This window comes from Aedes aegypti, chromosome 2 (genome assembly GCF_002204515.2).
Source record: "Aedes aegypti strain LVP_AGWG chromosome 2, AaegL5.0 Primary Assembly, whole genome shotgun sequence".
Taxonomy (NCBI): domain Eukaryota; kingdom Metazoa; phylum Arthropoda; class Insecta; order Diptera; family Culicidae; genus Aedes; species Aedes aegypti.
Genome location: NC_035108.1, coordinates 22,529,872 through 22,674,050, shown reverse-complemented (window position 1 = coordinate 22,674,050; position 144,179 = coordinate 22,529,872). Strand labels below are relative to the sequence as shown.

The window sequence follows — 144,179 nt, the reverse complement described above, 5'->3', positions numbered from 1 at the left end:
TAAAGTTGGAGCGACACCGGTTTCGGCACGGTGCGTTACATAGTCCACGGCAGGCACGATGCGGCAATTCAAATAGGCGTCACGCAAAGCGTAACAGTACCTTTCCAATGATTGTTTGAATTGCTTATATCCATCCGCGGCGCTAGCGGCCTATTCCGCGTGCACCATTGTGATGTAATCGCACGTTCTTGCTTGTATCGCTGGAATGACAATAGGCACATACAAAGTATAATATTGATTTAATAGTTTTTTTTTTCTTTGATGGCAACTGTTTTGAGGGAGCTGCAAACGTTGAATAAAAATTAAGATTTCCCATTGAGTTTTTAAGCATTTGATTGAAATCTCACACAAACTGATTGCAATGTATCTATTAGGAACAGCATTCAAAGTAATAAATGAAACAAATATAAAACTTAAGTAAAAAAAATCCATGAAAGGGCAATATACAGTAAGGACTGTTCATTTTATGAAGTGGACACTTTGTGCATGCTGTATCTTTTTGATTTGTTAATTAAATTTCAATCGGTTTTCTGTAAATTATTCGACTAGTATTGTACAATGTTGTAATAATAAAATATTCTCGAAAATTATTTGATTGCACACATATTTGGAAAAACGTTTAGAACGGTCGATATTTTGAGGTTATCAAACTCAAAGATTGTTAGAAAATGGTTGGAAAATTCGAAAATCTATATTTTTTATTTTCAAAAAAGGCTTGTTCTTCGAAAGCAGCATCAATCAGAGCCTGATAGAGAAAATCAAGTTATTTTTGGAGCAACAGTTTTACAGATATAATAACAACATTTTCCCCGATATTTTTGGAGAAAAATATTTTATATTTGAAGGGAACTGATATGAGTAGATTTTTTTTTGTTTAAAGTATGTCCTGACGGGGCCCAGATAGCCGTAGCGGTAAACGCGCAGTTATTCAGCAAGACCAAGCTGAGGGTCGTGGGTTCGAATCCCACCGGTCGAGGATCTTTTCGGGTTGGAAATGTTCTCGACTTCCCTGGGCATAAAGTATCATCGTACCTGCCACACGATATACACATGCAAAAATGGTCATTGGCATAGTAAGCTCTCAGTTAATAACTATGGAAGTGCTCATAAGAACACTAAGCTGAGAAGCAGGCTCTGTCCCAGTGGGGACGTAACGCCAGAAAGAAGAAGAATAATGTCCTGACGGAAGTACTAATATAGTATTAATATTGAAAATAATTTACGCCTCCACAGAGTTGCCTAATTAGTCCCCACGTCACATTTAAAGCACAATAGAAAAACAATTGCTTTATTTTTAGAAGACCTTTCAAAGCACAATGACAAAAATCAAAATTGTTTTCTTAATATGTTATTCTGAGATAACCAATTGAAATATTCGGAGAAAAGCGTTTACAATTTGCTGTAGATTGATAAATATGCGTACATGATTTTAAAAGTATGAGACTTTTTAGTAAAACGACCATAAAGAGTAAAATTTATACTTAAGACTACGGTTTAGACTCACGATTCAGCCCTTGTTTATACAAATATAGTTTCTTCAGTAATCTAAACTAGTTTTGAACACACTTTTTACTTTTCTCTTTTACTGAGAGTGAAAGGATAGTGTATCAACAAATGTGAGCATTAATGTATAAATCACTAATGTTGCCTAATGACAGTGAATGACAGAATTTAATTCATTTTTTGCACAAAGCACACTAAAAACGCGTCAATATCGTCGATTCAGTGCATCGGATCTTTCATTACCCGTAAAGCAGCATATTTTTTAATTAATATGAGCCTCATTGATAATCAATTTTCTAAAACTGACACTCTTCTACTTCTGATAATCAAAAACAGCAACAACATACGGGCATCATTGTTTGTTTTCTTCATCTACTTTTGTGCCTTCTTCATTGGTACAATCATATTGGTGGTGGTGCGGTTACTTTGATGGTGGCATAAATGTCAGTGAATTGAGTATAGTGAGCATGAATTTTTTCGTCCCTGATTCCATATGCTCACTGCCCTATTACAGCAGCTAACTTATTGCTTAGCTGCCTTAACCTTCCGTCAGTCGCTCAAAAAAAAGTTACACCAGCGGTCGCATCGTGTACTGAGTACACGCGGAGCAATTTTGATTGTCAATCTAAAGCTAGGCAAGATAGAGTATTTATGTCTTCGGCAAATTTCTTCAGTGCAACGGTACCAATCGGTCAGTGGACAAATGAAACTTTGAAAACATCCTCACCCTTCAGTGGCCATCGGAATGTGTCCCGGGGGAACCGATGAAGTGGACATTTCGCAATGCAACATCTCGATCACAAATATCTCAGGATCTAGATTTTTTAGCAAGATGGTGTCTTCGACAAAGTTGTTCAGTAAATCAAGGACTAAAATGTGATAGGCTGCTTGTTTCGGAATTCTGTCACCAGTTGGCGCTAGTGAGCATGTAATTTTTCAAACACGGGTATCTCAGGATCCTGATTACTTAGAAAGATGCGGTCTTCGACAAAGTTGTTTGGTAGGTCAAGAACTATCATATAATAGGCCATCTAACTTGAAATTCTGCCATCAGATGGCGCTAGTGAGGAGCATGCAATATTTCAATCACGAATATCTCATGATCCCGATTTCTTAGAAATATGGTGTTTTTGGCAAAGTTGTTCGATAGTTCAAGGAGTAATATGTGATGATCTATTTAATTCGGAATTCTTTCACCAGATGACGCTAGTGAGTATGACATTTTTTGAACACAGATATCTCAGGATCCCGATTACCTAGAAAGTTGACGTCTTCGGCAAAAGTATTGAGTACGTCAAGGTCTAGCATGTGCGCTAGTGAGCATGCTGTATATTGATCGCGTCTATCTCAGGATAACAGTACCATACCGAAATACCGTAAGGTGGGTCCGGGGAGATAAGGGTCTGAGACCAAGGGGAATGTTGATGCACTGTACATCACTTGAGCAATTCAACAAGTGCATCGGCTGATTTTAGCGGGTCGTCGTTGGTGCGGCAACCCCAGACTGCCTGAGTTACCTTCTCAGGCGTCTGTTTGCAGATTTCCCTATTTTAAACAAAATTCTCAGGATAGCGATATTATAGCAAGATGGTGTCTTCAGCAAAGCTGTTTAGTAGATCAAGGACGCAGATATCTTTGGATCCTGATTCCCAAAAAAATGATCCTGGGATATTCTCATTACTAAGAAATATTACATATTCGGCAAAGTTGTTCATTAGATAGAAGCCTAAATGGGAAGGACCTCAAGTTTTAAAAATCATCCAACAGGTGGCGCTAGTGAGTATGCATATTTATGATTAATTATATCTGAAGATCTCGATTACATCAAAAGATAAAGTTTTCGGATAAACGGTTCACTAAATCAAGTACAAATTTGTGATGGGCCTCACTTGGTTCGGAATTCTTCCGCTAGATGGTGATACTGAGTAGGCTGTATTTCCAACCCAAATATCTAGGATCGTGATTGGATAATCATGAAAATGATGTCTTCATCAAAGTTGTTTATTCTGTCCAAGGCTAAAGTATGTTTAACATGTTATAATCCGTTTGATTCGAAACTATGCTACCAAACGGCGCTATTCACTATGAAAATTCCATAAGTAAATACTTCAGAATCAATCAGAATCAAATTTCCAGTAGATATTTAAGGGATCATCGACTAATGGAAATATTGAGTCATGGAACAGATATCTAGAAAGATTCGCGAATCAGGCAAAACTGACAAAAAGTACACAATTTAAGAAAATATAGCGTTGAAATTGTAGCTTGATTGTCTATTCACTGCACTTGAACTTTCCCCCTATCGATAATTTAACTATTCGAAAAACGCAAATTTGTAGAAGACGAAACTTCACCTCATGCCAAACCACACACTTTATTGGTTACGCCTGTGTTTTTGTTTATCAAAGTGATGGGCGTATCTGAAATCGAAATCAAAACACGGCGAGAGTAAACGGCGACACTGCAAACAAAAAATAAACAAGGCGTACATGGCGGGCTTAATTGACAACAGAATGTAAACTCGGCGCAAAAGTAATAGGCGACACTGAGAATAATATTGATTACAGGCTCATAACATTGGGCGATACTGGCATTCTCGAGTACGTTTTAGGCGAAACCTTTAAAGATTTTTTGAGTACGAAATAGTACGAAATAGCTAGGAGAATTGTAGGAGATGTGTGTGGTATTGATGAGGATTTTAGAACTTGGTTTATGAAATATGTTTTAATGTGAAAAGGTTAAAGTTTGAGTATATTTTCTCCAATTGGGATTTAAAATTGCACATGAAAATTTCATTGATTATTTTCTCATTGTTATTGATTTGTCAGATAGGCCCTAATCGCGAATTCCTCTAGATATTCTTTGGAAAGCTGATTGAAGGGTGCATCATAGTAACCATGATTTTTGTTTTTGTTTCAAGTATGGTTTCATGAGTCGACATCGAGCTATGGAACATCGATTAATGGAGGTTTGACAGTATTTAGAAATATGGCGTTTTCTGTTCTCTTTACAAATTGTGTTAGATTTTTCTTGAAACAAATTTTTATAAAATTCGTCCTTCTTTTCATTTTAACATATTTTTTTATAGAATCACTTTCCTAGTTGAGTCTTTGTTGAGTCTAGTACATGATATTGAAGACGGGCTTACAATGGAGACCAAAGTACGCGTATCTGTCCAAAGATACACACTCTAGTGGAATTAAACGATACAGTACTAAATTCAGCTTTCATTCACTTCAAGGTATTCTACTATACTACTTGAAATTTAAGATTATCAAGAAAGTAGGGTTTATCCACAGAATTTGTTTATATAGAGAAGCGCGAATACTGGAATCAAAGAACTGTCAAACGCGGTTCCAATTGAGCAATAGGTCTTTTCACGAGATGTTTCAAATGAACTAATTTGGAAGGTCTTTGACAGTCTTGTATGGAAATGACGATCCCGTTTATAAACCAGTCCTCCACCGATAGAAACGAATGGAAACACGGGCCTGTCTAATGGGCGGCAGAAAGCTGTTACATAAAAACAATTGGGTGTGAGTTAGTGCAAAGCGATATGAAAGTGACGTCACCGGCTAGCTTGGTCTATTATGGCAACTCACAGGATGGCACGCGCACTACAACATTGCTCGAATCACCTCGAATGTGATAGAAGAGTGCATGGTGACGTCACGAATAATTCCCCTTCTCTGTCCCTTTCTCATCATGCTCAATTGACTGTCCTGCTCTTTGACATTCACTGCTGGAATTGTTTCGATTTTTTTATATGGAATTGACATTCAGAATTGTTGATATATTTTTTATATGGATTTTTGAGGTTATGTTAGACGTGCAACGATCTATTGTTATTGCATGTGTTGTTTATAAATAAATTCAAAATGCTCTCTGCGCTTCTCTAGTATAATCATATTCTCTGGGTTTATCATTACAGTCAACGCTCCATGATTGCTCTGATAATTGAAGCGATGATCGACTCATGGTAATATCGCGTTTTGTACAGTAATACCTTGGAAAGCTGTTGTTGGGGATAATTACAGTGACTCATGGAGGTTTCACAATATACCAGTGCAGAGAAAATTCAATGTTATTTATGTTGTTATAAACCGAAGCATGTCCAAATTAAACGATCTTTTCATGACTCATTTTTGTAGTCATATTATTCAAACAATAAAATAGAAAATCATCCTTCAACATTGATTTTATTATACACTTTGTTCTTTATTGATGCTATACCATAACAAATTTAGGAAACACTTTGGCATGGTGTCGAAAACGAATCTTACCAAAATCTAACAGTAATTATGTTGTGAAAAATTCGGTTAGCCGACATCTCGGTAGACTATGTTCCGAGATTCGATATTTAAAATTACCGAATTCTCAGCTCTTAGGTTCTTGGCGAAATGTTTCGCTGAGGTCGGAGACCTCATATAAGTGTGTATGGATCTTCATTCACCTGTATATCGCGTAGATATAGTGCGTCTTATGTGAGGAGAACTGCTATGCGTTTTGCGAAGTCTTTTAACGCAAACATAATCAATGTATTCATCAGAAGTTCGATTAATAGGCTAAATATAAAAATAAGATTGATCAATTTGAATCTAAATTTTGATGATAATGAACGATAATGAACCTTATATCCATTGTTTTATTTTGTGCTCGTCTATCAATTCACTGGTAGCGAAGTATTTTAACATTTGACAAAACGTGCACTGATAGCCCAAATGATCAGAATCATAAGATGTTCAGAAAATAAAATGCTCACTTTTGCCGGGTTACATAATTCCAAATATAATTGCCCATAACATGTCAGCACCTGCTTACTGAATAACTTTGAAGAAGACGTCAACTTTCAAAATGATCGGAGCTCGAGATTCTGCATTAGAAAAATTTGAATTGGGACTTCTAGCGTAGCCTGATGAAAGTACATCTAGCATCCCACTGTATTTTAAATTGAATGAGTAAGAATTTTGCGTACATTTTACCCCTTACACGTTGGCCCGTGATATACAGAATAACTTGATCAAAGACGCCATCTTTCTAATCTAATTTTATTTTCAAAATGAGAAATATTATTATGTTTGAAAATCCAATCTCCCGCATCTATCTTATCATCCTTACCATAAAAATAGTGTTCTGTGAAATTTTTAGCTTTTTCGGTGGTGATTTAAAGGTGGCCCAAAGACAATGACAAAATCCCTTTTGAGCTAAATTGTTTGGGAATTTCTTTTTAATGTTTGCAGGGCTATAATCCCGTAAAGCTAAATAAAAGCAAACAAACTCATGAATATCTCTTCTCCTATCCGTTGGAATGAATTTATCTCTTCAGCAAATTACTTTATTATAGTTTGAAGAATGAGTTTTTACTTTGTGATGATAAGTTTGTACTTACAATGTAGTATTAACGTGTTTGGAACATTTTTTAAAATTTCTCCATAGTAATTTGCATATTAACCAACATCGTCTTCGGGCCACGTTTTAATAACCACCTAGAAAACTGAAAATTTCACAGAACATTATATTTATGGTAATTATAGTAACGAACATATGCGAGATTGGATTTTCAAACTTTTTTAAAGTATGAACCGCTCTAATAACCATTAACACCGTGTTGTGGGAATCAAACGTCACATCACATGTTTGGTCCTTGATCTACTTTACAGCTTGCCCGATCAAAATACAGCATGCTCACAAGCGCCATCTGGTAGTAGAATTTCAAGTTGGGTGGCCTATCACATGGCCTATCACATTATATTTATGGTAATTATAGTAACGAACATATGCGAGATTGGATTTTCAAACTTTTTTAAAGTATGAACCGCTCTAATAACCATTAACACCGTGTTGTGGGAATCAAACGTCACATCACATGTTTGGTCCTTGATCTACTTTACAGCTTGCCCGATCAAAATACAGCATGCTCACAAGCGCCATCTGGTAGTAGAATATCACCTACTCAACACTTTTGTTGAAGACGTCAACTTTCTAAGTAATCGGGATCCTGAGATATCTGTGTTCAAAAAATGGCATACTCACTAGTGCCATCTGGGGAAAGAATTCCGAATTAAATAGATCATCACATATTACTCCTTGAACTATCGAACAACTTTGCCAAAAACACCATATTTCTAAGAAATCGGGATCATGAGATATTCGTGATTGAAATATTGCATGCTCACTAGCGCCATCTGATGGCAGAATTTCATGTTAGATGGCCTATGATATGATAGTCCTTGACCTACTAAACAACTTTGTCGAAGACCGCATCTTTCTAGGTAATCAGGATCCTGAGATATCCGAGTTTGAAAAATTACATGCTCACTAGCGCCAACTGGTGACAGAATTCCAAAACAAGCAGCCTATCACATGTTAGTCCTTGATTTACTGAACAACTTTGTCGAAGACACCATCTTGCTAAAAAATCTAGATTCTGAGATATTTGTGATCGAGATGTTGCATTGCGAAATGTCCACTTCATCGGTTCCCCCGGAAAACATTCTGAAGGCCACTGAAGGGTGAGAATGTTTTCAAAGTTTCATTTGACCACTGACCGATCTGTACAGTTGAACTGAAGAAATTTGCCAAATACATCAATTTTCTATCTTGCCTAGTTTTAGATTTATAATCAAAATGCTCCGCGTGTACTCAGTACACGATGCGACCGCTCGTGTGACGGGTCCGGTAAAAAAAAGTTACACGAGCGGTCGCACTGGTGTACTGAGTACACGCGTAAAAACTTAGGTTAGAAACACGAAGTTTTCGAATACTTTTCGTTGATTTTTTCGAAAAATTTCTTCCCTACAAGCAAGAAGAAGAGTAGATCTTGGAATAGGACCAACACCCGGATCAATTTGAAGGGGTTTTCATCGTGTTTTTCGAGTTTTCGCAAAGTGCGTGTACTCAGTACACTAGGGCGACCGACGGTGGGTTAAGATAGCAAAAGAACTGCCATGTCAAAGTTTATTTCTGTTAATCAGCACTTCAAATGCACAACATATTTTGATTTCCGAGCATCTCAATTGTCTGTATACTACCATGGAACTGTTAAGAGAGGCGAATATGTTCGTGAGTTACCAAACTGGCAGCTTCTCGCTGGCTTTCGGTCCTTGGAGGCCTTAAAATGTGCTGTAAACATGATGTTTAGTGTAGAGTAGAGTAGAGTAGAGTAGAGTAGAGTAGAGTAGAGTAGAGTAGAGTAGAGTATTCAACAGTTTTTCGAGTCGCGTCTAGTACACGACACTGAAGACGGCCTTACAGTTGAGGTCAAAATACACGTATCTGTCAAAGGATACAAACTCTAGTGGAATTAAATGGTATAGTAATAAATTTGGTTTTTCATTTACTTAACAGTTTCTCTCTACTGGGGTGCCGGTGCCATTAGTGAACTACCTAAGCTATAAAAAATCATAACAAAATAACGACAAGCCTTAACTGAGATCTTTTGGCGTTAACAGAAAGATTTCAACCTCTACTATATGGGAAAAATATAAAAAGAGTGATAAAACTTATTTTTTAACATAAAATCGCTTGAGCCACTATTGGTACACGTCTTCCAGTAGTTGCGTTAGTGTTCCAATAGTAGACGTTCGGGAATGATACAAGGAATTTTAAACAAAATGATAAATTTTTACATAGGTTTAACATTTTTCCTTTGGAACTAGAGTTTTCAATCCCGGGAACATTTCCCGGGAAATGAGATTTCACGGAATTCCCGTTTCCCGGGAAATGATTTCCTGTTTCCCGGGATTCCCGTATTTCCTGGGATTTCTATATTTCCCGGGTAGTTCTATTGAAAAAGGATTGACCATCCATTTTCAAACCTAAACTATCGTATAATTTACTTTTCAAATCAGTCTTACCAATGCAATTACAGTCGAATTTCGTTCGTTGCACTATCTTTAGGTGGGCTTCGTTTTGATTGGGCTCCCGTTAGTTGGGCTATAGCCCACCTAAAACGAAGTCAAAAGTCATTTTCTGATATAAGACGCAATTTATCAATGTTGGTAGCCCAGATTTTCTTTTGTTCTATGCTATTTGACAGCCTGAAACATAGCCCGATTAGTGAAAGTCTTTCGAAAGTGCAACGAACGTAAGTTGACTGTATCTTGCTAGATCACTAGCTATACTTGGATATTGATTTGTTTTTTTTTTTTTATCAAATAGTTGTTGATAAAATTGATAGCTCATTGTCGATATGTTTTTTTCCCAAAATAGATTATATGCTATAAAAAATACAGGATTTTTTGAGGGATCATCCATGAATTGAGTACGCTCATAAAGTTTTCATGGATTAAACCGTCACATTTTCCACCGTTAGACTCTAGTTGGTTTTTATTCTAGTGTTTGGAAGGTTCAATTTAATGTTGGTACAGGTCGGACTCGATTATCCGTTGTATTATTTTTTTTCCACTCCGGATAATCAAATCTTCCTAATAATCGAATCACTAAAAGAAGAAATCTGCATTGAAAAACTTAAATATTATATTTTTTCGTTGTTTTGTTTGTATAATGCAGTGGCGTAGCCAGAAGTTATTTTTTGGAACATTAGGGGTCTTGGGAAGAAATTATTTTGACCGTCATACAAAAAACCTCTTTTGCAAACCCCCTTTTTTACTTACATCCAAAGCTGCAAAACCATTCATATTGTATATTGCAATACTAAATTATCTCAAATTTATGCATAAAATCTCAAAAACAAGAATATCAAAGAACAAACTCCGGATAATCGAGTCCGTCCTGTACATATTATTTGAACTTCATACGATGTGTCAAGAATAATCTCCACAAGGACTCAATATCATAATTTGTGTTGTTCTGAAACCTAGCGTACACAACGAAATCGATAGAATGTAGGTACCATACAAGTTTACTGGTGTAAAAAAAATAACACAAAAATACGAATAATTAAAAGATCATCAAATTTTCTTAATTTTCACGTTTTTGAAAATTTCCCGGGATCCCGGGATTTCCCGGGAAATGGCAAATTTATTTCCCGTTTCCCGGGAAATCAAATCCCGGGAAATTTGAAAACTCTACTCGGAACAACAACAAATATCTTTCGAATGAAGCATTAAGATCATCTCTAGGACCTTTCTTCATTTTTATACATCCATTTTAAAAACTGCTTCCATCCGTTGATCCACTACTGGAACACGACGGCAACTACTGGTGCAAGGGAGCAAATTATTTATATGACTTTTTGATAAAATAAAAAGCTGAAATTTGGCAAATCGACTAAACTAGAGGCGATCTATCCAGCAAAAATAGCACATTTCGTTTTTATCGAAAAATGTACGTTTTATTCTACTGGTACATTACAACCATTGGTACCGGCACCCTAATCCTATCTCGGAAATGTTCCATACTTCTCGAGATTCTATTTGGCTTTTACATCAGGTCCACAGATCATCAACACACCACAACAATTACCGATGTTGAAGTCCAAAGCAAGCGGAGTGGAAAACAAAAACCGCATCCACCTCCATTGGCCTTTGGTGTTTGTTTCCTTTACATTCAGTCCCCATCATCGGACGGTGGCAAGGGGATCGCCCCAAAGCATCACCTCTTCAAACAGTTAATCACCTGTTTCCAAGATTTCTTTCGCCCGAAAAATTCACCGCTGCTCTGTTGGAATCTTGCTGATAACAAACCACAACCACTGTTGCACTGACCCGATCAGGAAAGAATGACAACCTGAGATGTTATTTCAAGATATACTTTATAACAGAGTGTGTTATAAATTATAGTCGGTGAGATGTTAGAACAACAGAAACTGTAAATTCTTGAAATAATATCTGATTTAAGGCATACTTTGATATGATTGTGTATAATGTATAACATAATTGGACAAGATAGATATCAATCATGAAATAATAATTATAGCACAGGTTCTTGAAAATAAGGTTCATAAAAATTATTTCAATTTAAAGTTATATCGCGCACTTCTCATAACTGAAACTGATCTTGTTACAATTGTGATATATTATTTTTAAAAATATAATATTTTTAAAAATATCTTCTAAAAACGAACTTTGATATGAATATCAATTGATGACATTTTTGAGTTATTTTAGTGTTAAATCTTTTTGATCGGGGATGGAAACAGTCTGGCGAATGATCGGCAGGTCGGTGGGTGGCATTATTGGCGTGTGGTGCTCATGAAAACGGAACATGTTCTTTTTGCTTCTTTCATCGCCCATTTCCTTGGTCTTCGGAGCCGTTTGTGTTATTGACGGTGTTCAGATTTTCCGCTTATGGATCCATTAACGGCAATTGTAAATCAATTCAACTGGGTGAAGTGTTTTTGTTTCCGCGCCAAACTTCTGGATGAGAGTGAAAGCCTACAGTTTATGGGGGGTGTTTGGTTCGATTCGGTGCGAGTACGGTTTACCGGTGAGCTGTTCTGCGTGAGCGATCAAGAAATGGGATTTTGAAGGACGGAGTTCAGAAACCGTTTACGATCGGGCGTGGTGTTGATCTGCGGGCAATTAAAATCCATGAGAAAATTCTCGCCTCAGAGAGTAATCAATAAAGCGTTCAACCTACTTATTTTCTTTTTTTTATGTGAGCAATTAGAACTTCTCACTCGGATTACTTCTGATTGGGAATTATGATGGTGGTAAATGCACAATGGTTTGCGGTATATGTAGAGTGAACCGTGCGATATATAACGCCAACAATTATAAGATTTTTGCAAATTATTCCAATTAGAAAATTGCATCCGAAAGAAATATAATCAACTCTCATTTCCTTTGCATCTTTTGGCAGATGCTCAAAGAATCAGATTTTTTTTAATGAAGGGTTTAAGTAGTGATTAAGTATTTTGTATCTTTCAAATTAGTTATCAAGAGAATTCTCACTTTTGATTGCTTACATCCTTGTTTGAGAATTTAAACTGCATTGTGTTAGTAGTGTAAAAGTGATCAGTTTTTTTTTTTTTTTTTTTTTTTTTTTTTTTTTTTTTTTTTTTTTTTTTTTTTTTTTTTTTTTTTTTTTTTTAATTTCTTTATTAGTATCATTCCAAACATTACATTCATTTCTTATATCTAGGTGTTCTGTGTTATTTGACAACACTATCATCCTAATTTGGTAAAACAAATTTAAGATTTAATTAACATTTTGTTAACAACATATTACATTTCATTTGCCGTAGCAGTTCAGTTTTTTTTTACAGGTGAGTTGATTTCACCTGCTTATAAGAGAAAAAAAATGTTTTTAATATACTTAGCCTAACTTAACCTAAACATATAACGCATTAATCGTGGCAATAGAAGATTGTAACGATTTTTGCCTGAAATTATTAATGATTGTATTTGACATTTGTTCCAATGTTTCAACATTGGATATTCTATGTAACTCATTGGTACTATACCAGGGAGGAAGCCTCAGAATCATTTTCAAAATTTTATTTTGAATTCTCTGCAGAGCTTTCTTCCTGGTATTACAACAGCTAGTCCATATTGGTACAGCATACAACATGGCTGGCCTGAAAATTTGTTTGAATATCAACAGCTTGTTCTTAAGACAAAGTTTTGATTTTCTATTAATAAGGGGATAGAGACATTTTACATATTTATTACATTTGGCTTGAATGCCCTCAATGTGATTTTTGAAAGTTAAATTCTTATCTAGCATGAGCCCTAGATACTTAACTTCATCTGACCAATTTATTGGAACCCCTCTCATCGTGACAACATGTCTACTTGAAGGTTTCAAATAAAGAGCTTTTGGTTTATGTGGGAATATTATTAGTTGAGTTTTGGAAGCATTAGGAGAAATCTTCCATTTTTGCAAGTATGAAGAAAAAATATCCAAACTTTTTTGCAATCGACTACAGATGACACGCAGGCTTCGTCCTTTGGCGGAGAGGCCTGTGTCATCCGCAAACAAAGATTTTTGACATCCCTGAGGTAGCTCAGGTAAGTCAGATGTGAAAATATTGTATAATATTGGTCCCAAAATGCTGCCTTGGGGAACACCAGCTCTTACAGGAAGTCTTTCAGATTTGGAGTTCTGATAATTAACCTGAAGTGTACGATTTGACAGATAACTTTGAATTATTCTAACAATGTATGTTGGAAAATTAAAGTTTTTCAATTTTACAATCAAACCTTCATGCCAAACACTGTCGAATGCTTTTTCTATGTCTAGAAGAGCAAGACCAGTAGAATAGCCTTCAGATTTGTTGGAACGGATCAAATTTGTTACACGTAAAAGTTGATGAGTGGTCGAATGTCCATGGCGGAATCCGAACTGTTCATTGGCAAAAATTGAATTTTCGTTGATGTGGGCCATCATTCTGTTCAAAATAACCTTTTCAAAAAGTTTACTGATGGAGGAAAGCAAACTGATTGGACGATAGCTAGAAGCTTCTGCAGGATTTTTGTCTGGTTTTAAAATTGGAACAACCTTAGCATTTTTCCATTTGTCAGGAAAATATGCTAATTGAAAACATTTGTTAAATATATCAACTAAAAATGATAAGCTACTTTCTGGAAGTTTCTTGATGAGGATGTAGAAAATTCCATCATCGCCAGGAGCTTTCATGTTTTTGAATTTTTTAATAATAGTTCTCACTTCTTCCAAATCAGTCTCCCAGGCATATTCGAAAACGTTCTCTTGATTGAGAATATTTTCGAACTCCTGAGTAACTTCATTTTCAATTGGACTAGTAAGTCCTAAATTAAAATTGTGCGCACTTTCAAACTGCATAGCAAGTTTTTGAGCTTTTTCGCAATTAGTTAGTAATAATTTGTTTTCCTCTTTCAATGCCGGTATTGGCTTCTGAGGTTTTTTCAAGATTTTCGATAATTTCCAAAAGGGCTTAGAGCCAGGGTCCAATTGAGAAATTTTATTTTCAAAATTTTTGTTTCTTAATTGAGCAAAACGTTTCTTGATTTCTTTCTGCAAATCCTGCCATATAATTTTCATAACAGGATCGCGAGTGCGTTGAAATTGCCTTCTCCTCACGTTTTTAAGACGGATCAAGAGTTTAAGATCATCGTCTATAATCACGGATTCAAATTTTACTTCACATTTTGGAATTGCAATGCTCCGGGCTTCAACAATGGAATTTGTTAAAGTTTCAAGAGCATTGTCAATATCAAGTTTAGTTTCTAAAGAAATGTTAACATCAAGATTGGAGTCAACATACGTTTTATATATATTCCAGTCGGCTCGTAAATAATTGAAAGTGGAGCTGATAGGATTGAGAATCGCTTCTTGGGATATTTGAAATGTAACAGGGACATGATCAGAATCCAAATCAGCATGAGTAATCAGTTGGCTACAAAGATGACTAGAGTCGGTTAAGACCAAATCAATCGTAGATGGATTTCTAGAAGAGGAAAAACATGTGGGGCTATCAGGGTATTGAATTGAGAAATATCCTGAAGAGCACTCATCAAATAAAATTCTGCCGTTGGAATTACTTTGAGAATTATTCCATGACCGATGTTTGGCATTAAAGTCACCAATGACAAAAAATTTTGACTTATTGCGAGTCAATTTACGCAAGTCAGTTTGGAGCAAATTAACTTGCTGCCCAGAGCATTGAAAAGGCAAATAGGCAGCTATGAAAGTATATTTACCAAACTGTGTTTCAACAGAAACACCTAAAGTTTCAAAAACTTTAGTTTCAAATGATGAAAACAGTTGATGTTTTATACGCCTATGAATGATGATTGCAACTCCCCCACATGCCCCATCAAGTCGATCATTACGATAAACAAAAAAAGTTAGGATCTCTTTTGAGTTTAGATCCAGGTTTTAAATACGTTTCGGTAATAACTGCTATATGCACGTTATTAACCGTAAGAAAATTAAACAGCTCGTCCTCTTTACCATTCAGAGAACGAGCATTCCAATTTAAAATGTTTAAATTATTATTTGGATCCATTAGAAAAACGTAATCCAATAACAATTTGATTTGTAAATTTTACACCTACTTGGACTGCTTCAGTCATAGTGGTGGCTTTGAACATTGCATCAATCATTAGATTCAATTGTTCAGTTAGAAAATTAAAATCAGAGGCAGACATGTCATGTGATTTCCCATTGGAATTTCCGGTAGACGAAGAAGCGGAGTTACCTGTGGCGGTAGGGTTTTTTCCATTTGATTTGAAACTAGTAGAATGGGTACCCATGGATCGAGCAGGGGAGGAGTTCGAATTTCCTGCTACGATATCGGCAAAGGATTTACCGTGGGTAGATACATTCGAAATAGAAAGATTCGAACGGCTACCCGACGGATTAAAATTAGTTTGTGACTGAGCATGATTATGATCTTCCTGATGGGTATGATTCCTAATCAAGCGATCGTTAACAGAAAAATGAGCATTGTTCGATACTCTACCAGGCAAATTCCGGAAACGACCGTTATCGTAACGGATATTATCTTTCATCTGCCTGGCACGAGCCTCAATGACCTTTTTTCGTGAAGGACAATTCCAAAAATTGGACTTATGGTTAGCCCCGCAATTACAACATATGAATTTGGTGGTATCTTCCTTCACTGGACAGACGTCTTTGGCGTGAGAAGAACCTCCGCAAATCATGCATTTAGCATCCATGCGACAATTTTTTGTACCATGACCCCACTTTTGGCACCGACGGCACTGAGTGGGGTTCTGGTAATTTCCTCCAGGTTTCTGGAAATGTTCCCATGTCACACGGACATCAAACAAAAGTTTTGCTTTTTCTAAAGCTTTTATATTATTTGGTTCTTTTTTGTTAAAGTGAACTAAATAAAATTCTGGAGAAAGCCCTTTCCGAACAATGCCAGATTGGGTTCTCTTTTTCATAATGATTACTTGGACTGGGGAGAATCCAAGTAAATCATTTATTCCATTTTTGATCTCTTCAGGTGATTTATAGTCACTTGAGAGACCTTTCAAGACAACTTTGAACAAACGTTCAGTTTTGTCGTCATAAGTAAAAAAATTGTGCTTCTTCTCTTCAAGATGTTTGAGAAGAAGCTCACGATCTTTAAGAGTTTCCGGCAAAACGCGACAGTCTCCTTTCTTTGCGATTTGGAAGGAAACCTTGATTCCCCTAATGGAGTTCAAGATCTCCTGCCTAAATCCCCCAAATTCGGAACAACTGACCACGATAGGCGGCACTCTTTGCTTCCTCACTTGAATCAAAGAGCCTGGGCTAGAGGCTGCTTCGATTTGGTGTTCGGAAAATTTGTCTAGAGCATCGAACTGATTGCTCATTTCGATACAATTATTCATTTCACCCTTGGAAGAAACTTCGCATTCCGGGGAAGCGTCCTTTCTTCCATTCTTGCCACGTGTAGTGACAGTTTTAAAACCCACTTTTTTGGAAGGAAGTAGTGAATTCAGAGATTCACCCTTCCTTTTGTTTGTTGTTGATACCATGTTTAATTAATAAACGAAAGAAGACGTGACCTTCGAAAGGTTTTTTCCCAAGACGGTGTCCAAGAAGGATTACCACCGCTAGCTTTCGCCAACGGGTCCAACGAAAAATCGAAGGCACGGGTCCAAACAAGGATCGTAAAGGGATCAATAGTAGAAAAAATAGTACTGAAAAGTACTGTTTTAGTAGCACTGAAAAGTACCGTTTTTAATTTAAGCACTGAAAAGTACTGTTTTTGTAGCACTGAAAAGTACTGTTTTATTGCTTTAGGTAGTTTTTAAGAAAACTTCCAAGAGCAGAGAGAATTCGTGTACGCACAGCACGAAGGTACGATGCGCACTGAAAGTGATCAGTTTTATGATTCAATTCCTGAAACTATACTTCCTATAGAGGAAAATCCACAAACGGCACCTAAATTACGCGGGGCTTCTTTTGATTTCCCGAAAACAGATCCCCAGGAAAGCACCTATCTTACAATCATATAAACTGAAAACAACCAACTACACTATAGCGTAGCAAATCAAATGAAATCATGTTCGCTTTTTTTAACCACTAGTGGCTTACTTTCAGCACGCGTGCAGCAAACAAAACATTGGCGGCATTGTTAGCCGTATGTTACACGCGATATGCCAATTTACGCGAAGAATTGATTGAACTGATTATTTTTAGGTTCCTTTTGTAATCTGCACGCTTGCGAAATTTCACGAAACTAAAATGGATCCATGTCTTATTTAATCGGTCATGTTTTGACTTTGATGTTTCTTGTTATTCTTTTCGTTAAGATTAGAGAATGATGGGTTTGTTTTTTTAATTGATTTATAGTTCAATTCAAACACCAAGTATTATACAAATCGATTGAGAACTGAAAAAGCTATGGATACTTGTTGGTTTTTGAAGTGAAAATTGCAATTTACGATTGATCTTCTATGAGCAATTCTCGCTGAAACTAGGCCGCCGTCGGCACACATCGCCCCTGACGGATTTCACGCCAGCTCGACAAAGGGATTTGCAGCAACCCTTCAGAATTCAATGAAACTTTCTGGGTGTGAAGTCTTTGTAAAAGTAAGATACTTGTTTTTTTTTCAAAATCGATCTAGACTATCATTTGGAAAAGGTCAAAGTTTTTTTTTACTCTTTTTATAAACCCGTATAACTCGAAAACGGTAAGACCTACAAAAAAGTGTTGTATGGGGGACTTCTACACTTAATCACTTGAAAATATGATCATACTAGACTATTTAAAACAAAATAAAAATAAAATAAAAACTTCATTTTGGACTAAAAAAATTCGATGTTAGAAAAACTTTTTTCCCTAAAATATGCCCAATTTGTAATGTATGGACGACTTTTAGTAAATTTAATTACGAAAATTTTTGCTTAAGGATGATCAAAATCTGAAATGGCCGTTTTTTTCAATTGACTTTAAAGTTTTGAATCATTTTTTTTTCAGTGTAGAAAATGTTTTTTTTTTCCAATATTTTTTTCTAAAACTTCAGGAAATTTCACAAAAGTCCTCCATACAACACATTGTTTTTTGTAGGTCTTACCGTTTTCAAGTTATACGGGTTTATAAAAAATAAGGAAAAAAAAACTTTGACCCTTTCCAAATGTAAGTTTAGATCGATTTTGAAAAAAACAAAATATGCAAAGTATCTTAGTTTCACATACTTTTGACATCCAGAAAGTTTCATTGAATTCTGAAGGGGTGCTGCCAATCGCGTGTCGAGTTGGCGTGAAATCCGTCCCCTGCTAAGGAAAAACTGCTCTATCGCAGTAACAAATATGTACATTACTTCTATGGTTTGTGATGTCAAGATATTACAGTTAACTCTCCCTTACTCGATATTGAAGGGACCATCGAGTGAGGGAGGTATCGAGATACAGAACACATATTCTTCAAATATTAAACTTCTTATTATTTTGACAAAATACATTCAAAATAGTTATTTTAACGTGAAAAACATTACAATTTTCCCATATTTACCTATGTGACACTTTTTTACCGATCTTCAAAAATTAAAAATTTTAGCACCCAGAAATTGGCAGTAAACCTTAATTTTACTAGCAATTTATCATAGTAATCAAATTCATGAAATTTATTAACGTTTGGAGGACATTTGGAACTTTTCATGAATATATCGAGTTAGAGAGGTGAACTTACTTGGGAAACTGAAACAGATAGCATCGAGTTAGGGAACATCGAGTTAGAGAGGTATCGACTTACAGAGGTATCAAAGCATTGAAGGGACCGCGCATTCCATCGAGTTAGGGGAAAAACCGAGATACAGAATATCGAGTAAGGGAGAGATGACTGTATTTATTTAGTTGGTCATGCTATGCATGCAATTTTCTCTTGCCAGGTAGCCTCTAAAAAGGCTTCAAGAACGGTCCAAATTTTGACATTTCAAAACAAACTAGGTAATATACCCCTTCCTTAGAAAAAGTTCCACAGCGTTGTAGAAATGTTTTCAAGGAGAATTCCACCACTTGCTAAGCTTAAAAGGGGCATTTAGCAGTCGTCTTTCGATGAAAGTTTTTATAGTAAGTCCAATAATAAAGAATGGGATTCATTTACAACGAGGCTTGCTTATCGGACGCAAAATTTTACGCCAAAAACCTGATTTTCGATATTTTTTATTTTTTTTTTGGTTGTTTATGCTTCTCAAAGATCTAATTATCGCTATAATTCAAGAACTAGTCTACGTCATATAAAAATGGGTAAACATACATGTTTGAATAATTTGAAAACTAATTGTCTCAACCAAACCAACTTGGTTTTGCTATGTCTGTTTATATCCTCAAAAATTATATGGGATTTTTTCTCAAAAATAATTTACGGAATAAAATTCACGGAATTTACGGAAAAAATAATAAACAACCTTCGAATTGTTTAGTGGAATATCTATACATAAATGAAAACCGAATTTAGTACTAAACCATTTAATTCCACTAGAGTTTGTATCCTTTAACAGATACGCTTAAGGTGATTATAGAACGAAGCCACACCTCAAATTTTCAAGAACACAAGACTTGAGAACCAAACAGCGCTCCGCGTTGAAAATCTATCCCATTGGTCACCACCAGCAAACATGCAATGTGATTTGGTTTTCAACGCAAACTGTTGTAAGATATTCTCGTCTTGTGCACTTGAAAATTCAAAGTTTGGCTTCGTTTTATAATCACCTTAATTTGACCTCCATAATAAGGCCGTTATCAGAGTCATGTACTAGCCTCGAAAATTTAAATATTTTTTAAAAAACCCCCTCCAACTTCTTGCACTCACTTTACCTAACATATACACTAACACTTTTAAAATCACATAGCCCTCCTTTAAATGATACTAAAACGATGTTTTTGTAAAGGTTGATAACATGGAACTGATATATTTTCAATAACTGGAATCATTCATTTTATTCCTAGAATTTAAATGGAAACGTCAAAACATTCAGTCTGCGTCAGTGAATCAAATTGTCATCAAAACAGACAAAAAAACAAACAACAAAGCAAGCTCGCTCACAACCGTTTGTCCCAACTGTTGCGGATAAGGATACAATAAAAAGTAAAATTGTCATGACAATCACAGAGCGCAGCATTGTTGCAACATTTTCAACTCGCGATTTATCAGTTATTTTAAACACAAAACCAAATTTGTTTTATGGATGCTGTTCGATAATGTGTCAACGCTTACCAACTCGGAGAAAGTTCTCGAAAATTGCAATGCGAAGCCTAGAAAATCGTTGCGCACGTAGTGATCGATCATTGTCATATTCTGTTCAAGTGCTGATAAACTGATGTTGCGGAATAAAATTGTTGCAACAAGAATAGGAGATGACAATGTCTTTGTTGCTGCGTGTTGGGTGACAATTGATTCACTGGTCTGCGTAAGAAGCTTCCCTAAAAATTTATATGTGCCCGACAGCTTGGACGTTAATAAACAAGAATGACGCATGCGAATCTATGACATTTGGTCGAAAGACATTTTGTCGCATGACATTTAGTCGAATGACGTTTGGTCGAAAGTACATTTGGACGAACGGACATTTCGTCGAATGGACATTTGGTCGAAAAGGTTTATTTGCAACAGAAAACATATGATATTTGGTCAAACCGACATTTTAAGGGAAGGACAGTGGTCGAATAGCAAAATAATAAGCAAAATTTTGTTATACAATTTGATGGACGTTCGCCCAACATATTGATCAACCTCTTGCGTTTTTAGACTTTTCATGCTGCTTTTTTGTTCAGGCATGTTCTGTGATTTGAGATAAACTGATCTTAAATTTTCCGAAACATACAATTAGCACAATTTTATATCTAATAAATCAAATCTTTTACTGCAAATTCTGTTTTCACCTGAGGTCATCAACACTGTCAGCAAAGCCATATATTTGCATGAGGAATTTTATTAAGCTGGAAGTGTTAATAAGCCAATTGGCCATAAGTAGATTAACCGACACCTAACATTAACTTCGCCATAAAGGTTTTCCTTGAAGCATTTTTCTGCCATTTTTTCTGATTTCCGCATTCAAAAATCTTACCCACGTAAATACGCTGCAAGACCGGGAATTCAAAGAAAGATCCCAAGCACTCTCTCCAAATGCTTCCATCATATGAGGATCAACAGTTCATTACGAAGAACGATGACATTTCAAAAGAATAATAAATGATAAAAACATTATGTCTACATCGTTGAGTAATAAAATGTTGAGCAGTTTTTCAAAGAATAGTGATATTTTCAAAGAATAAAAAATTCACTAGAGCTTAATATTTCAGTCAATGTACAAAAAACCTACTTGTGAAAATTCAATTAAGCGATCATCCAAATCCTCGATTTTTGCGTTGCTTCAAATTACAAATAAAAAGAAATTTGGAATTTAAATATGACTACCGTAATCCGGGGTAACATTGATCATTTTTTTTGAATATTTCCTAAATATTCAATTTGAAAATGCAAAGGTTGCAAATTTTATATTTTTAAAACAAGTACTGCCAGTCATAGCTCGTGACTACATACTGCATTTTGTTTTTTGGAAGATTTAAGCATGTTTAAAAAAATGTTTTAAGTATTTTTTTGATTTAGCTGATATGGGGTTGATCACCTATGTAAACAACATTCGGTAATATTGAAAATGTCGTTACTTACTCAAATCATAGCCCCCGAAGCCGAATATGAAGGCCAGACGCTTACAAGTCATTTACTTTTTGAGTTATTTTAAAATTAAAAGCGCCCCGAACCACGGAATACGCCTAAAAGTAGGCAATTTCCTAAGGGACTCATATATTTTTTACAGTAATTCGTTAATGTTGTCTAATTGAGCATACTTATGAAAGTTTTGACAACGGAATCGTTTTTGTTGATGCCATTTTTAATATGAACCGAATTTTTCTTGCTCATACCGTTTGCAGAACTTATGTGAGACATGAATCTTCGGTAGTGTCATCCTTAGCCATTGAAATCATTGTTTCGAAAAGTTGACAAATTTACGCATAAGGTACACGCAATTTTTGCAAAAATCTTCACTTTAATTAGCTTCTGAATATATGAAAGAGAAGCACCATTCATGATTTTGAAATGTTCCATCAATAAAAGATGATACGAACTTTTTACGAGATGAGTCATTCCGATCAATGTTACCCCGCTGATCAATGATACCCCGGATTACGGTACATACAATGTCCCGATTTTTATTCAACCACAGTTAATGATCCAGATTATTCAAAAGAATACGTTATCTAATCAACTTTGCGTAACTTAGAAAACAATAATCATTTATTTGAAAATAAGCTTTCAACCAAATTTCCGTTCAACTAAACGTCGTTCACCCAAAATAAATGTTCCAAACCAATTCGACCAAATGTCCATTCGACCAAATGTCTTTTCGACTAAATGTACCTTCGACCAAATGTCATTCGACCAAATGTCATTCGACGAAATGTCCTAAATTCGACGCATGCAAATGCAAATAATTACCATCAAATTCGTTTTCCTTCTTTCTGACCTTACAGAAGCCTGCTTCTCAACTTCTCATGAGCACTTCCACAGTTAAGAAACACAGAAAGAACTGAGACGGATAGCTTACACATTACAAGAAATTTGGAAACCCTTTTAAAAACGAATTGTCAAAATCAGGTCATTAATCATATTAAAGCATGAATTTGCTTTTTGAAATTGTTACATATATTCCAGCTATTTGACAAATTACAAAAAACAATCAATTTGTTTTTCGAATGTATTGAAATTTTTGGAAATCATCACTACACTAAGCTGAGAAGCAGGCTCTGTCCCAGTAGGGACATAACGCCAGAAAAAAGAAGATGAGCGGATAATATAGACTCCAGAACTTCATACATTGCTTACAAGTTTAGTTGATTATTTCATAGTACTGCAAAAATTTAAAGTTTCCCAGTTTAAAACGCATTTCGTCTTCAACATAATAAACAACATTTTTGCAAGTAATACCAGCATAGGCTGCATACATCAATAGTATGCCATTTAAAAGAATCTGCAGTTCAGAAAAAAATAGTAAGTAAAGGTTTTCAGCTCCAGTTGTCCAACTTCATAAATATTAATGCAGATATTGAACCACCATGCATCGTAGAACATCAGAATGGATTATCGATTCAACATAGAATTTACAAATTATCAAAACAAGGGGGCATTCAAATATTACGTCCATTGTTTTTAAGTCTATCTAAATCCTTCCCATGTTCACGTTTTTTTTCCCAAGTATCTAGTAGGTACATGCACTGTCACACTTTCGTACACCCCCGCTCCCCTAAATAATTGACGTAATTTTTGAACGTTCCCCAAAATTTTTACTGTTTCTCAAACTTTGCGATTGGAGATTTAAATGTGAATTAAATGTGATTCACAATCTATTTCATATATGGACTTATAAAAAAAGGTTTTAAACCAAAGCTATAAGTTTCTGTTACAAAGTTTTTGTGCGGTACATAATTTTTATGATTCGTATGTAATCATTCATTCATGTTTTAATGCAATATTATGCACTATTGTGGACATTAGAAACAGATTCAGCCACTTAACTTGATAAAAATACTGAAAATGAAAATTGGTAGTTCATAACGAACATCGACCGGGTAAGTGTCGGCACCAGCACAATTGTGCTGGTCCCAGTTTTGTCCCTCTAGAAATCTTTGCTGTGTGAATCAATTCTCATTTGGTCTTCACCATTTCAAAGAATAACTCTTTCACTCTCGATTTGTCTCGGTGCATACCTAGAAAAAACGAATAGTTCAAAAGTTGCGACAGATAAAACTTTTTCAATTCTTACGGTGTTTGTTTACATTTTGTTTACCTTGAGCTGGTGTTTTCTAAACATAATGTAAACAAAAGCTTATGTGCTTAATTTCAAGTATCAATGATCGAAATCAAAAAAGTTTAGTAATACAATGATTTATTGGCTAAAAGAATCATTCAATGTCATGGGTGCCGAACAGCACAATTGTGCTGGTTCGTCCCGAAAGGGATATGTAAAAGAATCCTCAATCCCTCGAAAATGAAAAGGGGCGTATTGCCCGGTTGGGGCGCATTATCCTGATTTACCCTATATGACACATTCCAGTGTAACGCGACACCATGAGGAACCGACTTTCATTATCGAATGAGGACTGTTCTCGGAAACATGTTTTGTGACCTAGTGGTTATATTTTGCATGTTAAGGAGGCACGTTCCGCTATCAATTTGAGAATTTTCAAAAGCAGTTTTTTCGTTCAAAAACATGAAAGTTTACATGCAAATGTGTTCACTGTATTCAACTTTCCAATCGCAACACAGTGAACACATTTTCGTCGAATAAATTTTAGTTTTGAACAGAAAAATTGCTGTAAAAGTTTCTATGATGGCGGATCCTTGAACGTTGAAAGTACTTGATGTTGTGACCAGTGCTGTAAACATTCGACACGAGCTTTAGAATGAGCGTCAACAAACACAAAAAAGTGTAAATTGAATGTCGTCTGACACGATGACATTTGCATTAATCATAAGTTATGCAGTTGACAACCGTTCTCCGCGCGTGATACACGTCTTTTCGCAAGCTCGTACACACTTAGTTCAGTCAGTTTTTTTTTCCTCTTTTTTCTGTTGTGAAACTTTTGCATTCAATGCAAAATGCATTCACACAGAAAAAACACGCTCGTCGTGGACTTCAGTGTCCTACCGAAAAGGCCCGCAATTGAACAAGTGGAAGAATTTCTCCAAAAGTTCGTGAAACTCGACATGGCGGATGTGCGGAATATACAACTGCACACCCTCAAAAGTTGCGTTTTCATCGAGATGAATAATGCCGGTGTAGCCCCGCGACTGCAAAAAGAACATCATCTCCAACACTGCTTCATTCGCGAGGGTTTGAAGTATTACATCCCAATCTACGTAGATGGACCTACTACTACAGTAAGGATCCATGACCTTCCACCGTCGATGTCAAATACCATCATCTGGGATCATATGGAGCAGTACGGCAAAATTATCTCCATCCACAACGAGGTATGGAAAAATTACTTCAAGGGGGTGCCGAACGGTGTCAGAGTAGTACGAATGAGGATGGAGAAAAAAGTGCCGTCGTACATCGTAATCGACAACGAGCGCACATTTGTCTCGTACCCAAACGCAAAACCGACTCACGAAACGGAACAACAACAACCAGAAAACAATCGAAAGACAACCGACGAGCAGCAGCGCGTGTTAGCAGATGGATCCCCAGCTGAAGCAAGCGAATCCGATGAACGCAACGAACGAAACAACAACAACGATGACGACGACAGTAGCGCAAACGAAACCGATGTCGAGTTAGAACCTACAGCAAAAAGTAAAAGGCGGTTGTCAACTGAAACGTCCAGCAGCACGAAGGAAGATAATCAACCAAAGCGAACATGCAATCAGGGTGACCAGGAATGCGAGAGCACAGTGGAAGAAGAGTTCATGAATTCAGATTGGAAAGTTTATAATACTAGGTCTAAGAAAAAATAGTGTAAATTTATCTCTCGACACGAATGCACCAAGCGGTGTAAAATGTCGTAAATAAAACAAAACAAACAATAAGTTATGCATAGAATTCAGACATCAGTTCATAAACAACATGAATAGTTTGATCTTGCCTTTTATGTCGAATGTGACACACAAAGAAGAACAGAAACAAACAAAACCGTAACGTTTCCTAGCTAAGCTATCATAGTCAGTGGCATTCAATTGACATTTTTCTTTTCGACATTCGTTTGAACGCTCGTGTTGTGAATCTGCGAATATCAGTGAAAACGTGTCAGCTACCGTGATTGCTTACAACACTGGTTGTGACATTGATTTTGAAACTTAACTATGTATATATATTGTAAATAAAAGAAGTTGCATTTCGTAACGCGATACCATTCTTCTATATATTGATTAAAATCAGAGTGTGACTTCAAGCTGGAAGGAAATATTGAATAATTGCAAAATTTCATTGGTTTTATTTTATGAGCGCCGTTACGTTTATCTTCCAACAGGGTTCTGCAAATGGTGTCGAAATCATTTTTCATTTTTATTGACAAAATCGGTATGTTTCGAATTGTTTGGGAAAAAAATGTATATTTTGTATTGTTTTTTGTTTAATACATTCGACATTATGGCTCACAGGGGAGTTATTTGATCCAGTACTGTCCAGTCTTTCTGTGAAGCATTTTGAGAATGTCGTGCTTAGTTAAAGCATAGGTGCGCTTGGGGTCACCATAGAAATTTGATCTTATGCTTCGAAATAATATTTAGATGTTTCTGTAAAATTTTTGAGAATGTTTCTGATACAGTACCTTCGGATTGCGGAGCGAATTTTGACACATGGTAAAGTGGTTGAATTTCATTGTTGAAGCATATTATGTAAACCTTTCAATGATGTACTTCGAAAAGTATGCGAATTCGTTTATTATTGTCAGAACTCAATACCAAAGTGGAACTAGGAAATCTGCTATTTTGAAAAAAAAAAAAATTCATACATTTCAATAAAGTTTTTTAAGAATATTGTTTCAGTAATTTGTACAAAACCCTAATAGCTTCCGAATTATGGACCAAAAGGTATATACAGGGGATAGGCAAAATGATTGAGATAGGCAAAATTTTGCCTTAATTCAAATGCTGATAACTTTATGAAAAATTGATGAAATTGGAAGCAGTAGACGGTAAATTTGGTCCTAAGTGTAGAACTAGCCCTCGTGCGTTAAAATACACTCAAATAAAGATTTAAAAAAAAAAAGGTAAATTTGGTCTAGTTTCAGTAACTTGCTTGGCCATGCATATTGGCCACTGGACAGCGGAGATGTTCCGGATTTTCCGAGGTCATGTCCAAATGTCATTTTGGTGCGATGTAAAATTGGATAGATGTTTACAATTTAGGAAGTTGAATGCCGCCGGACGCATTGAGATTGAATGGAAATCTTCAGAAATATGACCATTTCAGTAGGATGGCTCCGGAAAACATGGTCAGTCATGTTTGTATTTCCAATTACGTAAATATTATCCGGAACTATATCCAAGTGGTCATCAACTTTCAAAATGATATTTCCAGCACATTTAGAACCATTAGATGCATAGACCACTCTTTAGAAGGTTCCAGGTGCCCTGCGAGAAGTGGTCAATTAGGAACATATTTGGAATCAACCAATATGGGCATCAAACTTCATGATTTTCAAAGGTTATGCTTTCCGATGCATTTCTAGCACCACCAGCTGCCATGACCACTTTATAGTAGGTTCCAGGTGCCCACTGTATAGTAGATTCCAGGGGCTCCTAGAGATCTGGCCAATTCGGAACATTACCACATCCCCCAGGGCCCATGGAAACTACTTTAGAGTAAAGTGGGGCAAAAGTTCGAGTGGGGTAAGAGTTTCTTTTTAAGATTTTTAGCTCAATTCAAAACAAATCTCATTAATGTCATTGTAGTTCTAATGCTATTCAAGTAAGAGACTTTTACTCCAAATATCATAAAAATCGATTGAGATTTGGAAAAGTTGTGACTATTTGTTGTTTTTCGACGTGACTATTGTAATTTTTGGTCAAACTTTCGTTGCATGGACCCAATTGAAGATACAATCTTTTTCAATATTTTATTTAAGGGCGTTTCTAGGCCTATCAGAAGGTTGCTTCGACGTGTATTAGATTTTGCATAAATGCTTGAAAACAATTTTTGGCCCATAGTGGGGCAAAAGTTTGAATCAGCGGGGCAAAAGTTCGACCCATGTATAAAATCATGGAAAAAACGAACTGGAGTATAAAAATTATCGTGCATCTACCCTGAACGCCGCCTACAAATTGCTATCCCAGATTATGTTCCGTCGTCTATCACCAAGACCAAACTAGTTCGTGGAAAGTTATCAAGTGGATTTCATCGACAGCCGACAGTTCGACAACGGACCAGATTTTTTCCGTACGTCAAATCCTTCAGAAATGCCGCGTCACCTGGTTGTTGACCTCAAGGCGGCGTACGACAGTATAAACCTGTAGATCAGGTCTGCTCAACCTTTTCTGCTCTTTTATGACATAAATGGTTGGTGCGTTCGCAAGAATAAACCGATATGAACAAAATTAGTCTCACTTGAAAGCTTGGTAGTATATTTGTCGAATCCATGCTGCAAATTTAAAATTTATATCAACGTCTTTGCTACTAATGCAATGAAGTCCAAAATTAGATCCTGCCCGCGGGCAGGACTAATTTTTTCCTTTGCTTGCATCGCTAATAATTTAATACAAATTTTAAATTTTCAGCATGGATCAGACTAGTATACTACCAAGCTTTCATTTGAGACTAATTTTGTTCATATCGGTTTATTCTTGCGAACGCACCAACCATTTATGTCCAAAAAGAGCCAAAAAAGTTGGGCAGGCCTGCTGTAGAGCTATGGAAGATCATGGACGAGAACTCTTTCCCGGGAAGCTCACTAGCTGGATAAGAGTAACGATGGACGGTGTGTCTAACGGCGTGAAGATCTCGGGTGAACTTATTTGTCAAGATAAGCAACATATTAGAGTTCAAAGATATTTGGGTCTGCCCCCCGCTTTATGAATACATGGATTATGAACGTGGATCGATACACCAATAGGCAAACTGAAAGTGTTACCGTTGTTCAAGGACGACCATATTGTCGTTTTTAGACCTGCAACCGGAAGTTATAGCAGGATGGTCTTTGAAGTCTCCATTTTTGTAATCCATTTGAAGATTCTCATGTAGTCCATCCGAATGATTCCTCTTGCTATGCACCAAAACATAAATTCAAATCATGGATACCTCGATGGTTTCAGGGCTTCTCAAGTATTGAATAAATATTAGCATCTGCTATTCCTACCTCATCCTTGTAATATCATTAAAGTTGTCTTGCCCCTAGGGCATAGTTTCCTAAACTGTGGGTCGCGACCCACAATTGAATTCAATTGAATAAGATAGGTCTAAAGTTGGATCCGCCGTAAACAATAAGTAAATAAGAGTTGTTAAATTACGTTCAGGATAAAGTTGGTTAACTCCAATAATGTCCACCATTGTAGTAGCTGTACAAATGACTTTTCTCTGAAATGCGTTTATCTAAACAAAAACATTAATCTTATAGACAAAGATGATATAAATCACATTGAATTTTGTTCAATTCAATGTAATTTAAAGGAGTCTTCATTGATGTCTTGTATGTGTTGAAGGTTTTGAAATATTGAAATAGTGATACACGTTTTCTTCCAGGTATTATTGAGCTAAATGGTTTTAAAGTGATCAACCTCACCCATTTCACGTTACACATGTTAATTTTTAATTTGTTTATTTTGCCTGTGATTAAATTAATGAACACCTATGAGCACTAATCTTTTTCTTGAGAAAACTTGCTACAGAACGATGTACTCTTTCAAATGGACTAGCACAGTTATATCTGTACGATACTTACGATCAATATTATTCCAGGCATCGAAAGCACACCTTTTGAATGCTAATATGTCTTGTAAAAAAATCTCGGACCGAATGCAGGGCTTAAATCATTATCATTACCGATTCAAATCACGGGCAGTCGTGACCCACATTTACTTCACACCCATTCAAATCCAATTCCTATTTCAACTCAGTGCCCAGGCGCGAATGGTGTGTTATACCGCGCCCTGAAATTTGTAAAAATCCCACTTTACTTGGTTTGGAGCATTTGGTACAAAATTGAGTTGCGTCATTTGCTGTGCTGATTCCTTTTTAATTGTGTGGGCAATAAGCAGAACATTTCTCCCATTCGGGATCATAAGATTGCGATAAATGCAAAATTGTTGCCCGCTTCGTCATGTCACCATTCGTCACAGCTGCTAACGAATTGCTCAAACCCACGATATCATATCACAGTCCGGTCGGTTTGAAACCTTTCACCGACCAACCGGCATATGCATATGAAGTAAGAGCAAATCTAACGGACAGGAAATTTTCACCACTTTCAAAGCCACACGAATTAGGCCTCTTTTTTACACACGTAACACAGCATAACAGTGCAGTGGTGCGGTTTGCTAATTAACAAAAAAAGAAGGCATTTAGCGTCTAGGAAAGCGAAATTAATTTTCACTCGCTCCAGTAACATTTTTTTTACTAAATTTCGCCGACAAAACATAAACAAAATTGATTGAAACCGAAAACAAAACCGATCACCCGATCAGTTCGTCGGAACGCGAGCTCACATCTTGAACCACGTGCACATACGATCACGGTGTCTTTGAGGCGTACGAAACTGATCGTAAGTTATAGGAAGCCGGAAGTTTTTTTTTTCACGCGTACAGAGTTACAATATTGATAGTTTCGTCTATCACCAACGCTGGACCCTAATTTCAATGTGCAACCACGGGCTGTCACAATCCGAATTAAGTGGTATCACACCGCATGTAATAATGCAGACGCTGAGTATGCAACAGTATTTACCCAAACAGCAACACATATTGAGGTTTGTTGTGCGCGGACAGTAGCACTGTGGGCAAGTAACCATGAACTTCTTTTCTCTGTGTACCTACTTTTTTTGTACCATTGAATGGCTGAAGAGATCAAAAAGTGGTGAAATGTACGTTGAACCGCGTTTATCAAACGATCAGATTACCTGTCAAACAAGCTGCTGGACGATAGTTAATCTTTGCGTCCCTGACAGATTTTTCACAACCAGGGCTTTTATTTCTACAGTTTTCAGTCTTTTCAATGACATTTTGACACAACATCACAACACTATTGAATTTCATGAATTGCATTGGGAACTCAAGTCGGACGGTTGGATTTATATGGATGTTCAGTGGAGTCTGTTCGAAGGTCATTAGAAACTTTTGAATTATTATTTTGCACGAATCAAACAAAACTACAGTCTTTGTTACTGAATCATAAACTATATGCATTTATCCACTATTTCAACTGATTTGAAACCATTTTGGCTGGTTCGAATTCTAGCTAAATCCTGGACAAGATTCCAGACAGGATTCCTAGACAGGATTCCAGTAGAATCCTGAACAAAATTCTAGTTAAATTCTGGACACAATTCCAGTCGAGCAGGATTCAAGTCGAATTATGGACAGGATATTATTCAAATCCTAGACAGTATTCCAGTCGAATCCTGCATAGGATTCTTGTGAAATCCTGCATAGGATTCTTGTCAAATCCTGGACAGGATTCCCGTTGAATCCTGAACAGGACTCCAGTCGAATTCTGGACAAGATTCCAGTCGAATCCTTGACAGGATTCTAGTTGAATCCGGAACAAAATTCCAGTCGAATCCAGAACATGATTCTAGACGAATCCAAAACAGGATTCTACTCGAATCCTAACCAGAGTCTAGTCGAATCCTGGACAGGATTCCAGTCCAATCCTAGACGACAGCAATCCAGGCGAATCATGGACAGGGTTCTAGTCAAATCCTGGACAGGATTCCAGTCGAATAATTGACAGACAGAGTTCCACCCGAGTAGCACACATGTTATAATCGTGCATTATCAACTGATATATGACTAAATCAGGTCATATATAGTTTTAAAATACTCTATTATAACATCTGTGTTGCTCGGGCAGTCAAATCCTGGACAGAATTCCAGTCGAATCCTGGACAAGATGCCAGTTGAATTCTGGACAGGGTTCCATTCAAATCTTGAACATGATTCTAGTAGAATTCTGGACACGATTTCATTCGAAACCTAGGCATGATTCCAGCCGAATCCTGGATAGGATTCGGGTTGAATCCTGGACAGGATTCTGGTCGAATTCTGGACAGGATTCTGGCCGAATCCTAAACAGCATTCTGGTCGAATCTTGGACAGAATTCTTGTCGAATCCTGGACAAGATTCTGGTCGAATCCTGGAAAGGATTCAGGTCGGATCCTGAACAGGATTCTGGTAAGGATTCTGGTGAAATCCTGCAAGAATTTTGGTCAAGTCATGGACAGGATTCTAGTCGAATCCTGAACAACATTCTGGTCAAATCCTGAACAGGATTCTGGTCGAATCCAGAACAGGATTCTGGTCGAATCCTAGACAGGATTCTGGTCGAATCCTGGACAGGATTCTGGTCGAATCCTGGACAGGATTCTGGTCGAATCCTGGACAGGATTCTGGTCGAATCCTGGACAGGATTCTGGTCGAATCCTGGACGGGATTCTGGTCGAATCCTGGACAGGATTCTGGTCAAATCCAGAACAGGATTCTGGTCGAATCCTAGACAGGATTCTGGTCGAATCCTGGACAGGATTCTGGTCGAATCCTGGACAGGATTCTGGTTGAATCCTGGACAGGATTCTGGTCGAATCCTGGACAGGATTCTGGTCGAATCCTGGACAGGATTCTGGTCGAATCCTGGACAGGATTCTGGTTAAATCCTGGACTGGATTCTAGTCGAATCCTTGACTTAATTCTGGTCTTATCCTGGACAGGATTCTGGTCGAATCTTGGACAGAATTCTGGTCGAATCCTAAACAGCATTTTGGTCAAATCCTGAACAGGATTCTGGTCAAATCCTGGACAGGATTCTGGTTAAATCAAGTCGAATCCTGGACAGGATTCTGGTTAAATCCTGGACAGGATTCTAGTCGAATCCTGTAATTAATTCTGGTCGAATCCTGGACAGGATTCTGGTTGAATCCTGGACAGGATTCTGTTCGAATGCTGGACAGGATTCTGTTCGAATGCTGGACAGGATTCTGTTCGAATGCTGGACAGGGTTCTGGTCGAATCCTAAACAGAATTCTGGTCGAATCCTGGACAGGATTCTGGTCAAATTCTGGACAGGATTCTGGTCAGGATTCTGGTGAAATCCTGAAAGAATTCTGGTCAAATCATGGACAGGATTCTAGGTCAGGATTCTGGTGAAATCCTGAAAGAATTCTGGTCAAATCTGGAGAGGATTCTGATCGAATCCGGGACAGGATTCTGGTTGAATCCTGGACAGGATTTTGGTCGAATCATGGACAGGATTCTGGTTAAATCCTGGACTGGATTCTAGTCGAATCCTTGACTTAATTCTGGTCTTATCCTTGACAGAATTCTAGTCGAATCTTGGACAGAATTCTGGTCGAATCCTAGACAGGATTCTGGTCGAATCCTGGAAAGGATTCAGGTCGAATGCTGGACAGGATTCTGGTCAGGATTCTGGTGAAATCCTGAAAGAATTCTGATCAAATCATGGACAGCATTCTAGTCGAATCCTGAACAGCATTCTGGTCAAATCCTGGACAGGATTCTAGTCGAATTCTGTACTTAATTCTGGTCGAATTCTCGACAGGATTCTGGGCGAACCCTGGACAGGATTCTGGTCGAATTCTGGACAGGATTCTGGTTAAAACCTGGACTGGATTTACGTCGAATCCTTGACTTAATTCTGGTCTTATCCTGGACAGGATTCTGGTCGAATCTTGGACAGTATTCCAGTCGAATCCTGCATAGGATTCTTGTCAAATCCTGCATAGGATTCTTGTCAAATCCTGGACAGGATTCCCGTTGAATCCTGAACAGGACTCCAGTCGAATTCTGGACAAGATTCCAGTCGAATCCTTGACAGGATTCTAGTTGAATCCGGAACAAAATTCCAGTCGAATCCAGAACATGATTCTAGACGAATCCAAAACAGGATTCTACTCGAATCCTAACCAGAGTCTAGTCGAATCCTGGACAGGATTCCAGTCCAATCCTAGACGACAGCAATCCAGGCGAATCATGGACAGGGTTCTAGTCAAATACTGGACAGGATTCCATAAGCATAAGCATAAGCATAAGCATAGATGACCGTACAATTCGTAGTTGCTACTCCGTGATTGACCAGAACAATCGAAGTTGCACAGGGAATTAATGAATGGGGCTTGGGATTAGCTTACCATTCTTCAATGTGCACAAATCGAGAGCTCAAATTTAAAAGTCAATAACGGCACCGGCCACGTCCTTACGGTCATCGGGGAAGGGAAGGAATGTTAGTGTGACTACCGTTGTTACTAGAGACCGAGATCACCTCTGCATCTCCACGGTTGTCATGGAGAGGATATTGGGTTAGTGGGATAAGGTAAAGATCTGGGAGTCACCAATGTTTGGTGATGCGAGCCATGATATAATCACGCCTAACCGGATTCGCGAAATAATTCGATAATCGCATTAAACGCCGAACAAGTGTTCGTCACTCGCCCACGCAAGAGCAAGCGACGCGATCAATAGATCAAACACTACTAGCGATCCGCGGCGCTTTTTCATTTCTCTGAGCGAACGACGCGCGACAAGTTTGATCCTGCCCCCATCGCCCGCCCCCGCAGGAGCAAGCGTCAAGGTCGAAGGATCAAACACTACTAACGAACCGATCACTTTTTCACCGCTTCACTACCGACGCGCGACATGTTTGATCCTGCCCTCATCACCCGCCCCAGCAGGAGCAAGTGTCAAGGTCGAAGGATCAAACACTACTCTATTCAAAAGATGTTTTTATTAATGACGAAAACTGAAAATTACATGTATATATTTTAAATTATATGAAACAGGAATAATGCCGACACTTGTAGTGACGAACTATACATAGTTTGTTTGAAAATTACATATGAGTATTACGTTGCATTTTGTCTCGATATGGTACAAGTTTTAAAAAATACGTCAACATTCACAATGTCGAACAATTCAAAAGATAATTTTTAATAACGTATAAAAGAGACAAATATATGTATATTGAAATTGTATAAGAAAAAAACATAATGCCGACACTTATAGTGACGAACCATTCAAAGTTTGTTTTAAAATTACTTAAAAGTTACGCTTTCAAGAAAATATGTGTTATCACAAGAATGAAACGAACTCACCAGTTGGTAATCCATCCTCGACTGAACACAAAACTGATACTGACAGCAAAACTTCTTGGCGTCCCGAAAACAAACCGTCTTGCTTGTGCCTTCCAAATACCTACCCAGCAAGACGCTCCAAAACAGAAAAAAAAATCTTAGGAGCCGAAAACACGCGCGAAACCGTGAGCCAAATTTATCGGACGACGCAAAACTGAACTGTCCTGCTTGGGCTTCACGAAGCACTGCCCAGCAAGACGCTTGAAAACAGGAGAAAAAAAAAAAAAAAATCTCCGGCGACGAAAACATGCGCGAAACCGTGAGCCAAATTTATCGGACGACGCAAAACTGAACTGTCCTGCTTGGGCTTCACGAAGCACTGCCCAGCAAGACGCTTGAAAACAGGAGAAAAAAAAAAAAAAAAAATCTCCGGCGACGAAAACATGCGCGAAACCGTGAGCCAAATCTATCGGACGACGCAAAACCGAACTGTCCTGCTTGGGCTTCACGAAGCACTACCCAGCAAGACGCTTGAAAACAGGAAAAAAAAAAAAAAATCTCCGGCGACGAAAACATGCGCGAAACCGTGAGCCAAATTTATCGGACGACGCAAAACTGAACTGTCCTGCTTGGGCTTCACGAAGCACTGCCCAGCAAGACGCTTGAAAACAGGAGAAAAAAAAAAAAAAAAATCTCCGGCGACGAAAACATGCGCGAAACCGTGAGCCAAATCTATCGGACGACGCAAAACCGAACTGTCCTGCTTGGGCTTCACGAAGCACTACCCAGCAAGACGCTTGAAAACAGGAAAAAAAAAAATCTCCGGCGACGAAAACATGCGCGAAACCGTGAGCCAAATTTATCGGACGACGCAAAACTGAACTGTCCTGCTTGGGCTTCACGAAGCACTCTCAAATACTGGACAGGATTCCAGTCGAATAATTGACAGACAGAGTTCCACCCGAGTAGCACACATGTTATAATCGTGCATTATCAACTGATATATGACTAAATCAGGTCATATATAGTTTTAAAATACTCTATTATAACATCTGTGTTGCTCGGGCAGTCAAATCCTGGACAGAATTCCAGTCGAATCCTGGACAAGATGCCAGTTGAATTCTGGACAGGGTTCCATTCAAATCTTGAACATGATTCTAGTAGAATTCTGGACACGATTTCATTCGAAACCTAGGCATGATTCCAGCCGAATCCTGGATAGGATTCGGGTTGAATCCTGGACAGGATTCTGGTCGAATTCTGGACAGGATTCTGGCCGAATCCTAAACAGCATTCTGGTCGAATCTTGGACAGAATTCTTGTCGAATCCTGGACAAGATTCTGGTCGAATCCTGGAAAGGATTCAGGTCGGATCCTGAACAGGATTCTGGTAAGGATTCTGGTGAAATCCTGCAAGAATTTTGGTCAAGTCATGGACAGGATTCTAGTCGAATCCTGAACAACATTCTGGTCAAATCCTGAACAGGATTCTGGTCGAATCCAGAACAGGATTCTGGTCGAATCCTAGACAGGATTCTGGTCGAATCCTGGACAGGATTCTGGTCGAATCCTGGACAGGATTCTGGTCGAATCCTGGACAGGATTCTGGTCGAATCCTGGACAGGATTCTGGTCGAATCCTGGACAGGATTCTGGTCGAATCCTGGACGGGATTCTGGTCGAATCCTGGACAGGATTCTGGTCAAATCCAGAACAGGATTCTGGTCGAATCCTAGACAGGATTCTGGTCGAATCCTGGACAGGATTCTGGTTGAATCCTGGACAGGATTCTGGTCGAATCCTGGACAGGATTCTGGTCGAATCCTGGACAGGATTCTGGTCGAATCCTGGACAGGATTCTGGTTAAATCCTGGACTGGATTCTAGTCGAATCCTTGACTTAATTCTGGTCTTATCCTGGACAGGATTCTGGTCGAATCTTGGACAGAATTCTGGTCGAATCCTAAACAGCATTTTGGTCAAATCCTGAACAGGATTCTGGTCAAATCCTGGACAGGATTCTGGTTAAATCAAGTCGAATCCTGGACAGGATTCTGGTTAAATCCTGGACAGGATTCTAGTCGAATCCTGTAATTAATTCTGGTCGAATCCTGGACAGGATTCTGGTTGAATCCTGGACAGGATTCTGTTCGAATGCTGGACAGGATTCTGTTCGAATGCTGGACAGGATTCTGTTCGAATGCTGGACAGGGTTCTGGTCGAATCCTAAACAGAATTCTGGTCGAATCCTGGACAGGATTCTGGTCAAATTCTGGACAGGATTCTGGTCAGGATTCTGGTGAAATCCTGAAAGAATTCTGGTCAAATCATGGACAGGATTCTAGGTCAGGATTCTGGTGAAATCCTGAAAGAATTCTGGTCAAATCTGGAGAGGATTCTGATCGAATCCGGGACAGGATTCTGGTTGAATCCTGGACAGGATTTTGGTCGAATCATGGACAGGATTCTGGTTAAATCCTGGACTGGATTCTAGTCGAATCCTTGACTTAATTCTGGTCTTATCCTTGACAGAATTCTAGTCGAATCTTGGACAGAATTCTGGTCGAATCCTAGACAGGATTCTGGTCGAATCCTGGAAAGGATTCAGGTCGAATGCTGGACAGGATTCTGGTCAGGATTCTGGTGAAATCCTGAAAGAATTCTGATCAAATCATGGACAGCATTCTAGTCGAATCCTGAACAGCATTCTGGTCAAATCCTGGACAGGATTCTAGTCGAATTCTGTACTTAATTCTGGTCGAATTCTCGACAGGATTCTGGGCGAACCCTGGACAGGATTCTGGTCGAATTCTGGACAGGATTCTGGTTAAAACCTGGACTGGATTTACGTCGAATCCTTGACTTAATTCTGGTCTTATCCTGGACAGGATTCTGGTCGAATCTTGGACAGAATTGTGGTCGAATTCTGGACAGGATTCTGGTCGAATCTTGGAAAGGATTCAGGTCGAATCCTGAACAGGATTCTGGTGAAATCCTGAAAGATTTCTGGTCAAATCATGGACAGGATTCTAGTCGAATCCTGAACAGCATTCTGGTCAAATCCTGGAAAGGATTCTGGTCGAATCCTGAACAGGATTCTGGTCGAATCCTGGACAGGATTCTGGTTAAATCCTGGACTGGATTCTAGTCGAATCCTGGAAAGGATTCAGGTCGAATCCTGGACAGGATTCAGGTCGAATCCTGGACAGGATTCTGGTCGAATCCTAAACAGGATTCTGGTCGAATCTTGGACAGAATTCTGGTCGAATCTTGGACAGAATTCTGGTCGAATTCTGGATAGAATTCTGGTTAAATCCTGGACTGGATTCTAGTCGAATCCTTGACTTAATTCTGGTCTTATCCTGGACAGGATTCTGGTCGAATCTTGGACAGAATTCTGGTCGAATCCTAGACTGGATTCTGGTCGAATCCTAAACAGCATTTTGGTCAAATCCTGAACAGGATTCTGGTCAAATCCTGGACAGGATTCTGGTTAAATCCTGGACAGGATTCTGGTCGAATCCTGTACTTAATTCTGGTCGAATCCTGGACAGGATTCTGGTTGAATCCTGGACAGGATTCTGTTCGAATGCTGGACAGGATTCTGTTCGAATGCTGGACAGGGTTCTGGTCGAATCCTAAACAGAATTCTGGTCGAATTCTGGACAGGATTCTGGTCGAATCCTGGACAGGATTCTGGTCGAATCCTGGACAGGATTCTGGTCGAATTCTGGACAGGATTCTGGTTAAAACCTGGACTGGATTTTAGTCGAATCCTTTACTTAATTCTGGTCTTATCCTGGACAGGATTCTGGTCGAATCTTGGACAGAATTCTGGTCGAATTCTGGACAGGATTCTGGTCGAATCTTGGAAAGGATTCAGGTCGAATCCTGAACAGGATTCTGGTGAAATCCTGAAAGATTTCTGGTCAAATCATGGACAGGATTCTAGTCGAATCCTGAACAGCATTCTGGTCAAATCCTGGAAAGGATTCTGGTCGAATCCTGAACAGGATTCTGGTCGAATCCTGGACAGGATTCTGGTTAAATCCTGAACAGGATTCTAGTCGAATCCTGGACAGGATTCTGGTTAAATCCTGGACAGGATTCTAGTCGAATCCTGTACTTAATTCTGGTCGAATCCTGGAAATGATTCAGGTCGAATCCTGGACAGGATTCAGGTCGAATCCTGGACAGGATTCTGGTCGAATCCTAAACAGGATTCTGGTCGAATCTTGGACAGAATTCTGGTCGAATCTTGGACAGAATTCTGGTCGAATTCTGGATATAATTCTGGTTAAATCCTGGACTGGATTCTAGTCGAATCCTTGACTTAATTCTGGTCCTATCCTGGACAGGATTCTGGTCGAATCTTGGACAGAATTCTGGTCGAATCCTAGACTGGATTCTGGTCGAATCCTAAACAGCATTTTGGTCAAATCCTGAACAGGATTCTGGTCAAATCCTGGGCAGGATTCTGGTTAAATCAAGTCGAATCTTGGACAGGATTCTGGGTAAATCCTGGACAGGATTCTAGTCGAATCCTGTACTTAATTCTGGTCGAATCCTGGACAGGATTCTGGTTGAATCCTGGACAGGATTCTGTTCGAATGCTGGACAGGATTCTGTTCGAATGCTGGACAGGGTTCTGGTCGAATCCTAAACAGAATTCTGGTCGAATTCTGGACAGGATTCTGGTCGAATCCTGGACAGGATTCTGGTCGAATCCTGGACAGGATTCTGGTCGAATCCTGGACAGGATTCTGGTCGAATTCTGGACAGGATTCTGGTTAAAACCTGGACTGGATTTTAGTCGAATCCTTGACTTAATTCTGGTCTTATCCTGGACAGAATTCTGGTCAAATACTGGACAGGATTCTGGTCGAATCCTGAACAGGATTCTGGTTAAATCCTGGACTGGATTCTAGTCGAATCCTGGAAAGGATTCAGGTCGAATCCTGGACAGGATTCAGGTCGAATCCTGGACAGGATTCTGGTCGAATCCTGAACAGGATTCTGGTCGAATCCTGGACAGGATTCTGGTTAAATCCTGGACTGGATTCTAGTCGAATCCTGGAAAGGATTCAGGTCGAATCCTGGACAGGATTCAGGTCGAATCCTGGACAGGATTCAGGTCGAATCCTGGACAGGATTCTGGTCGAATCCTAAACAGGATTCTGGTCGAATCTTGGACAGAATTCTGGTCGAATCTTGGACAGAATTCTGGTCGAATTCTGGATAGAATTCTGGTTAAATCCTGGACTGGATTCTAGTCGAATCCTTGACTTAATTCTGGTCTTATCCTGGACAGGATTCTGGTCGAATCTTGGACAGAATTCTGGTCGAATCCTAGACTGGATTCTGGTCGAATCCTAAACAGCATTTTGGTCAAATCCTGAACAGGATTCTGGTCAAATCCTGGACAGGATTCTGGTTAAATCCTGGACAGGATTCTAGTCGAATCCTGTACTTAATTCTGGTCGAATCCTGGACAGGATTCTGGTTGAATCCTGGACAGGATTCTGTTCGAATGCTGGACAGGATTCTGTTCGAATGCTGGACAGGGTTCTGGTTGAATCCTAAACAGAATTCTGGTCGAATTCTGGACAGGATTCTGGTCGAATCCTGGACAGGATTCTGGTCGAATCCTGGACAGGATTCTGGTCGAATTCTGGACAGGATTCTGGTTAAAACCTGGACTGGATTTTAGTCGAATCCTTTACTTAATTCTGGTCTTATCCTGGACAGGATTCTGGTCGAATCTTGGACAGAATTCTGGTCGAATTCTGGACAGGATTCTGGTCGAATCTTGGAAAGGATTCAGGTCGAATCCTGAACAGGATTCTGGTGAAATCCTGAAAGATTTCTGGTCAAATCATGGACAGGATTCTAGTCGAATCCTGAACAGCATTCTGGTCAAATCCTGGAAAGGATTCTGGTCGAATCCTGAACAGGATTCTGGTCGAATCCTGGACAGGATTCTGGTTAAATCCTGAACAGGATTCTAGTCGAATCCTGGACAGGATTCTGGTTAAATCCTGGACAGGATTCTAGTCGAATCCTGTACTTAATTCTGGTCGAATCCTGGAAATGATTCAGGTCGAATCCTGGACAGGATTCAGGTCGAATCCTGGACAGGATTCTGGTCGAATCCTAAACAGGATTCTGGTCGAATCTTGGACAGAATTCTGGTCGAATCTTGGACAGAATTCTGGTCGAATTCTGGATATAATTCTGGTTAAATCCTGGACTGGATTCTAGTCGAATCCTTGACTTAATTCTGGTCTTATCCTGGACAGGATTCTGGTCGAATCTTGGACAGAATTCTGGTCGAATCCTAGACTGGATTCTGGTCGAATCCTAAACAGCATTTTGGTCAAATCCTGAACAGGATTCTGGTCAAATCCTGGACAGGATTCTGGTTAAATCAAGTCGAATCTTGGACAGGATTCTGGGTAAATCCTGGACAGGATTCTAGTCGAATCCTGTACTTAATTCTGGTCGAATCCTGGACAGGATTCTGGTTGAATCCTGGACAGGATTCTGTTCGAATGCTGGACAGGATTCTGTTCGAATGCTGGACAGGGTTCTGGTCGAATCCTAAACAGAATTCTGGTCGAATTCTGGACAGGATTCTGGTCGAATCCTAGACAGGATTCTGGTCGAATCCTGGACAGGATTCTGGTCGAATTCTGGACAGGATTCTGGTTAAAACCTGGACTGGATTTTAGTCGAATCCTTGACTTAATTCTGGTCTTATCCTGGACAGAATTCTGGTCAAATACTGGACAGGATTCTGGTCGAATCCTGAACAGGATTCTGGTGTAATCCTGAAAGAATTCTGGTCAAATCATGGACAGGATTCAAGTCGAATCCTGTACTTAATTCTGGTCGTATCCTGGACAAAATTCTGGTTGAAACCTGGACAGGATTCTGGTCGAATCCTGGACTGGGTTCTTGTCGAATCATAAACAGGATTCTGGTCAAATCCTGAACAGGATTCTGGTCGAATTCTGAAAACTTTCAAGATTTTTTTTAAAAAAGTGGTGAATATTGATGCACCTAGCTAAATGATTTACTATCGCTGAAGCTTCGCCTATTCAAGTTTGTGTATTCAAACCAATAGTGCCAATTGAACAGTGTATGACACAGTGTCCTAAATTTGAAGCCATATGCAGCACCTCCCTCTGTATCTACACCCTACAACAACGGGGCAGATTTCATAACGCCAAGTCAAGGCACCACAAAAACCGTTCCCAATCGGAGCACAACCAAACCGAATCCGAAATTGGCCCATCATCACGTGCTGGCTACTGTGCCAATGGCCATCCTCTTGGTCGTCGCCTACCCGATCAGAAGCAAATAACAAGCCTATAACATAACAGAGCCAGCTACTGATAAGCTTTTCTCTTTGAATTTTAAAAAATTAGGACCAAGTACGAAGATTTATTGAAAATTTTTAAAGCCTGGTTTGCTATTGAATCTTATCTCAATAACATGGTTTGCTATTAATTTGTTATTCAAAAACTAGGGTAGGTGTACCAGTTATGGACATAGTGGTTTCCTATTTCGCCATAGTGATTACTTTAATGTCTTAAAATTTTGAAAATTTTTGTGTGTTGCAATAGTTAGATTTAAGACATATCTTGATGTTAAGACATTCAAAAAGATTTAAAATGTGAAAGTTATCAAAAATTTACATATGGCCAAATAGGGAACCACTATGGCCATAACTGGTACACTTTCCCTATTCAATAACTTATTGAGCTCTTGAATGAGTTTCACAAAGCTTTGATATGTGTTCAGTGTTTAAATAATACAGTTTGTTATTGTACAGATGTTATTGATAGAAATGTGTAATAATTAATATTTTTTGATAGTTGCTTCTCATTACCAGATAAAGAACAGCATTCTTTGGTATGCTGGTGTTCAACCCTCATATGTTATTCGTTTGCCTTGTTCGTCTGCTCGGGTTGTGTGTAAGTAGGTACCTACCGATGGGTTTAACCGTTTTCTCCCGATTCGCGATTTGCATCATAATTATCACCGTAATCGCCATATAATCACCAACGTTCAACGCCAAATAATGGGAGGGGTCCGAAGCCAACCTCGTGGTGCTGTGATGTGAGGAGTAAGAGAAAAACGAGAGCCCTGTTTACATTTTGCCCCGAAATACATGTTTTTATTTGGATACAATGTTGTTAAGCTTGTGTGTAGAAACAGTTTTATAATACTTTCTTTGTCATAACGATTGTTACATTACTAGTCTCTCACTTATTTACTTCTGATATATGTCTGTATTTTTTCCATTTTATGTGTGCTTAGATATAGATTATTTTCGCCTCGTTTGTATACATAAAAATAGTTGTATAAAAATAACTAGGAAGAAATATGCCAATAATGGACAGTTAGTGAAAGATTTTGATTTCTAGTTCTTCTTTCATATGTTCAGTTTTCATTTCGCTAATCTACAGCACGCTATCGCTAAGAGTAATTTTGTTTCTCAATAACAAGCACACCAATCCACTGATGTTTGAATTTTGTCTGCCATATTGCCTCTTTAACTGCGTTATCATTTCTCAGTCACACATTCCATCACTCTCATCTACGGCTTTCCTCGCAAGATAGACAGTCATCATTTTCTATTTCTCTATTTTAGTAGACTCAATTTAATTGACGGAACAAATTTCCTTCGATAACGGCTTTTAGGTCATTTGAAACTCTCTTTTCTGCTTCAATGTACGAGTTTATATAATTGATACATACAATCTTCTTCCTCTATTGTTAATTCCTACTAATCTGTTACCACAGAACACAATGTTTTACAGTTCAATTTGATACTTTTCTTACTTAATCGAAATAATTCCTCTGTCAGTCTCCTCGCTGACCACTTCGGTTTGGTTTTCTTCGCCCTCTCTCGGTTCATATTGTTCTCGATTTGTTCCCTTTAGAATCTTAAAAACACAATGATTTACCCTCTTACAGTTTTGTTTCTACCACTAGACAAGTAGAATTCCACTTAAAGCTTTGAGTTTGTTTCCGGTCAATATTGACCGCATGATATTGTACGCCTCGACGGAGCAACCGGCACACATAGGAGTAACTGGGCCGACTTCTGGTCGAAATATTACAAATACAACTAAATGGATGAATTTTCCTGGTCCTTTCAACTGTTAGGAATAAAAGTTTTTTTTTACCTACTCGTTTTGTTTTACATTAAAAACACCTAAAAGCAATTGCATCTACCAAATAATCTCAAAATCATTTCTGATTTCTAATTAAAATTGTGTTGAAAATAATCAAATCGTAGCTTTAACAGCTTTGAATGTATTTTAAGAAAATCCTTTTAAAATTTCGGCCATAAAATCGGCCTTATTTCTCCCATGTGCGACGAGACGCGAGAAGAGAAAAGCAACAGATATACCTAAAGCTGCGTGTTTTGAAAGTTCCACTTTTACGTTTAATTTATTATCGTCTTCGGCTTTCGTGGGGCTTGTTCTGGGTGTGGTTGTGGGCGGGAATGCAGTAGATCTGCTTTAGTATTCGGGAACAATAAGAGAGGAAAGCGGTGTTTTTTTTCTTTTCCGATTTAGAATAGTTTGAAGCGTTCGCCGACTGTGGTTGGCATTTTGATGGAAGTCTTACAAGCTAAAACAATACCCTTAGCAATCTAAACATTGAATGTGATTCCATTTTGTTCGCAGTTACTAAATATTATCCGAGTTGCCAAATTTCCGTTTCTGCCATTGATCACTCTGGTCGTAGTAGGCCGATGGGATAAATACTTCCTTCTCATTATTCATTTATCGAATACTCATTTTCCTCGTACCAGTCAATCCTCAATAAGTGAATAACACCTTTTCAATCAAATCTGCTGCTTTAGAATTAACATTGCTACTGATATATGCCTATAAATCTTTGCTTAATTTATACTGTAACACTGTAAATAACATGTGCCCGCAAGCAAACGTTTCCTAGATATTTTTGTTTTCCTGTTTAGCAATTGTTGTAAAGCTACTGTAAAGTCACACTAAATAAAGTCGCACGCACATCGAACCGTAAGAGCATCTAGAACTTTCCTGTAAAAATAGTTTGGCCACCGTTGCAGCAGTAAGCTGCTGCGGAATTTTTAAAAAGCGTTCTATTTACGTGTGTTTCGGTGGGAAGTGTTGCCAGTTCTTCCGGTTAGGTATTTGGTAGTTAACTACGGAAATTGCAATGGAATTTGAAGGTGTAAGCTAATAGATCTACACATAAATTTTGTGCTAGGCTTGCATTAGAAAATAAGAACAGATCAGCTTATCACACAATTTTGGAGTTTTTGAGCAATAAGAATACAGTGCATTTGTTAATGTGGCTAAATTGAGTCAGGTTTATAAAATGATAGTGAGCAATGTCGCACGAATATGTCCATTAAATATGAGAAATTATCCACATGATACATAATTCGAAGAAGGAAACGACGTGAGGAAACACACTTTTAATTACATTGGAGTTCACTCTCATAATCAGCTTTTGGAAATCTGCAAACTTTAGACAACCCTTTATTTTCTTTTGCCAAGTTGTTCCGACTAGATCACAACACGAAAAAAAAAACATATGGGATATTGATCTTTTAACCTTCAACCTGTTCCGCATTTTGATCACAATCGGCTTTTAGTGGCACCGGAGATGACGCGCACCACTATAAATTCCAGTTATGGTACACAAATTATATGTTTCAGCTATCGATTGTTCAATATTTGTTCTGCTATTTCGTTACCGTCAGTCAAAGGTTGAAAGGTTCCTTCGGTCATGTCATGTTGAGTTCCGTTCATGAAAAGTTTAATGACAAATGATCGGGTGGGTTGATTCTTGGGTGAAGGTTGAAGGTAAGGGAGAGATTATTTTTATGACTTCTTCTTCTTCTTCTTCTTCTTGGCATTACGTCCCCTGGGATACAGCCTGCTTTTTAGCCTAGTGTTCTTATGAGCACTTCCACAGTTATTGACTGAGAGCTTTCTTTGCCATTTTTGCAAAATTATCTCTACATTCTATTTTTTTCAACAATGAAGCCAGAAGTATCGTTTCAAAATTGAGCCTTGAAAATTTATGTTTTTGGGTTCCCTTAAACATAATTTAGATTTTAATTAGGAGTTCCTCAAATTCGAAATACCCTCTAGCTGTGATTAAACCGCTTCAGAAGTCCAATATGAATACAAAAGCTTCTTCAAGAATATCTTCCACGTATCCAGAAAACAATCTTGAAGCTCACCGAATTGTGATTGGCTAATTATGTGGATCGAACTGATGCGTTCAGAGAAAATACCACCTGACCACAATGAGCTTTTGAAAGGTCTTTTTTTCATCAATAGGGAGCCGGATCCTATTATTGGCACTTTTACTTAACTTCGGCAGTGTAGTTTTCGGGAAGCTTCTGAGCTCATATTTGGCCACAATATGCGTCGTTATGATATGCTTAATATTGCAAATTTTCAGATGACTCGGCCGAGAAAAACCCCTCATGCCAAAGTGAATCACGAAAGTGTCCAAATAGCTCTGTACCCTAACTGGCTCCTCGTGGGCTCCTCGCACTAAAAATATAAAAAAATAAGATTTGAAGGTTTTCCAGACATGCGAAATATCTTGGTCATGCACAATCAAGGAAGCATTTGGGCTTCAAGATACTTTACAAATATTCTGAAATTGGAAAACTTATAAGTATACAGTACTTCTTATAAAGTCTTTTTTTTAACAGAAGAAAACAAACTTATGTGACACATATTAGAGTACTTAACAGAAGAAAATAACTTAGGTGTAATCTTGATATGTAATAAGGTATAACTGCTATAAATCTTGGAGGTCTACGAATCCAAGAAGTTAGCACCTTTTTGAAACTTTAGGTCAAAAAACTATAAATAACTCAACTTTAACAAAACACCGAAACTATCCGCTAGGAAAGATGAATACGAGGAAAACGCTAAAGTCCTTCAATTTCGAAAACTCTCGTTTTCTCTTGGAGCTGAGATTAACAACAAGACCTAGATTTGAAATCAACTGAACCCAGAGCTCTCAGGGCTATCTTGGAACGATGACAAATTTAGGGCTTTTAAGATCCTTTCTACCTTTCAGAATTAAGAAGTTTTAAAGGCTTTTCAAAGCTGATAATATTTTCTCTCTATTTTTTTTACAATAGTAGATCACTTTGTAGCATGTATCTAATGACCTATTATCTTATAACTTTGACTCAATAACATAAGGAATATAATCCTTCATATCCCGAGATGTACCTTGAATTTTCAAACGAGTTGGTGTTTTCAGCAAAGATAATCAGCAGATTGAGGGCCATCTGGTACTGAAAGGTGTGAATTGGATTTTCCCGCTAGGTGGCGCTAGTGACAAATTTTCTTCAATTGTCTGTATCTCAAGATCCTTAATAGCTAAAAGGTTGGTGTCTTCGGCAAAGTTGGTGCTAGTAAAAACAATCTTCTATCTTCTCTATATCAAGGTGTCTTTGGCAAAGATATTCAATGGATTGAGGGCTATTTCGAGGTAAATATATTGGCGTCAATGTATAGGAGAGCAGAAATTATAACCAATGCGATTCAAATAGTTATGACATAGCCCAAAGCTGGCTACCTGATCACATATGGAATGGCTATTCAAAACCTGATTGGAGACACATGACCGTAGCAATATGCAACGGTATTGTTGCTCAAGATCCTTATCAGCTATAAGTTGGAGTCTTCAGCAAAGATAAAGCCGTTCAATAGATTGAGGGCTATCTTTTTGTCTGATTAGTAACACATCCAAATTTTCTTCAGTGTTCTGTATCTCCAAATCCTTACCAGCTGATCAAGGACTATCTGGTTATGGGAAGTCTGATTGACAATTCAACTGCAAGGTATCACTAGTAATACATTTTCTTCAGTCTCCAGTAACTCGATATAGGGGAAGAAGCTCCAGTACCAGGACATTGGGTGCTGTCGGACACCATCGAAAAATTGAGAATTCATGGTCTAATCAAGATGATATGTTAAAATAAAAAGAAGCTATCATGGAGAGTTAGCTTTGCGCAAAACAACACATTCTTGAAATATGCACGTCTTTTTGAAAAAAAAAAACTAAGATGATTGAAAATATTATTATTTATCATAAATGGGCAGCAAGATTGTTGAATAGTTTTTGTATTATGAATTTAGTAGTGGCTTAGGTGTCCGGCACTGGGAGATCTCCCCTAACTGGGCAAATAAAGGTTCTTTTTGAAAGCTAAGTATGCTATTTCGCTCAAGAAAAGTGAAGAAACTCTTTGGCTAAATGGTCATGAAATTTCCTACAGATAGACCCCTTTCAAATGACATTACTTCTCAACTGTGTTCTGCGATCTGAAAAAATATGTGATTTTCTGGGTCATTTCTGGGAAGAAATTTTCCACGCATCGAGTTAGGCGATTCTTTTTATTGTCAGTAGCAAAACAGCTTAAAAGGCAGGTTTGCTACTGACAAGAAAAGGAATCGCCTATCTCGATGCGTGGAAAATTTCTTCCCAGAAATGGTCCAGTAAATCACATTGTTCTGATCGCAGTACGCAGTTGAGAAGAAATGTCATTTCAAACGGAGCTCTCTGTAGGAAATTTCTTGACCCATTCAGTCAAGGAATTTCTTTACTTTTCTTGAGCGGAACAGCATACTTAGCATAACGGTGGAATCTATTAGAGAAATACGACGCTACAACCTGTTTCAACTGGTTTCTTTTAACAGCACCTTGGGTAAAACTGAAAGTTGGTTGGTGTAGTAACTTCAAATCGTTTTTTTGAAAACGTTTTTGCGAGTCAAGATTAGACCTATAACTGACAGAAGTCTGTGTTTAGGTTTTCATATTCATATTTTCTGAGACTACTTTCAATTACACTTTATTAACTCTCTAATACCCAACCCCGCCTTTAGACGGGGTACACTTTGGAATTTTGTGTATTTTTTCGTAGCTCGGAAATCAAAATGATTTTATTTTTGGCTTATACCTTGACTGATAACACGCATATAAGAAAAGTTTTTTATGACTTTTGAAACTTTTTTGTATTTTTAGAAATTGTTTGAATAATTGCATTCTTATATAACCTATAAATGCCTGGGCTTCATTTAACGTGTAATATAAAAAATCGTACGTTTTATATTTTTCTGCGATTAACCTTTTACATAAGAAGAGCCTGGTGGTATTAAAATCATTTCAAACCTGTTTTTTCCGTTAGTTAGTTAGAAAAAAAAATAATATTTTTAAAAATACCGTAACAATTTAATTTTTCATTATTGCCAAAAATCAACAACTAGAAAAGGCTTCAAGAAAAAATGAAAAATGCTAGGGATGTTCAAAACTAAAAATTATAAAAATCAAAAACCAAAATTTAAAAATTTGCGAATAAAAATAAATAAATGCCCAAAACATGTTTAGAACGATTTTAGATAACGAAAAATAATACTTAAATCGAAAATAAAAATTTGGGTATTAGAGGGTTAATTCCTCAGAGTTGGGACAGCTTTACTGCCGTGAATCGCAAGTCAGTTCCTTCTGAAAAAAGTAGGCATTGAGAAAATGGACTCTTTTTCCATACGAAGATTCAAAAAATCCAGTAGTTTGAAGCATGTTTGGATATCAATGAAACTTTCACAACTTGCCTATCATTCATATACCTTTCCGAGATGCCCCAAACACGGTTCATTTTTGTATTACACGTTGCAAAACTCTGTAGTGGGACTGTTATGCGATTACATACAATTATGGGACATTTTGACTTGGTGTTTTTCCTACTTCTACAAAACAAAATGTGTTGTTTCAGAAACAAATCTACCTACCTAATTGCTTATCTTTGACAGATATGCGTAATTGGACTACCACTTGCAGTCTTCTTCACTGCAAGTTACTCGTATCCACTGGATATTTGAACCGCACAACAAAACACGCTTCATCACCGGGAGATTGTTCATGGCTACTACATTGTTGAGCAGACGTGACTTTAGAACTGCAGCCTGGAGCTCGAGCCAAAGAATCGTCAGCAGTTTTAGCGGTGCTACTTTCGATTTTGCTGAAAAAAGGCTAACTTCAGAACCTTCGGGTGTTTCAACCCTGCAATATACTACGCATGCGTACGCAGCCTGGCTTGCATCGACAAACACGTGGACCTGCAACATGGAATAGTTATTCTCTGTTGCTTCACTGAGGTAACACCGAGGTATCTGAAGTGTATTGAATTTAGGGATAAGCCCAATCCACTCCTTCCACTGCATTCAGATTTGGTCGGTGATTGAATCACCCCATCCTATGTCGGAAGCATGATAGTATGGCCATGTATCAAAAAGAACGAACTCACTACCATCGAATCGAAGAAGCTCATGACGGTACGCAGGACTTCCCGTTTTGTTGGAATATGGGACTCCTCCAAAGCAACGGTGAATGTGAAGATGTCACTACTCTCAGGTCACTACTAGGCAGCCACTTCATGCCAAGTACGGATTCGACACGTTCATGTTTATCCACTTTGATGTGCTTCTCTGCCTCAAGCGATTCGTCGTTGTCTCGTGCGGCATTGAACAACTAGTTTCAGATCTCAAAATCTCCTTCAGCGTGGATATTCTTCATCTGCCGTCTGATCTTCACCGCATCTTCAACGGTTCTAGAACAGTCCAGATATTTAGTCATCGACGTAATGACAATGGATGATAGCTTCTGCTGTTCGCGAATACGACGCTTCAAAGTCCTTGGCATTCAAGTTCTTGATATATTGGGCGCTGTTCGGGAACAAGCTGCTCCAAAGATGGTTACGTCCATGACGTAAGTCACCGGCTCTGTTTCTGGATGATCCTTGAATAAGAATCTCAGGAACTGACGATCTGGCCCTTTCAACAGAGCAGTAAGCAATGTAATGTTTCCGGTCCGCTGCAAACTTAGCGGTTCCGTTGGTCCTGTCAGCCCAAGCTGATCAGCCACGGAGTCTTCCAGCAGCGTGATCTTCGATCTTTCATCCACGAAGGCATAGGCGTTCATCTTACAATTCTTTCCGTACAAAGTGTCAGGAATAATCCTAAACAGGGGTCCCTCACTCGCTTACGGCTCGTACAGATGACAATCATTGACACTGCATTCTTTTGCTGTTTTACATGGTCATTTGCCATGGAAGTTTAAACGGCGTACACCACTTTGCTGCACCACGTTCAAACTTCGGCTATCGTCTATCGATTTGAATCGACTGCATTCCGCCACTTTGCAAACTGCGCATGGTTTATTCGAGGTCCGGGCACCCAAACAGCTGTTAACAGATCCACTTTCAATGGCCACCACAGATTCCGTATGTTTCTGCACAAATACACGCTCCTTTGATTTCTGATTCTCAATCTTTTCGTTACTCGGAAAATCGTACGCTACATGTAGGCAAGTTACACTGAAGTGGGCATGAACTCTCCGAATGTACTTAAATCCACGTCATGTAGGCTGACCACTTGAGCTTGTCAGCGACAGGCAACTTACCGACCAGATCGTGTAACAACGATGGTTTGGTAAGATGTGCTTGCTGTCCGGCGTTCTTCAGATGTTGCACCATATTTTCGACTACTAAACCAAATTCGATGATCTCATCCAATTCGTTTATCCTTAAAGACGGCAGTCGACGGACGCGTTCCATCATAGAATGAATAAGAGTCTCCGGTCTACCGTAACGCATCTCCAAGGTACGGATAACGTGTGAAACGCTTGTCGGACAGAGCAGTCTACAACTGACAGCTTCGAGAGCTAAGTCCTTCAAACAGCGTTGGAGTTGAATTAAGATTTCACCGTCCGAAAAACCACAAGTAGAAATTGACCGGCGAAAGTTGGTAATCCAGGATTGCCTGAAAAGATTGGCAAATCCGTACCCACCACCTGGCAGCCAGTTGTCGATTTGTCGGGCCATCCAGGTAGTCCTCGCTGTAGCGCTCTTAACTGACAGGCGCAGCACTTCTCGGGACTGGCTGCTCACTCCTCACACCAAATCCTGCTTCACATTGGCCTGCTGTAACTCGAATGAAAGCAGGTTTATTCCGTCTTATTCCAAAAGAGTTCGGATGCACTTCCACGCTATGACAGTCGCAGTCATCTTCAGTGGACAAGAATCTTCCACCAACGTTGAACAAACGACTTTCAGTTTCCCGGCTTCCACGAACACTTGGAAGATTCACGAGACGCGTAATGATCGATGCAATCAACACCACTCACCAAAAGTTTCATGTTTTGATTACCAGTTATGGCTCTGGTTCCGGTCAAGGTATCTAGAAGGGAGGTAATCCAATATGTCCGATTGCCCTTTCCGCCATTTTGAAATGCCAATTGACAGCTGGCGAGTTTGTTTTGGTTGTCTGGATATCAAGTGCATGGCGTGACAAAGTAGGTATAGAAGAATATAATGTTTCTTTTACACCCATATGTGTGTGGTATACGCAGCTAAGTACCTGTAGTAGTATTTCCTTTACTGTGTAATGTACTGGTAGTAGAATGAATATGAATAACTTTAACTTGTCGAATACAACCGTCAGACGGCAACATCGTGGCACATCCTCTCTTTCATTGGTGGACCGTCGGTGGTGGGTGGCTCTCACCCGAAGAACTATTCGGAACTATTACGCATTATATCCAACTTTTAAACAATTTTTCAAGTTTATGTTCAACTTTTCTGCGATTCTAAGCACTGGAATATTACATTGAAGACGAAAATTTGATTCGCGAAAATTTTCACTTCACTGTATTTATGTTTGTTGGAGTTAACATTCCCTAACAACCCCTTAGAAACGGTAGAGTGAAAAACAGTGTACACAAACCCGCCAGCTAGCTAACTCTCCAGCTGTCACTTCCACCTTCCCACAACGCACACCCACTGACTGCTTAGATCGGTAAACCTGTCATTACAAAAAACCTTGGTTGCAACTGTTTTCTTTTAGCAGTCACGTGGGTAAAACTCGAAGTTGCTTGGGACAGCTTTAATTATAATTAATTTATTTTATAAGCGCTATATGCTTTAGGATAACTAGTTTATTTACAATTTTATCAGTTTCTTTTTACTAATTATCTTTTTTTTTCAAATTTAACTAGCAGTGTGTGTTTGATGTGTCGTAACTAGAGTTAAATATTTCTCAAGAGCACATAAATGTACTGACAAGCCTCCTACCAAACCGTCTCTCAGCTCATCGGAATCCTAGTGTGCAGCGCTAGCTGGTGGCTCACAAAAATTCCAAAAGTGCGCGTTAGGTGTTGCGCTGCACGGCGCTACGGCTCGCCATCGGTATCCCAGCTGTGAAACAACTGCTTAGTAACGAAGATCCTCTACAAGTATTTTCGTCCCATTATGCAGGTGTCTAGATGGCCTGCATGATATGGTCGAAAACTCGCGATCTAAGAGTTACAAACTCGATCCTCGTTGAAAACTTTTGTAATTACTTCAATTATTGCGCTGAATTTTAAACAGCACATGTGACGGAGCGCATGAGACCGCAGTGAGAACACATCTCAAGAAAAATAAGGCGCACCAAAAAAGGTCTCACAATGTACAGCGCGTCCGTGCGCTTAAAAAAAAAGTAACTCTAGTCGTAACTAGATTAACAAATTTAAATTAGGTAAGTAATAGGTTTTTATATATTTTAAATTTTACACTCACATTTAGGTTCAAATTCACGCAACTTTAAATTAGATATTAGCTTTACGAAATTTTGGAAATGAAGACAATTTGTTTCTTTTCAGGACTATCACTTAGATTGAAAATCTCACAAATTTGTAACGTAATCGATCGTGATGTTTTGCCCTTTCTGACAGGTTTCTGCTCTCTGACATTTTCTCTCCATATTCGTATGCGCCCTGTGATAATTTACGTCCGTACGCGTCGAGGGGTCATCGTCGTCATTCCTTTACATTTAGTTATTGAACCGTATGGAAAGTTGGTTTTCATGGCTTCCCTTATAGTCTCCTGAAGCCCAGTTGCATTGCTTTTGTGTTTTATTATGTTTGTGGCACACTTCATAACTGTTTGAGTAACGTATGATAGGCCATACATTGGTTCCAATATTTCTCACCTTCCTTTAACCCTTAATCTGCTGAATCTGCATAACAGCTTTGTTGAAGACACCAACTTTTTTAATAATAGAGATCTGGAGATACATACAACTGAAGAAATTTTTTTACTAGCGCCGCCTTGTGGATGAATGTTCAATTAGATTATTTACATCTAGATAGCCATCAATCTGCCAAATATCTTTGCTGAAGACTTCATTCTTCTAGCTGATAAGAATCTTGAGGTGAGAAGATAGGAGATTTCTTTTTAATAGCGACACCTATAGGATGATTTTCCAATCAGACTCTTTACCGCCAAACAGCTCTCCATCCGCTAAACAGCTTTGTCGAGGACACCAACCTTATAGCTGATGAGAATGGAGATACAGACGATTGAAGAAAAATTGTCACTGGCGCCACCTAGCGTATCAGATTTTTCATCGCCAGATAGACCCTGATCTGCTGAATAAGTTTTCCAAAGATACCAACCTTCTAGCTCATATGGATGTTGAGATATTCGTTTGAGGCCAATTTTGGACCCATTTTGTCCATGCAATTCCCAAGGATTGTAAGACCAAATTATTTGATCTTCTGGTATCCGAATTGTTACTATTTAAAAATTAAAGGTTGATAGCAAAAGGTTAAGATGAAAAAAAAAGATCTTCAAAAATAACTCATGGTTGAGGCCTATCTTCGCCTAGTGGTAATGTTCAAGCGTTTCAAGATTACTTGACTTCATGAGTTTGCAAATCAAGTCATAGTTATGGCTAGTTCACATGCCTGGTTGATTCGGATACTGGGGGAAGCGTACGGTGTAAGGTTTTGAAACCTAGCTTCTGATGTATCTTCATGAATTTGCAATATGGTCATCCAAAACTCGTAAACATTGAACATGAACATTAAAGAGAAAAAGATAGGAAAACATATTTCGATACTCTACTAAAGGATTCCTATGAAGTATTTCGCCATGTATGAGTTTCCACCCACCTTGGAAAAAAATGCTCCCTAAAGCAGGACCTTACTATGCAAATAAATGTTTCCAAAAAATGATCACAAAATGTTACCCCACAGCATCAGGCCCGAAAATGAAAGCCACTTCACCCAGTTCGGTGGAACGAGATTTAAATTCCTTCAATCTTTTCCAATTCTCATCCATCCCGAACGTGTCGGCCATGCCAACAACCTGCTGCGGCCTGTGCCAAAGTGTACCGAACTTGACCTCGCACAGCCAACAGTTTTCCCTTTTCCTGGCTGCGCTCGTTTCCTAAGTTCAGGCATCTATTCCGAATGTTTTGATACTTGTTAAACCTGTTGCTCGTCATCCATTCACAGCGGCCTACGAAGTCAACGTATCAACCGAACGAACATATAGCTACTCCCTTGACATTCACCTCTCGGGACAGCTGCGTCAAATCCGAGCGACCCCTATGATTGCTTTATTGTGCGTCTCCCCAATCAGTGTCACGGTGCTCCCCAGATCGATATTGTCAGAAAAAACGGCATCAAATCTGTGCTTAACAGCCGTTTTTTATGGCTACCCGAACAGACGGAAGAAACAAGATTATAACAGAATGTCAAGGGCCTTCCATAGCCAGGTGGTTCATAAATAATAATAATAATGTGATTTTTTTTAAAAAAGACACAGACACGTTAATGCTTCCAGTGGACGATTTGCCCTTTGAAGGATGCACCACACTAGACAATGGACTAGCATGCAACGCCCAGTGGCACAGTCAAAATACGTTCCTGACACGATGTGACTAAATGCTTGGTTACTCTAACCACACGGCCACGAAGCCCACTTTGGTAACATTTAATTTAATTTCATTGACATCATTTTAACTAGATACCTAACGGTATTATAATGCCTCATTGATCTAGTTGACATAAATACTATTAATGGTTTCGCCTTAAAAAGGGCGTAAGCTAGAGCGTAACTAAAAATGTTGATGGTCTTATTATTCAAAACGCCACACAGAGTTCACGTATAACTAAAAATAAGCCACACAAATCATGTTATGATGATATATTTCTTCTGGTATTCACAGTAATTGAATAACTGTTTAAATAGCTTTTGAATTTTGGATTTATTCTAAAGGGAGTAACATCGAAATGGGCTCTTTGAAGTTTTTTAAATTTTGGTCAAATATGCATCTTGATTTGTTGGAGTTTTTCCTGATAATAACGGTCTAGAGAGCACCGTGAGCCTGTTTAACAGCCCAGCTTTCAAGCTTATTCGAGTTTTTTGCACGAGAAATTGCTTCAAAGCACCCTGGGGCAAAACAATCCCGCAATCCATGCTAAGAGTGGATGGGGATCAGCAAACTTCAGCCAAGGGGACGGAAGTTCGTCCATGCATGGCTTAGGAAGATGACGAAACGGTGACGACGACGACGACGCCGACGATGACAATAATAGCGACACGAGATGGAAAATTTCAAATTGGCCTTACGCTGTGTTTGGGGATGGAAAAATGAAGAAAAGTGCGTGACAAAAATTTGTTTGTGCGGGCGGTAAATGATGTTACATGCCCCGTGTCTCCACACAGGCCATTGTTACGCTATTTTTCGGGGTGGATAATGAAGTTTAGACGGGACGTTGGCAGGATGGCGAAAACTTGTTCCTTTGAAAGCGAGAAAGTTCTGATACTGAGCCTGGCCACGGACGGATGGTGGGAGGCTGGTTTAACATGATAAAGTCATTTGAAGGATTTTGAACTGAAAAGGCGAAAATTTGAATGGGCACCCGAAGAATGCTTTGAGGATGATGCTGATGGGAGTTTTTGTGATTTTTCTAATTTTCATTCATATTATGGCCTACCTGTGCTCAGGACTTGAATATGCAAGCACACAGAAGTGTTTAATATGTAAAGCTGGCTGAAAACAGCTTTAATAAAGTAGCGAATCAATTAAAAATCTAATCAAAACATAATCATATTAAATCAAATTGTATAATTATAGAATATCATCTTATTTGCTCAGATCCCAGGGATTTTTTCGAGAACTTAGAACGGATTCATGAAGGGAATCCTGTATGAATTTGATGAAAAAAATTCCGTAGGAAATTCTTGTAGTTATCTAGGTGGAATTTTTCAAAAAATCCTTTTACGAACTTTTAAATTGACTCAGTAAAAAATCTAGAGATATCTGTAAAGAACTTAGGGAAAAAACGTGGAGAGAATCTGGACGAATGAGCTTTTTGAATCAAATCTTTCAAGGAAAATATTTTTATTTGAAGGATACCATTTTTGTGGAATCAGTATTTTTTTATTTTAAAAATTTTGTCGAAACCTGCGTGTCATCTTCCAATGCTTCCAAAACTTATAATATTCCCACATAAACCAAACGCTCTTTATTTCAAACAATCAAGTAAATGTTGTCGATGAAAGGGATTCCGATAAATTGGTCAGATGAAGGTAAGTATCTAGGACTCATGGTAGGTAAAATTAAATATTGAAAAGTCCCATTTTTTTGGCATTTAAGCCAAAAGTAGAAATAAATAAAATGTCTGTATCCAGACAAATTTTCAGGGTGGCCATGTTGTACAGGTACTGTACCAATGTGGACAAGCTGTTGTAATATTTGGAAAAAGAAGCTCTACAGAGGATTTGAAACAAAATTTTGAAGATAAATCTGATGCTTCCTCCTTGGTACAGTACAAATGAATCACATAGAATATCCAATGTTGAATATTGCATAGAGGTCTAGAAAGCCGATTTACACGGAATGATGCATTTAGAACTACAGAATGAAACTTTAGACGAAAACTGTATTCAACAATATTGTTTATATTAGTTAGGCCGTTTGTTTGTTGTTATTCAAAATTGGGGGGATCCATATTTTCATTAAAATGAAACAGACAGCTTTCTTATTTTTAGAAACTATGGTTTAAATGCTTCAGCAAATTTGAATCCTTATCAACAACACTCAACAGCTTCAAGCAACTTTCCTAAAACAAAACAAAAATGTTTTTGTAACTCTGACCGATTCAGAGTTTTTTTTCCTATGTTGACATAGGAGCCCCATGGGGCTCTGCACTGTTTTGATTTTGCATAGGATTTTGACGCTTACTGGCCTTGTTGTTTACATATTTTATGTTAGAGTAAAAGAGAGCGAAAGATTTTTATGCAGAGCCCCATTCACAAACGGAAATACAGTCAGGTTTCCTATAAGGCGCTGCCAATTACTTTTCTCTTACCGCTCTTTCTCAGTCGTTTTCAATGCGTTGAAGCTGATTTCTGGTTTGTCGCAGAGGCATAATGTGAACTAACTACTCACAGGATTTCACATTAATCGATTGGGCGACTGTTGAGAAAGTTACGTGGGCGGCAGTGTTTAATAGGAGACTGTAGATAGAGAGTTTCTTCCAGGGTGGGTATGAGCCATTTTACGAGACGTTTCGGAACAGCTGATCGCCGCAACGGCGTCAATTGACAGAAGACCTGGGATTAAATCCAGCGTGATTTTCAATAACGCCTCATCTTACCAAACGAGGACATGAAGAAAATGACAAAAATGAGATCCAAAAATGTTCGTTACACTTTTGTGATCAGAAATATTTTAATAATTTTTCTCCATTTAAGATTTTGCCTGGATGAAAAGCTACGCTAGAAATGCGCACAGTCATCAACCATCATCATCGCGAAAACTGACGCCGATGATTGAAAAATCCCAGGTCTCCTGTCATTTGACCAGGCTTCGTAAAATGGCTTGACTGTCAACTACAAACCTACCTCGAAACGCGGGCCAAGCTAGACAGCGTTGTGAGTCACACTAACACATTCACAAAACATATACGGTAGGCGTTCCTCGTTGCGTATGGGGTGTACTGGTTTCTTCATTCACCAAATAACAGATTTTTCAGAGTTCTAGAAGTGGTTTTAAGATAGCTTTGATGAGAGAGCTACAAAAACTGTTTTGTTGCTTGAAACTGGGTAGGCTACAACTTTGCTGAAGCGTGTATACCATAATTACTACAAATAAGAAAGTTGATTGTTTCATTTCAATGAAAATAAAAAATAAACTTTGTAGAATACAGTTTTTGTTCAAAGCTTTGAAATGAAGTTCTAAATGCATATTTCAGGCTTTCTTTATCATAGTGCATCGGAACAAATGTCGAATGAAATTAATAAAACAATTTTAGTCGAAGAACGTTGCAACTTTCTATCGCCAAGATAAATGATTTATATCTTTAGGTTAAGTTTGGTTAAGAAAAAAATCTTTACCCTAAGCTGTTAAGCTGTAGAAATTATGACCTCAAACAAAACGTAAAGACTGTATCTGGAATAAGTTAGAAACATACGTAACAATCTCAAAAAAAAAAAATTGTCAATCTTATGAACAATATGATAGTTCTAAGTGGTGTGCTTAATCATGACAAATTATATAGTGATACTCTATTTTCTTAAATACTCATAGTATTTGAAAACTTTTTGAGACAATCGTAATATGTCTTATCTGATTTGGACCAGTCTTAAAAAAAAAATGAAAAATGGGTAAGAATTTTACAATAAAATCCAAAAAATATCCTTTAAATTATCCGAAGGAAGTCGTCACCATAAATTTCAAGCCATAAGTGACTATTTTGGGGATGAGATTCGATCCCAGGTCCTCAGCGTGAGAGGCGTGTGTTCTAACCACTACACCAGGTCCGTCCCCAAATCAAAAGTGAAATGGAGGTTAGGCAATTTCGCATTTAATGAAAGAATAATCCAATTTTCCCATGTTTTGTACTTGGTCCACTCTGACTTAACACCTATCAATTCTGAGTAAATTTTCGGATTTCTTTACAAAGTAGGCCGACATTATTGGGATGGGTCAAATACTTGATGCTCTTCCCCTTGTTACTCGTTCAAATAGAAGATAGTTCCCACGGCGATCGGTAAGAACAAAACAAACATATTTTTAAAAACAAAGTATCCACTTCGTTGTCTCGATATTAACGTGGACCATCATATTCAACTCATTAAAGACAGAAGCATGAAACGAGCTCACCAGTTGATATTCCATCCTCAACTGTTCAACAGAAAGTTGCAAGAAGTTTCACTCCAGCGATACCAAAAATTTCGAACCCGCTTGCTTGGGATTTACCAAGTGCATGCACTCTATCGTTATACTTAAAATATTCGCTAAACCAAACCAATGGACAAATCTTATTTTCGGAGGCTGGTTGGGTACATCTTCATCTTACCGAAACTGAAGTTTCCTACAAGATTTTCTGCATACCTTCAACTTTATATAATTATGAATATTTGACAGAACACTATAATAAAAATGTTCATTCAACTTGGAGATCAATTGCCTTCAATGTTTCCATCTTATTTCCGATACCTACAGTCCTTAGCCTTTGGTGCCGTCCACAAATTACGTAACGCTCTAGGGGGAGGGGGGGAGTAGGCTCAAGCGTTACGACTCATACCATAATTTAAAATTTTTCATACAAAAACCGTAACGGAGGGGGGGTGGCGTTCAAAAATTTTTAATTTTAGCGTTACGTAATAAATGGCTTCGGCTGTCGGGCGAATTTTTGTAACGCGTGTAATCAAATCGTTGTAATTTGTACAACAAATTTGGTTTTTCATGTTTAACAGAGAATACCTCGTGATCCAGATTAAATATAGAAAAATCATCTTCGACAAAGTTGTTTGGGAGATCGAGGGCTAACATACGGAATTCCGCCACCAGGTGTCGCTAGAGTGCTTGAAACTTTTGTTTAGCATATCTTAGGAGCCTGTCCACTCAGAAAGATGGCGTCTACGGCAATACTGTTTAGTAGGTTAAGTACTACAGTCGAATTTCGTCCGTTGCACTATCTTTAAGTGGGCTACGTTTTAATTGGGCTCCCGTTAGTAGGGCTATAGAATAGAAATATAAGTAGTAGAACGCTAGTGGCGCTGTTATCACAAAACATAAATATTGTACAAATAATCACTACTGAAGTCTTCGATTGTTTATTTAAGACAGACAATGTTTTATTTTGGTTAAACAAATTGATTTGACACTTATAAACCCGGTACTCAAGCTGTCAGAGCGTGGCAAACTAGATATTGGTCACACGAACAGTCGCGACATTAGCGTTCTAAGGCTAATGCTTCTACTGGCTATAGCCCACCTAAAACGAAGGCAAATGTCATGTTCTGACATAAGCCGCAAATTATCAATGCTGGTAGCTCTGTTTTTCTTTTGTTCTATGTTATTTGACTGCTCGAAACGCAGCCCGATTAGGGAAAGAATTTCACTAAGTGGGCTACAGGTATAGTGCAACGAACGAAAGTTGACTGTACCTTTATTTGAGCCATGAGATTCGAGATTTTGCCACTATGTGGTGCTAGTGAGTGTTTTGCAGAAACCTCATAATCCTAAACTGACACTTATATTGAGCTATTCGGTAATCCAATCCGCATGGTTATTAAATTAATTAACTCATTACGCGTGGTAAAGATGGACAAATTATGGGTGAAATTATGAAAAAAATCCACGTGCTCGGCTGGGATTTGAACCCAGGACTCTTGTATGCTAGACGAGCGCTTTACCAACTAAGCTACCGAGCCACTTGGTGACCCCAATAACTGAGTTGGTTACAAGTTTAGAATTCAAATCCCTACAGACCACGCGGACCCCTTTCATAACCAATATCCATCCATCTCATGTTCCTACACACGCGGAGCGAGCGAGTGCAATTTGTTTAGTGTTGAAACTGTTTGCCTATCGTACCTACATCGCTTCCACAACAACTGTATTGTGGAAGAGTAAAGATGTGGGAAGGCTATCAACGTGTCGTTCTCACTCAAGTGACGACATGACTACTACAGAGAGGCAGTACACTCTAATATAAACTGACACTTATATTGAGCTATTCGGTAATCCAATCCGCATGGTTATTAAATTAATTAACTCATTACGCGTGGTAAAGATGGACAAATTATGGGTGAAATTATGAAAAAAATCCACGTGCTCGGGTCCGCGTGGTCTGTAGGGATTTGAATTCTAAACTTGTAACCAACTCAGTTATTGGGGTCACCAAGTGGCTCGGTAGCTTAGTTGGTAAAGCGCTCGTCTAGCATACAAGAGTCCTGGGTTTACCACGCGTAATGAGTTAATTAATTTAATAACCATGCGGATTGGATTACCGAATAGCTCAATATAAGTGTCAGTTTATATTAGAGTGTACTGCCTCTCTGTAGTAGTCATGTCGTCACTTGAGTGAGAACGACACGTTGATAGCCTTCCCACATCTTTACTCTTCCACAATACAGTTGTTGTGGAAGCGATGTAGGTACGATAGGCAAACAGTTTCAACACTAAACAAATCGCACTCGCTCGCTCCGCGTGTGTTGGAACATGAGATGGATGGATATTGGTTATGAAAGGGGTCCGCGTGGTCTGTAGGGATTTGAATTCTAAACTTGTAACCAACTCAGTTATTGGGGTCACCAAGTGGCTCGGTAGCTTAGTTGGTAAAGCGCTCGTCTAGCATACAAGAGTCCTGGGTTCAAATCCCAGCCGAGCACGTGGATTTTTTTCATAATTTCACCCATAATTTGTCCATCTTTACCACGCGTAATGAGTTAATTAATCTCATAATCCTGCCCACTTTGAAAGATGGCTCTGGAACAAGCTCGAACAATGATAGCCATTCACTTACTGAACAATTCTGCCGAAGACGTCTTCTTTGTAAGTGGTCAGGATCCTAGAGATACTTGTGAAAAACAAACTTTTCATGCTCACTAGCGTCACCTGGTGGCAAAATCTCGCATCTGTTCATTGGCGTAGCTAGGCTTTTTTTCCTGGAGGGGGTCTAGCAAATTCTTGTTTTACAGAAGTCATTTCGGTCAATATTCACAATTTTCACAAATTTCGTAGTATGCATAGGTTTGTAATGATTTAAGTTTATGGTTTTGTCTCATGTCGCTGTCCATTAGTGATATTTGTAAATAATAGTTTTTACTCCGGAAAAGATGAAATAGTATAAAAAAGTCAAGCATTTTTTTTTTTCAAATAACTCACGAGAAATATCCCTTGTGATTCTTCAATGAACATTTCAGGTATTCAACCATGTGCTTTTAAGAGATTCCTCTGAGAATTTTCATGGTACATTTTTCATGATTTTTTCCATGCATTCTACAAAAACTTACTTACCACTTCAAATTAAAGTCCTAAGTCTCCCCGTGGAAAACGATTCCCAAGATAAGTAATTATTATTCAACAATCTTACCACAAAATCTTAAATAATCTCTTTCAAATTACTTACAAAAATCTAAAGTCAGAGAATGCGTTGAAAATTATTTTCAAAATTTCTCCAGGAAGGTTCTCTATGTTTTTATTACATATAAATTACAATTTTGAGCTTTTAAATTCATCCAATTGTTCATTAATAACTGAGGATTGTCCAAAAAATAAGTAAAATAAATTCTAGGAGACGCACCAAAATTGACTTCAAGATCACCTAGCAAGGATATTTCCCACAAATTCTTCAAAGAGTTCACCAACAGTTTTAAAAACTATGACTATGAGGTTCGTAAAGTTTCTTTAACAAATGTTTCAGAAAATCTTTTTTTGGGAATTCTTGAAGGATTGCTTGAAAATTATCTAGGACTTTCTTCTGATATTCTAAAGGATTTTCACAAGCAATTGAATTCAACAAGAAAAATGTTTCCAGCGATTTCTCAGAGAAGTCCTCAGCTTCAAGATAATTTAAATAAAATCAAACATTCTTACAAAATTTCAAGCGGAATACGTTGAACTGTTTCGAAAAGGTCTGCTATAAAAATATAATATACACTCCCGTGCAAAAGTTTGGGTTCACCCCCTCGAAAACATACAAAAGTGTTCTGTCCATATCTCTGTGATTATACGTCCAATTGAAACTCTTTAAGCCGCATTCGAAAGGCAAAGAGTTATTCTTACCTCGTATGTATTTTTCCAAAAACATTTTTTTAATTTTGTATGCTAAATTTATACTTTAAATTGTGACATTTTTCAAAAAACACACTGAAAAATCATATCTAATTTCCTCAGCATTGGGTCGACCAAAATTTTAAATCAAAGTGTCATTAGAATCGTAATCTCATATTCTTTGAAGAGACCCCACGAAATTTTGACAGAAAAATCAATGAAACAGTCAGTCAAGTCATCGTGCAAAAGTTTGGGTTCACCCCTCAGTATGATGCAAATCGTGCAAAAGTTTGGGTTCACTTGAGCCACACGCACATCATTTTTGTCAATATCTCTGCCATTTTTCAACCAATTTTAATAAGTAGATGAAAAAACCGAATTTAGTACTTTACCATTTAATTCCACTAGAGTTTGTATCCTTTGACAGATACGCGTATTTCGACCTCAACTGTAAGGCCGTCTTCAGTGTCGTGTACTAGACTCGACTTGAAGAAAACCATCGTATGCACACATTATATATTAACACTTGGTATACACGTAATTCCCTACCCATTTTTTTTTTTTTTTTTTGTAAACTTAAAATTTATGAGCTTTAGGTACATTTCATCCCTCTTTTGTTGAAACTTTAAATGCTGAAAGGTACATCACGGGAACGATTAGTAGGTACCAAGTTGAATAGCCATGTATTGCCGTTTTAATAGTTCAAAACTTTTTTGAGCGCAAATAATGGCGCGTACATGATTGGTTTAAGATTTCACAGATTCAAGTAAGTTCAGGTGAACCCAAACTTTTGCACGATACACCATACTGAGGGGTGAACCCAAACTTTTCCACGATGGCTTGACTGACTGTTTCATTGATTTTGATTACTTTTCAGATTTTTCTGCCAAAATTTCGTGGGGTCTCTTCAAACAGTATGAGATTACGATTCTAATGACACTTTGATTTAAAATTTTGGTCGACCCAATGCTGAGGCAATTAGATATGATTTTTCAGTGTGTTTTTTTGAAAAATGTCACAACTTTAAGTACAAATTTAGTAAAAAAAAAGTTCAAAGAATGTTTTTGGAAAAATACATACGAAGTAAGAATAACTCTTTGCCTTTCGAATGCGGCTTAAAGAATTTGAATTGGACGTGTAATCACAGAGATATGGACTGAACACTTTGGCATGTGCTCTAGGGGGTGAACCCAAACTTATGCACGGGAGTGTATGTTTAAGGTTTTACAAATAACTCTACAAATCATTTCATCATTTATATCAGATTTCATGAGCAATAGACACAAAAATAGGTCTTGGAATAACTTGTAAAGAAATGTGTTGAATAATTTCAGCTTAAATTAAATTCGAAAAATCTACTTAATTCGGACAATTCTAGAATTTACCGTAAATTTTTTGAACCTTTTTGACAACATTCCTTGCCATATATCCCCCAGAAAAACTTGGAATTCACTACAAAATATATTGTTATTTTTTTTTTGTCTTTGACGTTATATGGATGGATTTTTTGCTGAAGATATTTGAATCTAACATCTTAAAAAATGTTTCAAATGAACTTTAAAGTTTCATGATCCTATGGCGAACAGATTAATGTAGAAAACATTTTTTCCTACTTGCAGAAATTAGAAACATACTTTTTTGAGGGGAATATTTTACTCTAGTGTTATTATGGTTGTAATGTAAGATTATACTAAATTTAAATCTTGGAGGAAATGTTTTGCTACTTTGAAAATTTGTTGAGGATTCCTGATACATTTTTAGAAATCAGGAATCATACGATTTTTCAAAGCTCCTAGAATTTACATTTTTTTAGATCAGCAGAATATAAGTGATTTTAAATCCATTTTTGTAGAAGTGAATTATTACAGGATAATTAAAACCTTTCTTATAAATAGAAAAAAAAAACAATTTTCTCAAGAGGTTCCATCAGAATCTTCTTCAAAAATTATCCTTGCAATCTAGCAAAATACCTTTCTTGACTTTTGGATTTCCCAGGATTCTGTATAAAATTATTTCTAAGGGAATATTTTTAGGAAGATCCATTCAAACTTCTATATATGTTTTTTTTTAATAAATCCCTTCCCCTACAAGTTATTTTGCTTAATGCTTCTCAACAGATTTCTTTCTCGCTATTCTGATCTCAGAACCAAAAAATCCCGTTTTTTTTTACAAAAATTTCTCTAAAGTTTTGATGACAAGAGACATTTCAAAAACATGTTTCGTAGGTAATTCTTGTATATTCCGGAGATTTAAAGAAGAATTCCCAGATACCAAAAATCCTTGAAGAATTTCTGACTCAATTTGTGATATTTTGAAAATATTTCCGAAAGACTTTTCATCAACTTTGCGAAAGAATTAGTAATACTTTTTTATGAAAACTATTTCAGAGAATTCCCCAAGGAATTCACAGAGAAATATCTAGTAAAACTTGCAGCAAAATATCTCAGCACAAGCTTCAACAGAATCAATTTTTTTTTTGGAAGAATTGTGAAGAACTTTGAACTTTTGGAAGGTTTAGCTAAATTTGTATTGATGATATGAACAAATGTGACAATATTATTCGATTAATTTCTAAGATATTAGTAGTAAAAGTTCTTAAGTCATCCTTCGATATTCCATGAGCAAGGATGGAAATCTAGTGATCATGATAAAACAAATGATGCATCGTGGTTGTTCTTTATCATGCGATCATAGCAACAACGATAAACGCTTAGTCGTCAAGCCATCACAACAAATTCCGCTCCGCGAAAAATGAATCGCTCGGCCTGTGAGCTGACGATCAATTGGAGGATTTTTCTGATTATACTTCACGATTTGTCTCCTAGCTTGTCGTTTTTAATCTGAAAGTCAATCGTGCATGGTTTGTGAGAACGTTTATCCTTGAATTTTAAATTGATTCGCATTAATCGCAACATGTTACAATATCCGACAAACCCTTTGTCCTACGATAAACAGTTCATCGGATGCTCGATATATCTATGATTAGCGATGTTGCTTCAAGAGCGACGGCCCTCTTGGACCATTCAAATACCGTGTTGTTTGTCGTCAGAGCTGATTTTTGTCCATCCTTGTCCATGAGGTATTTGATTATGCTGAATTTTTCACTTAACTACATTTAGGAAATTAGTCAAACAAGGTTTCCTTGGAACAGCGTTGTTTAGAATTTTCAGCTACCTTTTATGTAACAAATTCCCTTAGTAATTTTGCTTATTTTCGCAAATAATTTTGTCGGCCATTACACAAGTTGTATGGATGAATTCCTTCAGTTAAATATTATAATGGAAATCATCATCACCGGACACCTTAAGCAGGGCATCCTCCAAATGGGAATTCATAATTCAATGAATATGTTGCTTTATGACAAAATATATAAAACATCATTGTTTGCATTATTCACAAAATATGAATTTTGGGAACCGAATTTTCCATAGATTGACACTGACGTACCAAGATAGTCTTTACAACGGAGATGTCAAGAAATTGCGCTTTTCGCACACAGTAACGAACTGGTTTTAGAGGTAACCATTCGAGCGACAGCCGGCGGTTAATGTTTCGATTGTTACGCGATTCACCGAAGTCAAAACTGCCGCGCTGATGCTGTGTACGACAAGCAAGGTTTGCTAACTATTGTTGTACATACTAAAAGAACCAAATTACTGAAGAATTTGTTGTCAACAATAAGAGTCATGTAAGTTGATTCAGAAGATAATAAATCTTCGAGCTGTTTAGTAGAATATCTATAAGTAGATGAAAAAAACGAATTTAGTACTATACCATTTAATTCCACTAGAGTTTGTATCCTTTGACAGATACGCGTATTTCGACCGTAACTGTAAGTCCGTCTTCAGTGTCGTGTACTAGACTCGACTTCGAGGTTGAGGTTGAGGTCGAAATACGTGTTTCAGAAGATTTTTCTTCTCGTTAGAATTCTGTGATTTTTTTTTAATACTTATTAACATCCAAAACTCTGAAGGGGCGTCGGATGATTCCTGTTCCTACGCCAATGCATCTCTTGACTAATAGGAGCTTCTGAACAACTTTACCGAAGGCGCCATCTTTCTCAATGATCAGGATCCTGGAATATACGCCAAACAAAAGTTTCATGCTCACTAGAGGGATAAAATTTCCAATTTATTGGATAAAATAGCTCGACAGTTCGAAGATTAATGTATCCAACCTGTTTCAGATACAGTCGTTGCTGTATTGTCAACGGAATTATTAATATATTTATTTTGTTTTGCTAAATTAGAATGATAGAGTTGCCTAGAATAGGCAACTAGGAAATAGGATGTTCACATACATTTTTAGGAAGTGAATGTTATGTTCAAAATGACACTCATAAAAAAAAAATTAAAAAATAATGGGTTTTGGAAACTGTCAGGAACATCGCATCGTAAGAATTGCACATTTTACTACTAAAAACGTCAACTTTGGGTTGCTCAAATCTCCGAAAAAAAAAAATTAACTAGAAGATGTGTAAAATTGCTGACAAAATCAGCCTAAAATGATTGATCGCTGCTAAACTAAACTGATGTCTGTTAAAATATGAGCAAAATTCAAATTTGTTGAATAACTATGGCCAACAAAGCTGTAAATCAGAACATGTTGTTCAAAAAGGTGCGAATTCTGAACATTGAAAACATCGAAGAACAGAAGAAATGTGAACGTACGTTCATATACCTAAATTGAGAACAATTTCCATTTCATAGTTATTATATTATAGTGAAAGAATATGAAAAACAAAAAACTTTAATTAAATTAGATCAGCTTCAGAAATGGTGTGAATTTCGCGAAATTGCCACATGCGTCAAAAACCATAACATTCATACATTTCAGCACCAATGTACGTAAACACGCCACTGTCAGTCTACGCGTCTCAACGGGTGGATGTAGGTTTACGACTTCTGCGTTCTCATTGCTCTATTTTCCGGTTGCCGCAATCACATACGACAGCATAATAATTGGGGTATTAGACTAACTAGGTTTACATTCAAAGTACGGATCCTACTCTGGATTGGGAGGTTTGCTTGCCTTGTTTTTTTCCCGTCGTTCTTCCCATTTCACACGATGGAAGCAACGCAGTTTGGGAGCTTGGGGTAGTTTATAAATATGGGTTTATAGTTTTTTTTTTCACTACCGCTGCTACACAAGCTGCTTTGGCAATGAGTGAGTTTACAACAGTCTCGAAGACGGAAAAAAAAGAAATGTGCGAGGAAGTTGGCATACTATCGTTAGGTAACAGCAAATGGAATTTCACTTTCATTTTACCCTGCTTTGGTTGATTTTGTGGATTCCGCCAGCCTCTTAGAGAACGTGCAAATTTTCACAGCTTTTGGACTTGGTTATGTCGGTGAGACAAATCTTGTGCAGGATTTCCTTGGCAATGTGCAGCGACATCTGGGTTCGGGAATTTCGCAGGTTGGTCGCGCTGGCCCGTTTCTCACGTTGCTCCTTGAGGCGAATCTAATTGGAATGGAAATAAATGGGAAAGAAGGTATGCGATTGGTGTACATTTCGAACAAATTTGAATTCGAATGGAAACTAGAGGAAGTTGCCCGCCCAAAGCCATACGTGCTTCGATGGCCTTGTACATTGATAAGTAGGTTGGTTCTACAGCTATCCCCCGATGTAGGACGGTAATTGATAAGGCGTAGATGGAGACCCAATCTTAGAAAAATAGCGGACGAGAAAACAAAATGACGACGAAAAAATTGTGATTTTTTCCCATTGTAAGTTCTCAGCTGTTTTATATTAAATGTATTGTGCTGGGATCTACTATATGATAGGGCACATGTTAAAATTCTAGAGGCCTCCCTATCATTGAGGTAAAGTCTGCGGATACCAAACAAAGTCATGTTGAACGTGTCTGGGTTCGATTCCTGGTCGGTCCAGGATCTTTTCGTAATGGAAATTTCTTTGATTCCCTGGGCATATCATATTATCGTACCTGCCACACGATTTGCGAAAATGGCAATTTAAGCAAAGAAAGCTCTCAGGTATAACTGTGGAAGTACTCATAATAACACTAAGCTGAGAAGCAGGCTCTGTATTAGTGAGGACGTAATGTCAAAAAAGGAAATGGTCCTCAAAAACCTAGACATCTATACGAATCCATTATTGGAGTTAAAAAAATACGTCAAAAATTACAGCAATGGCAGCACCTAAAACTTATCCCTTTTACGGGTTTATCGAAATCTCATAAGGTTCCGTCCTGTATGGAAACCATATAGATGAGATACGTCCTACATCGGGGGATAGCTGTAGTTCAAAAAGCAGTTCCCGACCTGATCTGGAGCACATCACAACATATATTTGCATTCAGCCTGCGACTCCCGAGTCCGGACTCACCTGTTTCAGTACACCCACGAGCAGCTCGTCCACGTTGTGCTGGATTCCGCTGGACGTTTCAATAAATTTCGCCTCTCGGGAGGTGGCTAACTGTTTTCCCTCTGCAATTGACACATTAACGGTGTGTGTGGAGCAGCAGCGAAACGAAACCCAGAAAGAAACAGAACAATCATCAATTCAGCGAGAGTGCCGGTTACGATGTGGATGCGCGGAATTGACCACCGTGTTGAATTATTTATTTATGTGCACAACATATACACGCTATGCCAAAAGGGGGTTATTATGCAACTTTCATTTACCTTTAAATTGAATGAAAATCATTGTGATGTTTAAAACGTTATCTCTATAATTGAATTTATTTCTGGAAATATCATAATATAGTCCTCCAATATTCAACTCCACCATTAAACAGGTTATCGTTAACAGTTATATATTTTTTCGAAGCGATAAAATGAAAATGCATAAAAACCTTCTTCAGACATAGCGTGATATATATGAATGTGAGCGTTGGCCCCCAGGTACAGCAGCGCGGTAGCATAAACCCCCCCGACCTGGATGGAATTTTTCGGAGTTCTCGCAAGTAGGCCCATGAAAATAGAATGGCTGGCCGACCTACCTGAAGTGTTGATCACCCGGGACCGGGCCAGATCGGACTTGTTTGCCGCGATGATGACCGCCTTCTCCTTGGTGTACTTCTCCGACCACAGATAGTTGAGGATCTCCTCGGCGACCCGGAACGTGTTTCGGTCCACGATCGAGTAAACAACGACGCAGGCATGAGGTTCATATGTTGATAACGAGTTCTCCACCTGGTGAGGATCATGATGATCACGGTGATCGTGGTGCAATGGCAGCCGCATGCGGAAAATGCATGTACCGTAATTTGAAAAGATTAGTTTATTGGCCAACGAGAGTTCAGACAGGTTGGAATTGGGATAGATTAGGGAAATGGGGTTAGTGTGTTTTCTTGTTGGGTTATGAAGATGGAATGTAGGTTCCCTGAGTAGATGGAACTGCATTTTTACCCATTGGAAAGTATTTGGTTTCAGTGGCATTCCACAAGATGTTTCCTAAGCAATGCAAATTCTTTAATCTGGTAGCAGTTTTGAATTGAACGAATCCATGGGCAATGAACAAGGGGCCTCCTTTACCCGAGTGGTTAAAGTCCGCGGTTACAAAGCAAAGCCATGCTGAAGGTGTATGGGTTCGATTCCCGGTCGGTCCAGGATCTTTTCGTAATGGAAATTCCCTTGACTTCCTTGGGCATAGAGTATATTCGTACTTGCCACACGATATACGAATGCGAAAATGGCAACTTTGGCAAAGAAAGCTCTCAGTTAATAACTGTGAAAGTGCTCATAAGAACACTAAGTTGAGAAGCATGCTCTGTCCCAGTGATGACGTTAATGCCAAGAAGAAGAAGGGCGGTGAACAAAAGCATTTTTCAATCTCTTCTTCTCTGTCTCAGACACTCAATAACAGACCATGTTCTTTCGCGCCCAAATCTCTGTGAAGTTCTTTTTATTCCAAAATGAAGTGCCCTTTAAATTATCCAAATTAAATACAAACCAGGAAATTATTTTTTTAGATATGTATAGACGAATTGCATGTCAATTCGGTCAGCAACAAAATTGGACTATCTTAGACTTCAAGTAAATTGAACACATGTTTTCGCGTATGGTATATGTATTTTCCATAGATAAATCGGTCTGTTTGACACAAGGATAACATTTTTTTTTCTTCTTCTTAGCAATGAGGGGATAATCTGCTCAACAGACACCCGGACCCTGAAGGTCCAGGAGTGTGGGGTTGGGGACCGTTTACTACATGCCAAGAAGCAGACAGGACTACATCCCCGACCCACTAAACCATTCCCATTGTAGTCCTGGCCTAACGAGTAGTTCGAACTGGAGGGTAGACAATGGCTACACTCACAGCGACCATCTGGCGGTTCGCTACAGTATCTACTACAACAACAGCAGGCAGCGGGTTGAGGAAGCGGCCAGGTCAAGGCCAAGCCCTCGTAGGTGGAAGACATCGTACTTCAATGACGAAGTACTTAGAGAGGCGCTCCGCCGTGAGCGTAACCTACTCGGCCTAAGCGGGGACGAACTGGTAGCGGTGCTTTCGCGTGGATGCGATGCGACCATGCCTAGAAAAGTCCACCCTAGGAAAGGGAGACCACCGACGTACTGGTGGACTCAAGCAATTGCGAACCTGCGCCGTGCCTGCCTACGGGCCAGGAGGCGGATGCAGCGAGCACGTACCGTGCAGGAGCGTGAAGAACGACGAGCGGTGTTCACCGCTGCCAAAGTCGCGCTGAAGTCCGAGATAAGGGCAAGCAAAAAGGCCTGCGTTGAGGGACTCTGTCAGACTGCCAACGCGAATCCGTGGGGTGATGCCTACAGGATCGTTATGGCGAAGACAAGAGGTGCAATGGCTCCTACAGAGCAATCTCCAGAGATGCTGGAGGGGATCATCGAGGGGCTCTTTCCGCGCCACAACCCTAGCCCATGGCCTCCTTTCGTAGGACAGCCAGGGATTTTTTTTGTTTTTTACAAGGGGGAAATCTGCAAACAGATCCCCTGAGAAGATAACTCAGGGAATGCGGGGATGACGCACCAACGACGACCCGCTAAAACCAGCCTATGCACTGTGCTTGAGCAATTCATTTAGAATTGCTCAAGTGGTGAACAGTGCATCGACATGACCCTTGGACTCAGACCCTCATCTCCCCGGAACCACCTTACGGTATTTCTTCGGGAAGGGACCAGTGCATATAGCACAACACGTGTAGCAGAAGTAGCCTAGGCAAACTGCTTCTCCTAGCCGACTTAAACAATGTTACAAGGGACCAGCCTCGGCAGGGCTAATCCTCTGCAGCCAACTCTTGGTCGGCGCGCCATAGACGCTGCAATTCTAACATAATGTGAGTGACAGCCGTGGTTACTGCATTCCAGCACTCGGCATCCGCACACATTCTCTCTATAATATTGTCGGGGGACGTGTCCCCTCCGCATGTAGTGAGCATGCGACCTCTCACAACAATGAAACGGGGGCAATCGAACACGACATGCTCCGCTGTTTCCTCTACACCAGCACAATTGGGGCACGCAGGAGATTCTGAGTGCCCGAACCTATGCAGGTACTGTCTATAGCAACCATGTCCTGACAGAAACTGCGTCAGGTGGAAGTTCACTTCCCCATGGCTTCTACCATACCAATCTGACACATTTGGTATTAGCCGATGGGTCCATCTACCCTTAGTGGAGTTATCCCATTCCTGCTGCCAGCTTCTGAGCGTTTCCTCTTTACACGTGTCGCGGACTCCTCTGGTACCCCTTTGGTTGAAGCATTGAGCATCTTCCTTGATGATGAGCCCGATGGGCGTCATCCCGGCTATGATGCACACGGCCTCTTTAGATACCGTCCGGTATGCACTTGCTACTCTTAAGCACATTATCCTGTACGTGCTTTCCAACCGCTTTAGGTTTCTTCTCGTTATAAGCGCTTTTGACCAGATTGGTCCTCCATACCTTAGTATGGATAGCGCCACGCTTGCCAGCAGCTTGCGTTTGCTGGCAATTACAGCAGAGCTGTTAGACATCATCCTCGAAAGCGCCGCTATAGCCGTAGATGCCCTTTTACAGGCATATTCAACGTGGCTAGCGAAGCTCAGCTTGTCATCAATCATTACCCCAAGATGCCTAAGGGATCGTTTGGACTCTATGGTGCAATCACCTACCGAGATAAGCGCCCGTTGCTCGGACTTGCGGTTGTTGACCACCACCACCTCAGTCTTGTGACGGGCCAGTCCTAGTTTCCTAGACTTCATCCATTCCTCAACCAGGGAAATAGAGTGCGCTGCTGTCAACTCTACTTCCTCCATCGATTCACCATAGACCACTAGGGTGATATCGTCGGCGAAGCCAACAATCTTAACACCCGTCGGAAGGGGCAGCCTCAGTACGTCATCGTACATCGCATTCCATAACAGCGGGCCCAGGATTGAACCTTGAGGTACTCCCGCGGTAATTCGAACGCTTTTCTGCCCCTCCTCTGTGTCATACAGTAGAATCCTACCATCAAAATAGCTTTCTAGAAGCTTACACAACTGCACCGGTACCTTGAGGCGGTGAAGCGCGTGTGCTATTGCTTCCCAGCTTGCGCTGTTGAACGCATTCTTCACATCCAGAGTGACAACCGCGCAGTAACGGATGCCGCTCCTTTTATGCTCGATTGCCACCTCAGCTGTTTGAACGACCGACTGGATGGCGTCCAGAGTAGATTTACCTTTTCTGAATCCAAACTGGTTGTTGGACAGGCCGTCCGCACTCTCCGTATACGGTACTAGTCTGTTGAGAATCAACCTCTCCAATAACTTGCCCGTCGTATCTAGTAGACAGATAGGTCTATACGCCGACGGGTCACCTGGTGGTTTCCCCGCCTTTGGTAGTAGCACCAATTTCTGTCGCTTCCATACATCCGGGAAGATTCCTTGATCAATGCAGCGTTGCATCGTGGTTCTGAACATGTCCGGATCCGTGTTCACTGCCGCTTTTAAGGCAACATTCGGGATACCATCGGGTCCCGGTGCCTTGTTTGACGCGAATGATTTCACGACTTCTGCCAGCTCTTCGTTCGTCACTCTCGCCACTTCTTCTTCTTCATCTGCCGCATACGGCGCTGGGGGCCATGGGCTTATGGGATGGTGCGGGAAAAGTACATCGATTATCGATCGCAGCAACTCGGGCGATTTCTCTTGGGGCGCTATGGCTCCTTTGGTCTTAGCCATTACCACTCTGTAGGCGTCACCCCATGGACTAGAATTGGCACTCTCGCATAGGCTTTCAAAGCATGCCCGTTACCGACTCTTGATTTCCTTTTTGAGAGCCAACTTTGCCTCTCTGAATGCTGCACCGCGTTCCTCTCTTTGTGCTTCTGTGCGTGCGCGTTGCATTCTTCGTCTAGCCCGAAGGCAGATTGCTCGAAGATTTGCAATTTATTCGCACCACCAATACACCGGCGGCCTGTTCTCTCTAGGAGGGGCTTTTCTCGGCATGGAAGCATCACACGCTCGTGATATCACAGCAACTAGCTCTTCACCGTTTAGGTCCAGAGTGTTCCGTTCGCGCCTCAGGGCTTCAGTGAATACTTCGCCGTCGAAGCGCGCTGTTTTCCATCCTCGGGCTTGGGTCGAGTTACATCGCGCTGCCTTCCGCCCGCCTGGTATTATACTATAGCGAATCGATTGATGATCGCTATGAGTATAACCGTCATCAACGCGCCAGTTCATGGTACCTAAAAGGTTAGGACTACAAAACGTCACGTCGATAATCGATTCTGCACCATTTCTGCGGAAGGTACTCACTGTACCCACATTTGCCAGCTCTACATTTAAAGCGGCCAGGGATTCCAGCAATAGTTGGCCTCTTTGATTGGTGCAGCGGCTACAGCCAGGGATTGGGGCTGGCGATGAGAATAGGGTAACCGATGAGGAACTTGTAGAGATTGCAAAATCCCTAAGCATGGGGAAGGCACCAGGTCCGGACGGAGTTCCAAACCTGGCCCTCAAAGTCGAAATCTTGGAGGCTCCCGGGATGTTCAGATCTGCAATGCAGATATGCCTGGACGAGGGAGTATTTCCAGATGTGTGGAAGAGGCAGAGCCTGGTACTATTGCCAAACGCGGGAAAACCACCCGGTGACCCGTCGGCGTATAGACCAATATGCTTGATTGACACGGCGGGGAAGGTGCTCGAGAAGATCATCCTCAACAGACTGTTGAGGTACATTGAGGGTGTAAATGGTCTCTCAAGCAACCAGTTCGGCTTCTGGAAAGGGAGGTCGACCGTAGACGCGAGGAGGATTATTCGCTACTGCGCAGTAGTGACGGTAAGGAAGGAAGTAAGGAACGCATTTAATAGTGCCAGTTGGGCGGCTATTGCTGATGCGCTCATGCTTCTGGGGATACCCGAGTACCTGTACATACCTGTTATACCTTTCACATAACCTCAGGTGTCCCGCAAGGTTCCATCCTGGGTCCGGTGTTATGGAATGTCATGTACGACGAGGTGTTGCGATTAAAATTCCCGGCGGGTGTGGTCGTCGTTGGCTTTGCCGACGATATTACGCTGGAGGTCTACGGTGAATCGATCGAAGAAGTGGAATTGACTGCAGCCCACTCGATCGCAGTTGTGGAGGAGTGGATGAGCTTCAGGAAACTGGAATTGGCTCACCACAAAACTGAGGCGGTTGTTGTCAACAACCGAAAGTCGGTGCAGCAAGCGGTGATCAGTGTAGGCGACTGCACGATCACTTCGATGCGCTCCGTCAAACACTTGGGGGTGATGATCGACGATAAGCTTACCTTCGGTAGCCACGTTGATTATGCCTGCAAGAGAGCCACCACAGCTATTGTGGCACTGTCCCGGATGATGTCCAATAGCTCTGCGGTGTACGCCAGTAAGCGTAAGCTTCTGGCCAGTGTCGCCTCGTCCGGCTTGGGGCACGGCTTTGAGTACCGATAGCTATATCGGTACTTAAAGCCGTGCCACCATACCTCAGTATGGACGAGGCGACACTGGCCAGCACTGCACAAACTGGACATTCGGGAGAACCTGCATGACCGAAACAGTGTAGTTACTGTCTAAAGCAACCATGGCCCGAAAGGACCTGTGTCAGGTGGAATGCTAGTTCCCCATGGCGCCTATTGACCCAGATATCTAACCTCGGAATCAACCTGTGAGTCCACACTCCCTTGGTGGAACTGTCTCACGCACGCTGCCATTTGACCATAGAGGCCAGTCTGGCAGTCCTGCGTATGCCTCTTGTGCCGCGCCTTTCGAAGCACTCTATGTCCTCCATTCCATTCCATTCCAGTGATGACGCAGAGTGCATCGTGTGACACGGTACGGTACGCGCTCGCAATCCTCAAGCATATTAGCCTATAAGTACTTTCCAGCTTACTACGGTAGCTGTTGGTACTTAAAGCCGCACCCCGAGCCGGGCCACCATACCTCAGTATGGACGAGGCTTACGCTTACTGGCGTACACCGCAGAGCTATTGGACATCATCTGGGACAGTGCCACAATAGCTGTGGAGGCTCTCTTGCAGGCATAATCAACATGGCTATCGAAGGTAAGCTTATCGTCGATAACATATGAAAATGGTTCATGAGTTTTCGCATAAAATTTATTCGACTGTTGATTTTAAAGAGAAACGTTCTTTGAAAAAGGTCTAGTTGACTGTTGACAAAATACTTTATTTTTTATATCATGAAAAATTGTCAAATCAATTTTTCAATTTTTCAAACGTTTAGATGATAAAATAAAAAACCTGGAAATTATTCGGAACCATAATGTCAATCTTGATCATGATGCATAATTTACTTACCAAATGATTAAACATGCCATTTTTATTAGTTAATCGCGACTCATCATCAAGAACAATCAGCCAGTAGAGGTAGAAATAGTCGAATCTCCATAAGTCGATATTGAAGGTACCATCGACTCATGAAAATATCAAGTCATATACAGTCAAACCTTCCCGAGTCGACATCTGAAGGCACCATCGATTCATGGAAATATCGTGTCGTTGAAACAAATGCTTTGGTAAGCCGTTTGAGGGAACCATCATTATTGTAATCATGAAATTTTGTTTTTGGTATGGTTCCATGAGTTGGTATCGACTGGGTTATATGATTCATTTAAAAAAATGTTCGTTATCACACTGTAAAGATTTGTAAGTTAATTCCTAATTGGAGATTATAGGATGCGATTTCTTATTATTTCAACTTATTCTGTATTGAATTCATCTATACTGGTTGATTAAACTATAAATTATTCCAAATTAATGACCATTTTTTTTCATGACCTACACTGACAGAGTAACACTATTTGCGCAACTTCCGCATGTTTGCTTAAACTTTAATTATAAAATTAAAAGGATACCTGGATAAGAAGAAGAACGGTTTTTGACGGAGTTTGACATTTTTCTTAAGAACCATGTTGTATCATATTTTTGCTGATAAAAACATAACAAACACTAATTCTTGCGGATGAATTATAATAATGCGACACATAAAAATGAAGATAGGGAGACTTACGGCTTCGGCACCATTCGACTATTACCGGCAACCAAATTTCAAACGCCAAATACACAGTATTTTTCTGTCAAAACACACCAATGAAAATATTCAGATGATTCTTTGCTCTGCCAGCTTCCCGCTGACGAGATTTGCGAGACGGAACGAACAAATTTACCAGAGGTGTCATCAATTCAAATGAACACGCCTCAAAATGCGACTGATTAGGAGCTGCCGAACAGATTCGCCTGCAGCGCTAATGGGAAAGTTGCCGAAGAGATTTAGGCTGCCGACAATAGTCACACTGACAAGAGATGTTCGCAGCGTTGTGAAAACGTTTCCAGAAAAATTTTAACAAGTCGGTGTCGATGTGAATCGATAGAGGACTGAGCAACGCATGAATGTAAACACACAAACACGTAATTTAGCTGCTAATGTCCGAGAAAATTACAAAAGAAGCGCGACATCGGCTTAGACTGCCGAGAATACGTAAGTTCCCCTATAACGAAAAAACTTAAACACTTCTTCAACCTTAATAGACCGTCATTATGCAAAAAGTTGTCCATCAAATCTGAGTACAGGGCTCGATTGCTGAAGCTATTCTGCACCTCTGAGCCAATTTTTAAAAAATTCTTCAGGAAGAATCTCAAGAATTCTTAATTTGAAGTTTTTGGCTAAAAATGTCAATATAAACCATATTAAAATTAGGTGAAAGCAATGAAAAAACCTACAAAAACGTTCAAAAATTTATCCAACCTGTTCTCAACAAGTATGCAATTGTTACCATCGTTATAATTAGAAATATTTACAACTGATTTAACCTACCTACCTATTTAAGTATCGATAGACTTTCATGAAGATTGATTCGGTATTGAGTGTAAAAACTAATTTGTAAAAATTGTGAAACGATGACGATTATTTTCCTTAATAGGGGAACTTACGTATTCTCTGCAGATTAAGCAGCTGAACTTTTTTAACAGCAATTTTTCACAATAAAAGCACAAAATACAGCAAAAGACACTTGAAATAGGGTAACTGGGGGTAAAACGCGCCCTCTAAGGAAGGAAGCGTTTTTAGCTATGAAGAACATTATTATAAGCTTTTTTTATTCACTACCTCAAAGACAAACATGTTTTCTATCAAATAGTAGAAACAGCTATCCATTTTCTTTTTTCTGGAATTAATAAATCAATTTTTATAAAATGCTTGCTTATCTGCATTTTTATTTTTTGCGGGGTAAAACGCGCCACCTGATCTCGGCGTTAGTCGTTCGCGCGCACGCATGCGCAATCATGCTTGCAAATACGTTGCATACATAAGGGCGTTTGATCAGATGTTATTGTTCGATTATATGCTGATTCGAAAAATGTGCATTTGTAAGGTTCAAATTGGCACGTAACTACAGCTTGGCATTACGATTGCTGGAATTTGAATTCAAACGGTTGTTTTGGTGTTATGAAATAGGTGTGGCCGTTTTGCCCCACGAGTTGATTTAAGTTTAAGTCCTTCAATACGCTTTTTAAGGATAAATTCAACACTTTTTTCGCATGGAATACAAATTATGGGAGTGCACAAGCCGATTCTCGGCGATTGTTTCAAAAGTTTTGTTGTTTATCGGCCTGAAAAATGACCTAGAAAATAACATAAAATTACAACGAAAACAGCGAAAAACGTTTTTTCGAGTTTTTCACGATTTTTACCAGGAAAACACTTAAAAATATATATAGAGAAGCATTTTAATATATTTTCCATTATCTCGGGTGAAAAACAGCGTCCCAAAGCACGTCGTTCGTTCAAAACAAGGGTGGCGCGTTCTACCCCAACGGCGCATTTTACACCCAGTTCCCCTACACTTGATCATTCTTTATTTGATGATTATTATACACAAAAGAACATATTATTCTCAAAATCTACGGTATTTCCTAACCAAAACCATCAGGCACTTGTGCTTAATTCGGCATTGCAATTACTATTATCGGCAGCTAAAATGTACTTCTCAGCAATCCAAAACTGTGCAAAAACTTGTTTATGTATTGGTAACATTTCGTACTTGATAACAATCCCGACCAGAACCACATAACAAAATTATAACACAATCCTATCAGCAGCAGTTAAAAATAACAATGGTTGATATAATTTTGATATCAAGATGGCTTTGTTCTCAATTTGTTATATTTACAGTAACACATTTATAACAACATTTGTTATATATTTGACATCTCTTGTATAAGTTTGTTGCAAATAAAATCCGATGTCACAAACAGTAACATGATTTGCAATAATTTTGTTGTTTTATAACATCCTTGCAACACATTCTGTAATATTTTTGTTATAATTATAATAAGGTTCGTTATATTTTAGTTTTGATTGGTGCAAATTTTGTTAGATTTTTTGTTATTTTAACTACTAGCGATACAAGTTTTATAACAACTGGTGATATAAAAATATCATATCATGGGAACACATTCTGTTATATTCTTGTTGTCTGGTCGGGATGCCTGAAATTAAACGTCACTCATTATGTTTTACTCGTTGAAAGGGCCAATGCAGAAAAATGCAGACTACACTTAAAACAGCGTTGCAGTTATTAATACAATAGCACTAAGGCGCCGTCCATAAATTACGTAACGCTCAGGGGGGGGGGGGGTGGTTAGGCTTAAACGTTGCGGCTAATACACTAAATTTATTATTATACTAAAAACCCGTTACGGTCGAAAATTGTACATTTTAGCGTTACGTAAGGGGGCCCAGATAGCCGTAGCGGTAAACGCGCAGCTATTCAGCAAGACCAAGCTGAGGGAATCCCACCGGTCGAGGATCTTTTCGGGTTAGAAATTTTCTTGACTTCCCAAGGCATAGAGTATCTTCGTACCTGCCACACGATATACGCATGCAAAAATGGTCATTGGCACAGTAAGCTCTCAGTTAATAACTTTGGAAGTGCTCATAAGAACACTAAGCTGAGAAGCAGGCTCTGTCCCAGTGGGGACGTTAATGCCAAGAAGAAGAAGAAGCGTTACGTAATGAATGGATGCTGCTTAATTGTTTTCATTTATTTCATCGAAAATATTTTGCAGTAAATCTCACTGCGGCAGCATTTCGGCTGTAAAAATTGGTTATAAACTTGCAGCAGGTGAGAATCCAACCAATCAACCAACCAAGAAGTTGCAGCGTGACGTAATTGTTGTTTGGTTCTTAATACTGTACTCTGCAAGAAAAATAAACGGATCGCGATTATCGGATTACTTGAATTTCAGAGTTGCGTTTGAATTACGCGTAATATTATCTGCGCGTTACTGCCGCCGCTGGATGTGAATTTAAAATGAGCGCCACAATATTTCCTTTTTATACGCTCCTGATCCACACCATCCGCTCGCATTCAAACAACACGTCATTTGTCGTTAGCGGAAGAAGTCACAAAAGAGAAAAAGAAAGACGCCATCCTCTGGTTGGTGCTGACGACTGCAATTCACCGCTTGTTACCAGGCTTGATAATACTCCTCAACATCATCTGAGTTCGATGTCATACTCTAGCGAGGGAGCGAAAAAATGCTAAGCAGAGAGGCAACGAAAATGAGCGAAGAAGATGCAGCACTAAACACAACATTCCATCAAAAAAGAATGCTCTCACAACTCCTCGAAGACTGTCTTGTTCGGGTGGAACACTCAAGAGTTCTTTTGTAGCGTGAGCATCGCAACAAGAAAGGGAGAGTACCCGACAAAACCATCGCATTTTTTTTTGCACTCTCACTCGAATCGCTTGAGGATCTGTGTTCAAAATTTTGAGTTCAGTTTTCACTCCTCAGAAAAACGGCAAAATCGCATTATCTTTGCATTGCAGAGTTTCTATCAAGCCTGCTTATTACATAGTGGTTTGCTCTCGTTTGAAAGAACTGAAAACAACGGCGCCAGTGCCTGTCAATGTATTCAGGTACTAGCGTCGGGGGTAACATTAGGCCAAATTATAATTTGAAGTAGCTCTGTTTTCTTTTCTTCTATGTGGGCTACAGGTTGAGTGCAATAAACGAAAGTTGACTGTACCATCAAAGTATTAGATTCCTGGAACTAGTAGTTTATTTTTCATAAGTAATCGAAAAAAGCTAGAAAATAAGACCTTTTTAAATTGTCACTTTTAAGGTTTTATAGGAAACCTCTCTTTTAGGAGGACGAATACTATTTTTAAATCTCACATTCATGTCCATCACATCAATTGTTATTGGAAAGCTCTAGAAAACTTGAGAGGAACACGACTCTTGATTTGTTCTTATTGCGTATCAATTCTACACGCACCGAACTGGACTATAGAAATTCATACATTTTTTTCATACAAAGACGATTCAAATATAACGTATTTCATTTTTCGGGATTTCCAGACCCCCCTCCCCCCTCTGTCACGCTTTTCCCAATACCTAATACATGCACTGTCACACTTTCTTGGACCCCCCCCACTCTTCCCCAAATGATGCACGTTATGTTTGAATGACCACTAAGAAAGATGGAACGATTATTGCAATACGAACGCTTTATGTATCGTTCTAGCATCACCCCACATCATGGAGTCGATGGACGAGGGGTATGCGCACGAGCCTATCGATCACAAGTTTCTTGGTTCGATTTCAGATTGCCGCGAAAACTATTTTTGTTTTCAAATTTCGGTTTCATAACGTAATTTTTTGTGAAAATTTGTTAACTTCAATCCGATTGCTTGTGGCGAATTTTCATGAGGGGTTCTTATGTTTATCGATAGTCCTTTTTCCTGAGTGTTTTTTTGTTTGGTCCAATGTCACCCACTCGAAGGGATGAGTTTGAGCCAATTTTCATACGTTTCCTATTTTAAGGAAAATAATCAAATTTGAATTATTTGTTCAGCATTTGCAACGTACTCTTATATTTAGCCATATTTAAGTCAAATTGCGACAGTTGTTTAAAAATAAATGAGGACTGACGCATTTTTTATCAAATCTCACCCCCAACGACGATACATGCACAGTTGTTTTCAAATTTCTTTAAATGCGAAAGGTAAAGAATTTCACCGTGAATTGAACTACTCGCTGACACGCTGAATGGCTCGATATGGTTGCTGCTCTTGAACGTTCTATCACCAAGTTACTACTGAAAGAATGCATGGTAACATTCCAAAAATTGAGTGATCGGCTCATTTGGATCAAAATCCAAACTTTGCCAGTAAAATTTATTTACGTTAATATTATTCTCAGTGTATGAGAAAATCAGAATAGACCCTTTGCAAATCAATTCACTTATGACTTGACACAAATACATCATCCTCTGATTGCCTGTGGAACAACATGAGTGTTGCCAAAATAGTTAACCTATTAAAAGACGTTAGACAAATATCGGTTTCAAATCTGACAAAATCTTTGCAATGTCTAACATTTCTTGGGTCATGTATAATCCAAGACAAATATTTGCCATAGTGTACTGATAGCTTTAGTACGACTTGAGGGATCGATACAACCCTCGATCCAGCAGAAGGATGAATAAGTTTCAAACAGTTTTAGTTACTGTCAAAAGCAAATCAAAAACGCCATGCAAAAAATCTACAGTTGGCTATTACCACTAGCAGAGAAGTGAATAATTGCTTACATTATGTTTCTTGAACTAACATTAAAGAGCTAATTATTTTTATATGTACAATGATGATTTAAAATTCAGCTTAGAAATTCATTAGAGTAAGGTGGGGCAAAAGTTCGACCTTAGTGGTATAATCAAAGTTTCCAGGAAAACAATAGCAGTTAAAACAAAACAAGTACCATACAGTGAACCGTCAAAATATTGGCTATAATATACAAATTATTTACCCATTTTTAGTTATAACAGTTTCAAAATTAATTGTCTTATTCGAACTTTTGCCCCACCGGTGGGGCAAGAGTTCGAATCTAGTGTGGGGCAAAAGTTCGCTGGCTAAAACACAAAATATCGATCCTTTTATGATAGGCATACTTTACACCAGCCGTAAACTTAAGTTTGACGAAAAATACACACTAAATTTTCATCAAAAAATCTCCCAAAACCGGGTTCATTGTAATATACTCAAAAATAGCAGTTTTCCATAAAACTATGTGGAAATGTAAAATTTTGGTGACAATTTTCACACGATCAGACAAATTTAACTGAATTTGAAGATAATATGTGGATTTTAGGCAATTTGCAAATTTTTTCGTGATTTTATACATGGGTCGAACTTTTGCCCCACTATGGGCCAAAAATTGTTTTCAAGCATCTATGTCAAAACTAATACACCTCAAAGCAACCTTATGATAGGCCTAGAGACGCCCTTACATAAAATATTGAAAAAGATTTTATCGTCAATTGGTTTCATGCAACGGAAGTTTGACCAAAAATTACAATATTCACGTCCAAAAACAACAAATAGCCATAACTTTTCCAAATCTCAATCGATTTTTATGATATTTGGATTGAAAGTCTCTTACTTGAATAGCATTCGAATCACCATGACATTTATAAGATTTGTTTTGAATTGAGCTGGAAATCTTAAAAAGAAACTCTTACCCCACTCGAACTTTTGCCCCACTTTACTCTATAAATCCATGTTAACTGTAGTTCACTTTTGTTTTCAATTTCGGCCAAACGGCATTCGGCCAAATGGCATTCGGTCAAATGACCCGGAACCATCCGAGACAAGCGAAGTTTACTGATAGAAGGCGGCATATATTGGCAATGATTTTGGTACAAAAAATCTCATATGGAGTACAAGAAACAACTTCCAGAAAGATAAACACTGCTTTTGAAAAGTATGTTACGAGAACATTTCAGATGGAGAAAATCTCTGGAAACTTGTTATGGGAGCCTAACAATTTTCATTGAGTGCTTATACAGATGTCTCTCATGTAGGTGGCTAATTTATATTGCGTAAAAGGAAATTCGTAGTAATGGGATAACTTATTTCATTTCATAAGCAAGCTTTCCGGTTTAATTGTGACGAAAAACAAACACCGAACCGAATCGTAGAGTTGAGTGACGAAACGTCGAATTCCAAAACTTCGAATGCCAAAACGCCAAAAGGGAAAAACGTCAAAAATTAAAAAAAAAAACGTCTAAAGGAGAGAATTTGAGGAACGATAATGGGTGATATGAATAAAAAACTTTGAACTTTACTACATGTAGCATCTACTCAAAAACAAAATCCACAAAGTTTACTACACTTTTGGTATGAACAAAAAACTTTTCGAACATGTAGTACTTACTACTTTCGAACATGAGCAATGACTGAAGCTGCACGTTAAGAAATTTCCATTCAGAGTGCAGAGTGATTCTGCACGTAGAGAACAATCTATTCAGAGACGCTTAAAATTAATACAATCATGCATATGAAGAAAATCCATGGAATCTAATCGATTACGCGACAATTTGCACAAATCATGAAGGTGCTGTTATTTGACAAGATTTGTAGTGTAATTTTGCGTTTAGTCTGGTATTCTCTTTATGTTTATGATTTTATGATGATGGTACATCAAATAATTTTCTGGGTGGTTTTCGGTCTCCAACAACGCCAGTGATTGATGATTTTTTTTTAAATATTAGCTTAACATCTTTGAAGAGATCTTGAGATTACAGCTATCAAATTTGGAATCACATATTTTCTAGTACCGGTACTGAGATTCTGGGGAAATTGCGGTAGAATTTTGATGCTACCCGTGTGTTTTCTTAACAGCATGTTGAATTCCGGAAGTTCTAAGTGTTTCTGTTATATTCTCGTTATTTTGGGGGGTTTCTGATAGTATCCTTGGAATGTCTAGAACTTAGAATGTCGAGATTTTTATGGGAATTGTAGTGATTCCATTGGTAGTCGTTAGAATTCAATGAGGATCTCCCCTAAAACATCAGGGTTCCTTTTGAAATTATTAAATTTCTTATCGATTTTACAATAAATCCCATTGAAATCTATAAAATATTTACCGACATTCAAAACGTTTATATTAAAGCTTTGCTTTGAAATTCCAACGGCACTTGTGATCAACGGAATCTTATTAAAGGTTTTTACAATAATTACAAAGATTGATTTTCAGAATTATAAATATTCACACAATAATTCGCAGGAATCCCACCGCAATCTCATAGATTCTTACAGAAATACCGTCTCAAAGATACCCACAGAATTCCAAGAGATTAATATTCGGAATCCCATTCCCACCCCAATTCTAGAGTTTTTACCAGATTCCTAATATTTCCGCAATATTCCTAGAATGGTATTTAAACTTTCAGAATTACCATAAAAAACCCGACATCCCAATCGGAATCCAAAAGTTCCTACAGGAATTTCGGAATTCCAAAGGAAATCTGAGATGTCAGAATTTACACGTAAAATTCAGAATTACATTATAAATATCTGAATTCCTACCGACATCCTAAAATTCATAGAAAATAACATAATTATCGTAATGCCAGAATTCACACGGATATTACAAATTGCTACTGCCGGTAATTTTTTCGGAATCTCAGCATTGGCGGGGTGAATGTTTTCGTAACCTCAGAATTCCTAAACAAAACTCAAAATACCTTCCGAAATATCAAAACTCATATCGTTTTCTCATGATTTTTACTCAAAAGTAAATTATTCCATTCAATTCTGCAATTTCAAAGCATGTGTAGCAACCTCTGAAGCTAACTACCAGTAGCTTTGTAGTAAATGCTACCTTTATTCATAGCAATGCGTTGTTAGTAGTATGTTCGAAAGGTGTAGAAAGGAAAATGACACAAACATGTTCCACTAGTGTTCCACATATAGCGTTTACTACCGAGAATGTAGTAAACTCAACTTTACTACATTTTATTCATACGGCCCAATGTCTTGGAAGAATGATTCTTTTCCGAAAGAAAAAATAGTTTTACGTTTTGTCTTTTGATATTTTATCTCTAACCCTAATTGTTGCGCACAATTTGACTAAAAGAAAGGATAAGCTCAAATCCCATATGTACCGTTTAATTCTGTAATCAATTGGAATCTATAGAGATTCACGTATACGTTATTAACGAGCTAAAAATAGACTGATCACTAGAGGTAGCAATTGAAGTTATTTGAAACAGCGCAAAAAAATAACTCACTTACATAGCTCTAAGAACGGTCCTTTGGTATAGATAACATTCTCCGTCGCTGACTGTATCTAAATTCCATCTGATGTGCTAAACTACGACACCCATATTGTGGTCTTGTTACCCTCATTCCCCGGGCCGGCGCCCCGTGATCGATCACAATCGGTGAGATGATGCAACATAGTTGGTGATGAAGCGTTTGAAGTTATTTGCATACCCAACCCACATACCGCAAACATTGTCCGGATGCGAGCATCTATTTTCCTCCCCCGTGTCCCCTCGTCGAACTTACTCCCCTTACTTACAGTCCCGTGGAGACGTTTTGGATCACCTCCTAAAGAACAAACAAAATCAATTTGTACATATGACTGGTATTAGACTTCTAATTAAAACTCTATGGCTCATTCGATGAGCTTTAATACTTCGGCATGAATTTGAAGTTTTTGATTGATCCAACGCTGAGAAAATTAGCAATGTGTTTTCAGTGTATTTCTTAGAAAATGTCACAATTTCAAGTAAAAAATGTTGTTAACATAATTCAAGAACCGTCTGTGCTAAAATGCCTTCGAAACAAGATTAACTTATTGCCTTTCCAGTGAATTCCAATTGCACGTGTTATGGACAAAACGATTTATTATGTTAATCAGGGGGTGACCCCAAACTTTTGCACGGGAGTGTAGAGTGGATATAGAGAGGTAAGCCTCGCCAGACATCCATCTGATGCCCGTCCGGAATATCGAGTGGAGATGATTGGAAATTGAGCCGCTCTATCTCTTGGCACTGTGATTAAGTGGCATTTGTGGGAAGGAAATATGATAAGAAGTACGAACGAAGTACGGACGCAACCGGCAACAACGCACTATGGTCCAGGAATGAGTTTTATGCGGAAAGATGCATTCTGAGCTTTAGAATGAAACATTAGACAAAAACGGTCTTCTACAAAGTTGTTTGTATTAGTTGAGCCCTTTGTTTGGTGTTATCGAAAATTAGGGTGGACCACATTTTCATAGAAATGATTAAACTAACTTTCTTATTTGTAGAAATTATTATATACATGCTTCAGCAAAGTTGTAGACCATTCAATTTCAAGCAACTTTGCCAAAAAAAGTTTTTTTGTATCTCTTAAATTGACCGATTTAGAGCTTTTTTCCTACGGTGACATAGGGTGGTCCGAACAAAACTGGTTTTCTGGCTCTAGAGTTTTCAATTCAAGTTTCTCATCAAAGTAGTCTATGAAACACTTTTAGAGCTTTGAAAAATGCGTAATTTGGTGAGTGAAGAAACTCGCTATCTCCTTCCGTTTAGGAGTTATTATTGTTTTTCTTCCAAAAACATGCCTACTTTGATTGTGAATTTCTCTGATTGGGGCAAACATAAAAAATATCTTTTGACGGCGTTCAAAAGACAAAATAAAATTGTATATTATATCAAAAAATTACAGATGTGTTATTTTTGTAACTCTAATAAAACGTCTTGAAAGTCAAACATTTTTTATCACAAAAACTTCAATAACTTTTGAACTAAAATAGATATTAACAATCTTTTTGCATGAAAATTTGTGTTTTGTTAAGTTCTAAAAGTCGTTCATAGACGACTTTGACGAGAAAATAATATTAAAAAAACTAGAGTTAAAAAACTTATTTTTGTTGGACCACCCTGCGATGGTTAGGAAAAAATGCTCTAGATTGGTCAAACTTTGAGCTACAGAAAAACTTTTTTTGGCAAAGTTGATCAAAATTTCAAGTTCTATCACTTTGCTTAAGAGCATATCCCAGTATTTTTGCAAATGAAGAAGTTGATTGTATGATATGTGTGATATTGTGGACCACCCTAGTTTCAAATGACACAGTATGAAAGCTTACATTTTTAGAAACAATTTTGTAGAAGATCATTTTTGTCTAAAATTTCATTTTCATGCTCAAAATGTAAAATAATAAAGAAATACATAAAATGAATTTTCAAAATAGTTTTAAAGCCCTATACTTCTTATTTCAGATTTCTCCTCAAAGCGGTCTATGAACGACTTTGAGAACTTAACAAAACGCAAATTTTCATGCAAAAATATTGATGATATCTATTTTAGTTCAAAAGTTATTAAAGTTTTTCTGCTTTAAAACCTTTGTTTTTATAGGCATTTTATTAGAGTTACAAAAATAACACATCTGTAATTTTTTGATATAATATACAATTTTATTTTGTCTTTTGAATGCTGTCAAAAGATATTTTTTATGTTTGCCCCAATCAGAGATATTCACAATCAAAGTAGGCATGTTTTTGAGAGAAAAACAACAATAACTCCTAAACGAAAGGAGATAGCGAGTTTCTTCCTTCGCCAAATTACGCATTTTTTAAAGCTCTAAAAGTGTTTCATAGACTACTTTGATGAGAAATTTGAATTGAAAACTCTAGAGCCAGAAAACCAGTTTTGTTCGGACCACCCTATGTCACTGCAGGAAAAAAGCTCTAAATCGGTCAATTTAAGAGATACAAAAAAACTTTTTTTGGCAAAGTTGCTTGAAATTGAATGGTCTATAACTTTGCTGAAGCATGTATAATATATTTTCTACAAATAAGAAAGTTAGTTACACAATTTCTATGAAAATGTGGTCCACCCTAATTTTCAATAACACCAAACAAAGGACTTAACTAATACAAACAACTTTGTAGAAGACCAATTTTGTCTAATGTTTCATTCTAAAGCTCAAAATGCATCTTTCCGCGTAAAACTGATTCCTGGACCACTGTGCAACGGTATCTGAGGCTTCTAATTAGGTGACAGTGAGTAATTAGTTATCGATTGAATGCTTAAACGAAGGTGATAATGGCGCAAACCCAGAACGACATTATTCGTCATGAGCGGATCTGATTGGGATGTGCTCGGCGAATGCTCAATTCTTATCCTCTTCTCTTCTCCATGATGTTCCTATTTTGAATAACAAGAATTTATCACCCATAGGCTATTATCTTCATTAGATTATAGAATTGGTGGAGAGGAAAAATGTCAACGAACCAATTATGGGAGGCATGTTGCGTCGAAACGGACCTCCAGAAATTTTCGAGCTCAAAATAGAACCATTTGGATTTCGATGAACTCTAAATTTATTCAGCCAACGATAAAAAGCAGTCAGACAGGTTGTGATTTCCATAACCATTAATAGATTTTTTTCATTTCATATGATTAGGTGTTCTGTGCTAGGCAACACTATCATCCTAATTTGGTACAACTAAACTAAGCTTTTAGTAACATTTTGTTAACAACATATTACATGTTATTTGCTGTTGTAGTTCAGAATTTTTATAGGTGAGTTAACTTCTTCTACCTATACCAAAGTTTACCTTAATATATAACGCATTTATTGTGGCAAGAGAAGATTGCAACGATTTTTTTTGGCTAAAATGATAAATAATTTTATTTGACATTTGTTCCAGTGTAACTCATTAGTACTATACCAGGGAGAGTGGTTCAGAATCATTTAGAAATTTCATTTTGAATCCTATGCAGATCTTTCTTCCTGGTATTACAACAGCTTCTTAGTCCATATTGATACAGCATATAACATTTGAAAATTTGTTTGAAGAACAAAAGCTGGTTCTTAAGACAAAGCTTTGATTTTATATTAAAAAGTGGATAAAGACATTTGGATTTGTGACATTTGGCTTGAATGTCCTCAATGTGATTTTTGAAAGCTAATTTTTTATCTAGTATGACCGCTAGATACTTAACTTCATCTGACTAATTTATTGGAACCCCTCTCATCGTAACAACATGTCTACTTGACGGTTTCAAATAAAGAGCTCTTGGATTACGTGGGAATTTATAAAATTTAGTTAAGAAGCATTAGGCGAAATGTTCCATTTTTGCAAGTATGAAGAAAAAATATTCTAACTTTTTATTTGCAATCGATTGCAGATGACGCGCAAGCTTCGTTCTTTGGCGGAGAGGCCTGTGTTATCCACAAACAAAGATTTTTGACATTCCTGAGATAACTCAGGTAACATGTCAGATGTGAACATATTGTATAATATTAGTCCCAGTATGCTGCTTAAGTTAACACCAGCTCTTACAGGAAATCTTTTAGACTTGTAGTTCTGATAATTAACTTGAAGTGTACGATTTGACAGAGAACTTTGGATTATTCTAACACCCTTGGTTTAACAATGAAATTTGTTGAAGTTTTGAGAGCATTTTCAATATCAAGTTTTATTTGCAAAGAAATGCTAACAACTAGATTACTATCAATGTTTCATATGTATTCAAATCGGCTCGAAAATAGTTAAGAGTGAAGTTAATAGGATTGAGAATCGTTTCATTTGGAATGTAACAGTTACATGATCAGAATCAAAATCAGCATGAGTAACCAGTTGGCTACAAAGGTGACTAGAGTCGGTTCTTAGAAGGCGTTCTAGAAGAGAAAAAACAAGTGGGGCTATCAGGGTCCTCAAGAGCACTCGTTAAATAAAGTTCTGCCGATGGGATTGTTTTGCGAATTATTCCATGAGCAATGTTTGACATCAAAGTCACCAATGACAAAAAAAAAAAACTTATTGCATTTCAATTTCCGCAAGTCAGTTTGAAGCAAATTAACTTGCTACCCAGTGCATTAAAAAGGAAAATTGGCAGCTTTGAGAGTATTTTTACCGAGCTGTGATTCAACAGAAACACCCAAAGTTTCAAAAACTTTGGTTTCAAATGACGTAAAAAGTTGATAGGGGAAGTGGTGGTAAAATGAACAGGGGTGGTAAAATGAACACCGTGCCTTTTACCGAGAAAAAACAAATTTCGATGAATTTATATCACGCACGGACGACTTAGAGCATAAATCTAAGTGTTCGAGTTGATACGTAGACCAATCGAAGTGAAAATATCAACGAAAACTAAGATTTCAGAAACCCACTTTTGAAAATTAGAACTGTCGTAACTTTTAACTTGGAAGAATTGAGGTTTTTCAGTGAGGTGAATATCGTTATGAAATGATGTCAAATCTGATACCTTTAGAATTCTTTTTGAATGGGTTACACTCATTATTGGATGTATTTTCGGTGGGACAATGAAAATTTTCAGAAATATTTGTTTTGCTCACGTTTTTTGCATGGTGTTCGCTTTACCGCCAACCGCCGTTCATTTTACCCACATAGTGCAGGTAGAATGAACATTTGCATCGCTTTTTGATAGCGATGAAAATATGTGAAAATTTAGTCATTTTATTCTGAATCCATGTCGCTGCTATAGATTACATCCTTATTTTTGATGTTGAGCGATAGTACTATAAAAATTACTCGTTTTTCTATCAGAAACAAGATAATTTCCTTAAGGTGTTCATTTTACCACCACTTCCCCTATACGCCTATAAATGATTGCAACACCCTCACATGCCCCATCAAGCCGATCATTACGATAAACAAAACATGTTTGTATCTCTTTTGAGTTTGGATCCATGTTTCAAATAAGTTTCAGTTATAACTGCTGTATGCATGTTTTTAGCTGTTAGAAAATTGAACAGCTCGCCCTCCTTACCATTCAAAGAACGAGCATTCCCATTTAAAATATTCAAATTATTATTTGGATCCATTAGAGAAACGTTATCCAATAACAATTTGATTAGTAAATTTTACACCAACTTGGACTGCTTTAGTCATTGTGGTGGTCTTGAACATTACACCAATCATTAAATTCAATTGTTCAGTCAGAAAATTAACATCAGAGGAAGACATATTACTTGTATCTGTAGGCGAAGAGGCGAAATAGTTTTTCCATTTGATTTGAAACAATAAGAACGGTTACTCGTAGTATGAAAAGAGGAGGAGTTGTAACTGCCTGCTACAATATCAGCATATGATTTTCCTTGAGTAAATCCATTCGAAGTTAAAAAGATTCGAACGGCTACCCAACGGAACAAAATTAGTTTTTGAATGAGCAAGATTGTAATCCACCAGATGGGTATGATTCTTTATCAAGCTATCGTTAGCTTCAAAAAGAGGATAGGGGAAATCCGGAAACAAAAAAACTAATGTAATCCGTAACTTGCCTGGCACGAGCCTCGACGACACGCCTATGCGAAGGGCAATTCCGAATATTAGACTTATGATGGCCCCCGCAATTAGCGCATACAAACTTTTTGGTATCTTTCTTCACATGACAGACGTACTTAGCGTTAGGAGAACCTCCGCAAATTATGCATTTTGCATCCATGCGGCCATGTTGGGTACCATGACTCCCTTTTGGCACCGACGGCACTGAGTGGGGTTCTGGAAATTTCCACCAGGTGTCTTGCTTTTTCAAAAGCTTTAATATTGAACAATTCTCGTTGAAACCAGGCCACCATCGGCACCCGTCGTTAGAATTCTAACCCCTCGTACGCCAGCTAGTTAAACAGTTTGGGAAATAGCCAATTTTTTTTATCAATCTTAGATGTTTCTTCGTGTGATATTTCTCATAATTCCCTTGGAACACATAGCAAACTTAGTGGCATCGTATAGATAAAGGATGGCTCCATCCCATTACCCCGAACGCCATTACCACGAATGGCACTACCCCGAACGCGACTATCCCGAATGAGCCATTACCCCGAATTGTTCAGAATTCAGCATAGTATTTTTTATGGGCAATAAAATTGGAATGAGCATGGTTTTTTATGTATGCATCTGTAATGTAAGCTGGCAAGCAACGGTGCGGAAAACTGGACTTAAAATTTTTGTTGGTTGTTTTTTCGAAATATGTGATTGGTGGATATTACCCCACTATTATCTTTTTCGGAGATTTTACAAAAGAGAAAGGTCGATCTATCAATTTTTTTGTCGTGCTTACTGTCATTATTATTATTATCTTTATTAACGAAACTGCCAGCCTGAGATTAATTCATCTTGGTGCTTATTGGCATTATAGCTGCATCAGAGATATTTTCTTCTTTCTTAAATAGGCTGTTCTTTTGAATTATTGTTACAAAAATTAGCCACTGATATTTTCGAACATTGTAAATTTTAATGAAAAGCAGACTATTTTTAAATAGTTTTACTTTTTAGAAAAAAGTACTGCTTAATCTCTTATCATAATCCTTACATTATGATAAGAGATTAAGCAGCATTTTTTTCTCCAGTAATACTTAAGGGGCTATACGATTAAAATATTTTATTTTTTTTTGAACATAGAGTTCTTTTTGTTATATGTAAGTTCAGATCTCTTATTGACCTGCTCAAATGCTGTTATCGGAAATGTTGATGTAGCACTTACTTAATGAGAGGCCACCAACTCAGCGACACTCTCATGAGTGCTACGGATGTGGAGGTTAGGAGAGGCATAACATCAGGATTCGCCTGAATAGCCAGTGATAGACACACAGAGCATTTTTGGTTAAGCTTTGATAGTTTATTCATTTGAATGCCGGCAATCAAAGGAGGAATTTTTTTTTACAGTTCACTTGATTATCCAGCTTTTTACGCTAACTATAAAACTGCGAGGGGTTATTCAACTTTGTCAATGAGCCTATGCATCCTAAAAAACGTTTGACTTTTACTGTGCGCCCTGTTTTCAAGTTACCCGTGAGAGAGAGCGAGACAGCACCAACACACGGCGCACAGTAAAAGTCAGAAGTACAAAAGAATTTATAGCACGTACAAAGACTCATTCTTGCCTACAGATTTTATAGTTCGGTCATAGTAGGCAGTGATATAAGATTTTTTTATTCGACTGTCAAAAATTTGCACCCTATTTATTTTCAGCTGTTTTCATAACCAAACTTGAAAAATAATACAGTCGACTCTCCATAACTCGATATTCAAGGGATCATCGACTTATAGATTTATCGAGTTATAGAACATACCGATAACAAAAAATTTAAAATCAAAGGTTCAAATTTCTATATTTCCTATACTTTTATGATCACTTCTGCAAGCAGACAATATGCATTTTGAAAAAATATCTTTGGACACTTTTTTTAATATTCGAAAAATACCTAATTTTTACTAAAAAAATATTTTTTATTTTTATGTTTTTAAACTTTCATTACAACTTGCAAGTCCTTTATTCACTGCCAAACCAGAAATGGTCCATGTCTTCCTGTATAAAAATGGGTTTTTAGATGGATATCGAGTTATGGAGGGAAATTTTCCTCCTAACTAATGGAGATATCGAGTTATAGAAACATCGACTTATGGAGAGCATGATGGATGGGAATTTGAAATGACCGCAAAATCCATCGAGTTATTCAATATATCGAGTTATAGAACATCGAGTTGTGGAGAGTCGACTGTAGTTTTTTTAGTAATTTATATATTAATACATTCTTTTTATACCTTTTTAGACATTGAAGGACAGCAAATCTATACGAAGAAATGTTTGCTATGCGAATACGAAATGACACAAATCTTGAAAGATTCAATCATCGCTTTGTTCGTGATAGTTGACTCGACTATTATTTTAATAACACGAATGGGGGACCATTCCAAACACATTTTTGGAAGAACTATTCATTTCTATGGTAGACATTATGTGAGAATGGAGTTTCATTTATGTTCATTCAAGTTGTATACAAGAGGAAGCGTAGTTCGACAGGTTCATTTCTTTCACCGACGTATGTGTAATTAATGACCAGCGTTACCTAACAAGATATACAGTCCCTTACTCGATATTGAAGGGGCCATCGAGTTAGGGAGGTATCGAGTTACAGAACACAAAACCAGTGCAACGGTGATCCAAGGGACCATCGAGGTAGTCATGAAAACCAACTTTTACTATGGTTCTCTTACTCGATATCGAGATATGGAATATCGAGTAAGGGAGAGTTAACTGTAGCATTGCAACATACCGGGGCATGGAATTGTCCAAATATTGCGCCAATAATTTGTGGAGCCTTTTTGAATGTAAAAGAAACAGGAAAATCATATATTTTATTGAATTCCTGTCAGAACAGCAGTGAGCGTACTACCAGAACCATAGCAGTAGTTTAACAGGACGACCCGTCCACAATGGGCGATACCAGGACTGTTGATTTAGATAGAATGTTCCCTAAACTCTCAACACCTCAATTGCTTTCGAATTCATGTTAGATAATCTTTGCAAAATAATGTAGGCATGCTCTGTTTAGAAGACTGCTGGTAGCACCAATTTTCCTTCTGCGTCAATCGGAGCAATTGACTCTGCGACTTGTTTCTATGTACAACCCTAAAATAGTAAGAGCTTTAGTATTAAATAGAAAGTTTTAAAATTTACCGCTTTAATTTACTTAAAATTTCTGATGTTGTTTCATCAACACGAAACATTTTCAATCTTGACTAGCTTGCTATGATACAACCATAAAAAATTAGTGTACGTAGGAAATTTTGTTTGCCGACTACTCGGATGTGCAAATCTTGGTTAAAATAAACCGAGATTCGGCATTCTAAATTAAGTGTGTAAACTTAAAACATTGCCATTCTATGGTCTAAAAACGAAATTTTGCTTAACGTGTCCATTATGCCCCAAATTCCCCTAAATACCGACGGATACTAGAGCATACACGAAATCCGATAAAACATACCGCACTTCAAAACAGTAAAAACGACTAAAACTCTCCGCAATTTAAATTCAAACACAATTCAGGAACAAACTCACCAGATGAATCTGCAAGCTCCTGGAAAATACGCCATGTGGAAGAAGACCTCTCGTATTCCGCATCAAAACTGTAACTGCACAATCTGTCTTTCAGAGGTGCAGAAAATAAAAAAAAACTTTCATTTTTTCTTCTTTTATAATAATTTCATTTCAACTACAAAAACTTTCACAAGAAAAAAACCTATCCGGGTGGCGTAGTACCGACGGAATCAGCAGCAGAATCGTTCATATTTCTTAAATTTTCTTATTCAACTTAAACTATAATTTTAATGCTAGTTGCATTAGTTACAGACATAATGAATAATTATCTTTATTAAAAATGTATATTAACTATATCAGTGTGAAAACTCGAGGATACAAGTTTATAATAACCTACATATTTAAGTGTCAATTTCCGACCATTCTACGCTATTCCCATTTTGACCACAAAAATGGAGAAACACCACATGATTTCTCCAGTCGTGTAGACAGAAAGGAAGAAAGGGTTTCGATACGGTAATAGTTTATGGTAAATGTTTTCAAAATTGACAGACAGCGTTATATATCCAGTTGAATCTCGATCTAGCTTAATATCGTTATAATGTACCCTCGAAGTATTATAACTACATCCACGCGCTCTTTGCAGTCGATTTCAATTTTCATTCGTGTTTAATGTACCGAGTTTTACTTTTTCCATTCGAATGGAAAAATATGTTGTCATCTTCAACACCATCCATAAACTTCACACAAAATCTTTAGTTTCCTCTAAAGTTTTCTTTTCAAAGGTTCAACATTTAACTTTTTTTTATAAATAATGTAATAAATGTATGCTTTGACACGATGTTTAACCGAAAACATATCGTGGTTGCTCGCCCGTTTTAAATTCGGAATATTGTCGTGATTAGGATTGTATTAATATCATAAATTTAATCGTACGCTATCAAGAGTGGTTGAAATGTAGGAATGTCAGTAAAGCACTGCATCTGATATCATTGCGCAAACACGAAAATCCAGTCATTGAGCACGTAAATATAATGTTGCCACCCGCTAAAGCACCCTCTCGAGCCACCCAACAAGGCGGAGCACAATGTTATGTGCGTCGGCCAAAAATAAATCATTATGTTCCATACCTCCACCCACAGAATTATGTAGGCAGTATTACTTGCACACGTTTCATTCAAAGGTAATATTGTCGATATGAATTAATCAACAACTTCATGAAAGCTCAAAATCACAATTTATTTCATCTGGTAGTGAAAACATGTTTTTTGACCAAAATTATGAGCATTTTTTACACCATGCGTGTGTTGTTTACTTTTTTGACAGTTTTCTCCTCTCTTCTCTCGCTTCTCACGGACGGAGAAAGTTTGCCATCAGTATGCATTTGAATTCTACAGTCAATTATACTGCATAATATCTAATATTCATTTTTGTTGTTAAAATGCTTCGTACATTATTTTTCTCACGCATAAAAATGTCGTGTAACACTTGTAACATTGTACATCTTTTGAGTGTTATGAAATTGTAAAATACGTGACTGTTGTGTATGAATATCCAAACAATTTTAATTCCAAACATAAAAACTGACATCACTTCCAATCAGCGAGAGCTGCGCATCCGATTCATAAACAATTTTGGCTCAGTGAATTCGTGTTCCGGTGCTGTTTTTCGAGCACAAATCGGTGAATTTAAGTGATTTGATGCTCCCAGGAGCACGGCGTGAGAAAAAATAAAGTGTTACAAGTATCGCATCAGATTTTTGAATTGTTACCGTGAGTAGAAATACCATGAAAAGTGAATTTTTGACCGGGCACCAAAAAGCCTTCAAACAACAACCCGGTGCGTGAAGAAGAAGTGATTCGGTAGTGAGTGGTATTTTACAACACAAATCACAGCAATAACTACGTGTTTGCATTCAAAAACTGAAAAATAGTGAGTATCACATTCTGGAATGCTTTCCGTTAAAAAAACACCCCTCTACGATAAGGTTAGTAACTCCATATAATCATTTTTTGTGATCGCTCTCGAAAACACTGCGAGAAATGTGAAAGGGGGGAGCGGAAAGTGAAGAGGGAAGTAAGGTACCATATTAGAGGCCATTTTGGTAATCAAGGAGATATGTCCTTAAGGACATATCTTACAACGTTTTGATAAGCACATCACCACCATTGTTTAATGCTGCTGTGTTTCATCGAACAACAATGGAATGCCCAAAGTGCTCCCTGCCGTTCAACTGCCAAACAGAAGAGTTTGTTGTCTACGGTAAGAGCTGCCTTAAATATTTTCACGCTGCTTGTGTTCTTCTTATTCTTCTTCTTCTTCTAGGCATTAACGTCCTCACTGGGACAGAGCCTGCTTCTAAGCTTAGTGTTCTTTTTGAGCACTTCCACAGTTATCAACTGGGAGTTTTCTTTGCCAAAGTTGCCATTTTAGCATTCGTACATTGTGTGGCAGGTACGATTATACTCTATGCCCAAGGAAGTCAAGGAAATTTCCATTACGAAAAGATCCTGGACCAATCGGGAATCGAACCCAGACACCTTCAGCATGGCTTTGCTTTGTAGCCGCGGACTCTAACCACTCGGCTAAGGAAGGCCGCTGCTTATGTTGGAATTTGCGAAACTATTGCACGCTGTGTATTGAAAAACATCATATGGCTGTGTGATGATTGTTTAGAAGTTTTCAATGATCAACTCTTTCGTCAACTGCAACAAAACGCTCCCGTAAATATTGAAACAGAATTACACGATATTAAGGAAAAGCTTGCTAATATTACGGAAGTTCTTGCTGCGTTCACTTCTAATCGTGTTACTGACGTCTCGCAAGGACCTCGCGAAGAAACCTTCGGCTCGATTCAACGTCCCACGATCGCAACATTCTACTCCGATATCAGAACTCAACCGCGGTACTAGGATTGATGCTTCTTCAGATATATCATACTCATCCACGGACATAAACAGCGTTTCGTTAAAAAAAAAAAACACATTTTCGCTTTTTCTTTCGATTGTTGATGCCAGCGTCGCTCAGCAAGAAATTTCAAACATGATTGGAGAATCGCTTGGAATCAATGAGGAAACTGAGAAAATTAGTATCACTAGACTGGTCCCTAAATGGAATACTGGAAGCTATGCTCTGTATGCTTCGTATATGCACGACGAACATGGAAGCCTACTAAGATGCAATCCGAAAATTTAAGCAATTGATCGAAATTATGTTTTACATATTGTTGAGTGTCATCTATGATTGTTTCATGCTTGAATGTTTATGCCGAAATATGTAATCTGTCATTCCTAGTTTTAAGTATACCATCATTGGGGCTTGCTTTTGCCTGTTGGTGTATTCAAGTAAATAAATAAATAAATAAATAAAAACTAATGAATACTTTTACTGGCAACACTTTCGATTCATATAAAAACGTATTTATGCTCTTTCATATTTCGCGTAGTTAAAAAAAATAGTCATTAAAGTCACTCGTAAGCCATATCGTTTCCTTCCCTTATCAGTAAAACCGTATTTCCTTATCTCATATATTGTTAGCAATGCGCTTATGTGTGCCCCTATCCACACAACTGAAAAACAAAACGTATAGCCTTTCCCTATTATCGTGGTCAAGGTGAGAAGAGCGTCAAGTGCTCGGAAATCGACACCAAACAATGTAGAACAACTTAAATTTGTACCCACGAGTTTACACTTTGATTACGCTTCTGGTATAATAAATATACATTTTAAACACCGATAATTATTTATTCTGTCCGTAACTACCGCAATCACCATTAAACCTATAGTTTAAGTAGAAAAAGCATTTTTTTAATTTTGTTCGATATGCAAAAACTTGCATGTTGAAGAGTCCCTCCTGGCTACACCACTGGCCCATCACCCGAAAGGCTTTGGATTTATCCATATTTTGACAAATAGAATCGAACAAAAATAGTCTGGTTGAAATCCCAGTGACCCTCCCTTGTAAGATTTAACATCAAATGATCGATTTTGCAAACTGTTCAGTTTGCTGGCGAGAGGTCCACCAATTTGTATTTCCCAAAACGATAGTCTTCTGTTTTAGCATATTCTATGGAACAACGACAAATTTGAACTCAAACGATATGTGCCGATGGCGGCCTGGTTTGAGCGAGGATTACTCATTAGTGAAACTTTCATGTCTATGACTTTTGCTGAATTTGGCATCTTGCGAAGAATGTTTGCCATTTTTATCAAGACTCTACTAATCTCGAAAATTAATGACTTCGTTTCTGTTTCCTTGAGCTAGAAGAATTTGATTAACTTTGTTCGTACTACAACTGTGTTTGTCGAACCTGCTCCGTGCGATAAACACATCGCACACCATCAGACAAATTTGCCCCATCGAACGAAATTGGAACCGCAAGTAAATAAATAAATTCCTATTTATCTTGGTGTAGCTGTCCCAGATAATCCGCCAATCCCATCATCTATGCTGACCGACCGGCGACTCGTACTCCTCTGAATCCAAGGCATACAGTCAGGTCTTCTACTAGAGGCTGCCACCCATTCTACGCCCACTGCAGTGGGAGGAAAGTGGGTGGCAGCATCTTATAAGAGACCGACTGTACACAATGTTTCTGTTCAACCCCACTAAGCTGAAGCGCACACATAGGAAGGAATCGGTCCTGAAGGGGGTAGGAAATTTTTGTGTCTCAAATTGAAAGCTCAAACAGAGTGATACCTACACTCATCTCCACATTCGGGTGATCGATAAATATCATCTCGGACTCTTCGCCATCCAGCAGAATGCTAACGGTTTTCTCGCCAAATTCGTCATCTGCTTGTGGAAAGAAAGAAAGAAAGTACGGGAAGGTACCGACGGCGGAAGAAATGAAGAAAAAAAAAATACAAGTAAGGTGTTAAAATTGGTGTTTGCTCAGTCCGGATGCTGTTTCGTCATCCGAGTGTCATCTCCGAATCGCACCGTGTTTTAATTCATCGATCTCACGATCGAAATAGAACGATCTCAAAACTATTATATTCAGATAAGGACTGTGATGAACTGAACTTGGAGAATTTAAGCACTGCAAATATTGAGAAATTCCGTGGCTTGGACAAAGTTGTTTGTAATTATATAGTCTATAACTTTACTAAATTTTATCATAGCTCCTAAATGTATATATTTATCTCACTTTTTGGTGATCTGATCATCAAACTCTAAATACCAAAAAAAGTGCCTTTCTTATATCAAGAAACTTCTTCCAAGACATCAAACAAGTTTTGAAGTTACTCTATTTGGAATCGTGAAATCTCCAAATTCAAACACTGTGACACCGTAGCGCAACGACCCAATTTCACTTAATTTGCGCCTAATGAATTTCGTTAAAACTAAGCTTACCCAGACTGGCATCGTACGTGTGCATGTACTCCGACGTCATAAACTGCGAAACGAGCGCCGTCTTGCCAACTCCGGAGTCGCCGAGCATCACCACCCGGTACCTGTGGAAAAATGACATTGAAAAGTTGCAGTCGGAGCGGGATGCATAACACCAGGCGCAAGTGTCTGGTAGAAAGTTTTTCCCGCTCATCATGGCTGGAGGAAAAATGACTTACCTCGTTGGGATGGGTTCGCTGTCGTCTTCCTCGGCGTTTGGCGACGAAGGCAACGAGTCAACCGTGGCGTAACCTCCTCCACAGCACGAACCTTCGAAGGGAGATCGTTCGCTGGCACTGAAATATTTTTTTTGCATAATTTGTCAGTTGGTGTTAAGATAGGGTGTCAAATTTGCTAACAAATGGCTCCATCTAAGTTCAATTTATCGTAATATAATTATTAAATTGGTAGGATGCGGTACTGCTTTGATGATTTTCTTCTGCCAATTATAAACAGATTTTTATATCACCTAAACGAATTGTAATAGTATTCACTTTAGTGATTTTAAACTGATTTTTTGAAGAAAACAAGAAGAATATTCCTTAAAAATTTGAAAGTTCCTATACACATACATGGTGTAATTTCTGGAAGCAATTCAAATAGATTAACTCGTTCTGAAAGAATTTCTAAAGGAAATATGAACATTTTCCTGTGAAACTTTAGGAGGAGTTGGTGACAAATAATTGGCAAAATTCAGGTGCACAGCAGCGTAAGGGCGAACCCACAAGTAGAAAAATCTAGGATTTTATTCTAGTTTTTGTAAACCAATCGTTCATACTAAACGAAGATAACAACTGAGGTTTTAAAATAAAAACTCAAATTCTGGTTTCACTGTCGCGAAATTTCAGAGATATCTCGTCGATGGTCAATCTGCAATGCTTGGTAATGTATGAGCATGTGAGGTACCTAAGAGATAAAAATAAAAACGACTGTAAAAGTTGCATGAAGAATCCCTGGAAGAGGTTAAGGAGTAATTTCTTAAGTTATCTGCGGAGAAACTCCGGAAAGAGGATTCTCTATAGAAATTCATAAACGTATTCTAGATGTTCTCCCAGAATACGTCTATGAATTTTCTATAAAATTCTTCTACAATCTTTGGAGAATTCTTGAAAGAATCTCAAGAGAAAGCTTGCAGGAATCTCAATAGAAATATTGTAAACTGTACGGAATCAAATTGCGACACACACAAAAATTTGACAAAATTCGCACGTTCATCCAAACATCTACAAATTTTCAGGGAGTAAAATAAAACATGTCTGGAATATTTTTCAATGTTTGTTTTATTCAATTTCATTTCCATATCCAAATGCACGTACTATTCTCTTCACACCATTTATATGGTCCTGTATAAAACTTGGACCAACTCTTTTTTGTGTGTGGCAGTCCATTTTTTCTTCATATCTTCCTCCGATTTCACTTCCTAAGGATGCTTCCGAAGTACCTTCTTCATGATGGCCCGGTGCTTTTCAATCGGCCGCAGTTTCGGTGCGTTCGGGGATTGAGATGCGTCGGCACGAAATTGATATCTTAACCTTATGCCACTCCAAAACCTCTTTCGAGTAATGGCACGAGGCCAAATCCGGCTCCGGCCAGAAAATCGTAAGTCCATCGTGTGACCTCAGAAGAGGAAGTAGACGCTTCCTTTAAGTACACCTGCCGATTGACTGTTCCAGTTGTCATATATAATTTTGACATCTTCTGTTTCTAACGCCCTCAGGGACATCGAATTTATAATGAGCAGTGAAAAACTGGAGCCCCGGAAACTGCCGAAAGTCTGCTTTTACATACGTCTCATCATCCATGAAGAAGCAATGTGGTTTCGTCAACATCTTCCGTACACGTGTTTTACCTATAGTATAGTGCCATTCATCGCGATTAGGCGCCTTTTGGACCTTGTACGTATGTAGTCCTTCATGTTCTTTTTTCATATCTTGCACTAAAGTTTTGGATAGGTTCAGTTTCTTCGCCACATCTCGAACTGAACTGTTGGGATTTCTCTTGAAAGCTTCCCAGACAACCAAAATGTACGCATAACGAAATCACCTGGAGGCTTTGTATGTGCATAATTTCACTTATAAGATGTCGCGAAAAGGCTTTCTACGTACAAAAGTGGAGGCGATATGCGTGCATATATTATGTGATGAATAATAACATACAATGCGAGTGTTTAAATACTCCACCGAACTAACCTGTGATATTATGCGACTAAACTTATGATAACAAATGTTGATTTGACAGCTGCTACGAATTGATTCGACTTACTTTGTACGAGTGTACGAGGCGAAACAAAATGTGCAAATGAACTCAGAAAAAAGTGTTTTATGCGAGGAAACTCATCAATTTGACGAGTTTATCCACGAAGTTTTGCGAGTTTGATATAATTAGTATGAATAAACGAGTTATAACGTGAACTTTCATGCGATTTCTGGTTGTCTGGGTTGCACTACCGGTGTGTGATTCAGAGATCCATTTTTGCCACTTTTTGGTTTCCGATCGATAGTCAAACGTTGATGATACCGGTTTAAAACACGAGACACCGTAGAATGTACCTTTGCCAGCTTTCTGCTGATCTCCATCTTCACAACAATTGCACATCTGCTAGTGAAACAAATAAACATTGAACAAATCACACTCAAAATTTCATTATAAAATACCCAAAAAGTAAAAAGTTACAGCCATTTAAAATTGGTGCAATATGATTCCGTACACCCTTTAATTGCATTAAGCTGAAAGTTGAAGAAATAACCGACAAAGTTTAATTTTGGAATCAGAAGCCCGAGACGGACCTTGAAATTTAAAATGGCCACAACTCAGAGACTTGAATTAAACGCGGTAGTTGGCCTTACAATCTTTGGATGAGACATCCCCCTGACCCCTCCCCCCTTTTCTAGGTAACGGAAAAAAACGTGGACACGTGGGGTCCAAAATTTTCCTCAAAAATATATATCAACATCTAGATCAACAATTGATCTAGAAGATTGGTATCGTCGGCAAAAATCTTTAGTAGATCAAGAGTTTTTCGACGTTGAAAAATCTGATAGATTCATCCGCTAGGTGGCGTTAGTGACAAATTCCATTCAATAATCTGTATCTCATGAACCTTACCAGCAGAAGGTTGGTGTCTTCGGCAAGGCTGATCAGCAGATCAACTTCTGAACAGCTTCGCCTAAGACACCTTCCAGCTGTTAAAATTGAAAAATTGAAGAAAATTTATCACTTATCGCCACCTAGCGGAAAAAAATCTCAATCAGGCTCTTTAACGCCAGATAGCCCTTGATCTGCTGAACAGCTTTGCTGAAGACACCAACCCTCTTCTCTCTCAATTGGATTTTGAGATATCCGTTTGAGGCCAATTATGGACCCTTCGTGTTCCCACTTTATCCGTTGCCTGGAAAAGGGGGAGGGGTCAGGAGGGATATCTCATCCAAGGATTGTAAGGCTAATTAGGGGTACCGGGGGCAATATGAACACCCGGGGCAGAATGGAAACCCCTAGTATCTTTGCATATGCGAATAGTTTTACACTTTAGATGCAAACAATATTTTCGTTGCCTGTCGGAAGAGTAAATTATCCACTAGATTTCAAATAAATTGTTCAAAACATTGATTTCAAACCGAAAAATTGAGAATGATTTTATTGGGTTCGAAAATTATAGCATTCACGCCTCACCAAATATGGTTTAAGAGGCAAATGACTGCAAGTTGATAATGTAGCTCTTGAATGAATTTTCAATTATTTGTGCTATATTCAAAAATATAGTAGATTTTTTTCTGCTACTTTAACCCGTATAGGCCTGAGTGAAAGCAAAAATACTAAAACCTTTACCGCTCAGCGAATACCTAACGGATTTAAATAATTTTTTGTCAGTATACTCGTACACATATCTTGTTTCTTAAAGTGGTCAAAGAATCTCGGGAATGTTAAGACATTAAAAAAACTTATATTAAAATTTCTTATACTGTTGGGGCAAAATGGACACCGGGTGACAAAGTAGAGCTGACAGTTTAATGAAAAAGAAATATAACTTCAAACACAAAATTATCTAAAAATATTTAAGATTTGATGCAATGATTATGATGCGGAACCACAAATCGGTTGAAAATCGTCAATTCTGGATTAAAACTAACCTGGAGCTAACCATCGAAAGCATCTCTACGAAAATGTCGGGGGGATTGATCGCGTGACAATTTTCCTATAAACGTTAAGGTGTCCATACTGCCACATGGGGGTGTCCAATTTGCCCCACTAGCTTGATGATGATTACCAAATATATGCGTTTTTAAACATTTTTTGGAAGCAAACTATTGGTTTCCAAATTATGTGATAATGTTAAACAAATGCTTAAGAACTCTGAAAAGCATACTGTACATAAAAAACACTATGATATTCATGTCTTGACAGTCAAAATAGGCAAATTTATTTCAAATTAATTGGACTATTATTATCCGAGGTTCGTCTCGGGTTTTTAAGGGTTAAACACTTCATTTCAACATACTAAAATGTAAGTTATTCTGTAAACATGAATCTCGAAACCGTAAAACTTCATCATGTTGATTGGGCCTTAATAAATACACGATTGGATAATTAAATCCTTTTTTTTTTCTTAAAGAAAATTTACTCAGGAACTCCGAATTTTTTTTTAGGAATCTAAAGACATGAACTTATGTGAATAAAAAAGAAAAACTGAAAAAAAAAATCAGTTATGTCATGTCAAGAAAAAAAAATAAGAAAGGAACATCTAGAGGAACCTCTTGGAAGATTCCTTAGTGATCAACATCCTTCCTGAACATGTTTATTTTTCGATAGTTAGGATTTTCGCTGGCACAACTTCCAAGTATTTCATGAATGTTTTTGACAGATTAAATTGAATTTTTTAAGATTGAATTGTTGACAGTTGGCTGATTTCCGATTCAATCTAAGGCAGAATCCTGAATTCTAGTAGAACTGCATTAAGTACATGATTCATTCTATGAATATGATAAAAAAATGGGAAAGAAGACATTTTGAATGACTGACTTCGATAAATTAGAAGATTCAGATTTTTTAACGAGGTTGAGAGCTACACTGGCCACGTCCTTGCGATAGATGGTTAGAATAAAGTACACAACCCAAGTAACATCAATAGCTCAACAACAGTTTATTCAGCTAAAATCAGCTCGAAAATGATTGGTTCAACTCTTATTCCACCAAAATGTTTGTTGGGAAGACCGATTTTTATACGAAATAGTTTGGAGCCCGGAAGCTGTGATCCTGCAAACCGAAAATGAACTTAATGTGAGAAATATATTAACATTTTATTGGTTTTTACAAATTTGTTTACTTGTAAGCGGTTTCTTCACAACCGCTTAGGCCGTAAACCTAGTTTAACCATATTGGTTTTCGGCTTAAACGAAGGTGAAGAAGGCCTTTAGACGGAATTTAAAACTTTGTAGAACATGCTCTTATTTCCAAATGATTTTTGAATACCAAAGAATTAAAATAAGACCATATTCGTCAAAATTACAACTACAAAATTCTTGTATCGAATTCAAAAATTTCCTCACATATCTGATTCGAAGCTATTTTTTTAAAGATAGTTTTGCCAAAAAGAGGATCCGTTTTTGGCAACATTTTTAAATACCTCCATTTTTTTATATTTTTGGTCAATATTGTCGGGTTTTTTGTTTTGATCATTTAAACAACAGGTTAGTTTCACGCCGACCGTATTTCAGAGCTCCTTGGTAGTCGATATTTCCCACTCATCGATCAATAGGGCGCCCATACGTGATTATTTATTTGTGATGGTCTAGTGTTCGCAACATTTCATGAAGTCATTAATCTCTATAAGTATCTCGACTAGAATTCCAAAATATTTACTTAGGCATTCATACTGTGTAACCAGCCCACTTGAGTCTGGCAATAAATGATACACTTGATAAAAATCATTCCTTCGTTTTCCAGATTTGGAATGACCCGTTCGAACAAAGCACAAACACTGACGGAGCATCAAATGTTTTTGTTACATTTAAGAAATATAGTCATGGCTTCTTTTTGGGTGCCTTATGCCGTTTGTTCCGTCTCTTGAAATGCGCCAAAATATGAACAAAATCAACCAAGATTGCGAATCTTATGTGATGAAATTAATGAAATCGTATGAGCCAAGCAAAAGCCAATGAAACAAAATGTATCCATCACCCAGTAGAATACCCTTAGTTTTACACACTACACAAATAGATATAATTGATTGTACTAGGGATAATAAAGTTTACAGTGTAAACTTTACACTGCATTCAACCAGTCATCCCAAACGAATAGCGAACACGTTGGTTCAGGCGATTTCGTACTTTGTTTTCGTGTGCAAACTGAAACGCTCGAAACAGAACCTAAACCCAAACATGTGTAAAGTGAACATCGGTGCAAACGCCGGTTCGAAAACAGGTCTATTTGTAACTCGATTGGAACCACTGTTCAAATTTTGGTGCTAATCTTCGGTTGCATCGAGGTTCAGAACGATGACACAAACGGTGAGACAGAAAATTGTTGATATCCACGCTTATCAATTTCTACTTATCGTGTCTTGTTGTTTGATTTATTAAAATCCTTGCTTTTTCATAAAGTTACCGCTAAATGTTATTTAAAGTATTGATCTCAGTTGATCTGCTTAAACAAAAACATTTATTCAAGCCTCAAAGGGCTTGCGATTTGAACCAAAAAGTTCCATATATCCGCGTTCCGTTCCCTGTCTGCCTACTTTGTGCCTTGAACCGAAGAACACATGTACCGGGTTCGGTTTGATACACTGGTACAGAGACGAGGCGCGTTTGCGGTCCAACACAAGTTGCAAGCTTCAAACCGAAGTTGTACATCGGTTCGATTCATGGGAAGACAGCATTCAACTCTCAATTAAAAATGTTTAAATTTATATACCCTTATAAAATGTATATAAATTTCATTAAAATCAGTTGAGCACTTGCATTCTACGTTATTTTTTGTTTTTTTTTTCAATGTCTGCTTAAAAATAATTTTGAATGTATATTATTTTTGATTGTACCCCGTTTGGCATAAAGTCGTTTGGCATAAGGTCGTTTGGCATAAAGCCGTTTGGCATAAAGTCGTTTGGCATAATGGTCGTTTGGCATAATGGCCGTTTGGCATAATGGTCATTTGGCATAATGGCCGTTTGGCATAATGATTGACTTGAAATATATATCGGCATTTTTTAAGCTTTTACCGAGATCAACACCACCGAGCCCACAGCAAAAAAAATTGGTAGGTTCTAAACAAGCGTGGTGTTCGTTCAGAGATTATCCGGGCTAAGAATTTCAAAAATTGTTGTGACATTATAGAGCTTTACTAAATAAAACTCGTGACGGGTCTCGACATCTCAGAACATAGAGTACCCTTGAGCTTGTTGCGATATACATATTTGAAAACAGTAAATTGGCAAGGAAAGTTCGCAGTTATTCATCAAGGGAACGCTCATAGAATATTTAGCTGCATATCAAGCTCTGTCCCAGTTTGGACGTAACACTCGCTGAAAATTACTTGATAAATGAATGATTTTTTTTTGCAAAATATCAAAAGCTCTAATCAAAAGATCTATTAATGCGACTTAATACAAAAATAGCCTTTATACGAGAGCAGATTATTTTTCGTTTAAAATGTTTCAGACTCTAACGCAAAAACAAATCTTTTCACAGCACAGCTCAAATGATCAACACATCTTTGAAAAAATATTTGTGGCAAAACTTTTCAACGGTTCAATATAAATTCTTATTTTTGAAGTGTACATCAAAAACACCGTCTATTATCGAGAAAATGGAAAATTTGTGATTGAAATAATATATTTTCCAGCATATCTCGTGAGGAGATCACGCGTTTGCGCCAAAAATAGTATATATTGAATATTGGCAGGTTCTGAAATAATTATAATTCTAACAACACATCTGGCAAGAATTGATATTAAAAATGGTTCACAATTAGATTTACTAAATAATAAAATTTATAACAGTATAAACATAAAAAACAGCCTATTTTTAAAAGAAGGCAAAATTTACAATTAAACCAATACAAGAATTGACGCCAAAAATTATTGCGGCAATGACTGATTCCCCCGAAAAGTGGTGACGAGAAAGAACGATAAACAGACAAAAGAAGGAAGTATTCTGTCATTCTCGGCTATACACATGTTGGCAAAAATGCTGAAGACGGTAAAACTCGAAAGAACCGCCAATTAAATAAAGAAGGGTGCATATTAGATGGTCAGTTTGTTCACCCCCCTGAAATGTATATAGTTACGACAATTAAGGGTGCTAAAAATTTTCCGGGGGAGTGGGCTAGTCGAGGAAACGGGATATTCGGGAAATTGCATTCGGGGAAACGACATTCGGGGAAAAGTAGCACAACCCATCAAAGTAACTGCAGTAATTGATTTCTCTTTTCGCTGATAATTTGAGCAGATCAATGTTATCGATTGCTGCCCTTTTGTCAGTTGTATACAAAAATACTTAAAATATATAGCTTCAATGAACAGTCTATGCATTAAAGAAGGAGAAATTTATTGAAATTTAAAATCAACAGTTTTCATACCTATAATAATGGTTACATCATATTTAGGAAAAAAATAGAACAATTAATAGAAGGGTAAATTTGTGCTAAATATATAAAAATCTTCAGTGCAAAAATTTGTTCCAATAGCGAAACTCAAAAGAAGAATTAATATATGAAAGAAAGGTAATTTCTGGATAAATAATAAAATACTATTGGCAATAACTTTCCTAATACAGTCATCTCTCCCTTACTCGATATTGAAGGGACCATCGAGTTAGGGAGGTATCGAGTTACAGAACATAAAAGCAGTGCAACTGCGTTTCAAGGGACCATCGAGTTAGCCATGAAAACCAACTTTTACTATGGTTCTCTAACTCGATATCGAGATACGGAACATCGAGTAAGGGAGAGTTAACTGTATGCATAAATTTATTCAAGAGCGAATGATTGTTGAATAGAATGCCATTTTGTATCAAATGACTCCAAAACAAGCCTTGTGTCATCAGAAATAGAATAGAATAGAAACGTAAAAACGAAAATTGAGAAATTCTTGGTTTCAGACTCATTATGCCAAACGACTATTATGCCAAACGACCATTATGCCAAACAACCATTATGCCAAACGACTTTATGCCAAATGACCATTATGCCAAACGACTTTATGCCAAACGGCTTTATGCCAAACGACTTTATGCCAAATGACCTACCACCATTATTTTTAGCGATCAAAAAATCACTAAAGTATGTGGTAGATAGGATGGAGAGTGTTTTAGCTGTAATAGTTGTAGATCTGCAAGCGTTAATTATTTAGAGATTCTGTATGACGTTCATTTTTAAATAAAGATTCAACATTATATAGCAGTAGTACTCAGGATAGGATATACTGCGAGCCATAACAGGATTTTTTTTATCAATGATACGAATCGCATAACACAATCAAGAAATCCTTGGAATCCTTAGCTGAGTGTAGCAGCTTTCAAACTGGATTCTAGAGGATTTTTACTGAATACTTGCTCGTTGTAGTGGGCTTCTGAGAATTTCCTGCGGATCCTCAAAATACTAACAAGGGAAGGTCACGATGGTGTTACACGGGGTTTTCAACCGGACTATTTTTGTTAGATTCTACATGTCGAAATATGAAAAACCCCAAAGCCTTTCGGGTGATGGACCAGTGGTGTAGCTAGGAGGGGCTCTGAAAGGGGCAATTTTGTACGTATATTATATTATTAAGCAAATTGCAAATTTGACAAAAATATTTTTTTAGTATCTATTGTGATGGTAGAGAACGGAATTGACATTAATGTATGTTTAAAATGTATTTTCCATGCCATTGGCGTAACTAACATGGAATATGGGCACTCAAACAAATTTGGTTTTATTAGAATAGTATACCAATACTGAACCCATCTCGATTGCGCCTATGGCATGGAAAATACATTTTAAACATACATTCATATCAATTCTGTTCTCTACTATCACAATAGATATTAAAAAAATATTTTTGCCAAATTTCCAATTAGCCTTATAATATAATATACGTACAAAATTGCCCCTTTCAGAGTCCCTCCTGGCTACACCACTGGTCCATCACCCGAAAGGCTTTGGGGTTTTTCATATTTCGACATGTAGAATCTAACAAAAATAGTCCGGTTGAAAACCCCGTGTAACACCATCGTGACCTTCCCTTGTAAGCACGATCTGAAAATTCTTAGATCATTTTTTTTTCAGATATTTGTTCGAGGTGGATAGGAATGACGTCATCAAACAGCTGTTAGTTTTCGAAATATATCACTTTCTTAATCTAAATTTTGAAAAACAAAAACAAGCTTAGTAATAAACATCAGCAAATATTTCCAACCGATAGTAATTCGGTAAAGGTCACCGGTAAAAACCATTTTCCGATGACTTTTTCCAAAGCGAAGGATGATATAATCAATATACAAATGTGAAATTCACGTGATGTTCGTGACATTTAACAGCTCTGATTAGGATACACATATGAATCCTACATATCAGCGTTGCAGCAATTTGATTATTTTTTTGTTCGTAATTTGGCCAAACGGCATTCAGGCAAATGGCCAGACACTACGGTAAATTCTAAGAAATGATATTTTGTATGCTGCCGAAAACCAACAATGAAGTAAAATTGTAATTAAATTTTGTTTTGAACAATACTAAAGACAAATAAAATCGTCGTTGAAAGACGGAAACTTTTTGAAAATTTTGTTTTTAAATTTAAGAGTAGTGATTTTTATTTGAATGTAATGAGATAAACATGATATCGAACCTGATATTTGCTCGTTTTTCAAAAAGGGGAGCATTTCAACAGTCCAAAGGAGGACGTAAATATATATAATTGAGAAGGAAGACACATTCCCCACCTCATTTGTTGACGGTTTTTCCACTAAGCAGCTCAAAAATGTATTACCATATTCAATTGAATCCTCATCCAAATCGAAGTTAATTTTTCAATTTAATTTAGCATCCCACATAACGGTGCGAAATTTAAATGCGATCATGCGTGTAATTTGCAAATCGTGATTGAAATCGAAAATTAGCATGAGAAAACATTTTGTTTGCAGTGCCTAGGGTGTCCCTGGAATATTACTGATATCTCTATGATGATAAAGAATTGAACGAATCTATCGCACCCTATTTACAATTCAGCTCTCTTTTAACAACCGAAAGATGAAGATACACCGCACGGTACCGTTTTAACTAAGTGCCGAGCAATGTGAGCCAAAGATCCATAACGTGGAAAAGTGAGAAAAGGCAACCGTCAACTCCACCCCACTACACTGGTTCCACCCCCAAAAGGCGAAAGGTTAATTAAATAAATGTGCAAAATGTGCTGTGCGGCGCGGTTTCAACAGTTTGGTTTTCCCACTTGAACGGCGAGCGTTGTGTGGGAGGATGCGCTCTTTCCGCAAAATTATGCTAATTATTTGAATTATTGATGGATTTTGCAGACTTGGTGGCACCAGACTCCGATGGAGTTTCCCGACTAGAAGATCATATCAAAATTATATTATATTGAGAAATTATTTCTCGTTGATAAAATTGACATATAATATAAAATGAATCCAATGATGCATAACAAGATTATTTTAGAATGCGTTACTATTCGTTTTATAATACATCATGTAACGAACAGTAATAAGAAACTGTAAGTTACCTATATTTGACATCAATCATGAATGTTAGCTTCTCTCATAAATATAACAAAATTGATTTTAACGCAGAGTGATATGTGGAACAATATAAATAAAAATAGATGGTGTTTGTATGTCACGAAATGGGCAAATATGATCGGAACAAAATAAAACATCAAGTTATAATCCTAACAGATTCAGCTAGTCGGGATGTCATGTGTCACGTGTGTTGTACTGCTCTGGCTCTGAGTTGGAATAAATGTATGCGAGATCCGGGAAATTCAATTAGCGAATGATTGATTTAACGGGCGGATGGATGGATGGATGAAGGAATCCGGATTCTTGTTTATGTTGTGTCATGCTTGGTGGAGCCTGTGATACGACTTTCCGATGCTTCAATTATCCTTGGTTCGTTCTTTTCGTGGATCTACGTTGATAAGAATTTGCTCTAAGCTGATGAGTGTTCCGGAAATGAACACTTTGTAAATTGGAACATTTTTCTTACCAAGAGCGTTCGAAAACAGCTTTACACAAACCAGTCATGTTAGTACCATGACATAGAGTAGGGCTTATGTAATAAACTAGGGTTTTAGTATGAATTAAAGCACTTTCAAAATTTTCTCTGAGAAATAGCACAGTAACGTTCAGATAAACAATCAGTTTTCATTATTATCTCTCAGGATCGCAATATTTAAGATTATAATCCTGTAGAAACTCACGAGCTTAATGAATTTGCCAGATAATGCGCTATGAAGCCCTAAGATATTTTTATCACGATTTTTCACAAATATTTAGAATCCACCTAAACAATTCTCACAGTAATCCGTATAAAAATCTCACCATGAATTTTTAAAAGATAGATTCCTTCAAGATTCTTTTTTTTTTCAAAGATTCCTTCATTGGATATCTAAAATTCTACAACCATTTAAATATCTTTGAAATCATTTATTAATGTTATTCCGATTATCCAACCAACAGTCCTTTATCGATATCGGAAAATATCGGTTTGGTGTGAAATCGAATGCCATATTGAGAAAATTGATCCGATAGTATCGATATCATAGATATTTGCACAACCCTATAATAAACTTACGTTTTAACAGGAGTTCTCATTAATTCAGAGTTCAGTGCTATTTATTCATAATTGGATTAAATTCCATAAATACATCATAATAAAATTAACCATATATGTACTGTATGATACTCACCGACTCGCCGTGGAATTCACGCTAGTATTACTTCTGGACCGTCGCGATATGATGGAATCCCCACAGTTGACCACCGTTCCCTTGCTGATGGAGAAATGCCTCAGTCGATACAGGTCATCGCTCTGCCTGGGATTGTACGGACGTTCGGGCAGGGAGCAAACGCGTGGCCTCGCATGGTCCGGGACTGTCAGAAGAGCAAAATTACTATTTACGTACCATCCATAGATTCTATAGCAAAACTACTCAACAATCATTTTCCCGAATGCGACACTTACTCGAATACCATTTACCCGATTGGTATAGAAATGTGAATTATATAATATATCAAAATATCGTTTTGATTTTTATTACGGACACTTAAGTCCTCAGTGAAGTATAACCACGTGTTTTTCGGATAAATGACATTCGGGTAAATTTCCTTCGGATAAATAGATTCCCAGTATTAGTAATACAATCCCACCCATGTGCAGAATTAATTCCCCGAGCTTACTGGGCAGTTCCAAAAAGTTCGATGTCCTCCGCTGGCGGCCCCTCGCCGATGCCTGAAACGCCAACGGGCCCACATCTTCATTGGAAAACACTGACGTGTTGGAAGCCCCACTCTTCACTGAATCGCGCGAACCCTTCCGGCTGGCCAAATAGGCCAACCCACCGCCCTTGTGGCTGCTCCTCCGGCGACCTTTTCGGCCGGGCATCGCTCCCATGGTTGTCATCGCCGTCGCTTCTGCCGTCGTCTGCGTTAAATCGCTGGTCGATTTGTGACAATTCAACGACACCACGCTGTCCGAGCACGTGCGATCCAACGTTGAGTGGGAGCTTCGAAGGACCTGTGTAGCACGCAGGAAGAAGAGCGAACACATGTTAGAGTTGTCGTTCCGTTAGATGAGCTTAGTGGCAGTCGACGACTGTTTGCAAGTGAGAGTTCATTATTGAATCCCATTGTCAACAGCACGTGCTTACCGCAGCTCAGAAAGAGATGATTGATAAAGATAGATAGATGGATAACATCGATAAAAACGGATTTTGGACGTTTAGTCGAACGAAGTTGGGTTGATTGATTTTCTGTTACACTTTAACCTAATTCAACGACCTTTTTTCTATAACGTGTCCACTTATAACCACTTTTAACTTCCAAGATTTTGATTATCGACCGTTTCAAAAAAAAAAATACTTTTTAATAAATATGATGTTCCACAATATAATGATTTCAGGGGCCTTTCTTAGCCGAGTGGTTAGAGTCCGCGGCTACAAAGCAAAGCCATGCTGAAGGTGTCTGGGTTCGATTCCCGGTCGGTCCAGGATCTATTCGTGATGGAAATTTTCTTGACTTCCCTGGGCATAGAGTATTATCGTACCTGCCACACGATATACGAATGCAAAAATGGCAACTTAGGTAAAGAAAGCTCTCAGTTAATAACCGTGGAAGTGTTCATAACAACACTGAGCTGAGAAGCCGGCCCAGTGGGGACGTTAATGCCAAGAAGAAGAAGAAGAAGAAGAATGTTCCACAAAATTGCAAAGGAAATTTAAGTCTTCATAGAGTTATCTTTTTCTTCTTCTTTCAGATTTAAATAGAGGGCCGTACATAAACCACATGGTTATTTCACCACGTGTTTTTTTAAGACGTATTAAGTACGTATAAAATATAAACTCACTAATTTGTATTGGTAGTCACTACCACCAACAGATTGCACTCTCATACATCAGGTCCCGTCTACCAGTCAAACTACATAAATATTATATTCTTCCTTAATTGTTGGCAATACTGGAATTTTTTATGAACATGGGAAATTGTTAGATCTTTCCTTTAGTCAATAATTCAACATCAGAGAATTTTCTGAGCATTTCTCAAGGAATATGTGACGACCAAACCCTCCCCGCGATGGAGATGGCCTAATGCAGAAGGTGCCGTTTTATTTCTATCGGGTCCACTGCTGTCAAGTGTTGCGAGTAGGAACAATAGCACGGCCGGATTGATATAAAATCATCATAAAAACAACTTTGCAAGTCGTACAACAACGTGATGATATTTGATCTCCCTAAAATAATAACAGTTAAATTAATTATTCCTAAATAATTTGCTAAAGCTTACTTAATTCTTCCTTTATTGAATTACAAGTGAGTACAATTAGAATTTGTTAATTATAACTAAGGATCATGCAAATTTATTATACTAGTAATTGGATAACCTAACTTGGAAGACACGATAGAGGAAGAATTTTGTTGTGAAGATTACTGAAAATTAGTAAGTCCTAATGAATTCATGCACATGCAAATATCATCTAACTAAATAAACTTACAGCTAAAGTATATCCCACAATCACACTTGCATTGGCCTGGGGTTGCTATAAGAGTTTCGGTGACAACAGAATATGTCTTGAAATTCGTACTGAAATACATCCATCAATTCTTCCAGAGCGTTCTTAAAAATTGGTTTGGTTTCTAAAGCATTGGTTGGGACTTCCAGTAGAAAAAATATGAAACTGACTACTAGCAGAAGATTTAGGCAAATCGTGACTAAGATAAGGGAACAGTTATATTATTTCTGAATTGTTGGTAAAAGCTTACGACCTCAAAAAAAGGAAATGAGAGCTGCTTAACATTATAAAGTTGTTTCAGAACTGTGAGTGAATAGAATAGGTGAAAATATTCCACACTTTCAGAGACATGCTAGCTAATATGTTAATAGAATTATAAGACCAAATGAGACAGTGTGGTAATAGCTGAAAATGCTCGAATATATTTTTTTTTCGTAAATGTCAATCACTTTTTAAACACGGCTTTGAGATTATTCCTAAATATATGATGAATGATTTAACAATTTACGAAAGGATTTTTTTTTAGAAATACATATGAAAAATTATTATAAATTTCCAAATCAATTCCATACATACATTTCCAGTAGTTCATCCTCATTTATCCATCATAATTCTTGTGAAGATTTTTAAAGGTTCACTAGCTTTATTCAGAAGCTTCTCTAAGAACTACGCTAAATTGCGATAATTAAAGAGGTACAAACAATCACGTACCAAAGTTAAAGGCAAATATTGAAAAAAAAAAAATTACACGGTTTATGGACGATCCCTAACGATCATTCGTACACGTAAAATCTCCATTTACTTAATGGGTCGGAGGTACAGAACCAGAACTTCACGAAATGGAATCATTACGTAGATAGGATTTGTGTTACGTAAATGAAATTCTCACCTTCGAAATTTAGTTTGTGTGAAATTTTGTAGATTAACACTAGGAGCCCCGTGATCAAATATAAGTTGTACCTTGAATTTCAATAAGCCATTTCTTAACAACGGTTCAACCGATTTTCGGAATTCTTTCACGTATCTCATGTCCATATTCCATAGCTCAGTACGATAGGGAAAAAATGTCCCTATGGTTTTTTGAATTTTTCCTAGAGCAAATAAACCAATACAATTTTTTTTGCACGCTGAAGCGCGGCTTGAGAATCACGTCAGATTTTACCGCAAATAATTTCAGGGTTTTCAATCCCGAATAATCCTAGGTAACCTGTTACCTGTTTGCATATCAATCAAATTTCAAAGTGATAACATGTAGTTTTTTCGATACGAATTTGATTGCAGTAGTTTTTGAAAACATTTTTGAAACACTTTTGAGTATAAATTAAAATAATAAATTACACACAAAATTTATTTTGATTGAAAAACTTAAAAAAAATCCTGTATTGTAACCTGTTTTTCTATAAACCAAATTAAAAAGCGGTAATATGTAGTTCTCTCGGCATAAGCTGGATTGTAAGTGTCCAGCGAAATTGTTTGAGCAAAAATATAAATTCTGGATTATAATTAAAATTTTTTTTACCAAAAATCTACGAAAATAGGCTAATTTTTCCTCCAGATTATCTCAAAATAAATTATCGCAGCAATGACATGTCATTTTTGCGCTATGAATTCGCTTTTATAAATTCAGTGAATATGTCTGGGCATAAATAGTAATTAATGGATACCGTAATCCGGGGTAACATTGATCATTTTTTTGAATATTTCTTAAACATTTGATTTGAAAATGCATGTGTTGCAAATTTTATATTTTTAAAACAAGTACTGCCACCCATTGCTCGTGTTTATGTACTGTATTTTGTTTTCTGAAAGTTTAAAGCATGTTTAAAAAATGTTTTAAGTGAGTTTTTGATTTAGCTGATATGGGGTAACATTGATCACACCATGAAAACATCGTTCGGTAATATTGAAAATATCATTACTTACTAAAATCATGGTCCCTGAAGCCGAATATGAAGGTCAAACTCTTATAAGTCATTTACTCTTTGAGTTATTTTAAAATTAAAAATACCTTGAATTGTGGAATACTCCTAAATGTATGCAATTTCCTAAGGGAATTCTTCACGCTTTATAATAATTAGTGAATTATGTTTTATTGAACATATTTATGAAAATTTTGACAACGGAGTCGTTTTCGGCGATGTTATTTTTAGTAACAACCGCATTTCTCTTGCTCATATCGTTTACAGAACTCATGTGAGACATGATTCTTTTATGGTGTCATCCATAATCATGAAAATCATTATTTACAAAAGTTGAAAAATTTGCGCATGAATACAACTTTTTTTTCGCAAAAACCTTATTGTTTATTAGCTCATGATTAGAAGAAAGAGAATCGCCATTCATGCATTGAAAATATTTCATCAACAAATGTTGATTCGAGTTTTTTACAAAGAGGGTCATTGCGATCAATTTTACCCCGCTGATCAATGTTACCCCGGATTACGGTACACTTAAAAATTTATATTGCTAAATATCCACTAAAATACTTATTTTACTATTCACCTTTAAATCGAGTTCCAAAAGGATGACATGTAGTTTCTCTACATGATTTGATTGCGCAGAAACAGTGCATTTATTTGAGTAGTGAGATATACTGTCTATTTTGAGAACTTTTAAGTGTACGTTAATTTTGAGTAGTATTTGTTTTAATTGCTTTTAGAATAATGAAAGACACTTCCCTATGCGGATATATGCATTATCAAAGTTAGAAATTTGATTTTTGTCGAATAAACGCTTCAATTTTTACTTCACAGGTAAAACAACAGTTTTTTAGTTGGTTTTAGTTAATGAAATTTTGAATGTAATTGAAAATGCAACTTTTATCTTCAATAAGTTCACTGGATTTCTACTAGAAGTTCAATGCTGAAAAAAGTATATTTCGTTGATTTCAGTTCTTATTTATAGGCAAACAGGTTCTAAAACTAGAGGTTTTGTAATTTTTTAAAGTAAAAGGCAGATGTGATCCAGAGTTTCACTTTCTAGTTAAATATAGGTGTACCAGTTATGGACATAATGGTTTCCTATTTCGCCATACGTGATAAATTTATTATCTTCAAATTTTTAATCATTCTGTGTGTTTAAGTAGTGCGATATCAAATATATCTATAAAATATTGAAAATGTTAAAGTTTTCAAGAAAACACGTATGGCCAAATAGGGAACCACTATAGCCATATCTGGTACACTGTACTGGTACTGTACTAGGTACTGTTCTACAACATTCAAATTTTTGTCAAAAAAACTACAAGTGATCGCTTTGAAACTCGTTTTAAAGGTACTCAATTGAAACATATAAGCTTTTTTTTTTCATTTTTCTAGTAAAAGAAATTTTGAATGTAACCAAAATATACTATTTCTGCCCAAATACATTCGCTAAACTTCTAAAAAATAATTCAGGCCACGACTGACTTTTAGCATTGCTTTGAACGTTGTTTTACAGGCAAACGGAGTGACAATTTAGGGATTTTATTGATATAAATTTTGAGTGTAATCTAACATTTCTGTTTCTACTCAAACATATTCACTAGACACGTATAATCCAGTTTAGGTCGAAAAAGCTACACGTCATCACTTTAAAATTTGATTTGTAGGCAAAAATGTCCAAAAACGACGATTTCTTGATGTTTTGTAACTTATTTTGAGTGTAATTTAGAAACAAAAATGTTTTTTGAACTGTTAGAATAAAATATGTGTCGAATTAAAAACTACTCATCATAGCTTATTTCCTTGCTGGAACATGTTTTCTGCACTTTAACATACAAATTTAAATCGAAAAACTGTCAAATAACATTTCATAAGAAAGTTTTGAACTAGGACGCTCATAATAGAAGTTAAAACTGATCTTGATCAGTTACAAATAATCTAAATCAAAACCAAAGGGATCAAAATGTAATACAACTTATTCCAAAATACTTTGTCGAAGATTCCAATCATCTAGCACGCATTTTCAGAGCAGTTTTGCAGTCGAAAAGAAGGATCTGGCGCAATCAAAAGTAAAGTAAGTAAAACACTTTACTAGATTTTTGGAAGTTTCATTTGCATTTTAGGAAATATAATATTTAGTATTACAAGTCAAATGCGAACCTTTTATGTTTAAATCTGTAAACATCTAATCTAATAAGAAGCCAAACCCATACAGTGTTCCCAGGGTTTGTATTTAGTGTACTGCGAACTTCAAATCCAACAAACCCTAGACTCCATATCTTCAAGAGCAATAAGTGAACTCTAGCAGGTTTATAAACTACAATAATACTTATATACAGTACTGGACAGAATATAGTATCGGATTTCGATACAAAATGGTCAAGTTTGAAGGCTCGGCTTCTAAAAGTCCGCAGCATGAAAATTACTTCAAATATTCTAAGCTGGAACTCAAAGCTTTCTGTGGACAAACTTTCGATTTGATTCAAATTTTGACAAAAGTTTTGAAATTCTAAATATATATACATAAAAATGGAATGGTGTTTGTATGTTACGAAAATAACTCAACGAATTTACATTATTCTTTCACAGTTAGATTCTTGAAGTGTTCCGACGTGTTAGTGTGTACAAAAAGGAAAAATAAGAAAAAACAGGGAAAGGGAACTGACCCTTTTTAAGTAGAATTTTGTTTTTCATTACCAAACAGCCTACACATCAATTTCTTATCAGAAAAAATCTCTACCATATGTGTGCTCACCAGGCTTGATAATTCTCAGCAGAGTTCGGTGACATATTCTAGAGCAGCATGCTGCCTTTGCCTCTTTGCGAGGAAGTGAAAAAAATGCTAAGCAGAGAGGCAACGAAAAATGAGCGAGGAACAATTCACACAACAGAGCAGGGTTGCCATTATGCCAGATTAATCTGGCACTGCAAGACTTTTAAACGAGGAAAAGACAAAAAGACAAACTACTCATTATGCAAGACTTTTTCAAATTCAGCCAGACTTTACAGACCGACGGATAGCCATACTTATTTTGATAACGCAGGCTTTAGAATTTTTCTCATGATTGATTATTACGCGTTGCAAGAAAAAATTTGATTCCTGGAAAATTGAAACACTCAGGCTGCAAAATTTTCCAGGCTAAACATCAAAGTCAGCCTTGCTCGTCGTTAGGTGTGATTGTTTTAATTGGCGTGACAATCAGGAACAAATTTAAAGATCTCCTCTACGACAGTGATTGGTATGCTATGAACACATGACAAATTGTAATAATTTCCACGTCCAGTAGTTAAACAGAAATATTATATTTTTCATAAACATCTACGTACTGAGAGCTCCGCTGTGGGCGCAGTTTTGCTAGATGACTTCATGACATCAATATCCCTTGTCTCATAAACTGTCTCCTTCTACGCGATTCCAATTAGTGTCCCCCATGGAGGGATAGGTGTCTAAGAGCATTGGAATTCATTATAAGGCTCAATTTCCAAGGCTTCTCCTAGGACATGATGAACCAACGATGAGAAAAGTAGTGGTTGATTGATGTTATTTCAGTCAGTCTTCAACGCACACTAGGGTAAGTGTTCCCTTAGTTGTGGGTGTTCCTATAGTTGAGGTAGTGCCGTTTTCACTAATTTTATTGCATTAGCCACAGAACCGACACTGCCAATCGACGTATTGGTTTGTTAATACACGGAATAGTTGAAAAGAGCATTCAAATTGCTTTAGAACTGATGAAATATCACTTAAATTGCTAACACTTTTCTTACTTGTACCAATAGTTGCGGTAAAGTGTTCCTATAGTGGAGGATCCCATAAGAAAACAACGGATACCGCAACTATAGGAACACAAATTAAAAATATACCGCAACTAAAGGAACAGTGTACCAATAGTGGAGGTATTATTTTTCACTGACATGTCGTTGGTTACTGCGATGAAATCATTTTTCCCATTAATTCATTGGCCGTTACTTCCCGTTACAACATAGACATGTACATTAATTGCACATCTTGAATTCAACCGGTTAAATGAAGTTCAATCGCGCTTAGTACCTCCACTATTGGTACATCTACCCTATGTGATTTTTGTTTTGTGCGGAGATAGCTCACTGCGCGTTACTATCGCGAGCCTATCCAAATTTTTAAATTTCCCCGCAATACTCGCTTTTCAAAATAATAGTTTGAAGGGAGCCTGCTGTGTAAAAATCAAGCAAATTGGTGCAATCGTTTTGGAGTAATGGGTATTAGACTGATGCAAATTTTGAAGTTTCTGCTCCCCTATGCTTAAACGATGTTAATTATGATAAAAATCATTCTCCCAAAATTTGAAGTGATTTGGAAGAAATTTGGTTGTGCACACGCCATTTGAAGTTTATTTGGAAATTACGATGGAAAAGGCAAACCTTTTGTGTTCAGTCCTCTAACTGCTGGTAATAATATTCTATGGAAAAGTGAACATACTCTTCTCATGTGATTTTTTCCCAGCTACAACTTTGCCGAAGATCACATTTTGATTGGACGTAAGGATAATTTGTTATCATTGACAACAAAGTCTAAATCATGCTGAGATGATCATTCAATTACTTTCAGAGCAACACTGCTTTTTTGCTGTAGAACATAGTAGCCTGGATTACTTTGATCTATTCTTCCCGCCAGGAGCACCACTGTTGCCTGCCGAGCAGTTGCTTAAGCATGCAAAATGCAAACCAACTTTATGATTATGAATAGCAATTTATCCTGACGTCCAATCGAAATGTGGTCTTCGGCAAAGTTATAACTGAAAGGATTTCACATGAGTAGAGCTTGTTTGCTTTTCCGTAAAATATTATGACGACAAGATAGAGGGCTGAACACAAAAGGTTTGCGTTTTCCATAGTTATATCCATACAAACTTCAAATAGCGTGTGCACAGTCAAATTTCTTCCGAATCACTTCAAACTTTGGGAGGATGCTATTTACCATAATAAAAATCGTTTAAGCATAGGGGAGCAAACATTTCAAAATTTGCATCACTCTAATGGGTATTCATGTGCTTGGCTCCACATCATTTTGTTTATTTTTAGTTTTCTTGAAGATAGCTCAACCGATCTTTATGAATTTTTTGAGGCAATCTCCTTAAAACCTGATATTATTTTGCCCATGTATTTTTTTATTTTGATAAATTGATTAATAACAAAATGGCGGCCAAAGGAGTTTTATATGGGGAATGTCGTTCCTCCAAGGAATTTCGGAATGATTTTTAAAACCAAGTGTCCAATGATTCAATATCGATACAGATTTCAAAAACAAAAGAGTTTTTTGGCACTGCTAAACTATTGAAAAACAAAGCAAAAAAGTAATCGTGAATAAAATAGTATTTTGTGGTAGAAAAATGATGTCAGTACAGGGGTTATCCTAGTGACTTCGATTATTATGCGATGGTATTTTAGCATTTAAATATCATATCCCCTACACACTTCTGTTCATTGTAAAAATGACGGTAGTAGTTTAAACTGTGTCCAGGTCAACTCTACCAGTTCTCATTTATAAATTTGATATAGAGTTTTGAAAACAGACATGGTTAAACTATCTCAGAGATTTATCGTTTTTACTTTATTTTTTTACAATCATAAGACTCTGTGTGCCAGAATATAAATAAACATAAACTAATTTGATAAATACCATAGCTGAAATACTAGAATGTTTTCCAATACAAGCTAAAACATTAAATAGGCCATGTTTCAGTGCTGAAGTGAATTTAGACTATTTTTTTATGTTGTATATTATTTTTGTTACCGTCGAAATTCAAGTCTAGTAGTATACCTGCACAATGGTGTCTGCCAGACTTTGCAAGATTTTTTATTTTCAACTCGCCAGACATTTTCAGAAATCTATTGGCAACCCTGCAACAGAGTAAAATTCCATCAAAACAGAGTGCCATCACAACTCCCCGAGGATTGGCTTGTTCGGACGGCACACTCAAGAGTTCTTTTGAAGTGTGAGTAAAGGTGAGCATCGCAACAAGAGAGAGAGAGTACCTACCTGAAAAAATCCTCGCAATTTATTGCCCTCTCACTCGAAAATCGCTTGAGGATCTGTGTTGAAAATTTTGTGTTTAGTTTTTTCTCCTCAGAAAAACGGCAATATCGCCTCATCTTTGCACCGCAGAGGAATTTCTATCAAGCCTTGTGCTCACCAGTCGTTTTCTATAGCTAGGCTGTAAGCCTGAAAAAAAATCGTAGGGTCCGTTTTGAAGTTACGCCTTTTTGAAAGTATAAGTCCACTAAGATATTTAAACGGGTTTTCATTGGCCGTGATTATCAGAATAAATATAACATAAAATATTGAATCGAAGTTGGTGTATACAATTATTTAATACTTCTGGGAGGAGTTTTGAATGAGAAGATCAAAAATTGGGGTTACGCTCTTTTGAAAGTGTAACCATTGAAAACACTCATTATGAATAGAATAATTAGACATTAGAGTGGATCAAAAAATCGTTTTTGCTCCACACCGCTCATTTGATTCTAGATCAAATTTTGAGAATCCTCCTAAAATTTGAGCTCATTTGGATGAAAACTGAAACTGCACAAGCCCTTTAAAGTTTATATGGGAATTACTATGAGAAAAGCAACCAATTCATTCAATCGGTCATAGTGTTTGCCCATGTGCTCTTGGGGATTAGAACTATGTTGATACTGTGAGATACAACAATCAGCTACAACTTTGCCGAATACCGTTTTTTAAATCGGACGCTCCAGTAATTGGTTATTCAGCATGGCTTTGCTTTGTAGCCGCGGACATTAACCACTCGGCTAAGGAAGGCCCCAATGCGTTTTGTTAACCGATAAGGGTCATGCACAAATTATGTCACGCTCCAAGGGGGGGAGGGGGTGATCGAAAAAGTTGAAAATTAACGTGACATAATTTGTGTACCCTCCCTTATGTACCGTTTTGATTCATATTACGGACACCTAAGGCCTCAGTGAAGTATAACTCATCAGAAAGCGTATCAAATAAGGTACCCCGGGGCAAGTGAGAATCTAGGGTAAGTGGGACGTTTCGTCATAGCTCACTTAGGAAAAGTTTTTCATGGGGGTATTCTTCTAGAAAGTTGAAGATACAATGACAAGGAATGTGTTAAGTACAAAACATATTGTTATTTTTATTACCATAGGGTTCATGTAACAGTTGTCAATTCAGCGCCATTTTCAACTTGCATGATAATTTGCGACACGTTTCACGTCTTGCATTGTCTCGCAAAACATAAATGTGTTATAAATCGAATTTCCATCAGCAAGCTACAACTTCAATTATTACTACAAGCTGCTTACGATAAATCAGTATTTTGTTTTCATTTCAGATGAAATTTTCGATGGTCTAACATACCCCAAAATATATTTGTACCCGTGGTAAGTGGGAACTATCAAAATAAAAATTAGAATCAAAACTTTTCGTAGACGTTTCATACATGTTCCTAGAGAGTAGCACTAAAACATTCAAACAAATGATTTTTATCAAAAATAGATAAATATAAAATTACTTAATAAGAGGGAGAAGAAATGTATAATTCTTCTATATGTTTTTTATTGATTGTTTATTTTTGGAATACGACTTTAAAATTGAACAAACACAGAGATGAAATTTTTCTATCTTATTTGAACTTTATTTGTTATTTCTACCGAATTTAGTAGTGACGGAAAACAATTCTACCCTATTAAGCGGTTTTCTACTATGCATATAAGTTATAACAAAACATATTTATAATTTCGGCAATTATTGAAGGCTTATGTGCTAATTTGTAATTAATAACTTATGAATGATATATTTTGAACATGTTTAATTCCTCTTTACGCTTTTATTGAGGTATTTGAAGTTAATATTAAATGCGAGGTGACATACTATTAAATAAACGTTTTCTTCCTAAAGCGTCACGTATTTTATGGTTGATCCCTTATGTACATCAAAAATGTACTCGAAATTAAAAATATATGATTTATCAATCCTTTTATTGTAATGGTTGACTTACTGATGTGGATGGACGCATGAAACGGAATGTGTCCCACTTGCCCCGTTTAGCGAGGTAACTGCGTCAAATGGCTCATTCTAAAACTTTCCTCCAAGATTTCCACAATTTCGAAATTATTCGATCGGTTTCATGCACACACCAGCAAATATGTTGCCAAAATGTGATTGTGCTGTTGGATTTGAAAAATATTAACATTTGAAAATTTTATTGAACCATTTGATTGAACTACCGTTTTTTTTAGTTCCCACTTGCCCCGCGGTACCTTAAATCATTCTGCATGCTTCCTCCGCGTAATCAAGCCTTCAAACCAATAAACTTTCGAATGGTGGGTGAAGATTTTGATTCCACTACATGAAAAATTTTAAATAAATAGAAATGTGTAGACATTTCATGATTCTTATTCCGGACACTTCCTTACTTTTGCCTCATAATCCGGACACTTCGATTCGTTTTCCGGAGAGCTCATGAAAGTCATAAATAGAAAAGTCAAATCATTAATTGAAATGGGTAAACCACTAAAGAGGCATCTAAGGCAGTTGAGCATCATAAATTTTCAAAGGTATCTATGGATAATATTAACTAAAACGAGCCTCGAAAGTACGAACTTTCGAACGGCAAAAATTGAAACATTTCGTGTGAAATGTTTCCCATACAAAGTAGGGTGTCCGGAATAAAAAGCTGTCCATAATATGAATCAAAACGGTATAAAGCTATGTGAAATTAAGTGAATGAAAAAAAAAACGAATTTAATACTATACCATTTAATTCTACTAGAGTTTGTATCCTTTGACAGATACGCGTATTTCGACCTCACCTGTTAGGCCGTCTTCAGTGTCATGTACTAGACTCGACTTGACGGAAGTTGAGGTTCGCGTATCTGTCAAAGGATACAAACTCTAGTGGAATTAAATGGTATAGTACTAAATTCGTTTTTTTACATTGGATAACGTCCTTCGGCAACATATGGGGGTACAATTCCAAAAAACGAAAAATTGAGCATGTAACGAAAAGTGGTCAGGTTTTGACCGCTAATAACTCAGCCATTTATCGATAGATTTTCAATATTTATAGATCAATCGATTGGAAATTTATCTACGCGTCAATTCAAATGGAGGACACTATTGATTATTGGCAACAAACTATTGAAAAATCGTAAAATGTTGACCCCTTTCTTATCTAACCAATCACGTTCAAGCACATTTTTGGGTTCCGCTTTCCATTATAAAAGCTCATCTGTCCTGCTTCTTCTCTCAGTCTTCTTTTTGCGGTCGAACTGCACGGAGAAAAATGGCATTAGTTTGAAATAACCATTTCGTTGGTTGAAATTCAAACTAAGAATTTGGTTTTTTAAAATTATATTTTTGTGACGCAAAGTTGAATTTTTTATTGAATCAAACATAATATTTAGTCAACATCAACCTAGGAAACAATTTTGTTTTAAATTAAAATTTGTTTGTTTTGAGCTAACACGTTATTTGTTTTTAACAAACATTTACATTGCTTTAAACAAAATCTGGGTTAATGTTTTCACTACCACTAACGAAATTTGTTAATTTGCTTAGGATAGTTTGTTACATTAGTTATTGATTCTTAAATTGTATATTTTTCGTTAATTATTGTCGCAGTTTGAAAGTGCAAATCAAGTAAGTTGAACCGCAATGTGTTGTTTTGTGTAAATAATACAAGTAGATTTTGATTTCAGAGTTTTTCACCACTTATTCACAGCATGAAAAACGAAGCGGTTAACGTTTCTACCAACGCCATATTTTACAGAAACGACCAGAATATCCGCTTGTATTCCATGCATAATATAGAATGGTATTTATATTGTACATTACCATCTCTCTTATCCATGATTTAATATCTATTTTTTAAACTTCAATTGCAGTTCGCCATCAATCAAAAAACTCAATTTCAGAGCGCCTAAGATGTGGTCAAAATCTTTTTCGGTTATCAGGAGCTTTGGCGGCCATGTACAGCAAAAAAATATATATTATGCATATAGCAGCGCCGGATGTTGATTATATTTTAGAAATGCGGATAACCTTACAATTTATTAATCTAAATAAAAAGTAAGATATTTTGCTTATTTTAATACTTGAAATCAATGAAAGGGAAACAATAAACCTAACAACAAACAACAAGTTTGTTTGTTTCAAACAAAAGATCGATTTATAACAAACTAAAAATTTACATCTTCAAACGAGTATTTCTTGTTTTAAACAAACTAAATCGTTGGTTGTTTTCACAACTGTCATACGAAAGAGCCATTTTCTTGTTTGTTTTAACTAAATTTTGGTAGAATCTAGATGGAAATTGAGGTAAAAACAACCAAGAAATATGTTTGTTTCAACCACCGTTAGAGGTTGCATTAAACTAAGATTTTGTTTGTGCAAATTTCAACCCAAACTTTATTTGGAAAATAACTAAAATTTGGTTGTGTTTACCAATTTTTTTCTCCGTGTGTGAACACGGTCAGGCGAGTCATTTTCGCTTAGCGTTTGCACCCGCGTCACAGTTCAATTTGTGTCGTCGGAAGAGGAACACGCAAGGTTGACTTGCGGCGGCGATGACGTCGGCGCTTCTCCGAGCGGCGAACTACTGCCGCTTGGAAAAGCGTCCAAGCCATCGTCATCGCCACCGCAAATTTATCCGCGCTTGAAGATTTCGACTCGTGATAAATTCAGCATCGGTGGTCAAGAAGCAAACCCGTTAGGAACTAAATACCAGAAGCCTCCTGAGTTGCTGATCCGAGGAGCTGTTTTCCAGAAGCTGATCGAGGAGCTGAGTTTCCAGATTTCGACTTATGCCAGGTGATCCACAACCCGTTGATGTTGTGCGCCATCAACGTCAAGAAACATTTAGCTGGTTCGTCGTATAAGCAAATAACTTGCTCCAATTTATACATTTGCGTTGAGGATTCCCCGTTTGACCATTGCAATCAACTTATAACATCCCGCAGTGATATTTATCTGTGACCGCATCGAAGTAAAGAAAGCCAGCGGCCCTTTTCAGTGCCATCAAACGTGTTGAAAAGGTTTAAAAGAATAATATTTCCGACCATATTACATCTAATATTCCTCAATCAATCTCACAGCATTATACAAAATTTAATTTGTCATGAATAACAATTTGATACTGTATTCGCGGACGCTGCTGCAGTGCCGTCGGGGTGACTGCTCAACATTTCACAACGATTGTAAAATAGAGTGGCATTTCCAACAGCTTCTTAGACTTGCCATATTTTATGAGACCACATGTAACAAAATTGCGACATATTCAGAATGCTTTTGAAAAGAAATTCTCATTGAACAATTTTCATCATTTTGGCACACATGGATCGAAAATTTCCTTCATACTAAAGAAAACTGTTGATTATCAATAGCTTACCAACTCATTATTGGCACACACCCATTTCGTAGATTGATCGACTAGAAAGAGAAGATCACAAAAGGGAGGAGCATTATCTGCTAATCTACTAAGGGTTTAAAACATGCTTCCTTCACTGGATTCGGTTTCATTCCATTTTCGCTTTAGAGTAGGTAAGAACTCATATGCACCTGCTCAGCGAGGAGCACCTCGCAGCCAGAAACCTGCTGAGCTGTTGATCAGCGTTTGGTTTGTGAAATCGCCCTAGATTGACTTGTGCTTGTAGATTTCGACTCCAGACTCAAGATATCAACATTGAGCCACGTTTCCAGATTTAGACTTAAGCCATGTGATCCACTACCTGTTGCTGTTGTGCGCCATCCACTCCACGAAACATTCTGCTGGTTCGTCGTATACGCAGATAACTCAAATTTATACATTTGGTTATGGCAATCAACTGATAACATCCCGCAGTGCTCCCCTTTTCAGGGCCATCAAATGTGTGGAAAAGAGTTAGAGGAGTTTATTACATTTCATATTCCTCAATAAATCTCACAGTTTCATACAATATCTCATTTGTCATGAATAATTGATGACACGATAATTTGAGAATGTATCTGCGGACGCTGCTGCAGTGCCGTCAGGGTGAGAGTGCTCAACATTTCACGACGATTTTAAAATAGAGTGGCATTTTCAACAACGTCTTTAATTTTATATATTTTAAGGGAACACTTCGATTACTAAAATTATCACATTTAACAAAATTGCGACATATTTCGAACGCTTTTGGAATCAATTCACATCGACCCATTTTAATAATTTTGGCGCCCATGGATCAGAAATATACCTTCATAATAAAGAAAACTATTGATTATCAATAGTTAAGTATTGAATATTTAGGGAATTTCAACCCTTCCAACAATTCATGTTCGACCATTTTCTCACGCATTAACATTTTCCGCGATTTTCTAGCGATTCAGAGCCCAACACATTATTGGCATATACCCATTTCCTAGATAGGTCGATCAGAAAAAGAAGAGCACGAAAGGGAGGAGCATCATCTGCTAATCTAAGGATTTAAAAGATGCTTCCTTCGGATTCATTCCATTTTTGCTTTCCAGCAGGTAAGAGCTTATTAGAACCAGAAGCCTGCTGAGCTGTTGATCAGCGTCTGGTTTGTGAAATCACTCAAAATTTCTAGATTGACATGCGTTTCCAGATTTCGGCTCGTGATAAACTCATCATCTGCACGGAAAAAAATCCGTTGCCGGATTCATGAACAAAAAGTCATGATTTCATAAAATTTTATGTTCCATGATATCATGACTAAAAGTCATGAAATCGTGACTATTATGTAAGAATTTGTATGCTCAGGGCGTTACACAAATCTAACGGTCACATTCTTCACCTTAGTCAATGTGTCTCGTGGCGATCGGTGATATTTTCTAGTGAAATTATAAAAAAAAATTGTTTTGAAAAAGTTTAAATTCTTCGGAACCTTGTCATCATATCGATGACATTCTTGGTGAAATTCTCGTGAGTTCCAACATTGTTTCACGACACAATCAATGTACTTACTTAATCGTGACTTTGCAGAACCGGGAAATGTTTCACTTTGAGCGAAGATTTTGCTTGACAAGCTCATCGGCAATTTTAACTGTTCGGAAGTGATGCATACCCCACGTCCTATAACAGAGCAGGTCACAAAAGGCCTTCGGCAGCCGGATGATCCAGTTCCACTTTCCACATCCGCAGAGTTGTTAAGGAGTGTTCCATGACTCATGCAATCCACCAGCCCAGGGACCATTTACCAATTCAATTGATGCTCGAAACAACATTTTGCGTACAAACCTAACCACCGAATGTTCGCGTTCCTGCTAAAGATGTCACACTCGTTAGGTTGACATTTGTGGAATGTTTTCACGGTTTATTACGAAACTATCGGCACAAAAGCAGTAAAACTTTGTTTTATTTGTTTACCAATGGCAAATATAAACTGGGATCTAAATTGACGTATAATGTTTCATTTTCATGAACTGAGTTCATGATTCAGGAATCCTGCTTCATGATTTCATGTCTCAAGTTGCCACTTTTCAGCACCAAAATTGGAATCATAAATGACAGGCATCTGAATACATAAAAAGTGCTTATGTTTTCATGACCTCTGTTCATGATATCAGATCTTGCTTCATGATTTCATGACCAAAATTGCCACTTTTCGTATCAAAAATAGGAATCATAAATGACAGATGACTAAATCCATGAATTTTATTCATGGTTCCAGCATACATGCTTCATGATTTGAGAATTTTAATTGCCATTTTTCTTCGCTAAAAATTGAAAACGTAACGTACAGCCAGCGTTACGTTAAAATGCTTCTTGATTTCATGACTTTTGGTCATGGTGTATTTTCATAACATGAAAACACACTTTCCTCCCGAAATCATGACTCTTTCTCCTGTTTTAGAGTGCCGCATTTTTACCCGTGTGTGGTGCAGTCAAAAATCAAGCCCGTTAGGTACCATTGCCACTATTATTAGGCATATCGAGCGTTTGGCTTGTGAAATGGCTAGCAACTGATAACATCCTGCAGTGCTATTTATCTTTGACAGCATCCGAGCTAACAAAGCCTTTGGCCCTTTTCAGGGCCACTGAATGTGCGTAAAAGAGTTGAGAGTAATTATTCAGACTTTATTTCTCACATTTCCAAGCAATGAAAAATATTTTTGTCAAAATAGAGTTGAGTTCAGTATTCAATATATATTCATGTGCACTAATGAGATAATATGATTTGTTCGGAAAAATTAGGATAAAAACAGCAATTATCCCATAATGAAAAGTAATCGCATATCAGTCTCACTAAAGATTTCCGCATCGTGTTCACAAAAATGAACAGTGTTTTTGTCATCTTTATATTTTTCTCGGGAAGATATCGTAGTGAAGAGCTAATTGTGAAAGTTTTTGAATATTCGTAAAGAAAACGAGTTTGGAAACTTCAAAGCCCATTTTCTCAATGCCTACTTTTTACAGATGGGACTGACTTGCGATTCACGGCAGTATAGGTATTCCACTAAACAGCTCGAAGATTTTTTATCATCAATGTGAAATCGACGATGATGAAGATTTGTGTTGAACTCCGATATAAATCTGTTCTATTACCTTCTGAAGAATATAATAATATAATAATAATTCATATATTCCTCATTGTCCAAACTTTATTCGACTAAACGACATCCGACAGGACACCCCGTGTGAGCTGAATAAACATTTGCACGTGTGCGTTTGTGTTGTGTATGTGTGCAGAACATGTCTAGGCAATTAGCGGTTAGCTGGAAATGTGTCCCTACCTGGTAGCCGGGGTTGGAGGTGATGTTGATCTCGCTGTTGAGCTGTCGGCGAGAGTGACGAGGCGAATGGCCTGGAGACTTGGCTGCCCTTGAACTGCTGCTGGCGTTTGACTCGTCCAGAATTGGTTCACTGGAAAAGAGCGGAAGGTCGGGTGTCAGTTACGCATGAATGGTCCCGATGGCAATCACACTACTGCACTGACTGATGATACTTACTTTTCCAGCGAATTGTCGGGCGTTTTGCTGGGATAAATTCGTTTTTTCTTACGATCTATGTCATGATTATCGAGTGATATGCTGTTGGAGAAGTCCTCTTTGGACACAGTCGGGTAGCAGTATTCGAAGCGCTTTCCTGGAAGGGAGTGGAATTGATTCGCATAGTCATTAATGGTTTCACGATCATAATAGAGTGTGCATAATGGTATTTCTACAGCTTGACTTTTACATCTAACCAACGATGCTTGCAGAGTTGGATAATTATTTCCCGGTGAAAGTCAACAATTTTCGCTTTTTTGCCTCAATTGTAAACTTTTTCGATGATTTTATTAACGAATAAGCGTTTCAGTGCCACGAGCAAAATCATGGAGATGCTTGGTTGCTGACTATTCATTCTCCACACTAAATGGCATTCGCTCCCATCCATTCGGTCATTTTGAACCACTCCCACTCTTCAATCAACTTCTCGTAAACTACTTTTAACCTTTCCTGAAAAATAAATTCTTGTCAACTTACGTTCAAACCGCGGACTAATGGCCCCGTACTCGTACTGTACACTGGACGAGGTTTGCGACGACGACTGGCAGTAGTCGAACACGTCGCTGTTGGCCTCCGGGTCGTCTTCGGTGGTTTTGATGATTTTGGGACTCGCCGGAAGCGAGGCACGGCTAGGCCACGAGTCGGCGTGGGTCTTTTTGAGATCCTTCCGGGAGCGGCGGGTTTCCTCCATGACGATGGTGCTGTAGGTGCTAGTGATGATTCGTGATGTTTGTGGTGGGTTTTTGTTAGGGAAGGAAGTCCTCTGTATTTAAAAAGCTACATGTTTGTTTCCTTGTTGGGTTGGTCTATCAAAAAGAGTGAGAGAGAGTAAGAGAAGCGTTATTAGTTTAAACCTAAATAATTAATCTTTGATCTAGGTTTAATATACGCATATCTTGTTTTAGAATGCTATAGCAAATGTAGCGGAAGTAGCGTCTTCGACAAAGTTGTTCAGAAGTTCAAGGACTAACATTATTTAAGCCGAGAGAGTTCTTATACTTTTTTGGCCTTCAATCTCAATTTTCGAACATATGGTCTATTACTAAATTGTGGTTTTATTGTGTGAACCAAAACATTTAATGTGATAACAGTATGGCTTGTTCAATTTATATAGCTTGTATTAAATTTAAAGCAAAATGGAAAAACGCTTCAATAAAAAAAAATATGAGGGGCTTAAACACAATCAGAAAAAAATCAAACGATATTAACTGTTTCGTAATACAATTACCCATAGCTGAATGACAATGTGCCGGCGAATCAATGAAATACCGCGAATCAAAAGCCAACGAACGCACAAGTTTCGCCTGTGAGTTGAATCGTCAAACAACAAACAATTTGCTTCAACAATTTCTCTTTCAACAAAAACCTTTTCATTCGAAACAAAAATCCGATTCCCGAAAAGGCTCGCCAACGGAAAACATTCTCCGAACACGGGTTGTTCCCTCGTCAGATAAAGCAAACAAACCATTTCCCCGGTTCCACCCTCTGATTCCTGAACGCTGGATTATAATCCAGGTCAGCCCAGCAACCAACAGCAGGGGAAATGAAAACGCGTTTGCAACTTGTTGCTCACCAAGCAAACGAGCGTAGGCATTTCACAATTTCTGCGAACTTTTCATCCGTCTGGAAAAAAATGTAATTAGAATACTTTTGTTACGGGGAAACGTCGAAAAGACATTTCTCGTGCTCCTTTCACGGCTCATTTTCACTTTAAATATGCGGAAAACCAGAAAATCAGCGTTTAATCGGTGTGAATGGAAAATTGCATTGACGTAGGAGTGGAGGGCTAGAGGGGCCAAACCCTCTATTAAAAAAGTTTTATGCCGTTTAATATGAAATGAAAAATATATGGAACTAGTTTATTTATGTAGATCAATGTTACTTTAAAATATTCTTCTTCTTCTTCTTCTTCTTCTTCTTCTTCTTCTTGGTGTTACGTCCTGACTGGGACAGAGCCTGATTCTCAGCTTATATCGTGTGGCAAGTATGACGATACTCTATGCCCAGGGAAGTCAAGGAAATTTATATTACGAAAATATCCTGGTCCGACCGAGAATCGAACCCAGACACCTTCAGCATGGCTTTGCTTTGTAGCAGCGGACTCTAACCACTCGGAAGGGGACGCCTCTTAATGAAGAGCTCACTATGGGCGATAAAGGGGGACGGACCTGGTGTAGTGGTTAGAACACTCGCCTCTCACGCCGAGGACCTGGGATCGAATCCCATCCCCGACATAGTCACTTATGACGTAAAAAGTTATAGTGACGACTTCCTTCGGAAGGGAAGTAAAGCCGTTGGTCCCGAGATGAACTAGCCCAGGGCTAAAAATCTCGTTAATAAAGTCAAACCAACCAACTATGGGCGATAATCTACAATAAAAATAACTTGTTCTGATCAGATTTTCTTGTACATCATTCCATAGTAAACACTTCTATTAAGTTTTTCCTGAAATATCAGGGCACGATCTTTTATAGTAGGCCAAAGTTAGAGTTTTTAAGATACCATGCCCACACAGTTACGGATCACCCACAGTGACGGATCACTTTGGCGTTCAACATCGGATAACTCGCTCAAAACATAAACGTTGACGTAAAACATATTTTTCCCATGTTATACTATTTGTCTTCTACCATTTGTAATGTTGAGCACAACATTCAACCGCTAAATAACGGTGTTTTTGACAAATGTTTAGTTGGTACCACACAGCTATCATTATATGGTCGTTTTCTGTAAGAAGTGCCGTCAGCATTCATAAGCTCCCACAGGTGGTAAAATTCAAATGTTACAGCATGTTTTATGCTCGTTCGCTTCGATTTAGTATAAATTCATCTTTGGAAAACATTTTACTTCAATTTTTATTCAAAATACCGAATATTAGCACTTCTAACTAGTGATCCATAATATGGACCAGGAAATGATTGTTTACCACGGTTATGGATCACTTCAAAAGAATCTAGATTTCTGCCATTTTAAACATTGGATTCGACATTTTCAGACAATAGCACTAAGGATAAAACTAATAAAACATCAAGGTTTGTAAATTTCATTTTTTAGCCGACAAAAATGGGTGAAAAACTTGGGTGTGGAGCGAAAACAGTTCATGTCTCAGTTATTACAATGCAGCATCACAAAAAAGGGGCATTTTACCCTTGTTTCCAGCTCTAACACTGCTACTTTTTGCAGTAATATATGACACATTGTTGACTTTCGCCATACCATGCAATACAGATGCATTGAGTTGAAAATCTCTTGATTTTGCGCACTGATCCGTAATATGTCACAATTTGATCCATAATATGAAAATTGATCCATAATATGGTTTTCAGGAACCGACACAATTTTTAATTTTTATGCAATCCTATGTAAATATTACACTCAAAACAGTTTACTAACCGAAGTTCCAATTTGAAACGATTCGATTCGTGCTTTTAAATTACAATTTTACGTTTTCCATGTCGTTTTATTGAATTTTATAGGTTGGACTCCACACTATTTGATCCATAACTGTGGGGTCATGGTAAATGAAGAATTCAGTGCAAACACAAGGTACACATTGAATACAATATACTGCATAATCGTAATATTTCATACAGATCTTTATACACTGTCCAAAAGCTTATTCAAAAAGCTATCTTTGAAAAATAAAATGAAATAAAAATTCGTACTTTTGGTCGGAAAAATGCGGGGCGCGCACTGAAAAAAAAATTATTTGATTCTATACCTTAACTTTACACATCGCATACTTTTTTGTCTCAAGTTGTCCCAGGCTAAAATGTATTTCCAAGGGTACTTTGAGATGTAAACTAAAGCATCGTAAAGAATTTAGCTGCACATATTTGCACTTTTTTAATACAGGGCTTTTTGAATTTGTCCAATATTTTTAAAAACAGCTAAAAATTAATTTAAAGAATAACTGAATACCGCTAAATCATTCATATCATCATTTCTAAGTAAGATCTAACATTTATAATGGTTTGCACAACGTTAATCGCTTAAATGGCTTATATTCATCATTAGTAAGAAAAATTATTATTTCGCTATAGGTCCTATTCAAAAGTTAGTCTCGAAAACTTGTTTTTGAAAATAAAACATCAAATTTGTACCACAAAACTCATAAATACGACATGAGATGGAAAAAATATTTTTGGCCGCCAGTCTGTATGGAAACCGTCCATAGTGGAGCTAATGTGTTAAAAGGTAAAAGTTACGGTGAAATATTAATTCAAAGATCCGACTTGTGACCCTACTCGTGTTTTCAATGGCACTAAACTGGAGAAACAGTAGGCAATCGATCTTCTCATTTGAGGTTTCTGCTAGTGCACAAACCCAATACAAAGTGTACTGTTGTTGGATGCTTCCTTCGCAAGATTAGTGCCTTGAAGTTTTAGTGCAATCTTAGAAGTTAGATTCCAATTTAACCTTAAAGTTGTTATGTAACTGAGTTTTTTCCATGCTGGTTGGTTTCCCCATTTTGTTGATGTTGGTTGTCGTGCAAAATTTAAAATTGCGACAATTGATAAGTTAGCTGCTTTCAAACATTTGTATTTCGATCGAATGTTGCATGCAAAGGACTGCTACAAGGATTCTTTAGGGAATCTCTACAAGAATTCAAGCAGAGATGTCTCCAGGAATTATGCTGAGACTGTCTTCACAAGGATTGCTCCGGATATATCTCTGTGTTTTATTCAGAAATTCCTCCTACAAAGATAGGAGGACGGGGGGCATAATGCGCCAGCTAAGAAAGGAAGCGATTTTAGCTGTGAAATACATTTTTATAACCTCTTTTTGCATCATGATCTGATAGACAAACATGTTTACTATCAATTATTAAAAACAGACATTTATTTTCATTTTTCTGGATCATAACTACAGCGTGGCATAACGTTTGCTGGAATTTTAATTCAAACGGCTGTTTTGGTGTTATGACATATGAGTGGCCGTTTTGTTGATTTGAATTTATGTCCGTCAATATGCTCTTAAGGATTAATTAAAAACACATTTTAGCCACGGAATACAAACTATGGGAATGCACAAGGCGATTCTCGGTGACAGTTTCAAAAGTTTTGTTGTTTACCAACCTGAAAAATTACCAAGAAAATAACACAAAATTGCAACGAAAACAGCGAAAAACGTATTTTCGAGTTTTTTACTACCATTTTGATTCATATTACGGACACTTAAGGCCTTAATGAAGTAAAGCCCAGCATAGAGCATACAAAATAAATCATTCTGTATGATTTCTCAGCGTTATCGAGCGTCAGAAACCCTTAACTTTCGAATGGTGGGTAAAGAATACGCTTCCGCAACTTGAATAATTTTAAATAAATCGAAATGTGTGGCCGTTTCATGATTCTTATTCCGGACGCTTCTTCACTTTTGTCTCATATTCCGGACACTTTGATTCGAATTCCGGACAGCTCATGGAAATCATTAATAGAAAAGTCAAACCATCAGTTGAAGTCGTCAAGCCAATAAAGAGATGTCTAAGGCAGTTATTATTATTATTATTATTATCTTTTATTTTAACTTGAATTTTGAAAGAGGGAAAAACCCCTTTGAGTGATTTCTTTTTTGGAAATCTTTCTCAAAAAGGCACAAAACCTCTTTATCTTTTCAAACAACATTACAAAAATAATTCTTAAATACTAAAGGCTCATCCGGAATTGATCCATATCGGAGGTCTAAGGCAGTTGGAGATTAAAAGTTTGTATATATTTTTATGGAAAAAGCATTTTAAAACGAGCCTCGAAAGTGAGAACTTTTGATCAGCAAAAATTGAAACATTTCGTGTGAAATGTTTCCCATACAAAGAAGAGTGTCCGGAATTTGAAGCTGTCCGTAATATGATTCAAAACGGTATATTCGCCAGGACTTAATAATATAAATAAAGAAGCATTTTTATACATTTTCTATTATCTCGGGTGAAAAACAGCGTCCCGAAGCACATCGTTCATTCAAATCGAGGGTGGTGCGTTTTACCCCAACGGCGCATTTTACACCCAGTTCCCCTACACATTCATGCTTGCACAGAAATATGTTGCATCCAGGCGTTTGTTTAGATACGCAACTAGGGTATCACGTCTATTACGGCTGAAACCAGCCGACGGTGTTTCGAAAAAAAAAACCTGCAGTTCGTAGACACATATATAAGTCAATTTGGACTTATTGAGATGTAAAATTGTTGCTGGAATTTGAATTCAAATGGCTCTTATGGTGTTATAGAATAGGAAGGGCCTATGGAATAGTTTAAGTCCTTCAATAAGTTTTTGAAGAATAAGTTCAACATTTTTTAAGCACCGAACACACACTATGAAAGTGCACAAGGCGATTATCGATTATAGTTTCAAAAGTTTTGTTTTGTAACGTGAAATATATAATATTCTTTGATTATTCTACCTGAAAACTGGCCCTAAAAATCACGCAAAATTGCATTGAGGACAGCAAAAAACTTTTTTTAGTTTTTAACGATGTTTCCTTACAATCGTTCCACAGATTTGTTGTAGACCTTCAAAAAGTCCTCCGAAGCTTCCTCCAACATTTCCCTTAGAAATTTCTCCAGAGATTTCCTCAAGAATGCATGGATTTTTTTTCCTGGAGAAAAATCCTTGGCGAACTTCCTGAAAAAAATTCTGGAGAAATTTCTAGAGGAATCCTAGTAGAAATTTTCAAAAAGAATCCCTTTCTCACAGCCGAAAGAGTCTCTTTCTGTTGTATCTCTGAAGGTTCAGCTGGGTAAATTTATGATGGAGTCAATAATGGGTTACTAGGTTATATTGCTGAAAGATTTCTGAAAAATTAGCTGGGCAATTTGCTGAAGGAATCCATGAAAAAAATCCTGGAGTAATTCTTGGAGGAATCCCAAAAAAAATCACTGTAGAAATTTTTCTGGAGGAATCGCTAGAGAAATCTCTTAAAGGTATTTCTAGAGAAATCCTTTGAATATTCTTTGGAGGATTCCATGAAAAAAATTCTAAAGAAATACCTGTGAAAATCTCTGTATGAATCCATGAAGAGATTTTCCTGAAGTTATGTAAGCCATGCTGAAGGTGTCTGGGTCGATTCCCGGTCGGTCCAGGATCTTTTCGATAACAGGAAATTTGCTTGACTTATCTAGGCTTAGAGTATCATCGTATCTGCCACACCATACACGAATGCGAAAATGGCAACTTATTCAATAAAGCTCTCAGCGGAGTAATTTTTGGATGCTTAAAACGATTCTTTGGAGAAACTTTTGGGGGATCCATGCATTCCCCCAAGGGGCCTTCCTTAGCCGACTGGTTAGAGTCCGCGGCTACAAAGCAAAGCCATGCTGAAGGTGTCTGGGTTCGATTCCCGGTCGGTCCAGGATCTTTTCGTAATGAAAATTTCCTTGACTTTCCTGGGCATAGAGTATCGTCGTACCTGCCACACGATATACGAATGCGAAAATGACAACGTTGGCAAAGAAAGCTTTCAGTTTATAACTGTGGAAGTGCTCATTAGAACACCAAGCTGAGAAGCAGGTTCTGTGCCAGTAAGGACGTTAATCTCCAAAGATTCGTTTTAAACTTGAAAATCCTCGGAGTATTTCATGTAGCGATTTTCTTGGAGGTATCCTGAACTAATTTCTTCTAGATTCTTTAGATGAATTCCTGATATAATACCTGTAGCAATCCCTGAAGGAATTCCTAAAGAAATTTCCGGAATAATTATTGGAGGAACCTCGAAAGCATTACCTGCAGATATCCCTGAATGAATACTTGGTGAAAATCATGGATAAACTTGTGCATAAACCACTGGAGAAATATCTGAAGAAATTCTTGAAGAGTTTGTACTAGCGTAACCCCTGGAGCATTCCCTGTAAGAATCCCTGTAGAGGTTTTCCTGGATGTGTTCCCTGAAGGGATCTCTAAAAAAAATACCGCTATTAGAATCTCTGAAGGAATTTCAAGAGGAATCCCTGGAGCACTGGGAGATATTGCTGGAACAGTTCCTGAAAGAATCCTTGGAGAACTTGCTGGATTAATGACAGTAAAGATTTTACTGGAGGAAACCATGAAGGAATCACTGGAGACATTCCTGCAAGAACTCCTTGCGAAATCTCTAGAGGAATCCTAATGGAGATTTTCCAGGTGGAATCCCTGGAATAGTCCTTCCTAGAGGAATCCCTGGAGGAACTCCAGGCAGAATTCCTGCAGGAATTGCTGAAGGGATGTCTAAAGCAGTGCTGTGAAAAGCTCAATTTCTCATAACTCACGCTTGATATTTTCCATGCGTGAGTTGTCAATCACGCAACTCAGCAGTCAAAAAATCATGGATGAGTTCACTCACCTCTTTGACTCATTGTCTCGTATTTCCACAGTTTACTCACACACGGCAATAGTTTCTTGTTAGTCAGGTAAAATTAAAGTAATGCATCAAAATCTCAAGCGTTAGATTTACGAAGCAGATCGCTAATGAGTTTGCTCTCACGGGAGAGCGTATTGATTGATATTTGAGTGTGAGTCTGTCAACACTGGTCTATAGCCTTATGGGAACTGATCAAACATTTTTTGGCGATTCAAAGATTTAGTTGGAGGAATCTCCTCTGGTGGTATCCGCTGAGAAATCACAGTATAGATTGACAACTACCGAAAAACTAAACATTACATATACTCTGCAACTGGATTAAATGGACAAATTGATGTGATGTTTAGCGAAAAAGTTACACGTCTTCGCGGTGAGAATCGAAGTCACAACTCCCTGATCTCTAGTTAGAGCGCGTCATCCCTACGCCACGAGAGGACTCATGGACGCAGAAGTTAACCTGAATTCGATTTCAGCTCAATAGTCACGTGGTCCTTTTTCGCAAAGCGCACCTCTTACCAAAGAATTAAAACTTCACAACAATTCGTCCATTTAGGTTTTACTGAAGAAATTCCTGGAAGATTACTTGGAGCCCTATTTGAACTGGTCCCAAAATTTCGATTGCGGTCAAATGATCTTGTATAATAATTTTATGTTTGAGAGACCCAGATAGCCAGAGTCATAAATGCGTAGATTTTTGGCAAGACAAAGCTGGTAAACATGATTTCGAATCTGAATTCAGAGTATTGCAACCGATTAATTACAAATTGTGGATTTTTGTTTTTATTTATATTGTTTGTTGGACCCTTCACGTTTCTTGTGCAAGAACAGAAGAAATACCACAGGAGTGATAGGGTTCAGTACCGCTGCAAATAGATTTATTTGCTACTAATGCTGCAGTATGGCGGAAAGGATGGCTAAAGCTAAAAATCTTTGGAATGACGGAAAGTGGGAAAACTAAAATTTGGAATGAACGTCCATTGCCAATAGCTGGCTTCTTTGAATATCAGGTGTCCGTGTGCTAAAGACATGTTTTAAGTGCAGTGTTTTAGAGTGAGCAACACCCCCCCCCCCTTAATCCCTTAGCATGAGCTAAGTGGATGCTTGGGAAGAAATCGCTCAGGTAAGATGCCATGGTCAATAAGCAAAGAACTCTAAGCATATAACAGTGGAAGCAGGGCTGGGAATGGTAATAGTAATAGGCTTGAATTTC

General features: G+C 37.7%; 1 protein-coding gene across 6 annotated transcripts; it reads right to left on the bottom strand.

Annotated features, from left to right (window-relative positions):
* Positions 1-68,134: 68,134 nt before the first annotated feature.
* On the bottom strand, positions 68,135-136,311 carry LOC5571269. 6 transcript variants are annotated; one of them, XM_021840219.1, is made up of 12 exons: positions 136,215-136,311; positions 135,119-135,447; positions 134,603-134,738; positions 134,387-134,516; positions 115,918-116,254; positions 115,428-115,611; positions 102,718-102,834; positions 102,503-102,603; positions 101,850-101,944; positions 71,040-71,232; positions 70,424-70,524; positions 68,135-69,538 (listed from the first exon to the last, which is right to left on the bottom strand). In XM_021840219.1, exons 2-12 carry the CDS (start codon positions 135,330-135,332, stop codon positions 69,380-69,382), a joined length of 1,767 nt encoding a protein of 588 aa, XP_021695911.1. In that variant the 5' UTR covers positions 135,333-135,447; positions 136,215-136,311; the 3' UTR covers positions 68,135-69,379. The 6 variants fall into 6 exon arrangements, with proteins under 6 accessions (XP_021695911.1, XP_021695910.1, XP_021695908.1 ...); XM_021840218.1 differs by lacking the exon at positions 136,215-136,311 and adding an exon at positions 135,851-136,208; XM_021840216.1 differs by lacking the exon at positions 136,215-136,311 and adding an exon at positions 135,870-136,208.
* Between the last annotated feature and the right edge of the window lie 7,868 nt (positions 136,312-144,179).

Bases quoted from the DNA above. Each gene is read 5' to 3' on its own strand.
- LOC5571269 (XM_021840219.1), bottom strand. From the start codon at position 135,332: ATGGAGGAAACCCGCCGCTCCCGGAAGGATCTCAAAAAGACCCACGCC. The intron at 102,604-102,717 runs GTAAGTCATTTT...ATTTTTCCACAG, and splicing joins AGCGAACCCATCCCAACGAG to GTACCGGGTGGTGATGCTCG. The intron at 71,233-101,849 runs GTAGGTATCACT...GATCCTCACCAG, and splicing joins ACCCGAATGTGGAGATGAGT to GTGGAGAACTCGTTATCAAC.